The sequence below is a fragment of the Saccopteryx bilineata genome, chromosome 3 (assembly GCF_036850765.1).
Source record: "Saccopteryx bilineata isolate mSacBil1 chromosome 3, mSacBil1_pri_phased_curated, whole genome shotgun sequence".
Lineage (NCBI taxonomy): Eukaryota > Metazoa > Chordata > Mammalia > Chiroptera > Emballonuridae > Saccopteryx > Saccopteryx bilineata.
Window position 1 is genome coordinate 133,272,475 of NC_089492.1, and position 144,179 is coordinate 133,416,653.

At 38.2% G+C, this 144,179-nt stretch overlaps 6 pseudogenes; all 6 read right to left on the reverse strand.

The window, feature by feature from the left end:
* Positions 1-5,283: 5,283 nt before the first annotated feature.
* Positions 5,284-10,036, reverse strand: LOC136330557 (T-cell surface glycoprotein CD1b-2-like; annotated as a pseudogene).
* A 12,410-nt stretch (positions 10,037-22,446) lies between these two features.
* On the reverse strand, positions 22,447-24,464 carry LOC136329879 (T-cell surface glycoprotein CD1e, membrane-associated-like; annotated as a pseudogene).
* Positions 24,465-50,010: 25,546 nt separating this feature from the next.
* Positions 50,011-54,751, reverse strand: LOC136329880 (T-cell surface glycoprotein CD1b-3-like; annotated as a pseudogene).
* Positions 54,752-67,291: 12,540 nt separating this feature from the next.
* On the reverse strand, positions 67,292-70,752 carry LOC136330540 (T-cell surface glycoprotein CD1e, membrane-associated-like; annotated as a pseudogene).
* A 10,750-nt stretch (positions 70,753-81,502) lies between these two features.
* Positions 81,503-106,411, reverse strand: LOC136329881 (T-cell surface glycoprotein CD1b-3-like; annotated as a pseudogene).
* A 29,107-nt stretch (positions 106,412-135,518) lies between these two features.
* Positions 135,519-144,179, reverse strand: part of LOC136330544 (T-cell surface glycoprotein CD1e, membrane-associated-like) — a 10,759-nt pseudogene continuing 2,098 nt past the window's right edge.

A 144,179-nucleotide genomic window follows, 5' to 3' on the forward strand; every position in this document is an offset into this window, starting at 1 on the left:
AAACATAGAAAATATTTCTTGACTCTTTATATGATGCAAAAATCCTCAATAGAATTAGTTGACAAAAAATTATAAGAAATAAATAATAAAATATTATAAATAAAATATTAGCAAACTGAATCCACATACATACATTATGAACATGGTAGATATGTTATAGAAAAACAATTTTTATTTACCATTTGATTATCAACAAATGTGATTCACAACATTAAGGGCAAAATATAAAATATCTTGAATTATAAGAGAAGCACAATAAGCACCTAATAAAATTCAATAGTTTTATTAATAACAGTAATTCTGATAAACATTTAGCAAATTTGAAAGAAAATATCTTAATTTTATAAAAATTAATCACAAAACACTTAAAGCAATAATAACTAATGTAACTACTGAATAATTCTTATTTAATATATTTAAAAAAATAAAGAAGCCAATTTTCAGCTCTACTCATCAGTGTGCTAGAGTTCATAGCCACTACAGCAATAAAGGATCAAAAAGAAACTACTATATTTTTCATATTTAAAGTTGTTATAAGCTCAGCCTGTGGTGTTGCAGTGGATAAAGTGTCGACCTGAAATGCTGAGGTCACCAGTTTAAAACCCTGGGCTTGCCTGGTCAAGCAACCAATGAACAACTAAAGTGAAGCAACTATAACTTGATAGTTCTAGCTCCACCACTGTCCCTCTCTGTGAAAAATAACTAAATAAAATCTTAAAAAATAAGAAAGAAAATTAAAAAAAATTAAAATGTCATAATGTATGCATAGAATATCCAAGAGGATCTACAGAGAAAATATTAAACTTCCTAAGTTAATGGATACTAGGAGCTGGTATAACATATGTTTAGTAGCAAAACTCACACGAACACAAACACATATACATGCACACACACCCGCAAAAAAATGTTGAAAAACCATGTATTTGGAGGCTGAAAATCTATTTTTAAAAGTCATTTATCCAAAGGTCATATTAAAACCATGGATAAATTAACATTTTCCAAGATAAGGACACTTAGAGGAAAATCATAGTTTAAGAAAGCACCTTTGAGAGATGATTTGAGGGAGGAAGAAAAATAAGAAGAGCAAAGAAAACAGAGAAAAGATTAAGAAGGATATGAAAAGACTGTTGCAAGACATTAGCTGGCAGAGAAATACTAGAATTGTATAGGAATTTAAAGTTTGAATTAAATTTGTTTAAATGGAAAAATGAAAAGCTAGGTTTCTATAACGAAGGTATCCAGAGGTAGCTAAATCTCCAGGTAGAGCAGGATTTGATCATTTACTTTGTCAATACATCATCCTGTTTTATTTGTGCGCTTTATTCCTGATCAGCTTTACTTATGGAACAAAATTCTGTGGCAATTTTGAGCTTTGAAGAAGGAATACCATCAAGACAATAAAGGCCCCTTTTTTCCTCATCCACCAAATATATCAGTGGGCTTCAGTTGGATTGGACCAAATTAGGTCACATACACACTACGAACAAATTATTCCATCTAAGCCTGCTCTCAACTGCGGTCAAATTTGATCCCCTAAGGGCCTTTGCCAATATCTGAAAATGTATTTGACGGTCAAAATTGGGAGGGTACCAATGGTATCTGGTGAGTAGAGATGCTGCTAAAATTTTATTCTGCACAGGACAACAATGAATTATCTGGGCTTGTTATAATACAGCTCCCTAGTTTCCATTTTTGGGTTTTATTATGTAATAGGTCTGCAGTGGGGTCTAAAATTTGTTTTTTTAACAAACTCATAGGTACTGTTGCTGATGGTGACTCATAGTCCACACTCCAAGAAACATGAATTATTTAGGGCCCTCGACTGTAACTGAGGGTGCAGTAAAGCATACAACAGGCCTACTCTACAAGATGAGGTGGAGTTTAATATGTTCTGGAGAAGTAACCTGTTATTCTGATGGAGGGAGGATAAAACTATATTTTCAGCCATTTTCTTTCCATCCCAAGTCCTAAGGTCAATATTATTTTAAAATTTCCAGCTTAGGGAAAAACGTCCAGTATGCCAAGCTACTCCTAAATTTCTTCTTGTTTTGATATCCCTTTTTAGTTCCATAAAAAATATACTAAATTGCTCTCCACCTCCCTCCTGCTGCTGTTGTAATGAAATAAATTTGGATTTTTATAAATGGCATTTCTAGGGAACTATAGAATAACTAAAAAGTAAATAAATACATTTAAAATAAATAAATAAATAAGCCAAAAAAAAAAATAAAGGTAAATGTAAATCACAACCAAAATGAATGGATATACTATAGAGCTCAGTCCCTGAAAGCAAGAAAAATCCTCTTGATTTTGACTTATTTGACACAACTGCTTTGCACTATTATCTCTCACACTTCCTACCTCTCATTCACTCTCACTAAGAAATGAGGAGCAAGATCCTATTCTGATTAATTTTGTAGATAAATTCTAGTTATTGAATTGGCATGAGGGTTTTCTCCAGAGGGGTTCAGAACAGAAAAAAGAACATTATATATATATGCTAAGTAAGAATTATTTTAATAATAGAGAAATCAAGAATGTCAACTAAAAAGAATAAAAGGAAGAAGGAAATAATTTTGAAGAAACTCATTACCATGGCAGTTAATCAGCTCAGATAATTTTTACTGAACAAATATATATATATATGCAAGTTAAAGATCTTGCCAGGGATCCATGTAGAGCAAGCCTTCTCTCAAGGGACTTGCAAGTAAACAAACACCAACAAAAAAAATAGTAACCACAATGCTGAGGACACAGAGTTAAATGGATCTCTGCCTAACACCAGAAAAGGAAAGGTACTTTCATGGTAGTACTAGGGAAGGAGGAAGAAGAATCACAGAGGGGCCTTGAGGGTTAGAAAGTCATTCAGGTAGAGGCAGAGAAGTTACATTAAAATGACCAATATCTATGTAGACACAATTATTCCAGCACCACTTTAGTTAGCTTACTTTGATAAATGTTATTATAGCACAAGCAGAAAAAATGTTTTAAAACAAGAATGCAAAGGTTTGTCACCATTAAATTGGATACATATGCTTCTTGACCTATGATGTAAATAAATGCCAAAAATTCCATTGTAAATTGAAAATATTGTATGTCAAAAAAGCATTTAATCCAGCTAGCCTAGTGAATAACACAGTTTTGTCTCATCTGCCTTAAACATGCTCAAAGCACATTAGCCTATGTGTGGACAAAATCTTCTCACAAAATAAACACATTGTAGATTGTCAGTGGTTTATCTTCATGATCGTCTGGCTAACCGGGAACTAGGCCCTCGCTGACACTGCCCAGCATCATGAGAGGGAATCATAATGCATACAGGTAGCCCAGGAAAAAATCAAAATTAAAATATAATTTCTACTAAGTATATTTTGTTTTCACACCATCATAAATTAATAAAATTAAAAGTTTTAAACCATTTTTACTTTATTTATTTATTCTGAGATACATTCTTTCTCGTTATATCTATGAAATCTGGGGGAAATTCAAGCCCACTATTCATAGAATCTTGTTTTTTTTTTTGTTTTTTGTTTGTTTGTTTGTTTAAGTGAGAGGGGAAGAGATGGAGAGGCAGAATCTGCATATGCCCCACCTGGGATCCACCCAGCAACCCCTGTATGGGGAATATTCTTCCCCATACAGGGGTTGCTGGGTGGAACCTGGGTGCTATCCTTGGTGCCCAGGACTGACACTCAAACCAATTGAGTCACTGGTTGTGAGAGGGAAGAGAAAGAGAATGGGGAGAAGGAGGCGAAGAGAGGCAGATGGTCGCTTCTCATGTGTGCCCTGACCAGGATTTGAACCCTAGGCATCATGCTCTGGGCTGATAATCTATTCACTGAGCAAATTGGCCAAGGCTATACAATCTTATAATAAATTCACAGTTCTTAATTATTTTTCTGCTAGTGTGTCAATTTTGATATATCTCACAACCTATGGAAACTCTGAATTGATCAAACATGATAATTATTTTATTAAATATGATGAGATTGACTCTTGGGATAACAACTTGAGCTTCTGGTCTTCTGAGTATTTATTCCAAATGGAAAAGGAGACATAATGAAATCTCACTGGATATTTTGGTATCACTTGTTAAGAACACAAGCAGTTTTAGCTCTACCTAAGACTTATTTGTATACACAATTTAAAAATGCTTTATTTATTGGTTTTTACAGAGACAGGAGAGAAAGGGGAGCATGGAATGGGAAGTATCAACTCATAGTTGCTTCATGTTAGTTGTTCATTGCTTGCTTGTTGTATGTGCCTTGACCAGGGAAGCCCAGGGTTTCGAACTGGCAACCTTGGCATTCCAGGCCGAAAGTTTATCCACTGCGCCACCACAGGCCAGGCTGTATACACAATTTATAGCAGACTTATTCATAATGACCAAAACATGGAATCAAACTAAATGTCTAATGACAGGTGAAAGGTTAAACAAACATGTTATATAAATACAATGAAATTTTATTTAGGCTACCTTAAAAGGAAATAAATTCTGATACATGCTACAATGTAAGTGAACTCTAAATACATTATCTTGAATAAAATAATCCAGTCATAAAAATACATATACTAATGATTTCATTGATATGAGGTGTGTAGAGTAGTCAAATTTATATAGACAGAAAATGAACAGTTGGCTGTTCAGACCTACATTACCAGGAAGTGACAAAATGTCATGTTGTTTAGTGAACATACATTTTCAGATTTTTTAAATGAAAAGCACACTAGAGATTGATTGCACAAAAATAATGGAAGTGATTAGTACTATGGAATTCGGCATTAGAAATGACTAAAATAATAAGTTTTATGTTATGTATACCTTACCACAATTAAAAAAATAGATTTATATAAAATAAATGGAAAGTGGAGAGAAAATAAAGAGGCAGGGACACAGGGAGCAGATGGACAGCTGTCAAGGGACTAGGGAAGAGGGGACTGGATCAAACAAGGCGAAGGGATTAGCCCAAAACATAAGTACATAACACATAAATACAGACAACAGAGTAGCAATAACCAGAGGGAAAGGGGGTGAAGGTAGGGGGAGGTGGCAGAGAGAGAGGAAGGTGGGAAACAGACTTTGCTGGGCAGTGGAGAATGGTGCAGAGTGTAGATGGTGTTATATTGAGTTGTACACTTGAAACCTGTATGGTTTGGTGAACCATGTTACAGAATAAATTAAGTATAAATTAGAAAAGAAAGATTGAGAATAAAACAGATGTAAACAGAGAAAAATGGTATGAAAGAATGGAGGGTAGACAGAAAACAAAGATTTTTAAAAACTTACCAGTACCTCAAATACTGTAATGAAAGACATATCAAAATAATGAAGGTGGGCAATAATATTGCCAAAATTATCACCTTGGTAGAGATAGGGTGTCCTGGCAATTGGGAAAAGACACAAAGATGTCACTGAAAAATCTGTTCTCTGAGTCTCCTGCCCTTCTGCTGCTCACTTAAGTGTCAGCTCCATCACTTACCGGCTTTGATGTAAAAGCAAGTCCAACTTTATGTCTCAGATTCTCTAACACAACAATCCATTCTATCTCCCATTGCTCCTTCTTGGCCACTTCAATCAATTTATAGGTCTGTGACTCTTATCTCCATTATACCTTAAGTGAATGACTTTCCACCTTTTTCATCTCATGGCACACACAATCTAATTACTAAAATCCTGTGGCATTTCAAAAAATATATTTTATTTTTTGCTGATCTGACAAAAAAAGGTGAAATTTTGATTCACCCACCTTAGATGGCTATTACTCATTGGCTGTTGTCATTTTCTCTTATTTGACAATCTAAGGGAAAAGAGATCAGTGCCCCTGACAAAATAGTCAAGATTTGCATATTTTAAAAATTCTCAAGGCACATCAGTTGAAAATTGCTGCTTTAGTTCATCTCTCTCTCTCTCTCTCTTGTTTTTTTCTCTCTTGCCTTTTCTCCCTCCCTCCCTCCTTGTTTCTCTGTCACACCCACTAAGTCTCCCATTTTGCTCGCCCCTCCCTCCATGTTTGTGGACCATCTGCTCCCATTTCTGGCCAGGTCCAGTTCTTTCTCACCCCAGTGGAGGACGATGTCCTGGCCTCCCAGGCTGCTGTGCTTTACTCGGCAATTCAGGTTAGCCTCCTCCCCAGCCACAACGTCCAGGGTTACTCAGAGATACCACGTCTCGTCAGCATTGGGCAGAATGTCACCTTGATGAGTTCGTGGATGCTCCTGCTCACCCCTCATCCACATCACCCATACAGGTTTGGGGTAAAATCCTGAGACACGGCACACCAGCAGCAGATGACCAGGCAGAGGAGGGGGGCCACTGGAAAGCCAGGCCTCGGGCTTCACTGGGGCAGAAAGAAGCAGGACAGTGTCACATTATGACACTAATCCAGAGTACAGGAACTCAGAAACACATAAGTTTGGAGAGTGACCCCTCCTATTACTTTGTTTTTTTTTTTTTGTTTGTTTGTTTTTTTTTTTTGTTTGTTTGTTTTTTTTTTGTATTTTTCTGAAGCTGGAAACCGGGGGAGACAGTCGGACAGACTCCCGCATGCGCCGGACCGGGATTCACCCGGCACGCCCACCAGGGGCGAAGCTCTGCCCACCAGGGGACGATGCTCTGCCCCTCCGGGGCGTCGCTCTGCCGCGACCAGAGCCACTCTAGCGCCTGGGGCAGAGGCCAAGGAGCCATCCCCAGCGCCCGGGCCATCTTTGCTCCAATGGAGCCTTGGCTGCGGGAGGGGAAGAGAGAGACAGAGAGGAAGGTACTCCTATTACTTTGGAAACCAAATAATTTATTGATTAAGACCTTATCTTCTTAGAAAATGCCTACCTTTGATTTCAAAAAGGTGATGGAAAGTGAAATAGAAAAGTCTTGGAGAGAGAACAGGACTAACCTTGTCTCTGCAGTTCTGCCTTCCCTGCATCAAGAACACTCAAGAGAAATCTAGGACAGGTGTTTGAGAGGAGCTTCTCTATGATTCTAGAGATACCTTGGTATTCAGAGAACTGTGCAGGACCTTTGTGCCCTGCTGCCGCCCTGTGCAGCAGGCACACACATATCATTCTGGAAGCTCATGAAATCCACTCCTCCCAAAGCTCCCCTCAGGAAGCTTACTGTGGTCTCCCCAGAATTCAGCTCACAGCTGGCTCTAGCTTGGATCTCAAAGGGATCTGGGTAGAATAAAAATAGAGAAAAAAATATTTAAAAGGCAACAAGGAGGATAAAGATGGAGAAAGAACTTAAACTTTTGGATCTGGGTTGGGAGAAAAGTTTGAGATGTGAAATCATGAGCCAAAAATCAATCCAGTATTGTCCCACAATAACTTTTTAAAAAATTTTAGTTATTTATTTTTTTAAGTGAGAAGAGGGGCGATAGTGAAACAGACTCTTGCATGCATCTCCAATGGGATCTCTCAGGCAACTCGTATCTGGGGCCGATGCTCGAATCAATCGAGCTATTCTCAGAACTAGGGTCAATGCTCAAACTAAATGAGCCACTTGCTGTGGGACGGGTTGAGGAGAGAAGGAGAGAGAGAGGGGAAATAAGCAAATGGTCACTTCTCTTGTGTGCCTTGACTGGATATTGAACCCCAGAATATCCATACACCAGGCTGATGTTCTAGCCACTGAGCCTACTGACTAGCACCACACAATGACTTTTCAGTGGACATCAAACCACATACAAAAGCATATTCCCAAAAAATTATAACAAAGTTAGGCCCTGGCCAGTTGGCTCAGCGGTAGAGCGTCGGCCTGGCTAGCAGGGGACCTGGGTTCGATTCCCGGCCAGGGCACATAGGAGAAGCGCCCATTTGCTTCTCCACCCCCACCCCCTCCTTCCTCTCTGTCTCTCTCTTCCCCTCCCACGGCCAAGGCTCCATTGGAGCAAAGATGGCCCGGGCGCTGGGGATGGCTCCTTGGCCTCTGCCCCAGGCGCTAGAGTGGCTCTGGTCGCGGCAGAGCAATGCCCCGGAGGGCCAGAGCATCGCCCCCTGGTGGGCAGAGCGTTGCCCCTGGTGGGCGTGCCGGGTGGATCCCGGTCCGGCGCATGCGGGAGTCTGTCTGACTGTCTCTCCCCATTTCCAGCTTCAGAAAAATACACACACAAAAAAAAAGTTAAGAAAATTCCTATTTGCCTAGTGACATTGTGGCCATCATAACATCATAATGCATTGCTCATACGTTTGTGCTAATGCTGGTTAAAAACATCACTTGACTACCAGTTATATAACAGAATAACAATGCAATATGTACAGTACATGATACTTGATAAGGATAATAAGTGATGCTTGTTTATGTATTTTTTATAATTCTAATTGTTATTTTAGAATGTATGCTTTGTACTTACAAAAAAAGACATTTGTTGTAAACAGTATGCCATATTAGACTAGCAATAGGCTTATACCTTTCATGATTACTACATTACTTGATTGGGTGATTTTCTCTTGTGCTTGATTTAATGTTATATATATTTTTGTACAGTAATATGCTATACAGTATTTCATTTTCTTGGAGCAATTAAATATACCATATAGTCTAGGTATGTGGTAGGCTATCCTATCTATGTTTACTTAAGTGCACTGTATGATAGTTGCACAACAATAAAATTGTCTAACTGTAGTTCTCAGAAGTTATCCTTAATGTCAAGTGGTGTATGACTTTATTTAGAGACTTATGTTTTTAAAAATTTTATTGATTGATTGATTTCAGAGAGAGAGGGAGAAAGAGAGAGAGTGAAAGAGGGAAAGTGAGAGAAACATCAATTTGCTTTTTTACCCATTGATGCATCCATTGGCTGAGTCTTGTATATGCCTGGACCAAGAATCAAACCTGCAACTTTAGTATAATGGGATGATGTTCTAAATAACTGAGCTACCCAACCAGGGCTATTCAGAGACTTTTCAATAGGAAGAGAACAGGGGATAAGTACACATGTCATAAATGGTGGGGAAGGGCTGATGTAATAAAGTACAATGGGTGAGAAGAAAGAAGGGGGTAATGTGAGGAGCAGGGTGGTGAAATCAGTAGTAAGTACACATTCCAGGATGAATGGGAGAATTACATTGAGAGGAGGAGCAGGCAGGAGATGCTTAGGAGATGGATTGAAAGCAAAGGAAGTCACACTTTAGTTCACTCAGGAACAGGGTAGGAAAAATGAGGGCTTTTTGCTTGGAGTTTTAAAAAAGTTATACACAAAAGAAGGTCTCTATCAGGCAAGAGTGTAAGAAGCAGGAAGAATCTGAAATTTGTGTAGTTTTGGAGTCTAAGAGGAAGACTCTCTAGAAATGTGTGCGTGCACAATTGGATAAACTGGGAAGGAGGAAAGAAAAATCCTCGGGTGCAGCAGCATGAACCAAGAGAGAGAGAGAAAAAAAAAATCATTGGTAATCTCCACAGATCAGAGGAGTGTACTCACATGTCAACTGGTATTCATGAATATGATTCTGTACTACTTGAAGGAATTTGATGAAATAAACCTGTAGTATCTCCACCACTTCAGTCAATTCCACATCACTGAAGTTGCCCTTGGACCAAGGCTTCAGGAAAATGGCAGTGCCTGAGTCACTATCCCAGCCATGAATCTGCAAATCATCCAGCCAGCCTGAGCCTTGATTTTGTGCACAGGTGTTGTTTACAAATGATGATATCTGAATGAATTTGAAAGTGACCCCTGGAAAGCTGTGGGTAATGAAAGGATAAAAAAAAGTGAAAAGAAAGAAAATCAGGAGAAAATGGAGGTAAAAATAAAAACCAGACACATCCAGGAAAAAAAAACAAACAAACCCAGAGTCTGAACAACAAACTGACAGAAACAGTTGCTTGTGCTGGCTCCTCTGGCTCCATCCTCAGCCTCCAAAATAGAGGAAGAGGGCTGGAGACGGGCTGGCCCAGACCCTCAGGGGTATGCACAGCATGCTTTCATCCAGACCACCCACACCCAGAGTTCCAGCCAGGGTTACTCTTACCATGGTCCTTTGTGTGCTTGTTGTCACCACCTGGAATGAGATCTGTTAGCAACAGAATTGGCAAAAACAGCATTTTACCAGGAGATAATACTTCTGACTGTTAGAGCTGCTGTTTAATCTTTGAACTCAGCAAACTGTTGATTCCTCAGTCTTCTATAGTGACTTCCTCTTCCAAGGGACAAATTCTGCCTCATTTACATTGCACATCAGTGAAAAGCTGTCTGTCACAACCTGACCCTCCCACTCTGACTGTCATTTCCATTTCAGTTCTTGACATCCAGATTTTTCTTATCTCCCTGACTTCCAGCTGTTCTTCCTGATCCCAGCTTCCTTTGTACTACCTTGAAAAAGCCACCATATGGTTTTGAAGTGTTATTTTACCCACTCAATCTTTTATTGTTCCATCTATTAAATCAGAAGACGCTGTTAAAGAATGGCCTGCTTTTAAATAGATTTTTTTTTTTTTGGATTATCCACTGAACTCAGTCTTCCTCTGCATGGCCCTCTCTTCTCTTGCACATTTTCAATGTCTCCTCTTTCTTATTTTATTCCCCTTGTCTGGTCTTCCTAACCCCACATTTGTGTGTGTGTGTGTTGATGACCATTTACAAGTGGCAAAGCATTCATTGTTTTCATGTTTTCAACGTTTTTAGTTCATCCAACACTTTTTAATTGACTTTAAAGAGAGGAATAGCGAGAGAGAAAGAGAGAGAGAGAGAGAGAGAGAGAGAGAGAGAGAGAAGCAGAGACATCAATTTGTTGTTCCACTTATTTATGCACTCATTGGTTAATTTTTTTATGTGCCCTGCCTAGTTAGTAAACCTACACCTTCAGCATTTCAGTATGAGCGCTACTTGGTCAGGGCCCAAAAGGAAAAGTGTTTAAATTTTTCCTTCAGATCTTAATTTAAAATTAAATAAGGTAAACACTACAGGTTATACTCCAAGCAAAATTATCCTAAGCCATAACAATTGTTGACAAGAAAAATTACATTTGCTCCTAGTATATGACCTTCTTTTCATTAGCTCTTGACCTTTGGAAGTTTGAGTAACAAATTTTATTGAGAAAAGCAGAACTATGAGAAATATGCTATTTATAGTTTCAGGTTAATTCAAAGATAACTTATATTATTTTGTTTATCAATTTGTCTTGGGTTTTATTTTTCTGCTTAATTTCTGCTCCTTTTAAACACAGCTCTTCCTCACCAAACTTTCACCCCTTTGAAAACTGTCAGTTTGTTCTCTGTATCTATGAGTGTTTTTCTATTTTGTTTGTTTATTTTGTTCAATAGATTTTACACATAAGTGAAATCATAATTATTTATCTTTCTTTGACTGGCTTATTTCACTTAGCATAATACTCTCCAGTTTCATCCATGCTGTCAGAAAAGATATAATTTTAATCTTTTTATGCCTGAGTAGTATTTCATTGAGTAAATGTAAATGTTTTTTGATCCAATCATTTACTAATGGGCACTTGGTTTACTTCCAAATCTTGTCCATTTTATCTTTTCTTTTTAAATTTTTATTTATTCATTTTTGGAGAGGAGAGAGAGAGGGAGAGAGAGAAACAGAGAGAGAGAAGGGGGGAGGAGCTGGAAGCATCAACTCCCATATGTGCCTTAACCAGGCAAGCTCAGGGTGTTGAATCAGCGACCTCAGCATTTCCAGGTCGACGCTTTATCCACTGCGCCACCACAGGTCAGGCCCAAATCTTGTCCATTTTAAACGACACTGCAATAAACATAGAGGTGCATATATAATTTCAAATTAGTGTTTCTGTTGTCTTTGACTATATTCCTGGAAGTAGAATCATTGGGTTGTAAAGCAGTTTCATTTTTAATATTTTGAGGAAACTCCATATTGCTTTTCACAGTGGTTGCACCAATTTATGTGCCATTAACAGTACACAGGGTTCTGTTTTATCCACATCTTCGTCAACATTTGTTTAATGATTTTTTTGATGAGAGCTTATTTCACAGGTGTGAAGTGGTATCTCATTGTGGTTTTAATTTACATTTTTCCAATGATTAGTGATGTTGAGCATCATTTCCTATGTCTGTGGAGCATCTGTATACCCTCTACGGAGAAAAGTGTCTTCAGGTTCTTTGTCCATTTTTTAATTAGATTTTTTTTTTTAGTTTGCATTGTATAAATTCTTCATAAATTTTGGATATTGATCTTTTATCAAATGTATCAATTGTGAATATATTTTCCAATTCAATGGATTGTTTTTTTATTTTGTTATTGGTTTCTTTTATTATGCAAAAACTTTTTAGTTTAATTTAATCTCATTTGTTCATTTATTTTTTTTATTTCCCTTGACTGAAGAGATATATCAGAAAAAAAATATTGCCACAGCCTGACCAGGCGGTGGCGCAGTGGATAGAGCATCGGACTGGGCTGTAGAAGACCCAGGTTTGAGACCCTGAGGTCGCCAGCTTGAGCGTGGGCTCATCTGGTTTGAGCAAAGCTCACCAGCTTGGACCCAAGGTCGCTGGCTCAAGCAAGGGGTTACTCAGTCTGCTGAAGGCCCACAGTCAAGGCACATATGAGAAAGCAATCAATGAAGAACTAAGGTGTTGCAACAAAAAACTGATGATTGATGCTTCTCATCTCTCTTCGTTTCTGTCTGTCTGTCCCTGTCTACCCCTCTCTCTGACTCTCTCTCTCTGTCTCTGTAAAAATAAATAAATAATAAACAAAAAAAGAGAAATATTGCCACAAAAAATTTAGGGTTTTAAAGGTTTTACTTTTAAATTTTCTTCTAGAATTTTTATAGTTAGAAACCTTAAATTTAAGTCTTTTATCCATTTTGACTTTATTCATGTATTGGGTTAAAAAGGTTGTCTAGTTTCTTTCTTTTCTTTTCTTATTTTGCATGTATTTGTGTAATTTTCTGAACCCCACTTTTTGAGTGAACTGTCTTTACACTACTGTAAGTCCTCCTTTGTCAAATATTAATTGACCTTTGCCCTAGTTCCTGGAAGCACACCCGCACTTTTCTTTTTTTTTTTTAGGCATAGAAACTTGCAACCAGTAGAGCAATGATCAGAAGTAACTCTTTCAGGGCTAAACTCTGAAACTATCTACAAGGCCCCAATTTCTCTGACTTTTCAGTAAGCCTATAGAAGCACTGCCTTGACTCACTTCTCTCACTGTGACATTTACTTCTCAGTGAGCCATGCAGTCCTGCCTATGCTCATTTCTTCCCTATAACATTTCCAGAGAGCAAAACAGCTGTGCCTGGGCCCTCTCATGTTGCTTCTTTTACCCTAAGCCCCTCTTTGTTTCACTGTTCCCAGCTTTAATAAATGTACTTAGAATAAAATAAATTTAATTAGCCATCAAGGCATGGGTTTATTTCTGGGGTCTCTATTCTCTGTCATTGATTGATATGTCTGTTTTTGTGTCAGTACCATGCTGTTTTAATAACTATGGCCTTGTAATAAAGTTCAATATCAAGTAGTGTCCCTTCTCCAACTTTCTCAATATTGCTGTGACTTTGTGGGTGTTTTGTGGTTCCATATCTGTTTTTGGAATATATGTTCTAGTTTCATGAAAAACATCATTGAGATAGTGATAAGAATTGCATTTATAGTTTCAGATCTTATATTTAGGTTTTTGATCCATTTGTGTGTGTGTGTGTGTGTGTGTGTGTGTGTGTGTGACAGAGAGAGAGACAGAGAGAGAAACAGATAGGGACAGACAGACAGGAAGGGAGAGTGATGAGAAGCATCAATTCTTCGTTGCAGCTCATTAGTTGTTCATTGATTGCTTTCTTATATGTGCTTGACCAGGGGGCTTCAGCAGAGTGAGTGACCCCTTGCTAAAGCCAGTGACCTTGGGTTTAAACCGGAGATCTTGGGCTTCAAGCCAGCAACCTTTGACCCCAAGCCAGCAACCCCGTGCTCAAGCTGATGAGCTCACACTCAAGCCAGATGAGTCCACGCTCAAACCAACATCCTCAGGGTTTTGAACCTGTGTCCTCCACATCCCAGTCTGATGCTCTATTCACTGCGCCACCACTTGGTCAGACTTTGATTCATTTTGAATTAACTTTTCAGCAGGGGGACAAACTGTAGTCAAATTTTATTCTGTTGCATGTGGCTTCCCAATATTCTCAATACCATTTATTGAAGAGGCTTTCTTTTCTCCATTCTATGTTTTGGCTCCTTTTTCAGAGATTTTTTTGTCCGTATATATGTGGTTTTATTTTTGGGCTCTTGATTCTGTTCCATTAGTCTGTATGTCTGTTTTTCTGGCATTACCATGCTGATTTTATTATTGTGGCTCTATAGTGTAATTTTTTTTTTTTGTATTTTCCCAAAGTTAGAAACAAGGAGGCAGTCAGACAGACTCCCACATGCACCCAACTGGGATCCACCCAGCATTCTCCCCAGGTAGCAATGCTCTGCCCATCTGGGGAGTTGCTCCTTTTTGGCCAGACTCATTCTAGCATCTGAGATGGAGGCCATGGAGCTGGCCTCAGCGCCTTGGACAGCTTTGCTCCCATGAGTCTTGGCTGCAGGAGGGGAAGAGAGAGATAGAGAGGAAGGAGAGGGGGAAGTGTGGAGAAGCAGATTGGTGCTTCTCCTGTGTGCCCTGGCCTGGAATCAAACCTAGCACTTCCACATGCTGGGCCGAAGCTCTACCACTGAGCCAACCTGCCAGGGCCTATAGTATACTTAAAAGTCAGGTAGTGCGATATCTTTGGCTTCATTCTTTTTTCTCAGGATTGCTTTGCTCTATTCACTGCGCCACTGCCTGGTCAGGCTCTCTTGTTTCCTGATACAAATCTATAATGATAAAAACTTCCCTCTTATTACTGCTTTCACTGAATCCCAGAAATTTTGATATATTGTGTTGTTATTCTCATTTTTTTGTATATATGTATTGATCTTTGATTTTATTTCTTTTTTAATTTTATTAAATCTTTTATTTATTCATTTTAGAGAGAGGAGAGAGAGAGCACATGAGAAAGAGAGAGAGAGAGAGAGAGAGAGAGAGAGAGAGGAGGGAGAGAGGGGCAGGAAGCATTAACTTTCATATGTGCCTTGACCAGGCACCCAGGCAAGCCTAGGGTTTTGAACCAGTGACCTCAGTATTCCAAATCAATGCTTTATCCACTCTGCTACCACTGGTTAGTCTTTGTGTTTATTTCTTATTTGACCCAGTCATTTTTTTATAGAAGTATGTTGTTTAATTTCCACATTTTTGTAGGTGTCTTTACTTTTTTTTTGCAGTTGAATTTTAATTTCAAAGCCTTATGGTCAGAAAATATGCTTGATATAATTTTAATATTTCTGAATTTGTTGATGTTAGTTTTGTGGCCCCACATATAGTCTATCCTTGAGAATGTTCTATGCACACTGGAAAAGAATGTACAATCTGATGATCTGGGATGAAATGTCCTATAAGAAATGTCCTATAAATGTATATTATTTCCATTTGGTTTAATGTGTCATTTAAGACCAATAGTTCTTTTTTTTTTTATTTCTCTGAAGCTGGAAATGGGGAGAGACAGTCAGACAGACTCCCGCATGCGCCCGACTGGGATCCACCTGGCATGCCCACCAGGGGCAAAGCTCTGCCCACCAGGGGGCGATGCTCTGCCCCTCCAGGGAGCCGCTCTGCCGTGACCAGAGCCACTCTAGTGCCTGGGGCAGAGGCCAAGGAGCCATCCCCAGCGCCCGGGTTATCTTTGCTCCAATGGAGCCTTGGCTGTGGGAGGGGAAGAGAGAGACAGAGAGGAAGGAGGGGGGGAGTGAAGAAGCAAATGGGCGCTTCTCCTATGTGCCCTGGCCGGGAATTGAACCCGGGTCCCCCGCACGCCAGGCCGACGCTCTACCACTGAGCCAACCGGCCAGGGCCAAGACCAATAGTTCTTTATTGATATTTTGTTTTAATGATCTATCTAAAGCCATCAATGGTGTGTTGAGATCTCCAAGTATGATTGTGTTTTTGTCTGTTTCTATTTTTAGATCAGTTAATAGATGTCTTATATATTTTGGTGTTCCCTAGTTTGGTGAATGTATATTAAGAATTGTTATGTCCTCTTGTTATAGTGTCCCCTTTATCATTATTAAATGTTCATCTATGTCTTTTGTTACCTTAGTTGTCTTGAAGTCAGCATTATCAGATATGATATGGCTCCACCTGCTTTTCCTTGGGTATTATTTGCTTGGAGAGTCATTTTCTAACCTTTCACAGTGAGTCTACTTTTGTCCTTGCAGTTTAAATGTGTCTCTTGAAGATAGTATAAGGTTGGGTTTTGCATTTTGAATCAATCTGTTATTTGTCCTTCTTTATTAGTAATTTCAGTTTATCTACATTTAGGGTAATGATTGACACTTGGGGATTTCCAATAGTCATTTTATGTTTTGTTTCTAGTTGTTCTGTGTCTCTTTTGGTTCTTCTCTTTGGTGTTTCTATCAGTTGTTTTTGTTTGGTGGTATTCCAGACTTCTATCCTCTGTTTCTTCTTTTTATAAGCTGTGTGCTTCACTACTTTTATTTATTTATTATTTATTATTTATTTATTTATTTATTTATTTATGATTTTGTGAATGCTTAACATTAGGTACAAGAGTTCTTTGTCTTATGAGTGCTCTTGCATTCCATTCTTCTTATTTACTGCAGATATTTATCCTCTCCCTTTTTTTGTTATTATTATCACAGATTATCCTTATTTCTTTTGTGATCTTGTTGGAGCATTTATTTGTATCTGGTTGAAAAACCTCCTTGAATATTTCTAGTGGGGATTTCCTGAAATTTTTTCAGCTTTTGATGTCTGAAAATTTTTTTTATCTCTCCTATATATTTGATAGATAACTTTGATGAATATAGTATTCTCAGCTAGTAATTCCTCTCTTTTCGTACTTTGAGTGTTTGAGTCCACTCTCTTCTGGCTTATAGACTTTCTGCTGAGAAGTTTGATGATAACCTAATGGGCTTTTCTTTACATGTTATGTCCTTTTCTCTTCTAGTTGCTTTGAGAATATTATTGATATTTAACAATTTTATTATGATATGCTTTGCAGAATGTCTGTTTTGGTTGATGAAACTTGGCATTCTCATTGCTTCTTGGACTGAAGGCTCTAACTTTTTCTATAGGCTTGGAAAGTTCTCATCAATTATTTATTTGAATAGGCTCTCCATTTCCTTCACCCTTTCTTCTTCTGCTACATCCATTATTCTTATATTGCTCTTTCTGATGGAGTCACACAATTCTTGTTGAGCTCTATCTTTTATTTTTAATTCATCAATCTCTTTCCTCCTTTCTCTGTAACATCTCTAGTTATCTGTTTTTGATGCCACTGATTCTCTCCTTCTCTGGCCAGTTCTATTAGGTAAACTTGCTATTTCATTTTTTAATTCATGTGTTGATTTCTTCACCTCTCTTTGATTCTTTTTTAAAGTTTCAATCTCCTTGGTGAAGTACTAATTTTGTTAATTAAATTGCCTATTATTGTTTTTCACATCTCATTGAATATTTTAAAAAACCTCTATTTTGAATTCTCGATTCAAGAATTCAAAACTCCAAGATTTTCATATTATTGAAAGTGTTTTCTGTAGATATTAAATTTTCTTCAGAACTACTTGTCTGTCTTGTGTAACTATAGTATTTGATATCTTCTTCCTTGATAGCATTTGAGAGTGGTATTTTTAAGAACTCTAACATAAATAAAAACAATTAAAGAGTGAAAATAAAAATTGAAGAAATAAAAAATATAAAAATTAAAAAATAGTGACAAGTATAAATGAAAAACCACAAAAAAGAGGTTAAACCAAAATGAAAATAATAAACAAACAAAACACTAACAAAAATAATAAAATATAAAAATTAAATAAAATGAAGTTCCAATGAGAAAAAAGAAAAACAAATGCTTTCACTTTTGAGAGGTTGCTGTTTTCTTCCAGTAGATGTTACTGTTACAAGTTTTAGCTCTAAATTTCCTGGGCTGACCTCTGCTAAGATGTTGTTGTCAAAATGATGTAGGCAGGGCTGCAGTTCCATTTGTGGGTGTTGAATGTTGTGAGGGCTTTACAGATTTATGTCTCTATGGCTTTTCAGATTTATCAATGGCATTCTCAGGTTTCTAGGAGCTCCTCCCCACATCAACAAACCAGGGGACCAGATGTGGGGCACTTCTGTTCTTCAAGAGAGAGAGTGCCTCTGGAGAGTTAGCTATAGGGTCTGTCTCTGCCACTCTCTTTACCTTGCAAGGTGAGGGAGGCAGGATATGGGAGGCAGCAGAGCCACACTTTGCTTTTCTCTATCTTTGTGCCAACTGTAAGTTCTGGTCTGATGGTGGGAACACTGGTCAGGACCCCCCAATCTGTCACTGCTTTGGTTTTGTATCACCCTTTCAGCCCCTCACTCTGCTTATCCCAGCAGAAGGAGGTCAAGTCACTCCAGGCTTCTCTCTTCATATCCCTGGCAGACAAACCCAGACAGCTTGAGATTTCTTTCTCCCTCAAGTCCTCTCAGAGAAAAAAAAAGAATCTAGCCACTCTGGGCTTCTATTCAAAGCTTATCACAAGTGCATTTTATCTTTCATTCCACTTTCCAACACTTTTCACCTTTAGTCAATTGAATGTGCAGATCTTTAAGGTATGCATGCAAGCTCAGCTGAATTTCTTTACTATATTATAGTTGTTCAATTTATTGAAACTTCAAGGAGAGATATCAGGAATATCTCTCATGCTGCCATTACTCTTGTGTCCTAACTGGTTCTTTTTTATGATTTCAGTGTCCTTTCTAATGCTTAGATTCTTTTTGTTTAAGTTCTCATTGTGATCATCTATTCTTATTCTAAGATCCTTGAGCACCCTAATAACTATTATTTAAAACTTTGCTTCTGGTAGTTTGGTTACTTCCATTTCATTTAGTTCTCTTTCTGAGGATTTTTCTTACTGATTCATTTGGGTCATATTTTTTGTCTTCTCATTTTGTCTGCATATTAGATAGCTCTACTCTGACTTTCAAATTTGTTGTGGCATCATTATGAATAGGATGGGCTCAGTGGTACTAACCTCCAGGCCACCTGTTTTCCCTGATCTAGGAATGCTTCTTGAGAGTTAAATTTACCCTCATGTTGTATGTGAGTCTTGAATACAGTTGGCTCTTTCATGGGTGGGGTTATCACTTCAAGTTGGCTGGCTCTACACATCAACCTCGATAATGCAATTTAATGCTGTGCAATATCTGTCTTGTCAAGTGTATTTATTCTTCACAGTGTTTCATGCCTGTTGGACTCCTTCTTAGGGTGTGTCACTTCTGTAGCTAGCTGAGTCTAGCATTGGTATGGTCTGCCATCCACTACCAATTGTTTTGGTTCTGGGTCCTTGTGGCAGGATTGATGTCAGCCATTGTTTATAACCTGCTGCAGGCTACCTGTCTGGAGCTATGCCCTGTTCATTGTTTGCATTTGTGTTTTCTGTTCCTTGATAATATGGGAAGGGTCAACCTGTTTATAAAGATTAGCTTCCTCCTGCTTGGAGCTGACAACAGCTTCATAAAGTGGCCCAATCTCTGTAAGGTTTGTCTCTACTTTTCAGTTGTTCTACTTCTTTTTGCAGCTGCCTCATCTTCCCACAGAGTCTTCTGCAGTAAGAATGTAGTATGGGCTAAGACTGGCCTCACCCTACCAACATCCTTTACATGTTGTAGTTTGGTCAGTTAGGGCAGTTAAGGTTTATATGACAATGTTACTGAGCCTCCCTACTTCAAAGATTTCTTGGTCCGGAATTCAGTATGGGAAAAGTAGACCTTTCTCTAGAGCCTAGTCCTTCTGACACTGCTGAATGCTCCAATTCTGTTTCTCCCCAGTGAGGTGACAGCAGGTTTAAATTGGTTGGGGCTGATAGTCCCCTCTGAAGAAGTTCTTTCAGCTTGGGAGCCCCAGGTCTCAAGAAGAAAGACAGAGAGAGATTTGGAGACTCAGATATTTGGACAGCCCACAGCCTGGATAGTTTCTACTGAAGCTCCCATGAGGCAGAAACACCAGACATAGACTCAGGAGAGTGGGGAAAAACTCTGACATCAATATCAGAAAACTGAGTCACTGGTATGCTGCCTGCTTCCTGGCTGATTTTTCAGAGTGGTCCAGTCTCCATGGTTGAGGCAGGAGGGATTCACAAGTGTGAAGAATTTACTTTTCCCCAGGCTGATGCTGCACAGAGGGAGACTGGCCCACCCAAAAAAGATGGTGACTGCAGTAATGGAGAACAACTCAGCACAGGGGTTCTGGTGGTCATCCACCATGGTGTCTCTCCTTGGGCCACCAACTTCACACTATCCTCACGTCACTCTGGTCCTCTCAGCCCTCCCTCTACCAGAGTCCTTGGATAAGTGACTGTAAACAAGATTTTCTGCACTGACCTTTTAAAACAAGTCCTTTGTCTTTGAGAGCTGTGTCTCTTTCTTGCAGACAGAAACCTTAGCACTTTTTTTTACCTCCAAATGCTATGTGGACAACTTTTCTAGGCCCTCGGGCTCTGGGCTGAGGTGCCAGGCCTGGGAATCAGGACCCTCCCTTCTCAGGGAAAACCTCCCTGCAGTGAGAATCCCTGGGGATCCCTTGCCCTGCTTGTTCTTGGGAGCTAGGCAAACGTTTTTGGGTCTCTGGCCTCCTTCCAGTTTTGATTCAGCTTTTGTGACTCCTTGGTGGTGGACTCCTCCTCATTTAGTCCAAAGATGATTTATCAAGATGATTGTTCTTAAATTTGGATGTAATTCCAATTTGGTCCTGGGAGGTAGCACTGGGAATATTCACTTACTCTGTCACCATTTAGAATCTCTTTTATTTACTTTTTACTTAATGTACTGGGGTGACATTGGTTAAAACGTTATATAGGTTCCAAATATACATCATCTGTATACTTTACTGTGTGTTCTCCATCCTACATCAGATCTCCTTTCATCACTATTTATCTGCCTTTATCCCATTCTGCTTCCCCCCACCCTCTTTTCGTTCTATCCTCTGATAATCAAAATACTGTTTTTGTGTCTATGTGGGCTTTACTCTACCTAATCCCTTTACCTTTTTTTACCAGCCCCTCAAATTGCTGCCCTCTGAAAACCATTAGCCTGTTCTTTGTATATATAAGTCTGTTTTTATTTTGTTTGTTACTTTGTTCATTAGGTTTCACATATGAGATCACCTGGTACTATCTGTGAGATTTCAATTAAACTGTTCAAAGAAACTTCCAGGGAAGATTCAGACATTGGTGTCTGAACTAGAATTTGAAAGATCAATAAACAAGTGGCCTAAACAGAAAAAAGATTGTCAGAAGATGGGGAAGACAGTATAGAGGTTTTCAAATGAGTCAGAGTCTCTGTCAGAACAAATTATTTTAATGAAATCATTCTTTGTTGGTATGAACCATGTCTAATAAGAAGCAGACCAGAGTTTTATGTATAAGGTAAAAGAAATATCATCAGAGTTGATTCAGGCTCCATTTTTTATTTCTTCAACAATATGTTTTTCATCCATCAATTCTATGCAAGGAAGAAGTAGTTTCCTGAACTCCTAGGTTTCTGGATGTAGCCTTTTGTTGAAGAGTCATGGTTGGGGGCAGGAGAGAGCAGACATTCTGATTTGAGCTGTAGGAGAAGAGGATTTTGATCTCAAAAACAGTATACAATAGAGAAAAAAAAAGAATAAGTGGATGAATAGTTGATAAAACAGTACAAGAAAAGTCTCACCGGTGCTGTTTAAACCATGAGGCCACCACAACCAGCATAACTAGGGTAAATGTTAGAGCCAGAGGCAGATTTATCAGCGAGGGCACCAGGCATGTGCCCTGGCCCTGACTTCTGAGGAGACCCGCAAAACCCCAACTTTACAGATTTTTCTAATGACACCCAGTTTTGTTTCATATGTGCAATTTAAACATTAATAGTATATATTATTTTTTATTTATTTAAAAATATGGTTAACATGTATTTTTATTTCCCCTGTCTCTCTTTTTTTAAGGGACCCAATATTTTCTTCTGTGCTCAGTGCCCCAACTGACCTTAATCTACCTCTGGTTATAGCCAAACAGATCAATATCAGGGTAATGGGTTATCCATTTCATTGAGAACAGAATAATGTCAATCTATGAAATACACTGTATCTCATCTCAGTTAATGCTTTTCATTTCACAGTGTTGCGACCTTCTAAGAGTTTCCATCTGTATTTTTTAGAGTATTCATTTTAATTCTTCCTGAATCTATGTTTCTGATCTCATCTCCTCCTCTCTCTGTTACTAAATCATTTTCTCTTTCCTTTATTTTTCTTTAGTACCTCTAATCGTCTCTCTCATTTCTTGCAATTTAATTGCTATGAATCTTTACCTTTCTTTATGATTTGTATTGTCTCACTTTTATCCTCTGGTGCATAGCAGTCCTATCTATTCTCTAGCTTCTCATTAATTAGCACTGGAACTATGGGAAAAACTATCATTTCCAAATGTGGCCCTTGTTCTTTCTCACCCTAGTGGTTGATTATATCATGGCCTCCCAGGCTGCTGTGTTTCACTCGGCAGTACAGGCCAGCTGCCTGTCCAGCTGCCACATCCAGGGTTACTCGAAGATACCACGTCCCATCAGCATGGGGCAGGACTTCATCTTGATGAGTTCCTGGATGCTCCTTTTCACCCCTCATCCACATCACCCACACAGGTTTTGGATGAAAGTCAATGATGTGGCATAGCAACAGCAGATGGCCAGGACCAAGACTGGGTTCTTTGGTCACCCAAGCCTGTGGCTTTTCTGGAAAAAAATGAGAAGAAGTGAATTTTAGGACAGCATCTCAATCTGAGTTCCGTGGCTCAAATACCTTAGCAGTTTGATTAATCCCTTCTTTCTCTTGTCTTAGAAACTCTCTTGAACCCACATTCACCTTCTAACCTCTTATTCTGTGTTGCAAAGGAATGACAACAAGTAAAAATTCAAATATAAGAGTTAAGCAGTGAGGCTATGAGGGGAGAGGAGGTTGGGCTCACCTTGTTTTTCCAGGTCTGACTTCCCTCCTTGCAGGAGGAATGACAGGAATCAAAGGCATGTGTTACTGAAAAGACCCTGCACAACTTCTTTAACAATGCGTTAGTGATTAAGCACATTACAGACATTCTGAGCCTGACTCCCAGCTCCTGGAGATGGCTTCCAGGAATTTTCTTGGAAACTTAAGAAATCTGATTCTTGAAAAACTCTCTGAGGCCTTCCCTGAATGCATTCTACAGCCACCAGATACGTGGATCTCAAAGGGTTCTGGGGATGGACCAGGAAGAGAGAGTCAATATGGAAGGAATTGTAGGGTGGAAACATAACATCTAGAAAGTAAAGGGGTTCAAAGGAAGAAACATTTTTTGGTGAATTACGTGGAAGACTAGAGTTTGTACAAAAAAGGGGGAGGAAATCTGTGAGAAGAAAATGTAAAGATAATAAAAAAAGTTAAAATGTAAAGAGGCCAAATGAGAAGATTGTTGGAAGGATAGCAGACCAGTCAGGAAGAGCTACATGGGAGTGGTTAGGTACTACTCAGGTCATGTGAACACTTAGGCCAGGGAGAAATGAGGGCAGATCCTGCTTGGGAGATGTTGAGTCCATGTCCAATAATGAGGAAGAAAACAAAAGGTGACAAATATTCTAAGAAGCCAAAATACGAGGGTATATTCAGGATTGTCAAGAGCTATGTACATGGAAGTCCTTCTTTGTATGTGGTGGGGTGAGTGTAGAGTGGGAATAGTGGTGAAAGGTGAAACTAAGAAGGAATGAGCCAAGAGGGATCGAACACAAAGTTAGGAAGATTAAATAATAGTCAGAGCCCATATATCACCTTCCCTGATTGGAGCTTCAGGCAAATAGCTTCGAAAAGCAATGTTACATTTAAACTGAAACTGACTGGAAAATGCCTGCATTTAGTGGGGGAGACTATAGATGTAAAACTGCAGTAACACCTGGATGTTCTTAACTCTTCCTTAGTGAAAGTAAAGAGGAATCACAGAAAGCAGACGGTGCTTGACACATGGTCCCAGTGATGAGTCTGCAGCTCCCCTAGCCAGCCTACGCCTTCCCTGTGCTGCCAGCTTGGGTTGGCAAAGGACGAGATCTGAAGCTTGTGAAAGGAGACGAGGTCTACTTTAGCTGGAGGATAAGGTGCTGTTTTGGTAGCAGAAAGACAGAGAAATGACCACTGAGAGAGGGTGAAAAAAGGGTAGACAAGGGGTCCATGTACGGAATAAAAAAATGGGATTAGTAATAAAGTTAGCGCATACTCTTATATCTCCTTTTCCCTGATATAGCTTATTATCCCCCAAATAAGAAAGAAGAACCAGACCGAGGTCAAGAATGTTGCCTGGCAGTTACTTGGCATGCAGATGCCAAGGGTGCCCCGTAGGAGCTTTATGCTTTGCCAAACCATGGGTATCTTTCCACCTGGGTTTTCTTTCCTACTGTGCTTGGCTCATGGCCGAGAATCCCCTTGAAGAGCAGGGGCAGAAGCAGCAGCATTGAAGTTCTGGCAGGTAAGGATGCCTCAGCCAGATAGTGCCTGTAGATTCAGATATCAGCTTCCCCTCCAAACCCCCCCTTTTTAAAATAATTTTATTTTTTTAATGGGGCAACATCAATAAATCAGGATACATATATTCAAAGATAACATGTCCAGGTTATCTTGTCATTCAATTATGTTGCATACCCATCACTCAAAGTCAGATTGTCCTCTGTCACCTTCTATCTAGTTTTCTTTGTGCCTCTTCCCCTTTCCCTCTCCCTCTCCCCCCTCCCTTCGTAACCACCACACTCTTATCAATGTCTCTTAGTCTCACTTTTATGTCTCACCTACATATGGAATAATGCAGTTCCTGTTTTTTTCTGATTTACTTATTTCACTTCTTATAATGTTATCAAGATCCCATCATTTTGCTGTAAATGATCCGATGTCATCATTTCTTATGGCTGAGTATTCCATAGTGTATATGTGCCACATCCTCTTTATCCAGTCATCTATTGACGGGCTTTTTGGTTGTTTCCATGTCCTGGCCACTGTGAAAAACAAAAGTCCTAACCCTTTTGAATTCTTCTGTCACTTACTTTGCCACACAAACAAACCAACTTCCCCTTCTGCTCAGTTCCCTGTCAGAAAAACCTGACTGTCTCTCTCAGCCAGAAGGCTCCTGCAGGGTCTCTCTTTTCCCTTCCAGCTCTTGCACTATCAGGCTTGTATATTTGCTTTTTGTTCTTGTCTGTCTTCTTATCTCCCCATTGCCCCAACAAATACAATGGGATTCCTGGTTATATAACAAAGTATGTGATTGGTGGTCTGTCTAGAAAATGTATTGGAGAACTCAGGACCACGCTTGGATACTCAATATTGTTTTCTACAAAAAGAAGTAACAGAAGATCCTCAGTGGTGCCCCATGGCCTTTTCAGCGGTGTCCCCACTCCTGATCTCTCTGTGGTCTCCTCCTATGATCAGCTTCCCAGCTTTCTTCTTCTGTCTTCCTAGTCATTTATGCATTTTTTCTACTTATCCATTAATTTTTCTTTAGAGTCTACTGTCACTCTTCTCATTGCCTTACCTGTTCCCCCTGTCCCCTCAGACTACCTTATCTTTATATCCTCTCTTACTAAAATTGTTATCAGAAGAGAGTAGGTAGGCACTTTGAATCTAGCTGTATGATCCACAAACTAATCTCCATAATCCACAGTGAGAAAGGAGCAATAGTAGCAGTACAGATTATCAGTTCTGTCAGATCAACTGTCATTGACAGAAGTTTTTATGAGTACGCTTCACCCAGAAGTGATGAGCTGATAAGTAAATGGATTATTATTAATGTTGTGTGAGTGGGTCTATAGGGGATGCACTGGGCCTTGGGCTCCCACTCTACCCTAAATGAGTTGAGTGTGTCTCCAGGTCCCCTGGGTATGAGGAGCAGTCATGCAGCCTTCCCCTCACAGTCCATGTACTGGGAGCACTGTAGTCCCCTCAGAGTTTTATTGGAGGCAGGCGCATGACTCCAGGGACTGGAGTGTTCAAAGAAAAATTAATTATTGTGTTCAGAGTTTATTTTTGTTCATCATTTCTTGCTATGGCAGCAAGCAGGCACTCTAAATACTACCCCTTTGGTTTTCATGGACACATTCTACTGACACATGGACACAGTCAATTGCCAAAAGATATGTCAGACACTAAGATGTCAGACAGAAATTCTTAACAGAAAACAAAACAAAATATCCACTCTAAAACCTCTGCATGTATAATATAAAAGACTCACAGAATTGTGTTCAGAGTCTTTGAGAAAAGTTTACACTCAGTCTAATCTATTTTTTCTGACTGTAAAACACTAACTTCAGATCCTTCTTCAATATTATGGGGATTATGTAAGAATTCTAAGGTAATGAAATAATCATAAACATTTATTTAAACAAATTATCATTCTCTTGTGAGGGCCAAATAAATTTGTATTTGAATACTCAAACACTCAAAAACTATGCCACATAACTTTCTTATGAAACTAATGATCTAGTTAAAACCAAACATTAACCTGGATAATGCAATAAATACTAATATAAATTTATTTTTATAAATAAATGAGCTATATCAAACTGAAAGTTTTCTGCACAGCAAAAACAATCATGAACAAAACAAAAGAACAACAAAAAAAATTTTGGAAAATATGTGAAAACAAAATCTCTTATAAGGGACTAACATGTAAATATACAAAGAACTCATAGATCTCAATAACACAACAAGAAAAAAAGTCCAAATTTAAAAATGGGCAGAACACCTGAAAAGACACTTTCTCAAGAAGACATACAAATGCCAACAGATATATGAAAAGGTGCTCAACTTCACTAGCTACAAAAGAAATGCAAATCAAACCATAGAGCTACCACCTCACACCTGTTAGAATGGCTGTTTTCAACAAGACAAGAAATAACAAATGTTGGAGAGGATGCAGAGAGTAAAACAATCTCATACACTGCTGGTAAAAAGTAATTATTGCTATAAAGTAATGAAAGAATTATCTGCCTTACCATGTAGCAAAACATACTAGAAATGGGAAAATGTATATATATAATGACATGAGAAAAGTAAATATTGAGCTTAAGGACCAAAGAAAAATAAAAAAAGAGAGACAAAACAGGAGAAGACCCTGATTACAGGACCTATATTGAAAGGTTGTCTTGTTTTTCAACCAAGTGAAGGACTTTACATATGAGAGTGATCAAAATAGCATTTATTGATATAAATGTTTTCTAATTCATATTGAGATTTGCAATCAGAGAGTGATGAAAGCAACAAGGCAGATAGATGACTTTAGTGACTTGAACAAAGGCAGTAGCAGTGAGGCTGCAGAGTAGAAATAACAAAGTATGTTGGTAAGTAGGATTAGTCAAGCAAAGCATAATCAGGAGGAGGTAAAATGGTGTCATTTACAAAGACAGACAACACAGCTTGAGAAGCAGGGCATTGAAATGTGCAGTTAGTTTGGGTCATGTTCAAATTGAGGCCCCAGCTGGATGTATTTGGTGACTCTGACATACGGGTGTTACAAGGAGGTGCTATGAGCTTCACTGGATCTGCCAAACACATGGTGCCATAGGAAGCAGTGTAGACCTCTGTAAATCTGTCCTCTTTCAAATTACATTTTTAAGTTGAATGTAATCAATATTACTATTTGTGTCTTAGAAAATGTTCAAGTCTCTTAAATTATTTTTTTCTTTATTAATTAAATATTGAGCACTTACTCTGTGCCAGACATTTTCCAAGCATACAGTGACATAATAACAAATAATAGGAGGGATGGACCAAGTCAAAGATATCAAAGGGGATTCCCATACAGCAATGGTAGATCTGCATTCTGAGAGAAGATTAAGAGTTAACCTGAAAAAGGAAGCACAGTATAAGTCCCAGTAAATACAGGGAGTATATCCCATCTGAGGAACTGGAAAAACACAACAATTCATAACACAAAATTTCTCCACATCATTAAAATCTGCTCTGTGTTAAGTATATTTTTTTCTTTGAGAGAAATGGACAAAAGGTATTTTAGGGTATAATTAGCACTGAATTCCACAGTATACTCTAGTAAACCTTATATCATATGTATATCTAAATAACATATTCAGGAGGCTGGTTATTTGTTAAGGACATAGTTCACTCAAGGTAGCCTTCAGCATATGCAAATCTCAACTCAGGAATGATGTGTATGATCTCATTACCAATCAATTCATTGAAGTACCAGGTTTTATGTCCGTGATGGCGAAACTATGACATGTGTAGCCATTTTTGGTGACACGTGGTCGCATGCGGCTGCATACCAGAGAAGTATGGGGCCACATGCAGAGAAGGACATTTCATCCTGGCTGATGCATGTCCAGGTGCAGTAGCCATGAATAAAACATTTGCTGTAGTGTAGACACTCTGTGCCGGAGGTCTTGTAGGCCAAAACAACAGAACTCAGGCACAGAGCGTCTAGTTCTGGGACTTCTGGTTAGGCTGTTTTTCTTGAAATGACACACCACCCAAGTTATGCTTGATTTTTTGGCGAATTTTGGCACACCAAGCTCAAAAGATTGCCCATCACTGTTCTATGTGCTAGCCACCCAACGTTTTCAGAATAACAGCCTCTTCAATTACTTCTGGGTAACATGGTATCTTTATTCCTTACTGCCACTGTGTTACCCAGATGGGAGCTAAAACAAGCTTGAGTACTTCACTTTGTTACACCACCACCCAACAGGCCCCAGGGCCTTTTTAAACATCCAGTTAGGCCTTTGTTAAAGTTTTTAGTTCTGTGCATGACACTAAGGCTTTACATTAGTGGGAGTGTTCCTAAAGCACCATGCAGACAAATGGTGCTGCCACAAATCTCATCACCTGCTTTCTTTAGTATGGGGAACTTTCAGACCATTGAAGCGAGGAGCTTAGCACATTCTCTCTCCCAAAACAGTAATGATACTGAACAATCCTTTTTAAAGACAACCATATTTAAGACTCTAGAAATGGCTCTAAGGCATATTACTAATTGAGAAGACTTATTCTAGAAAAACTACTAAACCTGGATAAGCACATTGTGGTTCTAATCAGGGCTGCTCTCAGCTGCTCCCCATGCCCAGTACTTTCAGTGCAGTGCTAGCAGGGCAGGGAGAGCCACGAAAATGGAAGCTTTCTTACTGGAGGTGGCTAACTTGATTTAGAAAGGAGTAGGAAAAAACACAAGGTCAGGGGCAAAATTGTCAATAACAATAGCGAAGTCAAAGGCACACACACAGAAAAGGCTAACTTCACAACTTGCCTGAGGGTGTAACACTGGATGGCAGAGGCAAGGTACCTGCAGACTAGCAAGAAAATTTAGAGGGAGATGCTGTGAGTAAGATGAATATAGTGGGCTTTGGACAGTTTGCTCACTGGTAGAGCATTCCTGGCATGTGGATGTCCTGGATTTGATTCCCGGTCAGGGCATACAGGAGAAACACTCATCTACTTCTCTACTCCTCATCCTCTCACTTATCTCTCTCTCTCTCTCTCTCTCTCTCTCTCTTCTTCACTCTTTTAGCCACAGCTTGATTAGAGCTAGTTGGCCCTGGGCACTGAGGTTGGTACCATGGCCTCTGCTTCAGGTGCTAAAAAATTTCTCTGGTTGCCATAGAGCAAAAGCCCTAGGTGGACAGAGCATCATCCCTTAGTGCAGTGGTTCCCAAACATCAGGCTGTGGACCAGTACCGGTCCATGGGCCATTTGGTACCCATCCACAGAGAAAGAATAAATAACTTACATTATTTCCGTTTTATTTATATTTAAGTCTGAAAGATGTTTTATTTTTAAAAAACGACCAGATTCCCTTTGTTACATCCGTCTAAGACTCACTCTTGATGCTTGTCTTGGTCATGTGATACATTTATCTGTCCCAAACTAAAGGCCCGTCTGTGAAAATATTTTCTGACATTAAACCAGTCCGTGGCCCAAAAAAGATTGGGGACCACTGCTTTAGTGGACTTGCTGGTGGATCCGGTTGGGGTGCATGCAGGAGTCTGTCTCTGCCTCCTCTCCTCTCACTAAATAAATTTTAAAAAAGGTCAACATAGTGAAACATGATAATCTACCATACATCCCTAATAGCTCAGAAGGATGCACACATGTGCAAGGTTGCACGCATGCTCAAAAAAGACCAGAAATGACCATCTTCAGCTTCTGTAGCTCCCTGGATGAATTTGGGGCTTGTGCACATGCTGTGGATAAAAACAAGAAAGTGGAGAGGAAAGTCAAGTTCAGGGAACATCCTGAACCTTAAATGCACACCCTATCAGAAAAAAAGATCAAAGAGTAGAAACCTTACACACTTACTGTTTGAACACAATTTACTAAACTATGCTGACATACAAATGTTCCCTAACAAAACAGTCTAAAAAAAAAAAGGAGATTTAAAGAAAACTTGTAGAGCCACATACTGTGGAAGAGTCAGACTGTAGAGAATTATTCCAGGCAAGTCACTAAACTAACATGCAAAGAAGCAAAGAGAATCAGCAATAACTCTTGGGAGATCAGAATTCGTATATCATCATGCATTTTTCAAAAGTATAATAAGAGGCATGAAAAGAAAGAGGGAAGCATGACTAGACACAGGATAAAAAGAAGGCAACATAAATTGCCTTTAATGTTGCTCACGTGTTGAAAATAGAAGAAAAATTTCAAAGCTAGAAAACAGTGAATATCAAATAGAATAAAAAAATAAATCCCACATTTAAGAATTAAGGAAAAGTATGAAAATAATGATGACTCAAAAAGAGACTCTCAGTGAAAAAACAGAATATATTTTTAATAACTAAATGAAGATTCTTGATTGAAAAGTACAATAAATTGCTAACAAGATACAAGATAAATATACCAGAAACAAAAATATTTTTATATTAACAATAAGTAATTTTAAAATAAAATAAGAAAACAATTTTTCACAAAGCCTCAAATGTAATAAAATAAATAAAAACAAACTTATTAATAGAAATGCAAGGACATACAGTGAATACTAAAATGATTGCTGAGAGACACTAAAGATTTAAGTAAATGGAGAAGCATTTCATGCAGCCATAAAAGCAACAAAAACTAACAAATAAGGATAAAATCAATAAAAATATAACATCTATTCAGTTTACATCTACTTATGTCATAAACACCTCACCTTGGTTTTCTGCAAATTAAGCCTTTTTGTTTTTTATTTTGTTTTGTTTTTTGGTGTAAATCATTTGAATAAATGTGTCTCAATGCAAAATTTTGTAATTTAGTATTATATTTATTTAATGTGTTGATTTTTTATTCATTTATTTTTATTTATTTTATATTAATTTATTGTTTAATCTGTTTTATGAAAACAAATCAGATATTAGATAAAATAATATGTACATTTTAGCATATGCAAAAAGTAGATAATGTGGCAAAGAAATCAAGAGAACACTGAGCAATGAAAGGGAAAGATAAAAAAATTAGAAAAGATGTGCATTAGATATTATCTTCTTATTCCCAATTACTATGTATAGATGCAAAATTAGATAATGAAGAAGGTTGTTAGGAAAAAATGACTTAAGTAAAATATAGTGTTGAGGAAAACCCTACAAATATCCTGGACTGTGAGGAAGACAAACAACTGGGTTTTAGAGCAAAATAAGTCTGAAACATTGCTGGAGGCAAAAATAACAAAACTGAAGCTTTTCTACTTTGGGTACATCATGAAAAGTTAGGTTATTTGGAAAAGATCGTAATGCTAAGGAAACTAGAAAGCAGTAGGCAAAGAGGAAGACCAACTATGTGGTGGATTGACCTTTAAAAGAAGCTATAGGTATGACTGTTCAGGAGCTTAGCAGGACTGTTGAGGAGAAAACGTTGTGGATAAAACTTATTCACAGGGTCTCCAGGAGTCAGAGCCAACCCAACATGCAAATAATGACAATTTCATCTTTCTTTAGACCCTTTCTATTTACTCTCTGAGCTAGAAAGTACTTTAGTACCAATTTGAAGAGTGTAATGGCAATTACAGACACTCTTGTCTTGTTCCAAATTTTCTAAATTTTTATTATCAAGTGTATGTCCTTTACCTTGGTTATAGCTAAACTATTGTATATTAAGGGAGTTCTCTTTTATTGCTAAATTGATAATTTTTTATCAATGTATATTTAATTTTATTGAGGGTTTTGTTAGGCATATAATGAGGTGATAATATTGTTAGTTTATTAATTTAGATAGCTACATTAATTCATTTTCTAATAATCAATTATCCTTACATTATTAGTAGAAACTCTGCATGTACACCTAAATTTACTTTCTTCTGTGAGTAAAATTGGGTAACAGCTCTTGGTTATTTGGTTTGCTTGTTTTCTTAGTTTTTATTTATTTGCAAATATTTAGTTTCAAGTTTTTTTGTTGTTGTGGCATATTTCTATTGTGATATATTAGTCTCATAAAATGACTTCAATTTTTTCTTGTCTTTTTTTATGTCCTGAAATTAACCAACAAATAAAAATTTAGGACCTTTGAAATTAGTTATGTCTTTGCCATTAGGTTTACTTTTTATGATAACTGACATACGTATGTTTTTTTCCTCCTTTGACTCTTATTTTAATCATTTATAATTTTCAAGAACACTTTCCATTTTATTTTGACTTCAGACCACTTGAATATTTATTAACTCTCTCCATTAACACCCACTTTTTAATTCATAGTGTTGTTTATTTGTGCATTATCTTTTTCATTACTTCTGTTAAAATTTACTTTTTAAAATTAATTTTAATGAGGTGACATTAATCAATCAGGGTACATAGGATCAGAGAAAATATCTCCAGGTTATTTTGACATTTGATTATGTTGCATTACCATCACACAAAGTCATATAGTCTTCCGTCACCTTCTATTTGGTTTTCTTTTGTGCCCCTCCAACCCCCCCTCTCCCTTATCATTCCCCTCCAGTAACCACCACACTCTTGTCCATGTCCCTGAGTCTCATTTTATGTTCCATCTATAACTTTCAGGGATCATTTCTATACTTTGTTATGTCCCACCTATGTATGGAATCATATAGTTCTTAGTTTATTCTGATTTACTTATTTCACTCAGTATAATGCTATCAAGGTCCATCCATTTGTTGTAAATGATCTGATGTCATCATTTCCTTTTTTTTTTTTTTTCATTTTTCTGAAGCTGGAAACAGGGAGAGACAGTCAGACAGACTCCCGCATGCGCCCGACCGGGATCCACCCGGCACGCCCACCATGGGGCGATGCTCTGCCCACCAGGGGGCGATGCTCTGCCCATCCTGGGCATCGCCATATTGCGACCAGAGCCACTCTAGCGCCTGAGGCAGAGGCCACAGAGCCATCCCCAGCGCCCGGGCCATCTTTGTTCCAATGGAGCCTTGGCTGCGGGAGGGGAAGAGAGAGACAGAGAGGAAAGTGTGGCGGAGGGGTGGAGAAGCAAATGGGCGCTTCTTCTATGTGCCCTGGCCGGGAATCGAACCCGGGTCCTCCGCTCGCTAGGCTGATGCTCTACCGCTGAACCAACAGGCCAGGGCGGGTGTCATCATTTCTTATGGCTGAGTAGTATTCCATAGTATATATGTACCACATCTTCTTTATCCAGTCATCTATTGAAAGGCTTTTTGGTTTTTTCCATGTCTTGGCCACTGTGAAAAATGCTGCAATAAACATGGGGCTGCTTGTGTCTTTAGGTACCAGTGTCTTTGAGTTATAGGGGTATATTCCCAATAGAGGGATTGCTGGGTCATGTAGTAGTTCTATTTTTAATTTCTTGAGAAACCACCATACTTTCTTCCATAATGGTTGTACTACTTTACATTCCCACTAACAGTGGATGAGGGTTCCTTTTTCTCCACAGCCTCTCCAACACTTGTTATTACCTGTCATGATGATAATAGTTCATCTAACAGGTGTGAGGTGGTATCTTATTGTAGTTTTGAGTTGCATTTCTCTAATAGCTAATGAAGATGAGCATCTTTTCTTATATCTGTTGGCCATTTGTATTTTTTCCTGGGAAAAGTGTCTGTTCATGTCTTCTTCCCATTTTTTTGTTGGATTGTTTGCTTGTTTTTTGTTGTTGAGTTTTATGAGTTCTTTGTATATTTTCAATATTAGATCCTTATCTGTGCTGTTGTTTAAAAATATCATCTCTCGCCTGACCTGTGGTGGCGCAGTGGATAAAGCGTCGACCTGGAAATGCTGAAGTCGCCGGTTCGAAACCCTGGGCTTGCCTGGTCAAGGCACATATGGGAGTTGATGCTTCCAGCTCCTCTCCCCTGTATCTCTCTTCTCTCTCTCTCCCTCTCTCTCTCCTCTCTAAAATGAGTAAATAAAATTTAAAAAAAAAATTAAAAAAAAGAAGGGTGTACATGGTACATCTCTTTAAAAAAAAATATCATCTCCCATTTAGTTGGCTGTCTGTTTGTTTTGTTGTCAGTTTCTTTGCTATGCAAAAGCTTCTTAGTCTGATGTGGTCCCATCCATTTATCTTTGCCTTCACTTCCCTTGACTATGGAGTCAAATTCACAAAGTGCTCTTTGTAACCAAGGTCCATGAGTTTAGTACCTATGTCTTCTTCTATGTAATTTATTGTTTCAGGTCTTATATTTAGGACTTTGATCCATTTTGAATTAATTTTGGTACAAGGGGACAAACTGTAGTTGAGTTTCATTCTTTTGCATGTGGCTTTCCAGTTTTCCCAAAACCATTTGTTGAAGAGGCTTTCTTTTCTTTATTGTGTGTTGTTGGCCCCTTTATCAAAAATTATTTGACCAGCCTGACCTGTGGTGGCACAGTGGATAAAGCGTCAACCTGGAAATGCTGAGGTTGCTGGTTCAAAACCCTGGCTTCCCGGGTCAAGGCACATATGGGAGTTGATGCTTCCTGCTTCTGTGTGTGTGTGTGTGTGTGTGTGTGTGTGTGTGTCTTCCCTCTCTATAATAAATAAATAAAATCTTAAAAAAAATTATTTGACCATATACATGTGGTATTATTTCTGGGCTTTCTATTCTGTTCCATTGGCTGAGTGTCTATTTATCTGCAATACCATGTTGTTTTGATTATTGTGGCTCTATAATATAATTTGAAGTCAGGTATTGTAATGCCCCCAGCTTTGTTCTTTTTCCTTAGTATTGCTCTGGCTATTCGGGGTTTTTTGTAGTTCCATATAAACCTGATGATTTTTTGTTCCATTTCTTTAAAAAATGACATTGGAATTTTGATGGGAATTGCATTAAATTTGTATATTACTTTGGGTAATATGATCATTTTGACTATATTTATTCTTCTTATCCAAGAACAAAGAATATTTTTCTATTTCATTATAACTTTTTCGATTTCCCTTAAGAAAGCTTTGTAGTTTTCATTATATAGATCCTTTACATTCTTTATTATGTTTATTCTTAGGTATTTTTTGTTGTTGTTGCAACCATAAATTGGATTGTTTTTTTTTTTGTTTCTTTTTTTTTGTTTTGTTTTTTTTTACAGGGACAGAGAGAGAGTCAGAGAGAGGGATAGACAGGGACAGACAGACAGGAACAGAAAGAGAGATGAGAAGCATCAATCATCAGTTTTTCATTGCGACACCTTAGTTGTTCATTGATTGCTTTCTCATATGTGCCTTGACTGCGGGCCTTCAGCAAACCAAGTAAACCCTTGTTGGAGCCAGCGACCTTGGGTCCAATCTGGTGAGTTTTTTGCTCAAGCCAGATGAGCCCGTGCTCAAGCTGGCGACCTCGGGGTCTTGAAACTGGGTCCTTCCTCATCCCAGTCTGATGCTCTATCCATTGTGCCACTGCCTGGTCAGGCTGAGCTTGGTTTTTGATGTTTCATTCTTGGCATATAGAAAGGCAATGGACTTTTGTATATTAATTTTGTATCCTGCAACCTTACTGTATAGGTTTATTGTTTCTAGTAGTCTTTTTCAGAGTCTTTGGGGTTTTCGATGTACAGGATCATATCATCTACAAAAAGTGAAACCTTTACTTTTTCTTTCCCAATATGAATACCATTTATTTCTTTCTCTTGTCTGATTGCTCTGGCTAGAACTTAAAGCACTACGCTGAATAGGAGTGGAGAGAGTGGACAACCCTGTCTTGTTCCTGATTTTAGGGGAAAAGTCCTCAGTTTTATGCCATTTAATATGATGTTAGCTGATGGTTTATCACAGATGGCCTTTATTATGTTGAGATATTTTTTCTATACACATTTTGTTAAGTGTTTTAAATATAAAATTATTTTGTATTTTATTGAATGCCTTTTCTGCATCTATTGATAAGATCATATGGTTTTTGTTCTTTGTTTTGTTGATATGGTATATTATGTTAACCGTTTTACGTATGTTGAAACATGCTTGTGATTCTAGGATGAATTCCACTTGATCATGATGAATTATTTTTTTATTTGTTGGTTTATTCAATTTGATATTATTTTGTTTAGTATTTTAGCATCTGTATTCATTAGAGATATTGGTCTGTAGTTTTCTTTTTTTGTGTTGTCCTTGCCAGGTTTTGGTATGAGGGTTATTTTGGCCTCATAAAATGTGTTTCACAGTATTGTTTTTTCTTCAATTTTTTGGAACGCTTTGAGTAGAATAGGAACCAAGTCTTCTTTGAATGTTTGATAGAATTCACTAGTATAGCCATCTGGCCCTTGGACTTTTATTTTGGGGGAGGTTTTTAATAGTTGTTTCTATTTCCTCTCTGCTTAATGAGTTTGTTCAAGCTTTCTGCTTCCTCATGACTCAGTCTAGGAAGATTGTATTGTTCTAGGAATTTATTCATTTCTTTTATATTGTTAAATTTGGTGGCATATAATTTTTCATAGTATTCTACAATAATTCTTTGTATATCTATGCTATTGGTGGTGATTTCTCCTCTTTCATTTTGGATTTTGTTTATATAAGTCCTTTCCCTTTTTTCTTTGGTAAGTCTTGCCAAAGATTTGTCAATTTTGTTGATCTTTTCAAAGAACCAGCTCCTTGTTTTATTAATTTTTTTCTATTCTCTATTTTATTTATTTCTGCTCTGATTTTTATTATTTCCTTTCTTTTGCTGGTTTTGAGTTGTCTTTGTTCTTCTTTTTCTCGTTCCTTAAGATGTGAAGTTAAGTGGTTTACTTGGGCTCTCTCTTGTTTGTTCATATAGGCCTGTAGTGATATGAACTTCCTTCTTATTACTGCTTTTGCTGCATGCCAGAGATTCTGATATGTTGTATTGTTATTTTCATTTGTCTGTATGTATCTTTTTATCTCTGTGCTTATTTTTTCTTTGACCCACTCATTTTTTAAAAGTATGTTGTTTAGTTTTCACATTTTTGAATGTTTGTTAACCTCTTTTTTGCAGTTGACTTCTAGTTTCAAGGCCTTATTATCAGAAAATATGCTTGGTATAATTTTCATCTTTCTGAATTTGTTGATGTTATTTTTGTGGCCCAACATATGATCAATTCTTGAGAGTGTTCCATGTACACTAGAGAAAAATGTATACTCTAGCACTTTGGGATGAAATGTCCTGTAGATGTCTATCACATCCAATTGTTCTAGTGTTTCATTTAAGGCCAATATTTCTTTATTGATTTTCTGTTTGGATGAATGATCTAGAGCTGTCAGCAGTGTATTGATGTCTCCAAGTGTGATTGTATTTTTGTCGGTTTTTGTTTTTAGGTGCTAAATTTATATATTTGGTGCTCCTTGGTTTGGTGCATATATATTAAGTGTTATGTTTTCTTGATTCATTGTCCCCTTTATCATTATGAAATGACCATTTTTGTCTCTGATTACCTTCGCTGTCTTGTAGTCAGCATTGTTAGATATGAATACTGCTACACCTGCTTTTTTATAGATGTTATTTGCTTGGAGTATTGTTTTTCAACCTTTCACTTTGAATTTGTTTTTATCCTTATAGCTTAGATGTGTTTATTGTGGGCAGCATATAATTGAGTTTTCTTTTTTAATCCATTCTGCTACTCTGTGTCTTTTTATTGGTGAGTTCAATCCATTTATCTTTAGTGTAATTATTGACATTTGTGGGTTTTCTATTGCCATTTTATATATTGCTTTCTGATAGTTTTGTATCTTATTTGGTTCTTCTCTTTTATTTTTCTATCATTTGGTTTTTTTTTTTTTTTTTTTTGGTTGTAATCCATACTTCTTTCCTTTGTTACTTCTTTTTTAAAGCCATATATTTCTGTGTTGATTTTTTCAGGGGTGGTCACCATTTAGTAATGGAAAAGATACATATCATGTTCATTGTAGTACATTATCTCATGAGTGCTTCTGCACTTCAATTCCTTTGCTACTGTTAATTTTAGTCCTCTCCCCTTTTTTGGGTCTTTGTCACAGATTAATCTTGTTCTTATTGTGATCTTTTTTTTTTTTTTTGTATTTTTCTGAAGCTGGAAACAGGGAGAGACAGTCAGACAGACTCCCGCATGCCCACCAGGGGTGATGCTCTGCCCACCAGGGGGCGATGTTCTGCCCCTCCAGGGCATCGCTCTGCTGTGACCAGAGCCACTCTAGCGCCTGGGGCAGAGGCCAAGGAGCCATCCCCAGAGCCCGGGCCATCCCTGCTCCAATGGAGCCTTGGCTGCGGGAGGGGAAGAGAGAGACAGAGAGGAAGGGGGGTGGAGAAGCAAATGGGCGCTTCTCCTATGTGCCCTGGCCGGGAATCGAACCTGGGTCCCCCGCACACCAGGCCGATGCTCTACCACTGAGCCAACTGGCCAGGGCCCTTATTGTAATCTTGATTGAGTTTTTACTTGTAGTTTTGTTTAGTTTTGCTCTTTGTGTCTGGTTGGAAAACCCCCTTTAGTATTTCCTGAAGTGGGGTTTTTCTGGTGATAAATTTCTTCATCTTTTCTGTATCAGTGAATGTTTTTATTTCTCCTTCATATTTGAAGGATAGTTTTGATGGATATAGTATTCTTGGCTGGAAGTTCCTGTCTTTCAGAACTTTAAATATTGGGGTCCACTCTCTTCTAGCTTGTAGACTTTCTGCTGAGAAATCTGTTGATAATTTAATGGGCCTTCCTTTATATGTTCTATTCTTCTTTTCCCTGACTGCCTTGAGAATTTTTTCTTTGTCATTGGTTTGTGCCAATTTCATTATGATGTGCCTTGGAGTAGGTTTATTATGGTTAAGATAACTTGGTATTCTGTTTGCTTCTTGAATTTGAGGCTTTAGTTTTTTCCACAGGCTTGGGAAGTTCTTGTTTATTATTTGTTTCAATATGTTCTCCATCCCATTTTCTCTCTCTTCTCCTTCTGATATACCCATTATTTTTATGTTGCTCTTTCTGATGGAGTCAGATAATTCCTGTAGGGTTATCTAATTTTTTTAATTCATGAGTCTCTCTCTGTTTCTCTCTGTAGTATCTCTAGTTGCCTGTCTTCTACGTCACTAATTCTCTCCTCTATCTTGCTTTTTTATTGGCTAAGCTTGTTACTTCATTTTTCAATGCATGAGTTGAGTTTTTCATCTCTGTTTGATTTGTTTTCATAGTTTCAATTTCCTTGGTGAAGTGTTCCTTCTGTTCATTGAATTGTTCTTTGAGCTCTCTAAATTGTCTTTCTGTGCTTTCTTATATATCCCTGAGTATTTTTAAGACTTCAATTTTAAGTTCTCTGTCATTTAACTCTAAGATTTCCAAGCTATTGAAATTTTTTTCTATAGATTTTTCCTCATCTATCTAAGCTACATCTCTGTCTTTTGTATCCATGATATTCGGTTTCTTTTTCTTTAATGGCATTTAAGAGTGATATTGTTAATAGCACTAATAAGAGTTGATAAAAAAAATTTTTTTGAGAAAATGCAGTGAAAAATTAAAAATTTTATTGTGTTAAGCATAACAAAAATACATAGAATGGAGGGCCTGGGTTGGGAGGGAATGACAAAGAGGCAAAAAACGAGGCAAGAACCCAGAAAATTCCACAGGAAAAAAATTTGGATCAAGAATAAAATAATTTGTTTCTAAATGATGGTTGAATGAGAGAAATAAGGTAAGAGAAAAGAAAAAAGATAAAGAAAAAAATACAATGATAAATAAAAATTCTATTGTATTAAGTGGCACAAGAACTATAGAATGGAGAGCCAGAGTTGGGGGAAGTGCTAAAGATATAAAAAGTGAAGTAGAAAGCACACAAAATGCTACAAAGAAAAAATTTGAATTCAGAATAAAATAATTTGTTTGCAGTGAGATTCAAATGAGAGAAAAAGTGAAAGAGAAAAAAAGAAACAAAAAGAGAGAGAGTGAAAAAAATTGAGTTAAGTTTTTTGGGATATAACACTCATAGGAAAAAAAGCCCCTCCATCTAGGAACGTGAGCACACACACCCAAAGCACCAGGTGGATCCAGTCGCTCACTGCACGCACTCACCGACCGGGATACTGAGAGTAAACAAAGCAACTGCTCACCTACTTCTGCCAGGGTCTGCCGCTGGTGTTAGCTCCACGTAGTTTGAGCCGCGGGCACACTCTCTCCTCGGCTTAAACGTCTCTGCCCTAGCCCAGCTTTCTCTCTCAGCCCCAGCCATTCCTTCCTCTCAGTTCCAGGTGAAAGCAGCCCTTCCTCAGATCAGTGAGGAAAGTGGAATACTTCATTCTCCGTCTTATTTTGTTCAGAGTGGATTATATATTCAACCACCTTTTCACCCAATCGTACCTTTGTTTGATGTGTGTGTATTTCAGATGCTCCTGAGATTGTTTTTCTGTCTCTAGTTGTTGAATTTGTTGAAGTTTCAAGGAGAGGTATTGGGAGCACTCCTCAGGGTGCCATTTCTCTGACATCACTCCTAAAATTTACTTTTATACTTTGTTAATACTTCCAAAAAGTAGTGTGAGGATAATTAGATAATTGCTATTATATAGTTTTTCTTAATCTCTGTTTTAATAATACAGCCTTTATATTGTTTTTCTCTCTCACCATTTGGGTTTATTTTATGGGTTTTTTTTTACTTGTTTCTAGAGTGAATTGTAGATTATTTATTGTCAATAAATATCTTTATTTACAAATACATTTAAAGCTATAAATAATTCTGTAAGTCTATCTTGATTTTATAATATTATTATAGACTATAAACAAAGAGGAAATTTGAAGAAAATATCTAACAACCTACAAAAAACATGATATTAAAAGATTGAAATGACATATATCAAACATCAATATTATAAGTAATTGTACTAATTTGAGAAAGTTCAAATGCTTTACAAAGTAAAAGTTAAATAATAAGATAATTTTCTTTTTCCACAAGAAATTGTGCTAATATATATGTACCATTTTTCAGTTTTGACATGACCAAATACACAAATCACAGCAAACAACTGGGGAACATAGAAATAAATTTCTGATAGCAACTCAACAACACTTAATAAAATCATTAGTAAAATTAATTCTACATTAAAATTTTGCAAAAGATAAATTCTAAAAAAAATATGTAACATAAGTATTAATTTTTGTTATAAGTCATGGTATATTATTTCTTCCTACCTTGAAAAAATTTCATTATCTTCTAACTACTATTTAAAAAACATTTAATAGAATTAATTGGGGTAAAATAGTTAATAAAATTATCCAAGCTTCAGCTGTGCAACTCTAAAATACATCCTCTGTATGTTGCATTGTGTGTTCAGCACCCACATCAAATTTCCTCCATCACCATCTATTCCCTTCTCCCCTCCTCCACCTCCCTCAACCCCGTTTTCCTCCTGCAATCCCTGCACTGTAGTCTGTGTCTATAAGTGCTTTTTGTCCTTTGCTTAATTCCTTTTTTTTAGACTAAAAATATTTACTCTATTTGACCAGATCTGTTTTCAGAAGAAATTTCCCCTCCTATGCTTTTCCCTGGGGGTGTCTCATAGTCACACTCACAGATTCTCTTTTATTAACCTTCCTGACAAAAGTGAAACATTTACTGGAAACACATCACAAGATGTGCTTTAAATGAATTTAATTTTTTTAAGTAGGAAAATGATGAGTGGGGAAATCACCTAGAATTAAGCGAAAATCATATTTTTAATGAATCTGTGAAAATGTAAGAAAATATTTCATCTACTTTATTGAAAACTTTGTATTTATCAAAAGGATGACCTTTCTGAATTTCCTTCAGAGAAGTCTGATTAATAATGTTAATACTATTTGAATAAAAATAATCCCAATGTTATCATATCTATATAGACATAGAGAAAATGATTTGATTCTGGGGTGAAGGGTATACAACATAATTAACAACTCAAATGCTATCAAAATATATACCTGAAACCTATGTACTCATATTGATCAATGTCATTCAATTAAATTTAATTTTCTAAGTAAAAATTAAAAGTTATATCTATATACAATAAACAACTAAAGTTTTGTATAATAAAATTTTATCTTTCAGTTTGAACATGATGCTCATAGGTCTAGAAGAGGGTGTGTTGTTGTGAACCGGGGGCACAGAGAGAGATATCAGCAGACAAAATGTCGGTGAACTAGCAGAGAATCACCGCTCACTCAGGCAAATGGCGCCGAGTTTGTGCTGAGTCCTATTTTTATTCAAAAGATTTCAAAAAGCTTGTTCACTTAGAAATTGGCATAGCATCAAGCATAACCTTTACTTAAAGATACATGAAATATATCTGCATGATAGCTTAATAAATATACAATATCAAAAGGCATTAACTGCTATTGCTTCTATGGTTCCCACAACATTCCTTTGTTTTATCTCAGGGAATAGCCTTGAAGGAACAGTAAAATCTTATGAGAATGTTTTATTGAGAAGAGAGTCTAGCAACCGCTTTTGTTTCAGTGACTCACCTTCAAATCACAAAACAATTCTCTTGGCAAAACAATCTTTTTTGTTGGCTGTCTTCCCACCCAAGGTCATGCAATGGATTATTTCACTACAAGGGTGAGTACACTGTCTGTCCTACATAATCACACAATGAGTCCTTTTCTAAGTCAATTCATCTATTCAACAATTCACTGGGGAATTGTTTTTTTGTAAATAATTTATTTACATTTTCTGTTGCATGAGGTTTTAGAACATTTTATATATATTTCTGCATTGCTGATTCCAAATCTTAAATCTATTTTTTGGTGCATGCTCTACCTTTTATGTAATTTTAATTTTTTTTGTTAGAGTTAATGGCATGCATTGGTTTTTAAATTGGAGCAACGACTCTTGGATTGAACAACCACAAGGCAATTAATGTTTTACAAACATCACTTTTACATAATTGTATTTGTTTTTAAATGTAAAAAATTATTATCTGATAAAACACCTTCTTATTTTGTTTTAAGATTGAATCATGGCTTCTTCGAGTAGGCATAAATATAAGAATCATCCTGACACTTTCTGTTATATATGTTGCTGTTACACACTTCAACATCAAAGGTGCAATGTTTCATTAATTGTGACACGTGCATATATTGCCTATTTTCAAGTTTCCCTTGGCTATCAAGATAAGAATTGGGCTCCTTTTATTGTGTGTCATAATTGTGAGGAAATGCTTCATGACTGGACCAAAGGAAAATGCAAAGGAATGCCTTTTGGTATTCCCATGGTTTGGTATGAACCTAAGGACCACAGCAGTGACTGTTATTTCTGTTTGATTCATACAAAGGGCATCAGCAAGACAAAACAGCATATGATTGCATATCCTAATATTCCTTCAGCAATACGACCTATCCCACACTCTAAGACACTCCCGGTTCCAGTTTTCAATGGTTTTATTTCTTATAAGGATAAAGAAAGTGAACATGGTGACCAAATGTATTTTGATAAGATACAACAGGAAATGGTTGTAGAATTTGAAGGGTCTTCTTCTGATGCCAAGCAGTCATTAACCCCTCAGCAGTTTAGCCAAACCAAATTGAATGACTTGGTAAAAGACTTGGGCCTATTAAAGAAAGCAGCTGAGTTATCAACCTCCAAGCTTCAAGAAAAGAATGTACTTCACCAGTCAGCTAAAGTATCCCATTTCAGGAAGCGTGAACAAAGTTTTGCAGACATTTTTTCCAAAGACAAACACTTTGTTTACTGTCATATCAGTAGTCTTCTCCACCAGCTAGTTGTTACCACTTACAGTCCAACAGAATGGCGGCTATTTCTTGACCACTCTAAACAAAGTCTGAAATGTGTTCTCCTACACAACGGCAATGTTTATGCAGCAGTTCCAATTGGTAATTCCACTCATCTGCAAGAAGATTATAATGACATAGAAATTGTCCTCGACTTTCTGAAATATGAGGAGCATAACTGGATCATTTGTGTACATCTTAAAATGGTAAATTTCCTGCTAGGACAACAGAGAGTTTTCACAAAGTATACTTGCTTTCTGTAATTGTGGGACAACCAAGCTCCAGAGAAACACTGGACACAGAAGGAGTGGCTGAAACATGAAGCTCTGAAGTAAGGATGCAAAATATTGTGAATGAACCTGTAGCTAATTGAGACAAGATCATTTTTCCCCCACTTCACATCAAACTTGGCTTAATGAAGCAGTTTGTTCAGGCTTTGAATAGAGAAAGTGAATGCTTTCAACATATTATTTCTGCTTTTCCTGCCTTGTCTTTTGAGAAGATAAAAGCAGGTGTATTTGATGGACCTCAAATTTGAATCCTCATATGTGATGAAGAATTTGCCAGGAAGATGAATAAGGAGGAGAAAGCAGCATCGCAGTCTTTTGTGGCCGTTACAAAGAACTTCCTTTGCAACAAAAAAGCAGAAAACTATAAACTTCTTCTGGTTCAAAGGATGCTTTTGGCTTTCTGCGACATTGGATGTAACATGAACATTAAGATTCACTTTCTAAACAGTCACCTTGATAAGTTTCTCGAAAATCTTGGAGCTGTTAGTGATTAGCTGACTACTGCTGGAGCATCAAATGAGATGGTCTTCAACAAGTACACAAATGCAAGAGCTACAAATGCAAATTTTTGCCTGAATAGAATTTAAATAAGTTTTGTGCAAATTTTATAATTAAAATAAGTGTTTTAATATGTTCTATTTCAAAATTGTAGACAAATTCCTTTATTTTTATTTTTATTTATTTATTTTTTTCTGAACCTGGAAACGAGGAGAGACAGTCAGACACACTCCCGCATGTGCCCCACCGGGATCCACCTGGCACGCCCACCAGGGGCGATGCTCTGCCCACCAGGGGGTGATGCTCTGCCCCTCCGGGGCATCGCTCTGCCACGACCAGAGCCACTCTAGCGCCTGGGGCAGAGGCCAAGGAGCCATCCCCAGCGCCCGGGCCATCTTTGCTCCAATGGAGCCTTGGCTGCAGGAGGGGAAGAGAGAGACAGAGAGGATGGAGGGGGAGGTGGAGAAGCAAATGGGCGCTTCTCCTATGTGCCCTGGCCGGAATCGAACCCGGGTCCCCCTCACGCCTAGACGACGCTCTACCGCTGAGCCAACCGGCCAGGGCCGTAGACAAATTCTGATGCAATCATATCTCTTAGTGTATTAGTGTATTTACTGCATTATATAAATTATTATATTTTCACAAAGATGATGCCCAAGAAGACATTCTACTTCATTATGTTAAACTAATTGTTGAAAATTTTACAATAAGATGAAAACATAAAATCTTGAATTGCAAAAAAACTGTAGCTTACAGAGAAAAACTATTGTCAGATTTGAGATCAGCACACTCGAGTTAGGTAATTTTGTGGATGCAACAAAAATTATTTTCTTAGTGTTATTTAATTTTCCAATCCTGCCCACATAGCCAAATCCTTCTTAGGGTTAATTTTTAGGAGGTTTAAATATTCCAGCTTTATATCCCCTCCATATTATATTTTACAGCTAAGTGATATTTTTTCTCTGAGGGCTCATTCTTTTTCAAAGTTATTTTCCTTTAGATAATAGCTTTATTCATGAGATTTTATGAAGTCAGTACTGTCCAAAATAACCATAGTAAGGTTACAAAGTAGATCTTTTCTGTAGTATCAATCCACATTGTTCTAATCATCATTTTCTTACCTCTTAACTGCACCATTTTCAGATTTCTCAAAACCTTCAACAATTGTGATTCTTTCATAAACTCACCAATGAGTGCATTTAGCCACCACCTTGTAAACCTGTGTGAGAGTCCCTAGCCCTGTCTGCCATGGCCTCAGTCACCACCTGTCATGTATCATTACAGACATATCTAGTAACATAACCTGGGTCCACATGCTAAAATTATTACATAAGCTCTGAGGCCCTCAAGGTGCTAACTTAAAATAGAAATCCCATCTTTCTCCTCACTTTTAGTTACATTTTGTTATATAGCTTAAGGAGCTCTAAATTATGCTATACTCAATTTAGAGTCATGGTGTCTAATAGAACTACTATGAAAATAAATTAATTTGTGTTGTTCAGTATAGTATTTATTTAAATTTTACTGTTGTAGTTTAATTAAATTTGGAAAGAGTCTTCATTTTTAAACTGAAAATAACTACTTTCAGTTTTTACCTAAATTGCTATGGCTTTCTGTGAATCAAATGTTCAGCCCACAAATCAGGCTGATTACCCCTCATATCTGAGTTCTGGAGACAGACACTGCCCATCCCCCATAGGGACTCCTGACACACTTACATGGTAACTGCACGGTTTCATTTAAAAATATCTGGAAAGGCCCTAAATCATCACTCAGTGGATAGAGGATCATCCTGGTGTGTGGACATTGTGGGTTTGGTCCCCAGTGATGGCACTCATGAGAAGCTATTTCTCTTCCCTTTCCTCTTCCCTTCTTTACCTCTCCTCCTCATGCAGCCAGTGGCTCTGTTGGTCTGAGCACATTAACCTCCGGTGCTAAAATAAATAACTCTTTCATTTGAGCATTGGATTCAGATGACGCTCTATCCACTGCGCCACCACCTGGTCAGGCTTACTAAGACTTTTAAAAATAAATTAATTATTTTGAAATAACTTATATTTAATGGAAGGTTCAATGATAAGTATAAAGTTTCTATAAAGCTTTTACCTGGATTCCTCTAAATTTAACATTTTACATAATTCTGGAAAATTTGCTGCAACTAAGAAATAAAGATTGGTACATTATCATTAACTAAACTACAGATTTTTCCAGAATTCACAAGTCTTTAGTAACTTCTGTTTCCTGTTCAAAGTTTCAGTCCAGGTAATCACACTGCATTTAGTTATCACATCTCAGTCTTCTCTGATTTACATCAGCTTCTCACTCTGTTCTTGATTTTATGAACTTGATTATTTTAAAGAGTACAGGTCAGATATTACATAAAATACATAAAATTCATGAAATTTTTCTCACTTTTGGTTTGTCTGATGGTTTTGAAACAAACTTTGGGATTGTCTAATAATTTGGGGGTTGTGGGCATAAAGAAAAAACTCCATAGCAATGACATGCTCTTCACATCATGTCATAGTTGGGGCACATGATATCAACATGACTTATGATTGTAAATTTTAACCTTGATCATATGGTTAAAATTGTGTTGGGAAGTTTTTTTGTTGTTGTTCTTTTTTTTTATAGTAAAGTTGCTCTTTTACCTCTTCACACTCTTTTTACTGGAACGAAGACACAAAGTCTCCATTATTCAAGATGAGAACGTTTTAAAGATCTGTGGTAGATTGTAAGTATACTTAACAATATGATACTCTGTACTTTAAAAATGTGCTAAGTGGATAGATCTTATGTTAAGTGTTATAACCCCCCCAATGCGCGCACGCGCGCGCGCACACACACGAAATGTTGGAAGTAATAGATACATTTAGCTTCTTGGTTAAGGTGATGAAATTACTAATGTAGGTTGTTACACATTAATAAGGGAAGGGAGCAAAAAGGAAATCAGAAATTAAAAAGCCTACTTGCTTCTCTAGAAAGTTATAGTTTTAGACATTCCAGGATATTGCATCCTTGCCCCACAAAGGAGATTAACACACCACCTTCATGATTTAAAAAAAAAAAAAAGGACACATTTTTTAATCTCTCCAGGGTACAGTGCTTCCATCCCCAGACTATGACAGAAGAAAACAGTAGAAGTTAAGATGGAGCCATAGAGCCCTGTCAGTCAAGCTTGGAAAATGTATCTGATTGATGAGTGGGAAAATCCAACACAAGCCTGCAAATGATTTAAACGTTACCATAATTGATAAGTTTAAAGAAGGCTTAGTCCTTCCCAAAGACTAAGCCAATATAACCCAAGCATAACAAATAAGCTGTCTCTCTTTTGCTCTCAATGGCCACGTGTTTTCCCATTCATTTGTGCATTCTCCCTGTTGCCACGCAACCCTAAGACCCACACAGGCCAGCCAGCTGCCAGTAGCTGTGTAAACTCCAAGCATGTACTTGACCACAGCACCAACCAGAGAGCAGCTAAGATAGCTCTGGACAGCTGGCTCAGTGGTAGAGCATCGGTCGGGCATGTGAGGTCCTGGGTTCAATTCCCAGGCAGGTCACCCAAAAGAAGCAACCATCTTCTTCTCCACCCCTCCCCATCCCCCTTCTCTCTCTCTCCTCTCTTCTTAAAGCCTTGGTTCAAAGGGTTCAAGCAGGTTGGCCCCAGGTGCTATAGATTGCTCCATGACCTTGCCTAAGGCACTAAAGTAGATCAGTTGCCAAGCGACAGAGCAGCAACCACAGATGGGCAGAGCATCACTGTGTGGAGGGCTTGCTGGGTGGATTCCAGCTGGGCATGTGTGGGAGTCTGTCTCTGCTTCCCCACTTCCCACTTAAAAAAAAATCAAAATTTAAGCACCATTTCTTCTAAATATGTATTGTTTTCACACAACTATAAAGTAAAAAAATGTACGATGGGTACAATCTGTACTTCATTTTATTTATTTTGAGGTGCATTTTATTTCATATCTTACATCTACAAAATCCAGGTGAAGTCCACTATGGATATCATCATATAATATACTCAAAGTTCTTAATTATTTTTTTTTGCTAGTGTGTAAATTATGATATATCTCACAACCTATGTAAACTGAGTCGATCAAATATGATTTTTTTTTAAGTATGATGAGATTGGGCTGCCAACTTGAGCTTCTGGTCTTCTGGGTACTTATTCCAAATGGGAAAGAGACATGGTGAAACCTCATGGAATATTTTGATATGACCTGTTAAGAACACAAACAGTTTTAGCTCTGCATAAGACATATTTTATAGCAGTCTTATTCATGATGACCAAAAAGTATAATCAACCCAAGTGTCCATTGCCAGGTAAATGGATAAACAAATGTGTTATATAAATACAACTGAATATTATACAGCCTTTATTAAATAAAAAATAAAATATTACACATGCTACAATATAGCTGAACTATAAGTACATTATGCTAAGTAAAATAACGCAGTCATAAAAAATACTGGTAATTCCATTGACATCAGATATGTAGAGTAGTCAAATTTATATAGACAGTAAACAGAATGTTGGTTTTCCAGGCCTAGATGACTAGGCAATAACAAATGTTGTTTAATGTGTATATAGATTTAGTTTTTCTAGATGAAAAGAGTACTAAAGAATGATTGCACAAAAATAGAAATGTAATTAATACTATTAAATTATGCATTTAAAAATGACTGAGGTAATACGTTTCATGTCATATATACTTCACCACAATTATAAAACAGATTTACATAAAGCAGGAAGTGGGGAGAGAGTTCATAGGCATAGACACAGTGAGCAGATGGACAGTTGTCAGAGGGCCAGGGGAGGAGACCAGATTAAAGAAGGTGAAGGGATAAGCCAAAAACTTTAATATATAACCTATTGACAGACAGCAGAATGGCAATAGCCAGAGGGAGGTGGGGTGGGGGTAGGGGGAGGAGGGCAAAGAGAAGAGGAGATGGTTGGAAAGAGACTTTCTTAGAGGCGGGCAGAGCATGAAGCGGAGTGTAGATGGTGTCATACTGAGTTGTACACTTGAAATCTGCATGCTTTGGCAAACCATGTCAATGCAATAAATTAAAAAATAAATTAAAAAGAGACATATTGAGGACAAAGTGATATAAATAAATAGAAATGGTAAAAAAAAAATTGGGAGGAAGACAGAAGAGACTTACTGGCTCCTCAAATATCATAATGCTAGACAACTCAAAAGAATGAAGGTGGACAATATTATTGCCAAAATTATTACCGTGGTGGAAGTAGGGTGTTCTGGCAATTGAGAGAAGACACAGATGTCACTGCAAACCCATTCCTGAGTCTCCTGCCCTTCCTTTAATCACCTGAGTGTCAGCACCATCTTTCACGTGCGTGGATGTAAAGGCAAATCCAACTTTTCTTCTCAAATTCTCTAACACAATAATCCTTATCTATCTTCTATCATTTCATGTTGTGTCACTTCAACCAATTAATAGGTCCATGACAAAAAAACCCAAAAAACAAAAACACACACACAAAAACAAAACAAAACAAAAAAATAGGTCCATGACTCTTACCGCCTTTATGCCTTAGGTAAGTGATTTTCAACCTTTTCATCTAATGACACACACAAACTAATTATTAAAATTCTCTGCCCTGGCCGGTTGGCTCAGCGGTAGAGTGTTGGCCTGGCGTGCGGGGGGACCTGGGTTCGATTCCTGGCCAGGGCACATAGGAGAAGCACCCATTTGCTTCTCCACCCCCACCCCCCCTCCTTCCTCTCTGTCTCTCTCTTCCCCTCCCGCAGCCAAGGCTCCATTGGAGCAAAGAGGGCCCGGGCACTGGGGATGGCTCCTTGGCCTCTGCCCCAGGCACTAGAGTGGCTCTGGTCGCGGCAGAGTGACGCCCCGGAGGGGCAGAGCATTGCCCCATGGTGGACAGAGCATTGCCCCTGGTGGGCGTGCCGGGGGGAACCCGGTCGGGTGCATGAGGGAGTCTGTCTGTCTCTCCCCGTTTCCAGCTTCAGAAAAATACAAAAAAAAACAAAACAAAAAAAACACCAAAAACAACAACAACAAAAAATTCTCTGGCACACCAAAAATTATATTATATTTTATGCTGATCTGACAAAAAAAATAGGTAAAATTTTTATCTATTCACACAGATGGCTATTACTGTATTAATACTTCCCATTTTAAAAAATTAACTATCTAAGGGAAAACAGGTCAGTGCTCCTGACTGAATAGTCAAATTTTGTGTGTTTTAAAATATTTAGTAGCATACTAGTTGAAAATTGCTGCCTTAGTTTATCTCTTTCTTTCTCTTTTCTCCCTCTTTCTTTTCACCCTCCCTGCCTCTTTGTTTCTCTGTCACACCCATTTAGTCTCACAATTTTGTGGACCATCTGCTCCCATTTCCGGCCAGGTCCAGTTCTTCTCACCCCAGTGGAGGACGATGTCCTGGCCTCCCAGGCTGCTGTGCTTTACTCGGCAATTCAGGTTAGCCTCCTCCCCAGCCACAACGTCCAGGGTTACTCGGAGATGCCATGTCTCATCAGCATTGACGAGTTCCTGGATGCTCCTGCTCACCCCTCATCCACATCACCCGTACAAGTTTGGGATAAAATCCTGAGACATGGCACACCAGCAGCAGATGACCAGGCAAAGGAGGGGGGCCACTGGAAAGCCAGGCCTCGGGCTTCACTGGGGCAGAAAGGAGCAGGACAGTGTCACAATATAACTCTTATCTAGAACATAGGGACTTGAAACTCACAGGTTTGGACAGTGACCCCCTATCATTTTTTTGGCACCCTGTACCTTTGAATCCACAGAGTTGGTGGAACATGAAATAGAAAAGTCTTTAGGGAGAGAGAACAGACTAACCTTGTATCTGCAGTTCTGTTATTTCTGCATCAAGAATACCTAAGAGAGAATGAGGGCAGGTGTTTGAGAGAAATTTCTCTGTGATATTATAGATACCATGGTATTGAGGGAGAATTGCACAGAACCTCTTTGCTCTGAGGCTGCCCTCAGTCACAAGCACACATGAATGATCCTGGAAAATCATGAAATATATTCTTCCCAAAGCTCTCCTGGAAAATCTTACTTTGGTCTCTCCAGAATGCAGCTCACAGACACATATAGCCTGTATCTCAATGGGATCTTGATAGAAGAAAGAGAGGGAAAGACGTATTTAAAGGCCAACAAGGAGAAAATGGATCACGAAAGAACCTAGTATTTTTTATTTGTGTGGGGAGAAAGGTTTGAGATGTGAAATGATAAGGCAAATGCCAATTTAAGCCCTGGCCAGTTGGCTCAGTGGTAGAGTGTTAGTGCAGTGTGTGGATACCCTGGGTTCAATTCCTGACCAGGGCACACAGGAGAAGCACCCATCTGCTTCTCCACCCTTCCCTCTCTCTTTTCTTTCTATCTCTCTCTTCCACTCCTGCAGCCAAGGCTCTGTTGGAGCAAAAGTTGGCCCGAGCACTGAGGATGGTTCCAGCATGCAGAAGGAGTCTGTCTCTCTGCCTCCCTGCTTCTCACTTCAGAAAAAAAAAAAAGCCAATCGAGTCTTGTCACTTCCTGTACAATGACGTTTTAGTAAACAACAATCCAAGTATAAGGGGTTATCCTATAAGATTATAATGAAGCGAAATAATTTCTATTTTCCTAGTGACATCGTGGCCATCATAATAGCACAATGCATTGCTCATATCTTTGTGTGATACTGTGGTAAACAAATGCACTTTACTGCTAGTTGTATAAGAAAATAGCAATGCAATATATACAGTACATAATACTTGATAAAGATAATAAATGATGCTACTGGTTTATGTATTTTTCTTACTTTTGTTATTTTAGAATGTATGCATTGTGCTTTCAAAAAGAGAAGTTTACCATAAAACAGTATGCCATATTATTTCAGCAATAGCCTAATACCTCTCATTTTCTGCATCACTTGATTAGATAATTATCTCTTGAGCTTGATATAATGTTGTATGTTTAATGTGCTCTATAAGATTTTATCCTTGGTACAATAAAATAAACCATATAGCCTAGGTGTGTGGTAAGCTATCTTATCTAGGAATGTTTAAGTGCACTCTATGATAGTTGCACAACAATAAATTTGTCTAACAATGTATTTTTCAAAACATGACCTCAATATAAAGTGGGATATAACTCTATTCAGAGACTATATAAAAAAATTTTATTTATTGCTTGATTTAAGAAAGAGAGATAGAGACAGAGAGAAAGACACTGGAAAGAGAGAGAGAAAGAGAGAGAGAAACAATAATTTGTTTTCCACCCATTCATGCACCTATTGGTTGAGTCTTGTATATGGCCTGACTAGAGATAAGTTTGCAACCTTAACACAACAGGATGATGCTCTAAACAACTGAATAATCAGCCAGGGTATTCTCAGACTTTTCAATAAGAAAAGAACATGGTAAATGTATACATATCATAAATGGTGGAGAAGAGCTATTGTAATAAAGTACAGTGGGTAAGAAGAAAGAAGGGGGAAATGTGAGGATCAGAGTGATGAAGTCAGGAGTAAGTCCACATTCCAGTAAGAATGGGAAAATTACATTGAGAAGAGGGAGCAGGGAAGAGACGCTTGAGGAGATGGATTAAAACAATAAAATTCACACTTTGGTTTACTCAGAAACAGGGTAGGAAAAGTGAGGGCTTCTTGCTTAGGGTTTAAGCAGAAAAAGTTATGCGCAAATAAAAAGAGGTCTTTATTAGATAAAAGTGTAAGAAGCAGAAAGAATTTGAAATACAGAGGGTTCTGGGGTTACGACACAGTTCTGTCCCTATGAGAGTGATGTAACGCAAATTTTGGTGTATGTCAAAACACACCTAGCTGCCTGATCAGGCAATGGTGCAGCAGATAGAGCATTGGACTGGGACATAGAGGACCCAGGTTCAAAACCCTGAGGTGGTCAACAGCATAAGCAAGGGCTCATCTGGCTTGAGCACAGGTTAACCGGCTTGAGCATGGGGTTGCTGGCTTGAGCAGGGGATAAGAGACATGACCCCATGGTTGCTGGCTTGAACCCAAGGTTTCTAGCTTGAACAAGGGTTCACTCACTCTTCTGTAACCCCCAGTCAAGGCACATATGAGAAAGCAATCAATGAACAAATAAGAAGCTGCAACAAAGAGCCACAAGGAAGAATTGATACTTCTCATCTCTCTCTTCCTGTCTGTCTGTCCCTCTCTCTGTCTCTCTCTCTCTCTGCCACAAAACAAAAACAAAAACTAATACAGAAACAAAAACACACCCTAGTCTAACACAAACAGAACATTTTCACTTTCAACAGTCCAAAACAGCATAGGTAAGCATACTGTGGATTCCAACTCTGCCATTCATGACCCTTGTTACTACATATCCTTGCACCTTGTGCAACCAAACTCATTCACCCACATAGTCCATATGGACGATGCTGACAACATAAACTGAAGCACTCACATCTCATTTTTTTTTGTTTCTTTGGAAGTGAGCATTGTAAACTTGAAACGTCATATGTCGCGCAAGTTGTAACCCGAGGACGCCCTGTACTTGATGGAGGTATGGTGTCTAAGATGAAGAATACTCTAGGAAAGTGTGTTCATACAGTTGGATAAACTGAGAAGGAGGAGAGAAAGATCATGTGGTGCAGTAGGATGAACCAAGAGGAAGAAAGAAAAAATCATTGGTAATGTCCCCAGATCAAAGGACTGCACTTACGTGTCAACTGGAATTCACTGACATGATCCTGTGCTATCTCAGTGAATCCGAAGAAACAGAACTGGTATGTTTCTGCCACCTCAATCATCTCCACATTGCTGAAGTTATCTTTGGACCAAGGCTTCAGGCCTGACCAGGCGGTGGCGCAGTGGATAGAGTATCCAACTGGGACTTGAGGACCCAGGTTCAAGACCCAAAGCCGCCAGTTTGAGCGTGGGCTCATCTGGTTTGAGCAAGGCTCACCAGCTTGATCCCAAGGTTGCTGGCTTGAGTAAGGGGTCACTAGATCTGCTGTGGATCCCCATTCAAGGCACATGTAAGAAAGCAATCAATGAGAAACTAAGGAGCTGCAACAAAGAATTGATGCTCCTCATCTCTCTCCCCTCCTGCCTGTCCCTATCTGTCACTCTCTCTGTCTCTTTCTGCCTCTGTCCCCAAAACAAAAACAAACACAAACAATAAAAGGCTTCATGGAAATGGCTGTGTCTGAGTCACTATTTCAGCCATGAATCCACAAGTCATCCAGCCAGTCTTAGCCTTGATTTTGTGCCCAGGTGCTGTTGACAAATGATAATATGAGATGGTATGGAAAGAGGATGAATCCTGGTAGTGAGAGGATAAAAAAAAGATGAGAAAAGCAGGAGAAAATTTGGGGAGGGAAAGGAATTAAACCAGAAACATCCAAAAAGTAAAAATCCCAGAGCCTGAACAGAAAATGGCAGAAACATTTGCTTGTACCAGGGCCTCCGGCTCCATCCTCAGCATCCAAAATAGAAGAAGAGGACTGGAGACAGGCTGGCCCAGACCCTCAGGGGTATGCACAGCATGCTTTCATCCAGACCTCCCACACCCAGAGTTCCAGCCAGAGTTACTCTTATCGTGCTTGTGTTTGTGCTTGTTATCATCACTTCGGATGAGAACTGTTAGCAACAGAAGTGGCTAAAACAGTACTTCACCAGGAGATAGAACTTCTGACTCTTAGAGGTGGTATTTCATCTCTAAAGTCAGCAAATCATTGTTTCCTCAGTCCTCTATAGTAGTGACTTCCTCTTCCAAGGGACAAGACTGCCTCATCCCTGTTGCTCATCAGAGAAAGGCTGTGCCTCCCACACAGTGACCCTCCCACTAAGCCTGTCATTTGACTCTGGACTTGAGTTTTAGATTTTTCTTCTTACCTCCCTGGCTCTCAGGTGTCTTTCTTCACCTCAGCTTTCTTTATACTACCTTGAAAAAGCCATCATATGTTTTTGAAAGGTTATTTTACCTTCTTAGTCTTTTATTATAATCTCTGTTTAATCAGAAGCATTGTTAAACTATGGCCTCCCTTAATGCAGGAAAATTCTTTTGGTTTATCCACCCAACTCGATCTTCCCTGCATGGCCCTCTCTTCTCTTGCATATTATTAGTGGCTCCTCTTTCTCATTTTATCCTTCTTGTCTGGTCTCAAAACTGGAACCTTGGGGTATCAAGATGATGTGCTACCTGGCCAGGGCATGAAAGGGAAAGCATTTAAAACATTTATTTTTCTGGGCTATACTACCACAGACCCAAATCCTAAAATCAAATTATATAAATACTATAGTTTATATTCAAGCAGTTATTTTACACCATAGTAATTTATGCAAAGAAAAATGGCATTTACTACCAGTCTATGACCTTCCCTTTAGTTGCTCTTGCCCTTTCAAAGTGGCCCCTACTCTGGAGCCTGATCCCTCAGCCACTGATGAATACTCAAATTTTATTTCTCCTCAATAAGGTGATCAGCAGGTTTAGGTTAAAGTGGGGCCGACAGTCCCCTCTGCAAAAGTTCTTACAGCTGGTGAGACCCTGGTCTCAGAAAAGAGGACTGAGATAATCCTCTCCTGGAGCTGACATTGCCCCCCTCAGGATGTGGCTAAGCCCCTCAAACAGATCTAACAATAGGCTCACAGGAGACCGCACATTAAATGTCCATGCTCCAGTCCTTTCTCTCTTCCCCAAGTGGGGTCTAGTCCAGCAGGGCCGAATATCCAGTACCTGGGCGGACGACTATGAAGCTCCACCCTACCCAAAGCACATGAGTCGCTGTGCTGGTGCTGATCACAGAGAGAGAATCCACCTCAGCTGGGCCAGGTGTGAGGAGTCCTTTCTTTGGATACCACTCTAGCAAGGGTTGTTAGGTCCTGAACTGATGCTGGCCTCTAGATGTGCCAGCCCTGGACCTCTCTGGAAGGAACCCAAAGCAGACCAATGGGAGTCACAGCCTATGACTGGCCTTCCGCAACCTTCTTGGAGTTACAAGCAATCCAGAGTTTGTGGCTGCCTCTGCTGGGCCCAGCTTCACGTGGAAATACCAAACTGCCCACCTGAGCTGGCTTTTGCCCACACTGGTCCTGGGGGAAAGTCCCCTAAGTCCCACCTCCTGCATCCTCTGCCTGCTTGCTGGCTGCTTGTTGGGCTCAGCCACTGAAAAATACCTCTGCTAGAGTCTAGAGCTTGTGGCAATTCAGGGATTAAGAAGGGTGGTGTGTGTGGCTCTGCCTCTTGTCTCCTGGTTTCAGTCTGTCTAGAATTTTTTCACCAACCTTAGTAGGGTGTGGCCCCAGGAGTCTGGTGGGTGTGGCTTCTGAGACGCAGAAGTGTGGTCTGCAGTATTCTGGACAGTTTCTATGGAGTCTGCCCTGAGGGGTACATACCAGTTTTGGACTCTGGAGAGTTTGGGAGAAAACTCCAGCCTCAAAACCAGAAAACTGAGTTATTGATATGTCCCCTGCTTCCTGGCCTCTCAGAACGACCCATCACCATAACTGGGGTAGCAGATATTCCTGAAGAAAGAACAGTTTCTTTTCCCCAGGCTGATGCCACTCAGAGTGTACTGCTCCACTCGCAACTGAGGAATTGGAGAATGACTTAGCACAGGGGTTCCAGTGGCCATCACTCACAGTGTCTCTCCCTGGTCCTCCAACTTTATGCTCTCCTCAAGCAACTCTACTCCTCTCAGCCTTCCCTCCACTGGAGCCTCAAGTAAGTGTCTGTGAAGGAGAATTTCTGTGCAGGTCCTTTAAGATGGAGCCTGCCCCTCTGAGAGCTCCATCTCTTTCTTACAGACAGAAACCCAGCTCTTTTCACTCCAAATGCTGTGTTAACACCTATTCTAGGCTGGGGCTCCAGGCCAAGGGCTGAGCACCCATACCTGTCAGGGCAACTGTCCCCACAGTGAGAGTCCCTCCAGAGTCTCAGCCACCACTTGCTCCTGGGCATGGGGCAGCCCTTTTTGTGTCTCTGCCCTTCCGTCCAGTCTCAGTGGAGCTTCTTCTGTGAATCTTGGTCATAGACTCCTCTTCGTTTAACACAAAGTTGGTTTTTCAAGATGATTCCTCTTAAATTAAGTTGTAATCTAATTTAGAGCTGGGAGGTGACAGTTGGAACATCTGCCTACTCCGTCACCATCTTGGAATCCCTCATTTCAATCTCATTCTTTTATTGCAACTAGTGTTTATGAGACAACTTGTATCATTCTATTTTACTTCAAGGAAAATTTTTTCTCTAAAGATTTTCCATCTTTTTTAAAAAATTATTTTTTAATGAAACATCTTATCCATGAAGTATGAAGTTAATGTGTGAATATCCCATATTTCTTGTTCATTTTATAATGGGATGAACATGACATAAAGTTAACTATTTTAAAGTATATAATCCATTGGTATTTAGTTCATTATATTATTGTGGAACCATTAGTTCTGACAATTTCCAAAATATTTTTTTCTTTTTTTCTTTTTTTATTAAATGCTTAAGTTAGGTGAATTGCTGGCTTTTTGAAAGGGATTGTTGGAATGACTTGAAGATAAGTTGTCTCAATGTGTCTAAACAATCAGAGTCCTTTAAATAACCATTGATTCTATTTATTTATTTTTTTTTAAATAATTTTATTTTTTTTAATGGGGTGACATCAATAAATCAGGATACATATATTGAAAGATAACAAGTCCAGGGTATCTTGTCGTTCAATTATGTTGCATACCCATCACCCAAAGTCAGATTGTCCTCTGTCACCTTCTATCTTGTTTTCTTTGTGCCCCTCCCACTTTCCCTCTCCCATTCCCCCCGCCCCCCCCCCCGTAACCACCACACTCTTATCAATGTCTCTTAGTTTCACTTTTATGTCCCACCTACGTATGGAATAATGCAGTTCCTGGTTTTTTCTGATTTACTTATTTCGCTTCATATCATGTTATCAAGATCCCACCATTTTGCTGTAAATGTTCCGATGTCATCATTTCTTATTGCTGAGTAGTATTCCATAGTGTATATGTGCCACATCTTCTTTATCCAGTCATCTATTGACGGGCTTTTTGGTTGTTTCCATGTCCTGGCCACTGTGAACAATGCTGCAATAAACATGGGGCTGCATGTGTCTTTACGTATCAATATTTCTGAGTTTTTGGGGTATATACCGAGTAGAGGTATTGCTGGGTCATAAGGTAGTTCTATTTTCAGTTTTTTGAGGAACCACCATACTTCCATAATGGTTGTACTACTTTACATTCCCACCAACAGTGTATGAGGGTTCCTTTTTCTCCACAACCTCTCCAACATTTGCTATTACCTGTCTTGCTAATAATAGCTCTTCGAACAGGTGTGAGGTGGTATCTCATTGCCGTTTTGATTTGCATTTCTCTAATAGCTAAAGAAGATGAGCATCTTTTCATATATCTGTTGGCCATTTGTATTTCTTCCTGGGAGAAGTATCTGTTCATATCCTCTTCCTATTTTTTTATGGGATTGTTTGTTTGTTTGTTGTTGAGTTTTATGAGTTCTTTGTATATTTTGGATATTAGGCCCTTATCTGAGCTGTTGTTTGAAAATATCATTTCCCATTTAGTTGGCTTTCTATTTATTTTGTTATCAGTTTCTCTTGCTGAGCAAAAACTTCTTAGTCTGATGTAGTCCCATTCATTAATTTTTGCTTTCACTTCTCTTGCCTGTGGAGTCAAATTCATAAACTGCTCTTTAAAACCCAGGTCCATGAGTTGAGTACCTATGTCTTATTCTATGTACTTAATTGTTTCAGGTCTTATGTTTAGATCTTTGATCCATTTTGAGTTAATTTTTGTACAGGGGGAGAGACTGTAGTCCAGTTTCATTCTTTTGCATGTGGCTTTCCAGTTTTCCCAGCACCATTTATTGAAGAGGCTTTCTTTTCTCCATTGTGTGTTCTTGGCCCCTTTATCAAAAATTATTTGACTATATATATGTGGTTTTATTTCTGGACTTTCTATTCTGTTCCATTGGTCTGAGTGTCTGTTTTTCTGCCAATACCATGCTGTTTTGATTTTCGTGGCCCTATAATATAGTTTGAAGTCAGGTATTGTAATGCCCCCAGCTTCATTCTTTTTCTTTAGGATTGCTTTGGCTATTCGGGGTTTTTTATAGTTCCATATAAATCTGATTATTTTTTGCTCTATTTCTTTAAAAAACGTCATTGGAAGTTTGATGGGAATTGCATTAAATTTGTATATTGCTTTGGGTAATATAGCCATCTTGATTATATTTATTCTTCCTAGCCAAGAACAAGGTATATTCTTCCATCTCATTATATCTTTTTCAATTTCCCTTAAAAATGGTTTATAGTTTTCATTATATAAGTCCTTTACATTCTTTGTTATGGTTATTCCTAAGTATTTTATTTTTTTTGTTGCAATCGTGAAGGGGATTATTCTTTTGAGTTCGTTCTCAATTGTTTCATTGTTGGCATATAGAAAGGCTATTGACTTCTGTATGTTAATTTTGTATCCTGTGACCTTACTGTATTGGCTTATTGTTTCTAGTAGACTTTTTGTGAATTCTTTGGGGTTTTCGATGTATAGGATCATATCATCTGCAAAAAGTGATACCTTTACTTCTTCTTTTCCGATATGGATGCCTTTTATTTCTTTGTCTTTTCTGATTGCTGTGGCTAGAACCTCTAGTACCACATTAAATAAGAGTGGAGAGAGTGGACAACCCTGTCTTGTTCCTGATTTAAGGGGGAAAGCATTCAGTTTAGTGCCATTTAATATGATGTTAGCTGATGGTTTATCATATATGGCCTTTATCATGTTGAGATATTTTCCTTCTATACCCATTTTGTTGAGAGTCTTAAACATAAAATTGTGTTGTATTTTATTGAAAGCCTTTTCTGCGTCTATTGATAAGATCATGTGGTTTTTGTTCTTTGTTTTGTTGATATGGTGTATTACGTTAACCGTTTTACATATGTTGAACCATCCTTAAGATTCTGGGATGAATCCCACTTGATCATGATGTATTATTTTTTTAATATGTTGTTGTATTCGATTTGCTAGTATTTTGTTTAGTATTTTAGCATCTGTATTCATTAGAGATATTGGTCTGTAGTTTTCTTTTTTTGTGCCATCCTTGCCTGGTTTTGGTATGAGGGTTATGTTGGCCTCATAAAATGTGTTTGGAAGTATTGCTTCTTCTTCAATTTTTTGGAAGATTTTGAGTAGAATAGGAACCAAGTCTTCTTTGAATGTTTGATAAAATTCACTGGTATAGCCGTCAGGGCCTGGACTTTTATTTTTGGGGAGGTTTTTAATGCTTTTTTCTATTTCTTCTCTACTGATAGGTCTGTTTAGGCTTTCTGCTTCTTCTTGACTCAGTCTAGGAAGGTTGTATTGTTCTAGGAATTTATCCATTTCTTCTAGGTTGTTGAATTTAGTGGCATAAAATTTTTCATAGTATTCTACAATAATTCTTTGTATAGCTATGGTGTCCGTGGTGATTTCTCCTCTTTCATCCAAAATATTTTTAATACCCTAAAAGAACGTTTTATATTCATTAAGCAATCACTTTCTCACACCATGCCACTATTAATCAATAACTATCTGTCTCTGAGGAGTTAATTCCTCTGGATATTTCATATAAATGGGATCATACAATATGTGTCTTTCATGTCCGGATTCTTTTACTTAGCATAATGTTTTTGAAGTGCTTGCTTGTTCTATCATGTATCTACCATTTCCTTCTTCATGAAATACTTTTTTCCAACCCTTCATTTTTAGTTATATCTTTCATTCTAAATGAATGTCTTGTTGACAATATATATACAGGTCTTGTTTTCTTAACTATGAAGCTACTCTATGTCTTTTGATTGGAGCATTTGACCCATTTACATCTAAGGTGATTAATATGTACTTATTTATTATTATTTTATTCTTTAAACCTATAAATCTGTGCCTCTAGATTTCTCTCTATTTCTCTCTCTCTTTTTCCTTTCCTCTTCTTATAGCAGGCCCTTAAACATTTCTTTCAGTAGTGGTTTTGTGATAAGGAACTCCTTGAGTCCTTTTTGTTTGTTTAGGAAGCATTTTATTTCTGCTTTAACTTTAAATGATACCTTTGTTAGATAGTGTGTCTTGGTTGTTGGTTTTGTTTTGCATCACATTGAATATTTCTCACAATTCCTTCTGACCTGAAGTGTTTATGTTGAGATGTTAGATATCAGCTATATGAGGGCTACTTTGTAGGTAATTAATTGACTTTGTATAACAGCTTTTAGTATTCTTTCTTTGTCTCTTAACTTTGGCATTTTAATTATATATAATGTATCTTGATGTGGGCCTCCTTATGTTTCTCTTTAGTGGGTTTCTCTGTATTTCTTGAACTGATGTGACTTTTTTCTTCATTAGTGTATCGAAGTGTTTGGTTATGATTTCTTCAAACAAGTCCTCTATCCCTTGTTCATTCTCTTTTCCTTCAGGAACCCCTATAATTCGGCTATTGTTTCTCTTCATGTTGTCACAGAGGTCTCAGAGTTTCCTTAGTCTTTCTGAGCCTTTTTTTTTAACACTCAGTTCCTGTGCTTATTTTTATCTTGTACTGTACATCACTGATTTGATATTCCACTTCATCTGGATTGCTGTAAATTCCTTCTAGTGCAGTCTTTATTTCAGATATTGTATTTGCCATTTCTGACTGGTTCTTTTTTATAATTTCAATGTCCTTTTTAATGCTTACTATCTCTTTGTTTAAGTTCTCATTGTGATCATCTATTCTTACTTTAAATCCCTGAGCATCCTAATAACCATTATTTTAAACATTGTGTCTGGTACATTGGTTACTTCCATCTTTTAGTTCCTTTCCTGGGGAATTCTCTTGTTGATTTATTTGGATCATATTTCTTTGTCTTCTAATTTTGTCTGTGTAGTAGGTAGTATTGTCTACTTTCATATTTGTTGTAGTGTCTTTATGAGGAAGATTACTCAGTGGTACTGACCCAGGCTGCCTGAGTTCCTTGCTCTATCAATGCTTTTTGACAGTTATATTTATCATCTGTTGTATTTGAGTCTGCGTGCCGTTGGCCCTTTCATGTGTAGGGTTATCCCTTCAGGTTGGCTGGCTCTAAGGGTCAACCTTGATCACATGTTTTAGATGTTACTCAGTGTCTGCCCCGTTGAGTGTATTTATCTGTTGCTGTGTCTTGTTCCTTCTGGACTCCTCCATTGGGTGTGCTTCTTGTGTAGGTAGCTGAGTCTAGCATTTGTTTGATCAGCCACCCACAACTGTTTGTGTTGGTTCTGGGTCCTCTTGGCAGGATTCTGGTTTGGGCTGACATCAGCTGTTGTTTGCATCGAACCCACTTTAGGCCAACTGTCTGGATCTACTGATCTGTTCACTGTTTGTATAGATGTTTTCTGTACCTGTGCATAGTGTGTGTGGTATCAACCTATTTATATCGATCAGCATCTTCATGCTTAGAGCTGACAGAAGCATCTTAAAAGGGCCCAAACTCCATAAGTTTTCTCCACTTTTCATCCATTCTACTTCCTCTTGTAGCTTCCTGGTCTTCCCTCAGAGTCTTCCATTGAAAGTCTGTAGTGTGGGTTCAGACTGGCATCACACCATGCACCCCTTCACAGGTTTAACATAGTACGTTAGGGCAGCTGAGGTCAAGATGACATCATTACAGGATCCCACTATTTCAAGTGTGATAAGGTGCCAAGGAACTGTAAAACTTAGCATTAGCAATGCCATTTTAAAGAGGAATACTCAGGCTAATTAACCCCTCCTTTCTGTGGAGAAAGAAAAGAGAAGAGTGCAGGAGCTTCCTGGCTTACAAGGGCAGCTGGGTCATCTAGTCATAGTTTAGCTAATTACTAGAATTCTCTGAAAGGGTGCCTGGGGCCACTTGCTACACAGAGCAAAGAAGATAAAACATATTTGATAACATTAGAAAAACAAAGTTTATGTACTTTAATCAGGAATTCCTATATTTGGACTCACCCAAACTCTTGAGAGTAAGTGTACATCTAGACAAAGGGATCACAAGCCCCTCCTCACCACTCCAACCAGTACTTGGTTTTGTATAAAGGCAGGCTCAGAGCTATATTAGGCGATACATGATTTGGCATTGTGCTCCTTGTAGCTAGCCAGCTAATTAATAAACTCCTCAAAATTTCTTCTCTCACCTACCTTGGTGTCTCTATGTAACCTGCGGATTAGATTACACTGCTTTGTAACACAAGGATCCCTTGGTCAGGAGCTCAGTACAGGGAAAGTGGCTCTTATGCTAGAGTTTAATCCTTTAGACACTAATGGATGCTCCAATATTATATTTCTCCCCAGTGAAGTTAGCAGTAGGTCAAGATTGGGTGGAGCCAACAGTCTCCTCTACAGAAGTTCTTCTAACTGGGGAATCCTGGTCGTGGGAGAAAGGCCAAGTGTCCTCCACTGGGGCTGACTCTGCCCTTTTAGATAGAAGCTAAGGCCCTCACTTCATTCTAAGAATGGGCTCCCAGGAATCCACACTTTGAATATCCATGCTCAAAACCTCTCTCTCTTCCCTGTGGACCCTGACCAAGTGGGACAAGATATCTGGACCCAGAAAGGCTTACCGTGAAGCTCTGTCCTATTCAATTTGTATGCAAGCTGCTGTGCAGGAGTTAACCACATAACGTGGAGCTTGACTTGGGTAGGCCTCGTATCCAACATGCTCATACTTAGGACACACCTCCAGCAAGGGTCGTTAGATCCTGAACTTCTGTACCTGGCATGGTGATATGCCTGCCCTGATCTTTTCTGGAGGAAACCTGGTGCAGACTAATGGGGAACATTGGCCGTGACTGCTGTGACTAGACCTCAGCAACCTTCTTAGAGCTCTAAGCAAAACAAAGTTTGTGGCTGCCTCTGCTGGGACCAGGTGCACATGGAAATACCAATCCACACAGCTAGGCTGACTTTTACTCACACTGGCCATGGGGTAAAGTCAGAAAAGTCCCAAGGTGTCCTGATTTCTGCCTCTTGCTGGCTCTATGTGCTGGCTGCTTGTTGGGCTCAGCCACTGAAATAAAACCTCTGGTAGAGTAGAGCCTGGGATAATTCAAGGATTAGGAAGGGTGGTGGTTGTGGCTCCCATTCCACAGCCACTGATGTCAGTCTGTCCTGACTTTTTTCACAGAACTTAGTAGGGTGTGGAAAAAGAGTCTAGTGGGTGTTGCTTTGGAGACCCAGAGATGTGGTTTGCCTGAAGTAACAAACAGTTTCTACTGATTCTTATGTGACGCAGAAGAACCAGTCATATCATGTGAGAATATGTGGAAAGCTCTGGCTTCAATGCCAGAGAACTGAGTCCCTGAGTCACCCCCTGCTTCCTGGCTTACTTCTCAGAACAGCACAGTCTCCTTAAGGTGGGGCAGGGGAGATTTGCAAGGCTGGAGCAGTTGCTTTCCCCCAGTTTGATGTTTCAAGGAGTGGAGTGTTCCACCCCGAAAAGGTGACCACTATAGCACTGGAGAATGATGCAGTATAAGGGTTCTGGTGGCTGTCCCAAAGAGTCTCTCCTTGAGTCACCAACTTCACATTCTCCTCACACAACTCGATTCCTTAGTCCTTTCTCTCCTGGAGCCCCAGGCAAGTGGCTATGAACAAGATTTTTTTTTTTTACTGGCCCTTTAAGATAAACCTTGCATCTTCAAAGCTCTGTCTCTTTGGTGCAGAGAGATTCCTCTGCTCTTTTCTCTGCCAAATTTACTGGCACCTCTTCTAGGCTCTAGGGCTCTACACTGGGGCTCAAGACCTGGGGCTTAGGACCCTTCCCTTATGGGCAAACCTCCCTGCAGTGAGTCCATTCGGACCCTCCTCTGCCTCTGACTACTGGGAGCGGCGAGCCCTTTCCTCGTCTCCACCCTTCCTACCAGTCTCGATGTGGCTTCTTCTGTGATCCTTGGTTATAGACTCCTCTTCATTTAGTTCAAAATTGTTTTTGAAGATGAATGTTCTTAAATTTAGTTGTAAATTTCTTTTGGTCCTGAGCAGTAGCAGTTGGAACATATTCTTACTCTGTTGCCATCTTGGATCTTCCTTATTTATTTTTTATTGACTGTACTGGGATTACATTGGTTAAAGAATTTATAGGTTTTAAGTGTACATTTCTATAATACAACAGCTGAATATTGTATTGTGTGTCACCAGGGAAAGTGAAATCTCTTTTCATCACCTTTTATTTCTGTTAGGTTTGGGTCCAGAGCTTTTTACCAATAACCTCAAATAGCCAGGCTAAACTTTAGGTGACCTGGGGCCAAGCCTGCAAAAACCCTCCCCTCTGACAACTAGACAACTATTAGCCTGTTTTCTGTATCCATGAGTCTGTTTCTATTTTGTTTGTTTATTTTTTTTTATTAAGTCCTATGACTTTTCATCTAAGGCTTAGATTCTAAGCAATTCTTATTCATGTCTTACCTGCACCCAACTCTGGGACACCCTGAGAGTTAGTCATCCCTCATCACTTATCTGAACATTCTTTACTTAGCACCATCCCACCTCTCCCATTGTTTAAACCACCACAGAAAACAGAATTATTCCCCCTTCAGCAAGAGATACACCAAACTCCATCCTATATAGGACGAGGCTTTTCATTCTCTCGCTGCTGATGCCACTAGGGTCTCAGCCCACCTGGCCACAGATGCATAAACTTTTTATAAAATTCATCCCTCCTTTGTTAACCCAACAATCACCTAGTTACCCTTTTTTGCCTCCCCTAACCCTCCTTTTCCTTTATCCTCTGGTAATCACTGTAATGTTTTTTGTGTCTATATGGTTTTCTCTGCTTGATTCCTTCACCTTTTTACCCAGCCCCCCAAAACCCTCCCTCTGACAAGTAGACAACTATTAGCCTGTTTTCTGTATTCATGAGTCTGTTTCTATTTTGTTTGTTTATTTTTTTATTAGATTACAGACATAAGTAAGATCATCTGCTACTTGTTTTTAGATTTCAACTGAGCCATGTGATATCAGTTGGCAATAGGGAAGGTCACGTGAGGAACCAGGCCTGCAACTTTGGCTGGAACCATCCACACCCATTCAGCCAAAATAAACTTCCCAGAAGCCTTTTGAAAAAGACCAACTGTCTGTCAGCCAATGAAATTTTGCCACATCATATCAACTCGATCACCCTATCGATGCTATAAATTACCCCCAAATAGGGTAGGCAACTCGACTTCTCTGGCCCGTTTTGCGAACCAGAGAACCTCGTCCAGGATATGCTCTACTAAATAAAGCTTTTGCTATTCCACACTTTGTGGCTATGCCCTTCTTTCTTCCTCAGCTGGGAAAATACTTTACAAGCCTTACAGGATAACTTTTGCAGAAGATTCAGAAACAGACATCTAAATTAGACATTGAGGGATTCATAAACAGGTGGCATAAGTAGAAAACACGTTGTCACATGATGAGGAAGAGGGGTCAAGTTTACAAATAAGTCTGAATCTCCGTAAAAAACAAACTGTTTTAGAAACATACTTTATTTTTTAGTATGAAGCAGGTTCAAGAGAAGCAGACCAGAATTTTATGTATAAGGTAAATCTAATAACATCACAGTTGGTTCCAGCTCTTTTTCCATTTCTTCAACAATTTATTTTTGATCCAAGATCTCTGTGCCAGGCAGAGGTGGTTTCCTGAACCTCTGGGTTCCTGGATGTTGCCCTCCATGGGAGCGGCAGGGCTGGGTGCATGGGGAGAGCAGAGACTCTGATTTGAGCTGTGGGAGAAGAAGAAGATTTTGATCTAAAAGATAGGAAAATTAGAGAGAAAGAAAAACAATAGAGGAAAGAAAGAATAAATGGATAAGTGTGTTAAAGAAACAATACAAGAGGCCCTGGCTGGTTGGCTCAGCGGTAGAGCGTCGGCCTGGCGTGCGGGGGACCCTGGTTTGATTCCTGGCCAGGGCACATAGGAGAAGCACCCATTTGCTTCTCCACCCCCTACCCCCCCTCCTTCCTCTCTGTCTCTCTCTTCCCCTCCCGCAGCCAAGGCTCCATTGGAGCAAAGATGGCCTGGGCGCTGGGGATGGCTCCTTGACCTCTGCCCCAGGCACTAGAGTGGCTCTGGTCGCGGCAGAGCGACGCCTTGGAGGGGAAGAGCATCGCCCCCTGGTGGGCAGAGCGTCGCCCCTGGTGGGCGTGCCAGGTGGATCCCGGTCGGGCGCATGCGGGAGTCTGTCTGACTGTCTCTCCCCGTTTCCAGCTTCAGAAAAATACACACAAAAAAAAAAGTTAAAAGAAACAATACAAGAAAAGTCTCACCTGTGCTGTTTAACACATGAACCCACCACAAGCACTGTAACCAGAGTAACTGCTACAGCCAAGCAGATCAATATCAGGGAGATGGGGTATCCATCTGATTGGGGACAAAATAATGTCACTCTATGAAATACACTCTATCCTACCTCAGTTCATGCTTCTCATTTCACAGGGTTAGGAACGTCCAAGAGTTTCCTTCTGTATTTTCTAGAGCCCTTCTTCAATTCTTCCTGAATCTCTATGTCTGATCTCATCCCCTTCTCTTTTATACCAAGTTATTTGTTCCTTCCTTTATTTCTCTTTAGCACCTCTAATCTTCACCTTCTCTTTTCTTGAAATTTAATTACCCTTCTTTATAATTTGTATTCTCCCACTTTTATCCTCCTGTGAATAGCATTCCTATCCATTCTCCAGCTGCTCATTCATTAGCCCTGGAACTATGGGAAGATTATTATTTCCCAGCGGAGCCCTCGTTCTTTCTCACCCCAGTGGATGATTATATCATGGCCTCCCAGGCTGCTGTGTTTCACGCAGCAGTACAGGCCAGAAGCCTGACCAGCTGCCACATCCAGGGTTACTCGAAGATACCACGTCCCATCAGGATTGGGCAGGATTTCACCATGCCGAGTGCCCTGCTGCTCCTGTTGACCCCGCATCCACATCACCCACACAGGTTTCGGATGAAAGCCAGAGACGTGGCACACCAGCAGCAGACGGCCAGGACCAGGACTGAAGCCTTTGGTCACCCAAGCCTGTGGCTTTACTGGAAAAAGACAAGAAGAAATGGAGTTTAGCAGGGCATCCCACTTTTGGTTTCATGGCTCAGGAACGTTAGTTGTTTGAGTAATCACTCTTTTTCTTGTTGGAGAAACAATCCAGAACCAACACTAACATTCAAGCCTCTTATTTCATGTCTCAAAGGGATGATAAAGAGAAAAAACTCAAATAAAAGAGTTAAGCACTGAAGCTATGAGGGGAGAGGAGGTTGGGCTCACCCTATCATTCCAGGTCTGACTTCCCTTCTTGCAGGAGACCTGACAGAAACCGAGGGCAGGTGTCACTGAGAAGGCCCTGCACAGCTTCTTTAATAACACGGTAGTGATTAAGCATCTTACAGACATTCTGAGCCTGACTCCCTGCTCCTGGAGACGGCTTCCAGGAATTTCCTTGGAAACTTAGGAAATCTGATCCTTGATATGCTAGGTTTAAAAAACTCTGTGGGGCTTTTCCAGAATGCATTCCACAGCCACCGGATACCTGGATCTCAAAGGGATCTGCGGGTGGACAAGAAAGAGCTAATTAATACAGATCAAATTGTAGGGAGGAAAACTCAAGTATCTAGAAAATAAAGAAGTTCAAGGGAGGAGACATTATCTGATGAATGACATGGAAGATGAAAGTTTGGTGATAAAAGTGAAGAAAATATGTGGGAAGAATATGTTAAAATAATAAAGGAATGTTGAAACAATTAATGTGAAGTGTTATATGTGAAGACTGTTAGAAAGATAGCAGAGCATCAGGAAGACCTTACTGGGGAGTTGTTAGGTCCTGGTTAGGTGTATGAACACTCAGGCCAGGGAGAAGGAAGGGCAGACTTAGTTGTGAAAGGCTGAGTGAGCCTCAGGCCAAGGATGAGGGGAAGAAATCAAAAGGCAACAAATATTCCAAGAAACCAGAACATGAGGGTATATTCCAGAGTGTGCAGGGATATGTACACGTAGGTCCTTCTTTGTATTTGAAGGTGAGGATATATTGCGAATAGTGGTAAAAGATGAAGCTAAACAAACAAACTAATTAATTAATTAAAAGGAGTGAGCCAGGGATACAGAACACAACGTCAGGAAGTTTGGATAATGGTCAGAGGCCATACATCACCTGCCCTGGTGGGAACTTTCAGGCAAATATCAGTTTGGAAAAGCAAACTCACATTCAAACTGAAACTGACTGGAAAATGCCTGCACCTCCCGGGGGAAGCTGTGGATGTACAACTGCAGTAACGCCTGGATGTTCTTCAGCTCCTCCTTGCTGAAATTACCCCCAGCCCAGGGCCACAGGAACTGGATGGTGCCCGAGACAGTGTCCCAGCGATGAGTCTGCAGCTCACCCAGCCAGAATGAGCCCTCCGTGTGCTGCCAGGTCTGGTTGGCAAAGGAACACATTTGAAGCAAGCGAAAGGAGGGTGTCTCTTCTGTTGCTGGATGATGAGGTGCTAGACCTCTGGTAGCTGAAAGACAAAGAAGTGACAATAGAGAGCGAGCGAAAGGAGTAGAGAAGAGGGGCCCATGGAAGAAATGAAAAATGGGAATACTTATAAAGTTTGTACATAGTCCCATATCTCCTTCCCCTGATCCAGATTCTTATCCCCAAATCAGAAAGAGATGGGGGTCGGGAATAATGACTGGCCCTCGCTTGGCAGGCAGATTCCAAGAGCGTCTAGTAGGAATATTACTCCTTGCCTCCAGACCCTCTCCAGAACTTTTCTTCACCCTGCTTTGCCCAACCACAGGTCTCATTCTACCTGGGTTCTTCTTACCCCTGGTACCTGGCCCATGGCAGAAAATTCCCTTGAAAAGCAGGGGCAGAAGCAGCAGCATTGCAGCTCTGGTAGGTAAAGTTGCCTCCACAGGACGAGTGCCTGCAGACTCAGAGATCAGCTTCCCCTCCAAACCCTTTTGAACTCTTCTGTAGTAACTACCCTTGCCACAAAAACACATCAGCCTCTCCCTCTGCTCAGTTCCTTGTCAGAGATACCCGACTGCCTCCCTCAGCCACAAGCCTCCCACAGGGTCTCTCTCATTTCCCCTCCATCTCTTCCATGTTTGGCTTTCAGATGTGCCTTTTGCTCCTGTCTGCCTCCTGACCTCCTCATTGCACCAACAACTATAAAGGGAGTCCTGGCTTTATAACAATGTCTGCAGTCTGAGGTCCGGCTGGAAAATACAGAACATTTTGGTGTTGGGGAAGTCAAGCCCACACTTGAATTCTCAATGTTCTTTTCCATAAAAGATGTAACAGAAGGTTCTCAATAGTGACTCATGGATTGAGCAGTGTCCCCACTCCTGATCCCTCTCTGGTTCTGCTCCTCTTATCAGTTTCCAGATTCCTTTCTCCCTCTTCATGGATTCCTCTGTATTTTTCTACTTATCCATTATTTTTTGCTCTGCTGTCTACTGTCACTTCTCTTATTGCCTCTCCTGTTCTCCCTGTCCCCTCCCCACTACCTTCTGTCTTTTAAGCTTTCTCTTCTCAAAATCATTATTAAAAGACAATAAGCACTTTGAATGAAGGTGTAGAATCCACAGGCACATGTCTATAATCCACAGCAGCAGTGGCAATATAGACAGTCAGGTAATCTGAGGAAAATACCCTTTTGCTCAGTTTCTCCAATCAGAGCAAAGTCACTCATATAAGTTTCCACAAGCATGCTTAACCTGGACGTAGTGAGCTGATAAGTAGATGGATGTTCATTAATGTTGTGTGAGTGGGTCTATCAGGGATGCACAGGGGCTTGGGCTCCCACTCTACCCTAAATGAGTTGAGTGTCTCCAGGTCCCCTGGGTATCATAAGCAGTCATGCAGCCTTCTCCTCACAGATTATGTACTGGAAGCCCTGTTGTCTCCTGGGTGTGTCTAATGAGTGAAGAGTTTTATTGGAGGCAGGAGAATGAGTCCAGGGACTGGATTATTCACAGAAGAATTAATTACTGTGTCAAGTCTTTACTTTTGTTCTTTTCAATGATGTTTGCTGTGCAACCTGGAGGCAGTTTAAAGTATATCTCTTTAGTTTCATAGGCACATTCAACTGACATTTAGTCAGAGCCCACCTGGTGTCAAAAGATATGTCAGACACTAAGATTTCAGAGAGAAGTGCTTAAGAGAAAATGAAAGAAAATGAAAACACCCAATCTACAACCTCTACATTTATAATATAAAGGATTCACAGAATTATGCTCAGAGTAATTAAAAATAGTTTACACTTAGTCTCATCCATTGATTCTGAATCTCACATACGGTTCAGACACCTCATATTCAATGCTGAGAGGCAATATGTCAGAACTCTAAGATAATGAGATAATCTTAAATTTTTGTGTTCAGATAAATTATCATTCTTTTGTGAGGGCCAAATAACTCTATTTGAAATATCAAAAAAATCAAAGAATATGCAATATAACTAGATTATGAAACTATTGATTGAAATAAAACCAAACATTAACCTGAATAATGCAATAAGTACTAATATAAATTTATTTTTATAAATGAATGGACTACATCAAACTGAAAGATTTCTGCACAGAAGAAACAACCATCAACATGACAAAAAGGTAACCAACAAAAACTTAGAAGATATGTGTGAACATAATCTCTGATTAGGGGCTAATATCCAAATATACAGAGAACTCATACAACTCAACAACACAACGAAAAACAAAAAGTCCATATTTAATAATGGACAGAAGACCTGAAAAGACAGTTTTCTCAGGAAGATATAGCAATGGCCAAAAGATGTATGAAAAAATGCTCAATTTCACTAGTCACAAGAGAAATGCAGATCAAAACCACAGAGCTACCACCTCACACCTGTTAGCATGGCTGCTATCAACAAGATAAGAAGTAACAAGTGTTGGAGTGGAGGCAGCGAAAAAACAAAAGCTTCATCCACTGCTGGTAAAAATGTAGGTTGATATAGCCACTATGGAAAAAGTATCAAGTTTTCTCAAAAAATAATATGTGGAATAGAAAACAGAAAGCACAAGCAAACAAAATGAACGGACACAGTCACAGGCAACAGTGGAGCGGTTATCAGAGGGGAAGGGAAATAAGGGGAGATTGAAGAGGGTAAAGGGGATGAAATATATGGTGACATGAAAAGACTAGACTTTAGGCCATGAAACATAATGCAATATACCAATGATTTATTATAGAACAGTACACTTGAAATCAATATGTTATTGACCAATGTAACCTCAATAAATTTAATTTTTAAAATTTATTTAAAAAATATATAGTTGATCTTAAACATTTTAAAAATATACTTATAAAATTTAATGCATTTGATTAATATTTCAGAAAGAAGTTAATAATCAAAGAATTAAGTTCCATATTACTTAATTCCCCGGGGAGGCTGATAAAAAAGGGAGGGAAATAAGTTTTATATCAATTCATATCTTATTCACCACAAGAGAATAATATAGAATTTGTCAGAAAAATATATTAAATTAAGATTTTTATAAGAGACTTGATTTAGTCTCGGTGGTGGAGAACACCAGCCTTTTTTTATCTCAAAAATATGCAAATGTTTTAAATATTTATTTTAAATGATGAATACACTCTTTATCATTCTAGAAAACAATGAAAGGATTCTGTTAAGAGAAACCTTAAAGAAGTCCTTTAAAAAGACAACAGATAAAATCATTCACAATCCACAGCCCAAAAATCCTGCAAAAGAAAACTAATGAAAAGCCAAACATTGAAATAAAATGTTTCAATGTTAATTAGAGCTTTGTTACAGGACACAGAGGTTGCCATTTCAATCCTCTGTCGTGGCACATACAGGAACAGATCGATGTTCTTGTCTTTTTCTTGCTCTCTTTGTTCTCTCTCTTAAATCAATGAAATAAATATTTTAAATAATTAAAAATAATACAAATATAAGGGATGTTTACAAATATTATAAATGGAAATAAAACATAAAAGTATGATAATTAGAGAATTATTTATTTTAAAATTTATATTGAACTTATTAGGATAACATGGTTTAATAAAATTATATAGTTTTCAACTAGATAGTTCTATAATACATTCTGTGTATTTTGCAGTATGTGTTTACAACCTCAAATTAAGTCTTCTTACATCAGCATGTATTTGACCCTCTTGACCCTTTTTTCTCACACCATGCCATCTCGTCCCTGTGGTAGCCACCATGCTTTTTGTTGTCTGTGTCTGCATGTTTATGTTTGTTTTCTTTGTTCATTTGTTGCTTTCATATGTATATCCCACATACCCGTGAAATCCTCTGATTCCTGACTTTTTCCATCTCACTTCTTTCACTTAGCATACTATTCTCAAGATCCATACATGTTGTCTCAAAATGAAATATTTTATTTTTTTCTCATGACTGTGTAGTATTTCATGGTATTTATGTACTGTTTTGCACACTGGTTAAAACAATTTACATTTCCATTAGCAGTGTATGAGGGGTTTTTATTTCTCCAACACTTATTATTACTTGTCTACATATAATAACTAAATAATTATTTATTAAAACTGGTTTTATGGAGTTTCAAGCTTTAAAAGCAGTTGTTCATATGACAGCAATCCAGGAATTTCTCTCATAGTGGAGTGATATGTTTTCCAGGGAAAGTATTTCATCCTGAAAACAGGCACAGTACTTGCAAGAAAAGCAGATGGAGAAAAAGGAACTAGATGTCCAATTGTACTTTGTTTTTGCTAAAAACATAAGGATCAATTGCTTCATGTACATAGAAAGGTAAAGGGGTACAAGGGTGTATTCTGAGCAGCAGCCACCTAGTTCTACAGAAAGGTCTAGTATATGTGACATATTTTAAAATTTTTTCTGAAGAAAATAAAAGCATAAGATCCTACATATTTTTTCTATAAAGAAATGAAGGGACTATCTGCCTTACAAATAGCAAAGCATGCTAGAAAGTAGGAAATGTGTGGAGACCTACATGAGAGAAGTGGATATTGAAGCTTGGGGTCAAAGGAAAAAACAAAAAAGGAGACAAAACAAGAGAAGGCCATGATAAAGGTGCCATATTGAAAAATTATCTTGTTTTTCAAGCAAGTGAAGGATTTTAAATATGAGCATGATATGGTTAAAATAGAATTTAGAAAAGGTTTATAATTCACGTTGAGATTTGCAATCAGACATTGATGAAAGCTACAGGCAGATAGATGACTTTAGTGACCCGAACAAAGGCAGTAGCAGTGAGGCTGCAGAGTAGAAATAACGAAGCATGGTGGTAAGCAGGATTAGTCAAAGAAAGTGTGACCAGGAGAAGATAAAATAGTGTCACTTATTAAAATAGACAACACAGTTTGGGTGGGAGGATATTGAGATATGCAGTTTGGGTCATGTTGAATTTGAGGCTCCAGCTGGAGGTGTTTTGGTGATTCATGGCATATGGGTTGTTGCAAGGAGGTGTTAAGGGCTACACAGTATCTGCTGAGCTTGTGGCCATAGAAAGCTGAGTAGATGTCTGTAAATCTGTCTATCAATTTAAAATAATATTTAAAGTTAACTTGAATCAATGTTGTTATTTGTGTCTAAAGTGTTCAAGTTTCTTGAATGTTTTTACCGGATGTCTTGGGTCAAAACAGTGTGGACATACAATGTTTCAATTTATTATGCTCAATCCTATGAAAACTCTAAAAAAGTGAGATGTGCGTGTTTCAGCCTATGCCTTTAGCGTTGTACTTACAGAGTATGTGGGCAAACTGATTCAGTTGCACATATGGGAAGAATACCCAGTAACACAGAAAATGAGTGAGGGAGTTGACAACCCTCAGTACACTTACCTTTGCCATTCTGGATCTCAAGAAGCACAAGTGTTCTGTTTTAGTTACTAGGGTGTGTTTCAATTTACCCTAAATTAGGGTTGTGTCAGTTTTGTAGGAGCAGAACTGTGTCTGTGTCGTAACCCGAGGACCCCTGTATTTTTTCCTTTATTAATTAAATATTGAGCACTTACTCTGTGCCAGACATTTTCCAAGATTACAGTAACATGATAATAAATGATAGGAAGGATGGGCCAAGTTAAGAATATCAAGGGGGATTCCCATAGAGCAGGGGTCCCCAAACTTTTTACACAGGGGGCCAGTTCACTGTCCCTCAGACCGTTGGAGGGCCGGACTATAAAAAAAAACAACTATGAACAAATCCCTATGCACACTGCACATATCTTATTTTAAAGAAAAAAAACAAAACGGGAACAAATACAATATTTAAAATAAAGAACAAGTAAATTTAAATCAACAAACTGACCAGTATTTCAATGGGAACTATGTTCCTCTCACTGACCACCATAGACCCCTGCCATAGAGTGATGGTAGATCTGCATCTGAGAGAAGATTAGGAGTTAATCTGAATAAGAGAACACAGTATATACTAAGACCCATTAAGTACAGGGAGTATATACCATTTGAGGAACCAAAAAAAAAGTGCAATTTATAATATATACAGTTCATAACACAAGATTTTCCATATATTATTAAAATATGCTGCTCTGTTTTAACTACATTTTTCCTTTGAAAAAATGGACAAAAGGTATTTTAGGATATCATTATGCATTGAATTCCATAGTATACTCTAGTAAAATTTATATCATCTTTATATCTAAGTAACATACTCAGGAGGCTGGTTTTCTGATAAGGACATAGTTCACTTGTAGCCTGCAGCATATGCATATCTCAAACTCAGGAATGATACATTATCTTATTATCAATCATTTCATGGAAGTACCAGGTATTTATGTGCTGGCCACCCAACATTTTCAGACTAACAGCCCTTCAATTACTTCTGGGTAACATGGGCCTTTTCTTACCCATACCACCCTGTTATCTACATATGAGTTAAAGCAAGCTTGAGTATTTCACCTTGTTACAATACCACCAACAGACCCCGGGGCCCTTTTAAAAATCCAACTAGGCCTTTGTTAAAGTTTTTAGTTCTGTGTGTGACCCTAAGGCCTTACATGAGTAGAAGTGTTCCTACTGCACCCTAATACCATGCAGACAAGTGGTGCTGCAGCAAATCTAACCACCTGTTTCCTTTAGTATGAGGAACTTTCTGACCATTGAAGTGAGGGCCCTAGCTAATTCTCTCCCTCAAAAGAGTGATGCCCCTGAAAAATTTTTTTCAAAGACAACTATATTAAGACTTTGAAAATGGTTCAAATGCATATATCTAATTAAGAAGTGTTTATTTTAAAAGAACTACTGTACTAAACCTCGATAAGCACAGTGTGGTTCTAATCTGAGCTGCTCTCAGCTCCTCCCCATGCCCAGAACTCTCAGTGCAGTGGTAGCAGGGCTTGGAAAGCCATTAAAAATGGAAGCTTTCTTCCTGGATGTGGCTAACTTGATTTAGAGAGGAGTAGGGAAAAACACAAGGTCAGGAGCAATATTGTCAATAACAATAGCAAACTCAAACAATAGCAAAGTCAAAGGCACACACACAAAAAAGGTTAACTTCACAACTGCCTGAGGGTATAACACTGGATGGCAGAGGCAAGGTACTTGCAGACCAGCAAGAAAATTTAGAGGGAAATACTGTGCATAAGATGAACATAATGGACTCTGACTAGTTTGCTCAGTGGTAGAGCGTTCCCTGTCATGTGGATTTCCTGGGTTTGATTCCTGGTTCAGGCACACAGGAGAAGCACCCATCTGCTTCTCCACCCCTCATCTTCTCACATCTCTCTCTCTCTCTCTCTTTCTCTCTCTCTTCTCCTCCACTGCTTCTGCCACAGCTTGATTTTATCGAGTTGGCCCTGGGCACTGAGGATGGTTCCATGGCCTCTGCCTCAGGTGCTAAAAAATGGCTTTTGTTGCCATGGAGCTTGGGCCCTAGGTGGGCAGAGCATCATTCATTAGTGGACTTGCTCAGTGGATCCCATTCTGGGTGCATATGGGAGTCTGTCTCTGCCTCTTCTCCTCTCACTAAATAAATAAAAATAAAGGTCAACATAGTAAAACATGATAATCTTACCATATATCCCTGATAGCTGAGAAGGATGCACACATGTGCAAGGCTGTACGTATGCTTTAAAAAGACCAGAAATGACCCACTTCAGCTTCTGCAGGTCCCTTGATGGATTTGAGGCTTGTGCACATGCTGTGGATAGACACAAGAAAGTGGAGAAGAAAGTCAAGTTCAGGGAACATCCTGAACCTTAAGTGCACACCCCATCAGAAAATAAGATCTATTGGCAAAGGGTAGAAACCTTACATACTTAGTGTTTGAATACAATTTACTAAGCAATGTTGACATACAAATGTTCCCTAACAAAATAAAATATTCTTAAAAAGAAAAATGAGTTTTAAAATAAAACTTGCAGAGCTATCTCTGACCACATACTGTGGAAGAGTCAGACTGTAGAGAATTATTCCAGACAAGCCACTAAACAAACATGCAAAGAAACAAAGAGCAACAGCAGTACCAATTGGGAGATCAGAATTCATATATCATCATGCATTTTTCAAAAACATAATAAGAGGCATGAAAAGAAAGAGGGAAGCATGACTAGACACAGGATAAAAAGAAGGCAATATAAATTGCCCTTGATGTTGCTCATGTGTTGGAAATAGAAGAAGAACTTCAAAACTGGAAAACAGTGAATATCAAATATTTTAAAAAAATAAATCCCACAATTAAGAATTAAGGGAAAGTATAAAAACAATGATGACTCAAATGAGAAAGTCAATGAAAAAACAGAATATATTTTTAATAATTCCATGAAAATTCTAGATTAAAATGTACAGTAAATTGCTAACAAGATACAAGATAGATATACCAAAAACAAAAATATATTTTATATTACAGTGAGTAATTTTAAAATAAAATAGGAAAACAAATTTTTCACAGAGCCTCAAATGTAATAAAATAAATAATAATAAACTTATTATAGAAATGCCAGGACATACAGTGAATACTAAGAAGATTCCTGAGAGAAATAAAAGATTTAAGTAAATGAAGAAACATTTCATACACTTATAAAAGCACCAAAAACTAATAAATAAGAATAAAATCAATAAAAATATAACATCTATTCAGTTTACATCTACTTATGTCATAAACAACTCACCTTGGTTTTCTGCAAATTAAGCCTTTTTGTCTTTTATTTTGTTTTGTTTTTTGGTGTAAATCATTTAGGATAAATGGGTCTCATTTAGGAAAAAATTTTAATTTAGTATAATTATTTCGTGTGTTGATATTTATTCATTTATTTGTATTTATTTCTTAGTAATCTCTATTGTTTAATCTGTTTTATGAAGAAAACAAATCAGATACTAGATAAAATATTATGCATATTTTAGCATATGCAAAAAGTGGATAATGTGGCAAAGAAATCAAGAGAACATTGAGCAATGAAAGGGAAAGATAGAAAAATTAGAAAAGATGTGCATTAGATATTATCTTCTTATTCTCAATTATTATGTGTAGATGCAAAAGTTAGATAATGAAGAAGATTGATAGGAAAAAAATGACTTAAGTAAAATATAGTGTTGAGGAAATCTCTATGAATATCCTGGACTGTGAGGAAGACAAACATCTGGGTTTTTAGAGCAAATTAAATCGGAAACATTGCTGGAGGCAAAAATGACAAAACTGAAGCTTTTCTACTTTGAGCATGTCATGAGAAGATAGGTTCTTTGGAAAAGATGGTAATGCTGAGAAAACTAGAAAGCAGTAGGCAAACAGGAAGACCAACTATGTGGTGGATTGACCTTGTAAAAGAAGCTATAGGTATGACTGTTCAGGAGCTGAGCAGGACTGTTGAGGAGAAAATGTTGTGGATAAAACTCATTCAAAGGGTCTCCAGGAGTCAGAGCCAACCCAACATGCAAACAATGACAATTTCATCTTTCTTTAGACCCTTTCTATTTACTCCCTGAGCTAGAAAGTACAACTTTAGTACCAATTTGAAGAGTGGAATGGCAATTGCAGACACTCTTCTCTCATTCTAAATTTTAATATTAAATTTTCTAAATTTTTATTATGAAGTTTTTGTTTTTTACCTTGGTTATAGCTAAACCATTGTATATTAAGGGAGTTCTCTTTTATGCTAAATTGATAATTTTTCTTCATCAATATATATTTAATTTTATTGAGGATTTTGTTAGGCATATAATGAAGTGATAGGATTGTTAGTTTGTTAATTTAGATAACTACATTAATTTATTTTCTAATAATCAATTATCCTTACACTCTTAGTAAAAACTCAGCATGTATATCTAAATTTACTTTCTTCCATGAGTAAAATTGGGTAATAGCTCTTGGTTGTTTAGTTTACTTGTTTGCTTAGTTTTTGTTTATTTGCAAATATTTAGTTTCAAGTTTTTTGTCAAGTTGTGGCATTTTTCTATTGTGATATAGTAGTCTCATAAAATGACTTCAATTTTTTTCTCTTTTTTATGTCCTGAAATTAACCATCAAATAAGAATTTAAGACCTTTGAAGTTAGTTATGTCTTTGCCATTAGGTTTACTTTTTATGATAACTGACATACTTAGGGTTTTTTCTTCGTTTGACTCTTATTTTAATCATTTATAATTTTCAATAACACTTTCCATTTTATTTTGACTTCAGACCACTTGAATATCTATTTGCTCTCTCCATTAACACCCACTTTTTAATTCTCAGTGTTTATTTTGCAGTATTTTTCATTAATTCTGCTATAATTTACTTTTATACTTTGTTAATATTTCAAAAGATTAGTTTGTGAGTAATTGGATAATTATTATTACATAGTTTGTCTTAATCTCTATTTTAATAATACAGCCTTTATATTGATTTACTTTCTTTCAACATTTGGATTTATTTTGTTTGTTTACTTGTTTCTAGAGTGAATTCTAGATTATTTATTGTCAACAATTATCTTTATTTACAAATAATTTTAAAGCTATAAATGGTTCTGTAAGTCTACTTTGGTTTTATAATTCCATTATAGACTATAGACAAAGAGCAAATTTGAAAAGAATATCTACCAAACTACAAAAAAATGTGATAGAATAAGATTGAAGTGACATGTGCCAAACATCACTGTTATAAGTAATTGTACTAATTTGAGAAAGTCAAATCCTTTACAAAGTAAAAATGAGATAATAAGATAATTTTATTTTTCCACAAGAAATTGTGCTATTATATGGGTGAAAATCATCACATACCACTTTCCAGTTTTGACATGAACACAAATCACATCAAAGAATTGGGGAACATGGAAATAAATTCCTGATAGCAACTCAACAACATTTAATAAAATGATTAGTAAAATTAATTCTAAATTTAAATTATGAAAAAGACAAAGTCTAAATAAAAATATGTAACATTAATATTAATTTTTGTTTTTAAGTTATGGTATATTATTTCTTCCTGGCTTGAAAAAATTTCATTAGCTTCTAACCAGTATTTAAAATTATTTTTTAATGGAATTAAGTGGGGTAACATAGTTAATAAAATTATCCAGGCTTCAGTTGTGCAACTCTAAGATACATCCTCTGTATGTTGCATTGTGTGTTCAGCACCCACGTCAAGTCTCCCCCATCACCATCTATTCCCCTCTCCCCTCCTCCACCTCCCCTCACCCCCGTTTTCCTCCTGCAATCCTGTGGTCTGTGTCTATAAGAGTTTTTTGTCCTTTGCTTAAAGTTTTTTTTTTTAAACTAAAGATATTTACTCTATTTGGCCAAATCTGTTTCCAGCAGAAATCTCCCCTCCTGTGCTTTTCTCTGGATGTGTCCCATAGTCACACTCACAGATCCTCTTTCATTAACCTTCCTGCCAAAGTGAAAAATTTACTGGAAACACATCACAAGACGTGCTTTAAACGAGGTAAATTTTTTAAGTAGGAATGATGTGGGGGGGGGGGGAATCACGTAGAATTGACTTAAAATATTTTTTAAAAATTTGTGTAAATGTAAGAAAATGTTCCATCTACTTTATTGAAAACTTTGTATTTATCAAAAAGATGACCTTGCTACATTTCTTTCAAAGGAGTCTGATTTATAACATTAATATTATTTGAATTAAAAAATCCCAATTTAATAAAATATTAGCAGAAAATTTAAAATAACACCAACAGTTATATCTATATAGAAATAGAGAAAATGATTTGATTTGGGGTGATGGGTACACAACATAATTAACAACTCAAATGCTATAGAAATATTTACCTGAAACCTATGTATTCATATTGATCAATGTCACCCATTAAATTTAATTTTCTAATTAAAAATTTTAGAAAGTTCTATCTGTATACAATAAACAACTAAAGATTTGTATAATAAAATTTTATCTTTCAGTTTGAACATGAAGAGGGTGAGTGCCCGGACTCTCCTATATAGTCACACAATGGGGCCTTTTCTAAGTCCATTCATCTACTCAGCAATTATTTAATTTTCCAACCCTGACCCCACAGCCAACTCCTTCTTACGGTTAATTTTTAGGAGGTTTATATATTCCAGCTTGATTTCCCCTCCATACCATATTTTAAAGCTAAGTGATATTTTTTCTTTGAAAACTCATTCTTTTTCAAAGTTATTTTCCTTTAGATAACAGCTTTATTCATGTGATTTTATGAGGTCAATACTGTCCAAAATAAGCACAGTAAAGGATACAAAGTAGATCTCTTTGGTAGTATCAATCCACATTGTTCTTATCATCATTTCCTACCTCTTAACTGCCCTATTTTCAATTTCCTCAAAACCTTCAGCAATTAAGATTCTTTCATAAACTCACCAATGAGTGCATTTAGCTCCCACCTTGAAAATCTATGTGAGAGTTCCTAGCCCTGTCTGCCATGGCCTCAGTCACCACCTGTCATGTATCATTACAGTCATATCTAGTGACATAAACTGGGTCTACACACTAAAATTATTACATAAGCTCTGAGGCCCTCAAGGTGCTAACTTAAAATAGAAATCCCACCTTTCTCCTCAATTTTTAGTTACATTTTGTTACGTAGCTTAAGGAGCTCTAAATGATGCTATATTCAATTTAGAGTCATGGTGCCCAATAGAACCACTAGAAAATAATTTATTCTGTGCTGTTCAGTATAGTATTTAATTAAATTTTACTGTTGTAGTTTAATTAAATTTGGAAAGAGTCTTCATGTTTAAACTAAAAATAACTACTTTCAGTTTTTACCCAAATTGTTATGGTTTTCTGTGAATCAAATGTTCAGCTCACAAATCAGGCTGATTAGCCCTCATATCTGAGTTCCGGAGACAGACACTGCTCATCCCCCACTGGGACTCCTGACACACTTACATGATAACTACAGGGCTTCATTTAAAAATATCTGGAAAGGCCTGACCAGGCGGTGGTGCAGTGGATAGAGCTTCGGACTGGGATGCGGAAGGACCCAGGTTCAAGACCCCAAGGTCGCCAGCTTGAGCAAAAAGCTCACCAGCTTGTACCCAAGGTTGCTGGCTCGAGCAAAAGATTACTCATTCTGATGAAGGCCCGTGGTCAAGGCATTTATGAGAAAGCAATCAATGAACAACTAAGATATCGCAACAAAAAACTGATAATTGATACTTCTCATCTCTCTCTGTTCCTGTCTGTCTGTTCCTATCTCTCTCTCTCTCTCTCTGATTCTCTCTCTGTCCCTGTAAAAAATAAAAATAAAAAAATAAAATAAAATAAAACAATACATTTAAATGTCTGGAAAGACCCTGACTCATCACTCAGTGGAGAGAGCATCATCCTGGTGTGTGGACATTGTGGGTTTGATCCGCAGTGATGGCACCTGTGAGAAGCTATTTCTCTTCTCTTTCTTCCCTGATTTACCTCTCCTCCTCATGCAGCCAGTGGCTCTGTTGGTCTGAGCACGTTAACATCAGGCGCTAAAATAAGTAACTCTTGCATTTGAAATTTGGCTTCAGATGAGGGTTGCTGGGTAGATCCTGGTCAGGGCACATATGGGAGTCTGTCTCTTTATCTCTCCTCCTCTTGCAATAAAAAGATGATAAAATAAAAAAATAATTACTGGAGAATTTAATCCCTGGGTGAATAGCTCTGTTGGTTACTGGTTTGATCCCCAGTCAGGGCACATTACAGGAACAGCTCCATGTTTCTGTCTTTTTGTCTCTTTTCTTTACTCTCCCCATATCCCAAAAAAGGGAAAAGTCTAAACAACTAATCACCATAAAACTCTACACTTCTTTATTCAACTACCAAGTCTATGATATCTATATTCTGTGGTTAATGATAACTGTTTCTTTATTTTTTGCACTATTAATGAAGTATAGCTGTTTTGTTTTTTTTAATTAACCCAAATGTCACTATTCTGATCATCTACAGCCAGGGCAGTTGACATTTCTCAATAGGTTTATGAAGATTTTCAATGAGAAAATATTTGAATAATAGATTTAACACTAAAATTCAGCCATTATATTTTTCATTTTTATTGTTAGCATGTTGTACATCTATTTCTAATTAAAATTTTACCTCTGTTGTTCATATTCCAAAATTTTCAGTTGTTCATAATCACATCAGAGAGTGAATGCCCTCAGAGTAAGTTTATGAGTCATACAATTGTGTACATCATATTATCAGGTTTAACACATAAAAACTAGCCTTTTAAAATATTTTACAAGGACTTTTAAAAATAAAACCTTTATTTGGAAATAATTTATATTTAATGAAAGGTTCAATGATAAGTATAGAGTTTTCATATAACTTTTACCTGGATTCCTCTAAATTTAACATTTTACGTAATTCTGGAAAATTTGCTGCAACTAAGAAATGAAGATTGGTACATTATCATTAACTAAACTACAGATTTTTCCAGATTTCAGAAGTTTTTTAGTAATTTTGGTTTCCTATTGAAAGTTTCAGTCCAGGTAATCACATGCATTTAGTTATCACGTCTCAGTCTTCTCTGATTTGCATCAGCTTCCCAGTCTGTCCTTGATTTCATGACCTTGATTATTTTAAAGAGTACAGGTCAGATATTACATATAATACATAAAATGTGTGAAATTTTTCTCACTTTTGGTTTGTCTGATGCTTTTCAAACTACTTTGGGGTTGTCTAATAATTTTAGGGTTGTAGGCTTGAAGAAAAAAATCCCATAGCAATGACATGCTCTTCACATCATATCATAGTTAGGGCACATGATATCAACATGACTTATGATTGTAAATTTTAACCTTGATCATATGGTTAAAATTGTGTCAGGAAGTTTTTGTCTGGTTTTGTTTTATAGTGAAGTTGCTCTTTTACCGCTTCACACTCTTTTTACTGGAATCAAAACACAAAGTCTCCATTATTCAAGATGAGAACATTTTAAAGATCTGTGGTAGATTGTACGTATACTTAGCAATATGATACTGTGTACTTTAAAAATGTGCTAAGAGGATAGATCTTACGTTAACTGTTATAACCCACCCATGCACGCACACGCGCGCGCACACACACACACACTCATACACAAGCAGGTAATGATTGGAAGTAATAGATATGTTTAGTTCCTTGGTTAAGGTGATGAAATTACTAGTATAGGTTGTTATACATTAATAAGGGAAGGGAGCAAAAAGGAAATCAGAAATTAAAAAGCCTACTTCCTTCTCTAGGAAGTTACAGTTTCAGACATTTCAGGATATTGCATCCTTGCCCCACAAAGGGGACCAACACACCCCCTTTCCTGATTTAAGAAGAAAGGACACATTTTTTAATCTCCCCAGGGTACAACGCTTCCATCCCCAGACTATGACAGAAAAAAACAGTAGAAGTCAAGATGGAGCCACAGAGGCCTGTCAGTCTAGTCTGGAAAATATATCTGATTGATGAGTGGGAAAATCCAACACAATCCTGCAAATGATTTAAAAGTTACCATAATTGGTTAGTTAAAGAAGGCCTAGTCCTTCCCAAAGACTAAGGCAATATAACCCAAGCATAACAAATAAGCTGTCTCTCCTTTGCTCTCAATGGCCACGTGTTTGCCCCATTCATTTGTGCATTCTCCATGTTGCCATGCAGCCCTAAGACCCACACAGGCCAGCCAGCTGCCAGTAGCTATGTGGACTCCAAGCATGTGCTTGACCACAGCATCAACCAGAGAGCAGCTAAAATAGCTCTGGACAGTTTGCTCAGTGGTAGAGCATCGGTAGGGCATGTGAGGTCCTGGGTTCAATTCCCAGGCAGGGTACCCAAAAGAAGCAACCATCTACTTCTCCACCCCTCCCCATCCCCCTTCTCTTTCTCTCTACCCTCTTCTTGCAGCCATGGCTCAAATGGTTCAAGCAAGTTGGCCCCAGGTGCTATGGATTGCTCCATAGCCTTGCCTAAGGCACTAAAAATAGATCGGTTGCCAAGCAACAGAGCAGCAACCACAAATGCGTAGAGCATCATGGTATGGGGGGGCTTACTGGGTACATTCCAGTTAGGCATGTGTGGGAGTCTGTCTCTCTGCTTCCCCACCTCCCACTCAAAAAAATATATTAAAATTCAAATACCATTCCTACGAAATGTGTATTTCTTTCACACCATTATAAAGTAAAAAAAAAAAACTTTAATATAGAACTTATTGACAGACAGCAGAATCACAATAGCCAGAGGGAAAGGGGGAGATGAGTAGGGAGAGGAGGGCAAAAAGAAGAGGAGATGGTTGGAAAGAGACTTTCTTAGAGTTGGGCAAAGCATGAAGCGGAGTGTAGATGGTGTTATATTGAGTTTTACACTTGAAACCTGCATGGTTTGGTAACATGTCAATTCAATAAATTTAAAAATGAATTAAAAAGAGAAATATTGAGGACAAAGTGATATAAATAAATAGAAAATGTATAAAAAATGTGGGAGGAGGACAGAAAAGACTTACTAGTGCCTCAAATACCATAATGCTAGACATATCAAAAGAATGAAGGTGGACAATATTAATGCCAAAATTATTACCGTGGTGGAAGTAGGGTGTTCTGGCAATTGAGAGAAGACACAGGTGTCACTGCAAACCCATTCCTGAGTCTCCTGCCCTTCTTTTAATCACCTGAGTGTCAGCACCATCTTTCACCTGCGTGGATGTAAAGGCATAGCCAACTTCCCCTCTCAGATTCTCTAACACAATAATCCTTATCTATCTTCTATCATTCCGTCTTGTGCCACTTCAAGCAATGAATAGGTCCATGACTCTTACTTCCTTTATGCCTTAGGTAAGTGATTTTCAACCTTTTTCATCTAATGACACACACAAACTAATTATTAAAATTCTCTGGTACAACAAAAATTACATTATATTTTATGCTGATCTGAGCAAATAAGAAATAGGTAAAATTTTGATCTATTCATACAGATGGCTGTTACTGTATTAATAGTTCCCATTTTTAGGGAAAAGAGGTCAGTACCCTTGACTGAACAGTCTAATATTCTGTGGTTTAAAATATTTGGTAGCATACCAGTTGAAAAATGCTGCCTTTGTTCATCTCTTTCTCTCTCTTGTTCTTCTTCCCTCTTTCTTTTCAGCCTCCCTCTTTCCTTGCTTCTCAGTCACACTCACTAAGTCTCACCATTTGCTCATCCCTCCCTCCATGTTTGTGGACCATCTCCTCCTATTTCTCACCCCAGTGGAGGATGATGTCCTGGCCTCCCAGGCTGCTGTGCTTTACTCGACAATTCAGGTTAGCTTCCTCCCCAGCCACAACATCCAGGGTTACTGGGAGATACCACGTCTCGTCAGCATTGGGCAGGATGTCACCTTGATGTGTTCCTGGATGCTCCTGCTCACCCTTCATCCACATCACCCATACAGGTTTGGGGTAAAATCCTGAGACATGGCACACCAGCAGCAGAGGACCAGGCAAAGGACGGGGGGCACTGGAAAGCCAGGCCTTGGGCTTCACTGGGGCAGAAAGGAGCAGGACAGTGTCACATTATGACTCTAATCTAAAGCATAGGGCCCTGGCCGGTTGGCTCAGTGGTAGAGCATCGGCCTGGCATGCAGGAGTCCCGCATTCGATTCCCAGCCAGGGCACACAGGAGAAGCGCTCATCTGCTTCTCTACCCTTCCCCCTCTCCTTCCTCTCTGTCTCTCTCTTCCCCTCCTGCATGGCCCTCTCTTCTCTTGCACATTCTCAGTGGCTCCTCTTTCTCATTTTATCCCGCTTGTCTGGTCTCAAAACTGGAACCTTGGGGTATCAAGATGATGTGCTACGTGGCCAGGACATGAGAAGGAAAGCATTTAAAACATTTATTGGCCCTCGCCGGTTGGCTCAGCGGTAGAGCGTCGGCCTGGCGTGAGGGGGACCCGGGTTCAATTCACAGCCAGGGCACATAGGAGAAGCGCCCATTTGCTTCTCCACCTGCCCCCCTCCTTCCTCTCTGTCTCTCTCTTCCCCTCCCGCAGCCAAGGCTCCATTGGAGCAAAGATGGCCCAGGCGCTGGGGATGGCTCCTTGGCCTCTGCCCCAGGTGCTAGTGTGGCTCTGGTCACAGCAGACGCCCCGGAGGGGCAGAGCCATCACCCCCTGGTGGGCAGAGCGTCGCCCCCTGGTGGGCATGCCGGGTGGATCCCGGTGGGGCGCATGTGGGAGTCTGTCTGACTGTCTCTCCCCATTTCCAGCTTCAGAAAAGTACAAAAAAAACCAAAAAAAAAAAACAAACCCATTTATTTGTCTGGGCTATACTACCACAGACCCAAATCCTAAAATCAAGTTATATAAATAGGAAAGTTTATACTTTAGCAAAGTTATCTTATGCCATAGCAATTTATGCAAAAACAAAACAATACAAAATGAAAAATGAATTTATTATCAGTCTATGACCTTCCCTTTAGTTGCTCTTGCCCTTTCAAAGTGGCCCCTACTCCAGAGCCTGGTCCCTCAGCCGGTGATAAATACTCAAATATATTTCTCCCCTACAAGGTGAGCAACAGGTGTAGGTTGAAGTGGGGCCGACAGTCCCCTCTGCAGAAGTTCTTACAGCTGGTGAGACCCAGGTCTCAGAAAGAAAACTGAGAGAATCCTCTCCTGGAGCTGACATTGCCCCCACAGAATGTGGCTAAGCCCCTCAAACAGATCTATACTAGGCTCACAGGGGCCCACACATTAAATGTCCATGCTCCAAGCCTCTCTCTCTTCCCCAAGTGGGATCTAGCCCAGCAGGGCCAGATATCCAGCACCTGGCCGGCTGACTGTGAAGCTCCATTCTTCCCAATGCGCATTGAGCTGATGTGCTGGTGCTGATCACAGAGAATCCAACTCAGCTGGGCCAGGTGTGAGGAATCCTTTCTTTGGATACCACTCTAGCAGAGGTTGTTTGGTCCTGAACCGATGCTGTCCGTAGCTGGCCTCTGGATTGCCAGCCCGGGAGCTCTCTGGAAGGAACCTAATGCAGACCAATGGGAGTCACTGCACTGGCCCTCCGCAACCTTCTTGGAGCTACAAGCAATCCAGAGTTGGTGGCTGCCTCTGCTGGGCCCAGCTGCAAGTGGAAATACCAAGCTGCCCACCTGAGTTGGCTTTTGCCCACACTGGTCCTGGGGGAAAGTCCCCTCAGGACACACCTCCTGCAGCCTCTGTCTGCTTGCTGGCTGCTTGTTCAGCTCAGCCACTGAAAAAACCTCTGCTAGAGTCTAGAGCTTGTGGCAATTCAGGGATTAAGAAGGGTGGTATGTGTGGCTTTGCCTCTCAGGCCCAAGTTTTTGTCTGTCTAGACTTTTATCACCAACTTTAGTAGGTTGTGGCCCCAAGAGTCTGGTGGGTATGGATTCTGAGACCCAGAAGTGTGGCCTGCAGTATTCTGGACAGTTTCTATCGAGTCTGCTCTGAGGTGTAAGCACCAGTTTTGGACTTGGGAGAGATTGGGAGAAAACTCCGGCCTCAACACCAGAAAACTGAGTTACTGATATGCCCCTGCTTCCTGGCCTCTCAGAATGACCCCTCACCATAACTGGGGTAGCAGAGATTCCTGAAGACAGAGCAGTTGCTTTTTCCCAGGCGTATGCCACTCAGAGGGAATTGCTCCACTAGCAACTGAGGAATTGGAGAATGACTCAGCACAAGGGTTCCGGTGGCCGTCACTCACGGTGTCTCTCCCTGGGCCTCCAACTTTACACTCTCCTCATGCAACTCAGGTCCTCTCAGCTCTCCCCTCACTGGAGTCCCAGGTAAGTGGCTGTGAAAGAGAATTTTTGTACAGGCCCTTTAAGATGGGGCTTGACTCTCTGAGAGGTCCATCTCTTTCTTACAGACAGAAACCCAGCTCTTTTCACCTCCAAATGCTGTGTGAACACTTATTCTAGGCTCTGGGACTCTAGACTGGGGCTCCAGGTTTAGGGCTGAGTACCCACACCTGTCAGGGCAACCGTCCCCACAGTGAGAGTCCCTCTGGACCAGGGGTCTCAAACTCGTGGCCCACGGGCCGCATACAGCCCGCCGAACAATTTTGTGCGGCCCGCAGACTAATCCACGAAGTTCAAAATATTTTGAATAAAATTAAGTAAGCCTAGGGGCCTACTTGTATTTTTCATTTCTCTAGCATCCTAGCTAGATATTAGCTTAGTTAACAGCAGTTGTGATGCGAACTACAGTTTCTGGTCATTTTGTGACACTGAGTAAACTGCATGTACGATTGTGCTTGTTGTACTGATTTTTTTTTGTTTTCAACTGCAGTGAGAAAAGTGTTGCGTAACAGTTGCCATTTGTAGACCTAGTGCGGCCCGCTGAACGGCTGTGATCTTGCTCTGCAGCCCACATGCTGAGTTGAGTTTGAGACCCCTGCTCTAGACCCTCAGCCACCACTTGCTCCTGGTCATGCGGCAGCCCTTTCTGTGTCTCCATCCTTCCATCCAGTCTCTCTCTTTTTTCTTCTTTTCTCTTCTTATAGCAGGCCCTTAAACATTTCTTTCACTAGTGGCTTTGTGGTAATAAACTCCTTGAGTCCTTTTTGTTTGTTTAGAAAGCATTTTATTTCTGCTTTAACTGTAAATGATAACTTTGTTAGATAGTGTAGTCTTGGTTGTTGGTTTTGTTTTGCACCACATTGAATATTTCTCACCAATTCCTTCTGACCTGAAGTGTTTCTGTTGAGAAGTTAGTTAGCAGCCATATGGGGGCTACGTTGTAGGTAATTAATTGACTTTGTCTCATAGCTTTTAGTATTCTTTCTTTGTCTCTTAACTTTGACATTTTAATTATAATGTATCTTGGTGTGGGCCTCCTTAGGTTTCTCTTTATTGGGTTTCTCTGTGTTTCTTGAACTGATGTGACTTTTTTCTTCATTAGTGTAACAAATGTTTGGTTATGATTTCTTCAAACAAAGCCTCTGTCCTTGTTCATTTTCTTTTCCTTCAGGAACCCCTATTATTCTGATGTTGTTTCTCTTCATGTTGTCTCGGAGGTCTTAGAGCTTCTTCAGTCTTTTTGAACATTTTTTTTAACACTCTGTTCCTGTGCTTATGTTTATCTTGTCCTCAATCACTGATTTGATCCTCCACTTCATCTGACTTGCTGTAACTTTTTCTAGTGCAGTCTTGATATTAGATATTGTATTTGCCATTTCTAACTGGTTCTTTTTTATAATTTTAATGTCCTTTTTAATGCTTACTATCTCTATGTTTAAGTCTCATTGTGATCATCCATTCTTACTTTAAATCACTGAACATTGTAATAACTGTTATTTTAAACTTTGTGTCTGGTACATTGATTACTGCCATTTTATTTAGTTCTTTTCCTGGGGAATTATCTTGTTGATTTATTTGGATCAAAATACTTTGCCTTCCCATTTTGTCTGTGTAGTACAGTGGTCGGGAACCATTTTGGCTGAGAGAGCCATGAACACGACATATTTTAAAATGTAATTCCATGAGAGCCATACAACAACCTGTGTACATTACACATTATCCAAAAAAAAAAAAAAAAAATTTGGTATTGTCCAGGAAGACAGCTGTGATTGGCTCCAGCCACCTGCAACCATGAACATGAGCAGTAGGAAATGAATGGATTGTAATACATGAGAATGTTTTATATTTTTAACGTTATTATTTTTTATTAAAGATTTATCAAAAGAGACACATCTGGCTCATGAGCTATAGGTTCCCAACCCCTGGTGTAGTAGGTAGTACTTTCTGACTTTCATATTTGTTGTGGTGTCTTTATGAGGAAGATGAGCTCAGTGGTACTGATCTCCAGGCTGCCTCTGTTACTGGCTCTAGCAATGCTTCTTGACAGTTATATTTATCTTCTGTTGTATGTGAGCCTTAGTGCCATTGGCCCTTTCATGTGTAGGGTTATCCCTTCAGGTTGGCTGGCTCTAAGGGTCAACCTTGATCACATGTTTTAGATCTTACTCAGTGTCTGCCCTGTTGAGTGTATTTATTTGTTGCTGTGTCTTGTTCCTTCTGGACTCCTCCTCTGAGTGTCTACTTCTGTAGCTAGCTGAGTCTAGCATTTGTTTGATCAGCCATCCACCATTGTTTGTGTTGGTTCTGGGTCCTCTTGGTGTGCGTAGAGCACAGAGTGCATTCCTAGCAGCTGTGGCTGATGCAATGCTGTGAGAAAACTCCAGTACCCAAAACCCTCCTAGGCACACCCAGGAGGGAGCTCACCTGTTATAAGAAAGTAACTCAGCTCCACCTAGGCAGCTCCCTGACCTTTTCAGCCATTGGCTGTGAAGGACATGCTGTAACATTCTATTGGCTGAACCCATGTATATAAGCTAGCTCACTTCCTTATTAAAGTTTATCTGCATCACTGAACCTGGTCTCCCGAGTTGGGTCTCTGTGTCTCCATTGTCCTCACCCCCGGTGGGCCTTGTCCACAACTGGCACCCAGACAGGGACCTAACTGGCATCCAAGGGACGAGTGAGTGACCCTCTGCAATGGGAAACCTTCTCCCTCACTCCCGAGCCCCGCAAGCTAAGCCCTCTATGCCTTATTGCAGAATAGGCAAGTTAAAGTTAGTGAAAAGGATCTTTGTACCTACTGGGAAATCCTCTCAGGTTTCAACACTTGGCTCTGGGACATGCCTCTTTGGCACCCCGATACTTCGGCCTAAACTTTCTGGTGCATCCATTTGGCCGAAGTACATGAAGGACAAACCTTCCCTCTCGGCCTCATTCCTGCCCTGCTAGCGATACATGCCTGACTGACCAGTGCTCTTGCAGGGGACCTTCCACCAGTGCCAAAAATATTACAGGCTACCCCTCTCTCTGAGGAGCCCCTACCTCCCTATTCGCCCCCTTCCACTGAGGAGGAAAGTAGTTTAGCCTCCAAGTTTGACAAAATTGTGGCCGAGCGCGCAGAAACAAAACCAACTGAATTGCTAACTGCACCATCAGCTCCGCTGCCTCAAAAACTTGAAGCCGCCACTTCCGCAGTCCCCGTTGGGGCTCAAGGCCCCACCCTAACTCCTCAGGTTATCAATCTAATCCATGTTCCCTCTGTACACCCATGGGCCAGCCTATATAACCCCATGTGTCTTTTATCTCCCCCCCACACACACTCATTTGTCTGTCTGTTTTGTCTATTTTTCTGTATCTCTCACTCTCTCTCTTCCCCTCCCATCTCTCTGAAATGATGCTGGAAGGACCCAGCCATGGCACAGTGGTGGGGACCACATACTCTTCTAATGCAAGGGAGAGGTTATGCTTGTGTTTTTCAGCCTTGTTTGAAGATTATTAAAAACTTAAAGATGGCAACAACTGCACAAGTCAGTTGCTCATCAACCTAAATTCAGGTTAGGCTTTTGGTCATGAATACAGCTACAATATCTAAATTCTGCTTTCAAAAAATGGAGACAAATGAATAGAGTAAGTACTTAAATAACGATTGTTCAGAGTATAAAAATATTAATGCTCTTAGGAAGATCAGTCAAATTTTGGAAGTACAAAAGAGATTTTTTTTCCTACAGAATTTTTTAAAATTAAATATATTGGAGTGACATTGGTTAAAAATTATATAGGTTTCTGTGTACAATTCAATAATTCATCATCTGTATATTTTATTGGGTTTCAGATCTCTTTTCATCACATTTATTCCCCCCTGACCCTTTTACTGACTCCACCACCCTCCTTTCCATCTATTCTGGTAATCACCTTTCTGTTTTCTGTATCTGTGTTGGTTTTTCTTTGCTTCACCCCTTCATCATTTTACCAGCCCTCCAAACTTCTCCCCTCTGACAGCTATTACTCTGTTCTTTGTATCTATGAGTTGCTTCTATTTTTTTCATTAAATTTACTTTGTTCATTAGAATACACATAAGAGTGAGATCATCTGGTACTTGTTCTGTGATTTCAATTGTGTCATTCAGGGAAACTTCCAGGGAAGATTCAGAAATAGGAATGCGAAATAGAGTTTGAAGGATCAACAAACAGGTGCCTCAGAAAAGAGATTGTCAAAGATCGGGGGTGGGGGAGGGAAGAGGTTTCAAAATGAGTCAGAATCTCTGTCAGAAAACTATTTTAATAAAACCATGCTTTGTTTATTGGTATGAACCATGTTCCAGAAGAAGCAGAACAGATTTTTATGGATAAGATTAAACATATATCAGCAGAGTTGGATCAGGCTCATTTACCATTTCTTCAACAATTTGTTTTTGACCCATGATTTCTGTGCCAAGCAGAGGTGGTTTCCTAATCTCCTGCATTCCTGGGTGTTCCTTCAACGGGAGAGGGAGGGTTCGGAGAAAGGGGCAAGCAGATATTCTGATTTGAACTGAGGGAGAAGAAGAGGATTTTGATCTCAAAGACAGGAAATCAGAGAGAAAAAGAACAATAGAGGAGAAAAAAAATAAGTGGATAAGAGGTTAAAGAAACAAAACAAGAAAAGTCTCACCTGTGCTATTTAAACTGTAAGTTCACAAAAACCAGCATAACCAGGGTAACTGTTACAGCCAAACAGATCAATATTAAAGGGATAGAATGTCCTTCTGGTTGGGGACTAAATAATGTCAATCTATGAAATACAGTCTATCCTACCTCAGGTAATGCCTCTCATTTCACAGAGTTGGGACCTTACAAGAGTCTTCTTCTACATTTTATAGATCCCTCATTTCAATTCTTTCTAGTCCATATGTCTCCTTTCATTTTTTTTAGTACCTCTAATCTTCTTTCTCTATTTTCTTGAAATGTAACTGCTTTGAATCTTTATACTTCCTTATGATTTGTATTCTCCCACTTTTACCTTCTTGTGCATAGGAGTCCTATCCATTCTCCAACTGCTAATTCATTAGCCCTGGAACTATGGGAAGACTATCATTTCCTATTGGGCCCTTGTTCTTTCTCACCACAGTGGATGATTATATCATGGCCTCCCAGGCTGCTGTGTTTCATTTGGCAAGTCAGGCCAGCTACCTCTACAGTTGCCACATTAAGGGTTACTTGAAGATATCATGTGCCTTCAGCATTTGGCAGGACTTAACCTTGTTGAGTGCCCTACTGCTCCTGTTGACCCCGCATCCACATCACACACACAGGTTTCAGATGAAAGCCAGAGACATGACACAACAGCAGCAGACGGCCAGGACCAGGACTGGAGCGTTACGTCACCCAAACCTGTGGCTTCACTAGAAAAAGATGAGAAGAAGTAGAGTTTAGGTATCTCAAGCCAGAGCTTGTGACTCAGGTACCTTAGAACCCCTGAACCCACACTCATCTTCAAGCCTCTTATTCTGTGTCTCAACGGGATGATAAAGAGAAAAAACTCAAATACAAAAATGAAGCACTGAGGCTGTGAGGGGAGAGGAGGTTGTGCTCACCTTGTCGTTCCAGGTCTGACTTCCCTCCTTTCAGAAGGACTGACAGGAATTGAGGGCCTGAGAATGTCACTGAAAAGGCCCATCAGAACTTTAACAATGCTGTACCAATTAAGCATATTTCAGACATTCTGAGCCTGACTCCCAGCTCCTGGAGACGGCTTCCAGAAATTTCCTTGGAAACTCAAGAAATCTAATCTTTGATATGCCGCATTTAAAAAACCCTCTGGGGCCTTCCCTGGAATGCACTCTAAAACTGCCTGATACCTGGATCTCAAAGGGATCTGGGGATGGTCAAGGAACAGAGAGTCAATATGGAAAACATTTTAGGGAGGAAACATCAACAATAGAAAATAGAGAAATTCAAGGAAAGAAACATATTCTTTGAACCACATTGAAGACTAGATTTTGGAAGAAAAAGCAAGAAGAAATATGTGGGATGAGTATGTGAAAATAATAAAGGATTATTGAAATAATTAATTTGAAAAAGCTGGATGAGAATACTCATAAAAAGTCAGCAGACCAGTCAAGAAGAGGTCCCTCGAGATTGATTGGGTATTGCCTAGGTCACGTGAACATTCAGATCGGGGAGAAAGGAGGACAGGTCTAGGTTGGGAAAGGCTGAGTCTGAGATCAAGAATGAAAGAGAGAACATAGGTAAACACTATAACACAGAGCCAGATCCCTTTGAGATTGAGGTATCAGAATATAAGGGTATAATCAGGAGTGTGAAGATATATACATGTAAATCATTCTTTGTATGTGGTTGGGAAGGGGTAAAGTGGGAATAGTGGTAAGAAGTGAAGCAAAGAAGAAAGAGTTAAGCCAAGGTAAACAGAAGATTGAATAATGGTCACAGTCCATACATCATTTTCCCTGGTCAGAACTTTCAGGTAAATATCAACCTTAAAAAGCAAACTCACATCAAAACTGAAACTGACTGCAAAATGCCGGCACTTCCTGAAGGAAGCTGTGCATATACAACAGCAGTAATTGAAAGTGCTTCAATTCTTCCTTGCTAAAATTACCCTGGGACTAAAGCCAAAGAATGCAGATAGTGCTTGAAACACTGTCCCAGCAATGAGTCTGCAGCTCACCCAGCCAGCCTCAGCCCTCCGTGTGCTGATACTTGCATAGCTGAAAGACAGAGAAGGGACAATGAGAGAAGATGAAAGGAGGGAAGATGAGGGGCCCGTGTAGGAAAAGAATAATGGTAATACTTACAAATTTCCATACACATGTCCCTTTTCCAAAATATAGCTTCTTTTCCCCCAAATCAGAAAGAGAAACAGACTGGGGTCAGTGATGGTGCTTGGCATTCACTTGGCATGCAGATTCCAAGTGTGCCCAGTAGGAGCATTACTCTCTTCCTAGAGATACTCTCTAGAACTTTTCTACACTCTGCTTTGCCAAACCACAAGTATGTTTCCACCTGGGTTCTTCTCATCCACTGTGCTTGGTCCATGTCAGAGAATTCCTTGAAAGAGCAGGGGCAGAAGTAGCAGCACTGGAGTTCTGTTTGATAAAGAATGCCTCAGCAGAACAACTTGTCCTCAGAACTCAGAAAACATCTTCCCCTCAAAATCCTTTTGAACTTTTTCTGTAACATCCCTTTCCACAAAAACAAACCAAACTCTCCCTCTGCTCACTTCTGTGTGGGAAGAACCCGACTGCCTCCCTCAGCCATGAGCCTCCCACAGTGTCTCTCATTTCCCCTTCATCTCTTCCCTGTCTGGCTTCCAGATTTTCTTTTTACTTTTGTCTGCCTCGTAGCCACCCCATTGCACCAACATGTATAAAAGGAGTTTTGGCTTGATAACCATGTCTTCAGTCTGTGGTCTGCCTGGGAAATGTAGTACCTCTTGGCCTTGGAGAACTCAAGCCCACACTTAGATTCGCAATGTCCATTTCTATAAAAAGAAGTAACAGAAGGTCCTCAGCAGTGCCCTGTGGCCTTTTCAGCAGTGTCTCCACTCCGGATCCCTCTGTGGTCTTCTCCTCCTATGATGTGCTTCCTGGCCTTCCCTTTTCCCTTTTCTTGATCTTCTCTGTATTTTTCTACTTACCCATTATTTTCTCTGGAGTCTACTGCCACTCTTCCCATTGCCTTGCCTGTTCCTCCTGTCCCCTCAGACTACTCTCTGTCTTCATATCCTGCTCTTTCTAAAATCATTGTCAGAAGAAAATAGTCACTTTGAATGTAGCTGTATAATTTTCAGACAAATCTCCATAATCCACAGTGAAGAAGGAGCAGCAGTGGCAATACTGATTATCAGGTAATCTCAGAAAAATACCCTTTTGCTCATTTTCTCTAGTCAGACCAACTGTCACTGTTAAGGATCCAAAAGAATTCTTAACTAAGAAATGATGAGCTGGTCAGTAGACAGATTTTCATTCATGTTGTATGAGTGGGTCTATAGAAGATGCACAGGGCCATGGCCTTCCATTCTACACTAAATGAGTTGAGTGTGTCTCCAGGTCCCTGGGTATGAGGAGCAGTCATGCAGCTTTCCCTTCACAGTCCATGCACTGGGAGCACTGGTGTCTCCTTGATGTGTCTAATTAGAGAAGTATTTTATAGGAGGCACTCCTGGGACTGAGGTGTTCATGGAAGAATTAATAACTATATTGAGTCTTTACTTTTGTTCTTTACATTGATATTTGCTGTGGCAGCCTGCAGGCTCTTAAATACTATCCTTGGTTTTCATGGACACATTCAACTAACATTTAATCAGAGCCCACCTGGTTGCAAAATTTATGTCAGACATTAAGTTTTCAGAGAGAATTTCTTTTTCCATGTGTGTGTGACAGACTGATAGGGACAGACAGACAGTAAGGGAGAAATTTCAGAAGCATCAATCCTTTATTGCAGCACTTTAGTTGTTCATTAGTTATTTATCATATGTGCCTGTCTGAGGGGCTAGAGCAGACCAAGAGGCTCCTTGCTCAAGCCAGTGACCTTAGGCTCAAGTTGATGAGCCCTGCTCAAACCAGTTTAGCCTGCACTCAAGCTGGCGAACTCGGGGTTTTGAACCTGGGTCTTCTGTATCCCACTCCAATGCTCTATCTATTGCTCCACTGCCTGGTTGAGCTCAGAAACAATTTCTTAAGAAAAAAACAAAGCAAAACAAAAAATATCAACCCACAACCTCTATTTTTATAATATAAAGTACTCACAGAATTATGCTTCAAGTTATTTAAAAAAGTTTAGACTCAATGTCATTCATTGATTCTGACTCTAAGATGCTGGTTTTATACACCTCATGTTCAATGCTGTGGGAAAAAATGTCAGAATTCTAAGATAATGAAATAACCTTAAAATTTTTTGTTCAGGGAAATTATCATCCTCTTGTGAGGACCAAATAACTCTGGGATACTCAAAAAATCAAAAAATATGTCATAAACTCCATTATGAAACTAATAATCTAAGTAAAATCAAACATGAACTTGAAAAATGCAGTACGTACTAATATAAATTTATATTTATAAATGAATGGAGTGCATATAACTTAAAAGTTTCTGCACAACAGAAAGAACCATAAACATAACGAAAAGTAACCAAAAAAACTTAGAAGATATGTGCAAACAAAATCTCTGATTAAGGGCTAATATCCAAATATACATTGAACTCATACAACTCAAGAACACAACAGAAAACAAAAAGTCCAATTTTAAAAATGGGCAGAAGACTTGAAAAGACACTTTTCTCAAGAAAACTTAATGGCCAGCAAATACATAAAAATATGCTCAATTTCACTAGCTACAGGAGAAATGCAAATCAAACCAGAGAGCTATCACCTCATACCTGTTAGAATGAGTGTTATCAACAAGAAATAACAAGTATTGAAGAGAATGTAAAGAAAAAAGTTTCATCCACTGCTCGTAAAAATGTAAATTGGTAAAGTCACTATGGAAACAGTATGGAGTTTCCCCAAAAAATAATATGTGGGATTAAAAACAAAAAGCAACAAGCAAACAAAATAAACAGTCACAGACAGCAGGAGAGTGATTATCAGAGGAAAAAGGGAATAAAGGGAGGTTGAAGAAGGTAAAGAGGATCAAATATATGGAGACTGAAAGAGACCAGACTTTAGGTCATGAAACATAATGGAATGCACCAAAGATTTATTATAGAATTGTATACTTTAAATAAATATAACGTTATTGACCAATGTCATCTCAATCAATGTAAGTTTAAAAATTTCTTTAAAAAATATATAGTTATCCCTAAATAATAGTTTGAATGCACTAGGAAATTCAGTGCATTTGATTAATATTTCAGAAAGAAGTTTATAATCAAAGAATTTTATTCCATATTACTTAATTCCCTGGGAGACAAGAAAATAAAGGAAGATAAATAAGTTTTATATTGAATCATATATTATTGACCACAAGAGAACAATATAAAGTAAAGATTTTCAGAAAAATATGTTAAATTATGACTTTTATAGGAGACTTGATTTAGTCATGGTGGTGGAGACCAGTGGCCTTTTTTTATCTCAAAAATGTGCAATATTTTAAATATTTATTTTTAAATGATGAATACATTCATCTTCATTCTAGAAAACAATGAAGGGATTCTACTTTGAAGAGGAACCTTAAAGAAGTCCTTTGAAAAGACAGCAGAAAAGTTCCTCAAAATCCATAGCCCTAAAATCATGCAAAACAAAAATATTGCAAAGCCCTGGTCAGATAGCTCTGTTGGTTAGTTTTGTAGCAAAATGCAGAGGTTGCCATTTTGATCCCTGGTCAGGGCACATACAGGAACAGATCAATATTTCTGTCTTTGTCTTGCTCTCTCCCTCCTCTTTCTTAAATCAATAAAATATATTTTTTTAAATGTAAGTAATACAATAAAAGGGATGTTAATAAATACTATAAATATAAATGAAACATACAAAGTATGATAATTAAATAATTATTTATTTTCAAAATTATATTAAACTTATGGGTATAAAATGGTTTAATAAAATTATATAGTTTTCATGTATACAGTTCTATAATACTTTCTCTGTGTTTTGCAATGTGTGTAGCCACATCTTCTTATGTTATATCAGCACATATTTGACATTCTTTACCTGTTTTTACTTCACCCTGCACTTTTTACCCTCTAAAAACCACCATACTGTTTGCTTTATATATTTTTTTATTTTCTTTGTTCATTTGCTACTTTCATATTTATATCGCACATATGCATGAAATCCTGTGATTCTTGACTTTTTCCATCTGATTTCTTTCACTTAGCATACTATTCTCAAGATCCATCTATGTTATTGCAAATAAAAGTATTTTACTTATTTTTCTCATGAGTGTGTAGTACTTCATTATATTTATGTACCACATCTTCTTTATTCAATCATATATCAAGCAACACTTCTGTTGTTTCCATGTCTTGGCACTGTGAATAAATCTACAATGAACATAGGAGTACCTAGAACATATCTTTAGAAATAAATGTTATCAACATTTTCAGGTGTATATCAACTGAGAAATTACTGGGTCATATGGTCTCTTTATTTATAATTTTTTGAGGAGCCTCCATACTGTTTTTTTATAGTAGTTATAACAATTTTTATTTCCATCAGCAGTGTATGATTATTTCTTCTTCTACATCACTTCCTCAACACTTATTATTACTTGTTTTTACCTATAATAGCTAAAGAATTATTTATTAACACTGTTTTCATTGAATTTCAAGCTTTAAGAGCAGTCAGTCATATAACAGTAATCCAGGAATTTGTCTCATAGCAGAGGGATATGTTTGCCTGGGAAGATACTCCATCCTGAAAAGAGACACAATACTTGTAAAAAGGAGATCATGGAAGTAGTAACTAGACACCCAACAGTAAGTACTTTGTTGTTCTTGCTAGAAACTAAAAGGATCAATTGCATCATGTACACAGAAAGGGAAGGGGTACAAGGGCATATTCTGAGTAACAGCCCTCTAGTTCTACAGAAAGTTCTAATACATATGACATGTTTTTTTAAATTTTATCTGAAAAATATAAAAGCATAAGATCCTACATATTTTTGCTATAAAGTAATCAAGGACCTCTTTGCCTTACACATAACAAAAGATACTTTAAAGTAGGAAATATATAGAATCTTACATTAGAAAAGTAAATATTGAAGCTTAGAGACCAAAGGGGAAAAAGAGAGATACATCATAAGAGAAGGCCCTGATAACAGGTGCCATATTGAAAAAAGTGTCTTGTTTTTCTAGCAAGTGAACAATTTTAAACATGAGAGTGATGTGACTAAAATAGCATTTAGAAAAGTTTTCTAATTCACGTTGAGATTTGCAATCAGTGATGAAAGCTACAAGACAGATGACTTTAGTGACCTGAACAAAGGCAGTAGCAGTGAGGCTGCAGAGTAGAAATAACAAAGCATGGTGGTAAGCAGGATTAGTCAAACAAAATGTGACCAGGAGGACATAAAATGGTGTCATTTATGAAGCTAGACAACAGTTTGGTAGTGTTCGGCAAACAATTTATAATAAGTGTTTTTTAGGTCTGCTCACTTGTATTGGGACAGTACCATGTGTGTATAGTCTATGGAAGTCTGCGGGTGCTTTCTCTCAGGTCAGCAGATTGCAAATTGCAGTTTGTAGATTGCCTGCCTCCATGGAGAAGAGGGATTATTTGCTGGAGAAGGGTATTTTTCCCCTAGCCTGTTTTGGCTAGTTAGTTCAGAGAGAGAAAGAGTGCTGAGGGGCATGGGAGCCCTGAGATGCCTGTTTGGCTGAGGACTGCTGAGACTGGTGGGGTTCTGAGATGGGAAGAGGTCTTCCCTGCCTGTATGCTCATCCACCATTACGAGACTAATAAATGGAATGGCCAACCATTTTCTGGCTCCACAATTCTTTAACTGTAGTGTGAACCTGCATGGCCATAATGACAGCCACTGGCTTTATAGTAAGGGAAGGTGGTATTGAGATACACAGTCCGTTTGGGTTATGTTGAAATTGAGTTTTCAGCTAGAGGTATTTCAGTGATTCACAGCATATAGATTGTTGCAAGAAGGTGTTATGGGCTACACAGTATCTGCTGAGCACATGGCTGTAAAAAGCAGTGTAGACTTTTGTAAATCTGTCTGTCATTTTTAAATAAAATTTGAAGTTAATTTTAATCAATATTATTATTTGTGTCTTATAAAATTTTCGAGTGTCTTGAATGAATTCACAGGCTGTTCTTAGGTTACAACATTCTCAGCATTCGATGTTTCAAGTTTATAATGCTCACTCCCATAAAAACTTTAAAAAAACAACATTTGAGTGTTTCTGCTTACACCATTAGTGTCATACTTACAGACTATGTGAGCAAAATAGTGGTTGTGCTGTGGAAGAATATGCAGTAATGGGGCAGATAAGTGAGGAAGTTGGTGTCCCTGGTAAGCTTACCTTTGCTATTTTGGACTGTGAAAAGCACAGTGACATGATAACAATGAATAGGAAGGATGGACCAAGTCAAGAATATCAAAGAGGATTCCCATAAAGTGATGACACATATGCATTCTGAAAGATTAGGAGTAAACCTGAAAAAAAGAACACAGTATATGCTAAGACCTAGTAAACACAGGGGATATATACCATTTGAGGAACCAATAAAAATACAGTTCATTGACATATTTCATATCACAAAATTTCTCAAATATCATTAAAATCTGTTGCTCTGTTTTAAGTATATTTTCTTTTGAAAAAAAATGGGAAACATATTTTAGGATATAATTATACATTATGGTAAAGAAAACAAGAGAAGGTTGAGCAATGAAGGGGAAACTATAGAAGAAATGAGAACAAAAAACATATGATCTTATCAAAAATGGAAAAGGCATTCGATAAAATACATCATTTTATGTTTAAAACACTCAACAAAATGGAAATAGAAGGAAAATATCTCAACATAATAAAGGCCATTTATGACAAACCATCAGCTAACATCATATTAAATGGCAAAATACTGAAGACATTTTTTCTAAGATCAGGAACAAGACAAGGCTGTCCACTCTCTCCACACTCATTCAACATAGTGCTGGAAGTTCTAGCCAGTGCAATCAGACAACAGAAAGAAATAAAAGGCATTCATATTGGAAAAAAAGAAGTAAAGGTTTTACTTTTTGCAGGTGATATGAGCCTGTGTATAGAAAAAACCCAAAGACTATTAGAAACAATAAATCAATACAGTAAGGTTGTAGGATACAAAAGTAATGTACAGAAGTCAATTGCCTTCCTATATGTCAATAATGAAACATCAGAAAACAAACTAAAAAAAAAACAGTTTTACAATTGCAACAACAAAAAAATATATACCTAGGAATAAATATAGCAAAGTATGTAGAGGACTTATATAATAAAAACTACAAAACATTTTAAGGGAAATTGAAAAAGATACAAAAAAATGGAAAAATTTTCCTTGTTCTTGGATAGGAAGAATAAATATAGTCAAAATGATCATATTACCCAAAGCAATATACAAAATTAATGCAATTCCCATCAAAATTTCATGTCATTTTTTAAAGAAATGGAAGAAAAAACCATGAGGTTTATATGGAATTATAAAAAGCCCCAAATAGCCAAAGTAATACAAAGAAAAAAGAACAAAACTGGGGCATTACAATACCTGACTTCAAATTATATTATAGAGCCACAATCAAAACAGTATGATATTGGGAGAAAAATAGACACTCAGACCAATGGAAAAGAATAGAAAGTCCAGAAATAAAACCACATATATAGGGTCAAATAATCTTTGATAAAGGAGCCAAAAACACAAATCAAAGATAAGAAAGCCTCTTCAATAAATGGTGCTGGGAAAACTGGAGAGCCATGTTCAAAAGAATGAAACTTGACTACAGTTTGTCCCCTTGTACTAAATTAATTCAAAGTGGATCAAAGACCTAAATATAAGACCTGAAACAATAAATTATATAGAAGAAGACATAGGTACTAAACTCATGGACCTTGGCCATAAAGAGCATTTTATGAATTTGACTCCAAAGGCCAGGAAAGTGAAGGCAAAGATAAATGAATGGGACTACATCAGACTAAGAAGCTTTTGCACAGAAAGAGAAACTGACAACAAAACAAACAGACAGCCAACTAAATGGGAGATGATATTTTCAAACAAAAGCACAGATAAGGGCCTAATATCCAAAATATACAAAGAACTCACAAAACTCAACAACAAAGAGCAAATAATCCAATAAAAAAAAGTAGGAAGAGGACATGAACAGACACTTCTCCCAGGAAGAAATACAAATGGCCAACAGATATATGAAAAGATGCTCATTTTCATTTGCTATTAGAGAAATGCAAATCAAAACTATAATGAGATACCACCTCACGCTGGTTAGATTAGCTATTATCAGCAAGACAGGTAATAACAAGTGTTGTAGAGGCTGTGGAGAAAAAGGAACCCTCATCCACTGTTAGTGGGAATGTAAAGTAGTACAACCACTTTGGAAGACTGTGTGGTGGTTCCTCAAAAAATTAAGAATAGGCCCTGGCCAGTTGGCTCAGTGGTAGAGCATCGGCCTGGCGTGCAGAAGTCCCGGGTTCGATTCCCGGCCAGGGCACACAGGAGAAGCGCCCATCTGCTTCTCCACCCCTCCCCCTCTCCTTCCTCTCTGTCTCTCTCTTCCCCTCCCGCAGCCGAGGCTCCATTGGAGCAAAAATGGCCCGGGTGTTGGGGATGGCTCCTTGGCCTCTGCCCCAGGTGCTAGAGTGGCTCAGGTCGCAACGGAGCGACGCCTCGGAGGGGCAGAGCATCGCCCCCTGGTGGGCGTGCCAGGTGGATCCCGGTCGGGTGCATGCGGGAGTCTGTCTGACTGTCTCTCCCCGTTTCCAGCTTCAGAAAAAAAAAAAATTAAGAATAAAATTACCATATGACTCAGCAATCCCTCTACTGGGTATATACCCCCAAAACTCAAAAACACTCGTACATAAAGACACATGCAACCCCATGTTCACTGCAGCATTGTTCACAGTGGCCAAGACAACATGGAAACAAACAAAAAGCCATTCAATATATGATTGGATAAAGAAGATATGGTACATATACACTATGGAATACTACTCAGCTATGAGAAATGATGACATAGGATCATTTACGACAACATAGATGGACCTTGATAACATTATACTGAGTGAAATAAATAAATCAGGAAAAACTACGAACTGTATGATTCCATACATAGGTGGGACATAAAATTGAGACTCATGGACATAAACAAAAGTGTGATGATTATGAGGGAGACGGGAAGAGAAGAGAAGTAGGGGGTTGGGGGAGGGGAGAGGCATAAAGAAAACCAAATAGAAGGTGATGGAGGACAGTTTAACTTTGGGTGGTTGGTATATAACATAATCAAATGTCAAAATGATCTGGAAATGTTTTCTCTGAATCTATGTACTCTAAATGATCAATGTCACATGATTAAAATTAGTTGTCTAAATAAAATTTTAAAAAAAGAAAAAATGAGAATGATGTGTCATTAGATATTACCATTTTATTCCTGATTATTATGTATACAGATGCAAAAGTTGGATAATAAAGAAGGTTGATAGGAAATAAAATGATACATTTGAACATGGTGTTGAAGGAGAGCTCTACGAATATCCTGCACTATCAGAAGGACAAACAACTGGGTTCTAGAACAAATTAAATCTGAAACATTGCTGGAGGCAAAAATGACAAAACTGAAGCTTTTCTACTTGGGACACATCATGAGAAAGAAGGCAGGTTTTTAGAAAAGACGATAGTGCTTAGAAAACTAAAATGCAGTAGGAAAAGAGAAAGACCTACTGTGAGATCGAGTAACTTCATAAAAGTAGACATAGGCATGAGTGCACTGGAGCTGAGCAGGACTGTTGAGGACAAAAAATTGTGGAAAGAACTCATTCATAGCGTCTCTGGGAGTCAGAGCCAACTCAACAGCACATAATACACATTGAAATGATAATTTAATTTTTCATTATACTCTTTATTTTTATTTGCTCATCAGTCTAGAAAGTACCACTTTAGTACCACTTTGATTAGCATAATGATAATTGCACACACCCTTGTCCTATTCCTAATTTTAATGTTAAACCTTCTAAATTTGTATTATCAAGTCAATGTCCTTTGCCTTGATTATAGTTAAACTGAACTATATTAAGGAAGTTCCCTTTATTGTAAAGTTGATAAGATGTTTTCTTCATTAATGTATATTTAATTTAATTAAGGGTTTTGTCAGACATACAAGGAGATGATTATATTGTTTATTTTTCCCTTTAATTTGGTAATTTAGACAACTATATTAATTAATTTTCTAATATTTAATTATTCTTACACTGCTAGTAAAAACTTTTCATATACATGCAAATTTAATATTTTCAATGAGTAAGATTTGTTAACAGAACTTTGATGTTTAGTTTGCTTGCTTAGTTTTTATTAAAATATTTCAAAATTTGAATTGACATATGCCAATCATAAATGTTATATGTAATTCTACTAATTTGACAAAGTTTCATATTATTTACAAAATAAAATAAAGAAAAAATTCCATAATAAAATAATTTATTTTTCCTCAGGAAACAGTGCTGTTGTATGGGTAAAAATAACCACACACCAGTTTTCAGTTTTGAGGTGACCAAATTTACAAAGCACAACAAAGAACTGGGAAATGCAGAAATAAATTTCTGATAACAGTCCAACAATTAATAAAATCATTAGTAAAATTATTTTCTAAATTAAAATCATTCAAAGAACAATTTTCAAAAAAAAATATATGTAACAATTTAAATTCGTGGTATAAAGTATCATATATTTTTTCTCCTAGCTTGACAGTTTTTCATTAGCTCCTTACTACCATTTAAAAAATTATTGAATGTATTGGGGTGACATTGGTTACTAAAATTATACAAGTTTCAGATATACAGCTCTATGCTACATCACCTGTACATTGCATTGTGTGTTCACCACCTCGTCACATCTTTCTTTATCACCATCTATTTCCCTTTTCCACCTCCTGCAACCCTTTTTTTTCTCCTGTAATCACTACACTGCTATGTCTATATTTTTTTTTTATTGATTAAAACCTTTTTTGACTAAAAATATTTACTCTTTGTGGTCAGCGTTCATTTAAGAAGAAATTTCCCCTCCTGTGCTTTTCCCTGAGGGCGTCCCATAGTCACATTCACAGATTCTCTTTCATTAACCTTCCTGACAAATGAGAAATATTCACTGGGAACATATTAATAGACATGCTTTAAACGAATTGAATTTCCTGACTTAGAAAATGATGAGTGAAAATGATGAGTGAAGGAAACTATCTAGAATTGATCTAAAATCATATTTTTATTTCCTTTTTGTATTTTTTTGAAGCTGGAAACGGGGAGGCAGTAAGACGGACTCTGGCATGCGCCCGACCGGGATCCACCTGGCACGCCCACCAGGGGGCGATGCTCTGCCCATCTGGGGCATCGCTTTGCTGCAACCAGAGCCATTCTAGCGCCTGAGGCTGAGGCCACAGAGCCTTTCTCAGTGCCCGGGCCAATTTTGCTCCAATGGAGCCTTGGCTGCGGGAGGGGAAGAGAGAGACAGAGAGGAAGGAGAGGGGGAGGGGTGGAGAAGCAGATGGGCACTTCTCCTGTGTGCCCTGGCCGGGAATCAAACCCAGGACTCCTGCACGCCAGGCCAATGCTCTACCACTGAGCCAACCAGCCAGGGCCTAAAATCATATTTTTAATAAATGTATGTAAATGTAAGAAAATGCTTTATCTGCTATTGTTGAAAATATCAATCCTTTGTAATCACCAAAAGGATGACCCATTTTTCTTTCAAAGAATTTTGATTTATAACTTTAATGATATGGGAATAAAAAATGTCAATTTATTGAAAAGTTAACAAAGTTATTAAATAACATCAACAATTATATCTGTAATCAAAAGACAGGTAAAGTTTCATAGAATAATAATTTTATCTTCAATTTGAACATGTTGTTCTTTCATCATAGGTCTAGAAGAGGGTGAGTGCCCAGACTATCCTACATAGTCACACAATGGGGCCTTTTCTAAGTCCATTCATCTACTTAGCAATTATTCAATTTTCCAACTCTGCCTACACAGCCAACTCCTTCTTATGGTTAATTTTTAGGTTTATATATTCTAGCTTTTTCCCCTTTCCATACAATTTGCAAAGCAAAGTAATATTTTATCTCTGAGGGCTCATCTTTTTTCAAAGTGATTTTCCTTTAGATAAAAGCTTTACTCATGTGAATGTCTGAAGTTAGTACTGTCCAAAATAACCGCAGTAAAGGATACAAAACAGATTTCTTTAGAAGTATTATCAATCCACATTTGTTTAATTATCACTGTTCGTACATCTTAATTGCACTATTTGCAGATCCTCAAAACCTTCAATAATTCTGATTCTTTCATAAACTCACCAATGAGTGCATTTAGCTCCCACCTTGAAAACCTGTGTGAGAGCTCCTAGCCCTGTCTGCCATGGCCTCAGTCACCACCTGTCACTTATCATTATTGTCATGGCTATTGACACAAACTGGGTCTACATGCTAAAATTATTACATAAGCTCTGAGGTCCTCAAAGTGCTAACTTCAAATGGAAATCTTGCCTTTCTCCTCATTTTTAGCTACGTTTTTGCTATGTAGCTAAAGGAGCTTTAAATTATGCTACACACAACTTAGAGTTGTGCTGTCCAATAGAACTACTATGGAAATGTTTTATTCTGTGCTGTCCAGTACATTATTATATTGAACTAAATTTAAACTTAGAAAGAGTTTTCATGTTTAAACTGAAAGTTCTTATTTCTAGTTTTTATCCAAATCTTTATGGCTTTCTGTGATAAAAATACTCAATTCACCAATCAGGATGACCTACCCATCATATATAAATCCGAGAGACAGACACTGTCCATCCCCAGGGGGACTCCTGACACACTTGCATGGTAACTGCAGGGCTTTATTTAAATTATGTCTGGAGAATTTACATTCTGGCTGGATAGCTCAGTTGGTTAGAGCATCTTCCCAAGCATAGAGGTTGCCAATATAATTCCGTTCCAGGAACATACAGAAACGGCTTTAATGATTTTCTTTTCCTTCTCTCTAAGAAAAAAAAAAAATGTCTGAAGAATTGAGCACACAGAATTCTACACTTCTTCATTCAACTACCTTGTCTATAATATCTTACATTCTATTGTTAAAAATTACTGTTTCTTTATTTTTTACATTATTAATGAAGTATAATAGACAATGGAGTGGCCATTTTATAAATCTTTAAAAAATATTTTTTATTAATTTTAATTTATTCATGTGTTAACAAGAATTCAAGTGTCGTACTCAATATAACTCCCTCCTCTATACCCTATTGTCCCTTCCTCCCCCCTTCCCTTTGAGATTTGCTGTCCTGTTTTCTGTATCAATGCGTTATGTATATATAATTTCACTAATCCCTTCATCTTCACTGATCCCATCCCCTCTATCCTCATCCCTCTGACAGCTGTTCCTCTGCTCCCTGTGACCCTACCTCTGCCTCTATTATGTTATTCAGTTCACTTGGTTCATTAGATTCCACATATGAGATTATATGATATTTATCTTTCTATTTTCGGCTTGTTTCACTTAGTATAATAATCTCCCAGTCCATTCATGCCATGCAAAAGGTGATTTCCTTCTTTTTCATGGCCATGTAGTATTCTATTTTGTATATGCACGACAGTTTTGGGTTTTTTTTGTATTTCTCTGAAGTGAGAAGTGGGAGGGGGGAGGCAGACAGACAGATTCCCACATGTGCCCAACTGAGATCCATCCGGCATGCCCACAAGGGAACAATGCTTGTTCCCTCTGGGTGGTTGCTCCGCTGCAATCGGGCCACTCCAGTGCCTCAGGTGGAGGCCACGGAGCCAACTTCAGCACCCGTAAGAACTTTGCTCCAGTGGAATCTTGGCTGCAAGAGGGGAAGAGAGAGAGAGAAAAGGAGAGGAGGAAGGGTGGAGAAGCAGATGGGTGCTTTTCCTGCGTACCCTGAACGGGAATCAAACCTGGGACTTCAACACACCATGCTGACACTCTACCACTGAGCCAACTGACCAGGGCTTCACCGCAGCTTTTTAATCTACTTGTCCACTGATGGACATTTGGGCTGTTTCCTGATCTTGGCTATTGTAAACAATGCTGCAATAAACATGAGAATGCATATGTTCTTTTGAATTAGTAATTTGGTATTCTTATGATATACTCATAAAAGTGGGATAGCTGGGTCAAAAGGCAGTTTCACTTTTAACTTTTTGAGGAAACTCCATACTGTTCTCTAAAGTAGCATCCTAGGTCTGCATTCACAGCTGCAGTGCAGGAGGGTTCCCTTTTCTTCTCACCCTTGCCAGCACTTACTGTGTGTTGATTTGTTAGTGAGCGCCATTCTGACAGGTGTGAGATGGTATCTCATTGTGGTTTTAATTTGCTTTTCTCTGATATTGAAAAAGTTCCCTATGCCTATTGGCCATCTGTATGTCCTCTTTGAAGAAGTGTCTATTCAGTTTTTTGCCCATTTTTCAATTGAGTTGTTTACCTTCCTGGTGTTGAGTTTTAGAAGTTCTTTATAAATTTTGTTATTAACCCCTTATCAGATGTATGGCAAATATGTTCTCCCATTGTGTGGTTTGTCTTTTTATTTTGTTCATGGTGTCTTTTTCTGTAAAAAAGCTTTTGAGTTCGATATAGTCCCACTGTTTGTTTTGTCCTTTATTTCACTTGCTCGTGGAGATAAATCAGCAAATATATTGCTACGAGAGATAACGAAGAGTTTACTGCCTATGTTTTCTTCCAAGATGTTTATGGTTTTGCGACCTACATTTAAGACCTTTACCCATTTTACATTTATTTTGTGAAAGGTTTAAATTGGTGGTCTAGTTTCATTTTTTTGCATGTACCTGTCTAATTTTCCTAGCACCATTTATTAAAGAGACTGTCTTTACTCCACTCTATGCTCTTATCTCCCTTGTCAAATATCAATTGATCATAAAGGTGTGGGTTTATTTCTGGGTTCTATGTTTTATTCCATTGATCCATATGCTTGTTCTAATGCCAGTACCAACCTATTTTGATTACACTGGCTTTGTAGTATAACTCAATATCAGGAAGTGTGATACCTCCCACTTTATTCTTTATTTTCAAAATGGCTGAGTCTATTCATGTTCTTTTTTGGTTCTATATAAATTTTTGAAATACTTGTTCTATATCTTTGAAAGATGCCATTAGTATTTTAATAGGAATTGCATTGAGTTTATAGATTGCTTTGGTTAATATAGACATTTTAATGATATATATTCTTCTTATCCATAAAGATGGTACATGCTTCCAATTCTTTGTATCTTCCTAGATTTTTTTTCAATGTCTTATAATTTTCCAAGAACAAGTTTTTTACCTCTTTGGTAAAATTTATTCCTAGATACTTTATTTTTTTTGCAGTAGTGAATGGAATTGTTTGCTTAATTTTTTATTCAGACAGTTTATTGTTGGTATATGAAAATGCCATTTGTTATGAATATTAATTTTATATCAGGCCACCTTCCCCAGTTCATTTATGAAATCTAGCAATTTTTTGACTTAGACATTTAGGTTTTCTAAGTATAGCATCATGTCAGCAAATAATGATAGTTTTACTTCTTTTTTATTTTGGATGCCTTTTATATCTTCTTCTTGTTTGATTGTTGTGGCTAGAACTTCCAGAACTATGTTGAATAAGACTGGTGAAAGGGGGCACCCCTGACTTGTTCCTGATCTTAAGGGGATTTCTTTTAACTTTTGCCCATTGAGTATGATGTTGGTGGTCAGTTTTTCAAAGATGGCCTTTATTATGTTGAGGTATGTTCCCTGCATTCCCACTTTGCTAGGGTTTTTTTTTTTTTATCACAAATGGTTGTTGGATTTTATCAAATGCTTTTTCTGCATCTATTGATATAATTATGTGATTTTTATCCTTCCTTCTGTTGATGTGATGAATCACAATGATTGATTGGCAAATATTGTACCAGCCTGTTTCCCCAGATTAAATCCCACTTGATCATGGTGTATGACTTTTTTAATGTATTCCTGGATCTGGTCTGCTAATATTTTTTGAGAATTTTAGCATCTATGTTCATCAGGGATATTGGTCTATAGTTTTCTTTCTTTGTAGTGTCTTTACTTGGTTTTGGAATGAGGATCATTCCTCATAAAAGGTTCTTGGAAGTCCTCCTTCCTCTTGAATTCTTTGAAATAGCTTGAGAAGAGTAGGTGTTATTTCTTCTTTGAATATTAGGTAAAATTCAACTGTGAAGCCATCGGGTCCAAGACTTTTGTTTGTTGGAAGTTTTGTGATAACTGTTTCCATTTCTTTTTCTTCTTTATTAATTTTACTAGGGTGACATCAATAAATCACGATACAAATGTTCAAATAAAACATTTCCAGGTTATCTTGTCATTCAATTATGTTGCATACCCGTCACCCAAAGTCAGATTGTCCTCCGTCACCTTCTATTTAGTTTTCTTTGTGCCCCTCCACCTTTTCCCCTCCCCCCTCCCCCGTAACCACCACACTCTTATCAATGTCTCTTAGTATTGATTTTATGTCCCACCTACGTATGGAATAATACAGTTCTTGGTTTTTTCTGATTTACTTATTTCACTTCGTATAATGATATCAAGATCCCACCATTTTGCTGTAAATGATCCGATGTCATCATTTCTTATGGCTCAGTAGTATTCCATAGTGTATATGTGCCACATCTTCTTTATCCAGTCTCCCATTGAAGGGCTTTTTGGTTGTTTCCATGTCTTGGCCACTGTGAACAATGCTGCAATGAACATGGGGCTGCATGTGTCTTTACGTATCAATGTTTCTGAGTTTTGGGGGTATATACCCAGTAGAGGGATTGCTGAGTCATAAGGTAGTTCTATTTTCAGTTTTTTGAGGAACCACCACACTATCTTCCATAATGGTTTTACTACTTTACATTCCCACCAACAGTGTATGAGGGTTCCTTTTTCGCCACAGCCTCTCCAACATTTGCTATTACCTGTCTTGTTAATAATAGCTAATCTAACAGGTGTGAGGAGGTATCTCATTTCAGTTTTGATTTGCATTTCTCTAATAACTAATGAAAATGAACATCTTTTCATATATCTGTTGGCCATTTGTATTTCTTCCTGGGAGAAGTGTCTGTTCATGTCCTCTTCCCATTTTATGATTGGATTATTTGTTTGTTTGTTGTTGAGTTTTATGAGTTCTTTGTATATTTTGGATATTAGGTCCTTATCTGAGCTGTTGTTTGAAAATATCATTTCCCATTTAGTTGGCTGTCTGTTTATTTTGTTGTCAGTTTCTCTTACTGAGCAAAAACTTCTTAGTCTGATGTAGTCCCATTCATTTATCTTTGCCTTCATTTCCCTTGCCTTGGGTGTCAAATTCATAAAATGCTCTTTAAAACCAAGGTCCATGAGTTTAGAACCTATGTCTTCTTCTATGTACATTATTGTTTCAGGTCTTATATTTAGGTCTTTGATCCATTTTGAATTAACTTTAGTACAAGAGAACTAACTGTAGTCCAGTTTCATGCTTTTGCATGTGGCTTTCCAGTTTTCCCAGCACCATTTGTTGAAGAGGCTTTCTTTTCTCCATTGTGTGTTGTTCGCCACTTCATCAAAAATTATTTGACCATATATATGTGGTTTTATTTCTGGGCTTTCTATTCTGTTCCATTGGTCTGAGTGTCTATTTTTCTGCCAATATCATGCTGCTTTGATTGTCGTGTCCTTATAATATAGTTTGAAGTCTGGTATTGTAATGTCCCCAGCTTCTTTCCTTTTCTTTAGGATTGCTTCAGCTATTCGGGGTTTTTTATAGTTCCATATAAGTCTGATAATTTTTTGTTCCATTTCTTTAAAAAATGTCATTGAGATTTTGATGGGAATTGCATTAAATTTGTATATTGCTTTGGGTAATATGGCCATCTTAATTATATTTATTCTTCCTATCCAAGAACAAGGAATATTCTTCATCTCATTGTATTTTTTCGATTTCCCTTAACAATGCTTTGTAGTTTTTATTATATAAGTCCTTTACATTCTTTGTTATGTTTATTCCTAGGTATTTTATTATTTTTGTTGCAATCGTGAAGGGGATTATTCTTTTGAGTTCGTTCTCAGTTGTTTCATTGTTGGCATATAGAAAGGCTATGGACTTTTGTATGTTAATTTTGTATCCTGTGACCTTACTGTATTGGTTTATTGTTTCTAGTAGTCTTTTTGTTGGTTCTTTGGGATTTTCAATGTATAGGATTATATCATCTGCAAAAAGTGATACCTTTACTTCTTCTTTTCTGATATGGATGCCTTTTATTTCTTTGACTTGTCTGATTGCTCTGGCTAGAACATCTAGCACCACATTAAATAAGAGTGGAGAGAGTGGACAACCCTGTTTTGTTTCTGATTTAAGGGGAAAACCTTCAGTTTTGTGCCATTTAATTTGATGTTAGCTGATAGTTTATCATATATGGCCTTTATCATGTTGAGATATTTTCCTTCTATACCCATTTTGTTGAGTCTTAAACATAAAATTGTGTTGTATGTTATCGAATGCCTTTTCTGCATCTATTGATAAGATCATGTGGTTTTTATTCTTTGTTTTGTTGATATGGTGTATTACGTTAACCGTTTTACGTATGTTGAACCATTCTTGAGATTCTGGGATGAATCCCACTTGATCATGATGTGTTATTTTTTTAATATGTTGTTGTATTAGATTGCTAGTATTTTGTTTAGTATTTTAGCATCTGTATTCATTAGAGATATTGGTCTGTAGTTTTCTTTTTTTGTGCTGTCCTTTTCCGGTTTCAGTATGAGGGTTATGTTGGCCTCATAAAATGTGTTTGGAAGTATTGCTTCTTCTTCAAATTTTTGGAAGACTTTGAGTAGAATAGGAACCAAGTCTTCTTTGAATGTTTGATAGATTTGCTAGTAAAACCGTCTGGGCCTGGACTTTTATTTTTGAGGAGATTTTAAATAGTTTTTTCTATTTCTTCCTTACTAATTTGTCTGTTTAGGCTTTCTGCTTCTTGACTCAGACTAGGAAGGTTGTATTGTTCTAGAAATTTATTCATTTCTTCTAGATTGTTGAATTTAGTGGCATAGAGTTTTTCATATTATTCTACAATAATTCTTAGTATATCTACGATGTCTGTGGTGATTTCTCCTCTTTCATTTTGGATTTTGTTTATATGAGTTCTTTCTCTTTTTTCCTTGGTTAGTCTTGCCAAGTGTTTTTCAATTTTGTTGATCTTTTCAAAGAACCAGCTCCTTGTCTATTAATTTTTTCTATAGTTTTTCTGTTCTCTATTTCATTTATTTCTGCTCTGATTTTTATTATCTCTTTCTTCGGCTGGTTTTGGGTTGTCTTTGTTCTTTTTTTTCCAGTTCCTTAAGGTATGAAGTTAAGTGGTTCACTTGGCCTCTTCTTGTTTGTTCATATAGGCCTAAAGTGATATGAACTTCCCTCTTATCACTGCTTTTACTGCATTCCATAGATTCTGATATGTTGTATTGTCATTTTCATTTGTCTGTATATATCTTTTGATCTCTGCACTTATTTCTTCTTTGACGCATTCATTTTTTATTATTTTTTATTTTTTTGCATTTTTCTGAAGCTGCAAATGGGGAGGCAGTCAGACAGACTCTCGCATGCACCCGACTGAGATCCACCTGGCATGCCCACCAGGGGGCAATTCTCAGCCCCTCTGGGGCATCACTCTGTTGCATCCAGAGCCATCCTCAGTGCCCGGGCCAACTTTGCTCCAATGGAGCCTTGGTTGCCGGTGGGGAAGAGAGAGACAGAGAGAAAGGAGAGGGGGAGGAGTGGAGAAGCAGATGGGTACTTCTCCTGTGTACCCTGGCTGGGAATTAAACCCAGGCCTCCTGCACACTAGGCCGTTGCTCTACCACTGAGCCAACCGGCCAGGGCCAACCCATTCATTTTTTAAAAGTATGTTGTTTAGTTTCCACATTTTTGTGGGGTTTTTTTTTTCCTCTTTTTTGCTGTTGAACTCTGGTTTCAAGGCTTTATGATCAGAAAATATGCTTGGTACAGCTTCGATTTTTCTGAATTTGTTGATGTTATTTTTGTGGCCCAACATATGGTCAATTCTTGAGAATGATCCATGTACACTGGAGAAAAATGTGTACTGTGTCTCACTATTGGATGAAATGTCCTGTAGATGTCTATCATATCCAAGTGCTCTACTGTTTTGTTAAAGGCCAAAATATCTTTATTGATTCTCTATTTGGATGACCGATCTAGAGCCGTCAGCGGTGTATTGAGGTCTCCAAGTATGATTGTATTTTTGTCAGTTTTTGTTTTAAGGTCAATAAGTAGCTGTCTTATATATTTTGGTGCTCCTTGGTTTGGTGCATATATATTAAGAATTGTTATGTCTTCTTGATTCAGTGTCCCCTTAATCATTATGAAATGGCCATTTTTGTCTCTGAGTACTTTTGCTGTCTTACAGTCAGCATTATCAGATATGAATATTGCTACGCCTGCTTTTTTTTGGATGTTATTTGCTTGGACTATTGTTTTCCAGCCTTTCACTTTGAATTTGTTATTATCCTTATTGCTTAAATGAGTTTCTTGTAGGCAGCATACAGTTAAATTTTCTTTTGTAATCCATTCTGCTACTCTGTGCCTTTTATTGGTGAGTTTAATCTGTTTACATTTTGTGTAATTATTGACACTTGTGAGTTCCCTATTGCCATTTTATACATTGCTTTCTGTTAGTTTTGTTTGATTCTTCTCTTTAATTTTTCTATCTTTTGTTTTTATTTGGTTATATTCCATACATCTTTCCTCTGTTGCTATCTTTTTTAAATCATGTGCTTTTGTGGTGTTTTTTTCAATGGTGGTTACCATTAAGTAATGAAAAGGGCTCCTACCCTGTTCATTGTAATGCACTATCTTGTGAGTACTTTTGTACTCTATCGTCCTTTCCTCCATCGTTAATTTCCATCCTTTCTTCCCTCATCTTTTCTGTATTTGTGAATGATTTTATTTCTCCTTCGTATTTGAAGGATAGCTTTGATGGGTATATTATTCGTGGCTGAAAGTTCCTCTCTTTCAGGACTTTAAATCTTGAGGTCCACTCTCTTCTACTCTGTAGAATTTCTGCTGAGAAATCTGATAATAATCTAATGGGCCTTCCTTTATATACTATATTCTTATTTTCCCTGTCTGCCTTGAGAATGTTTTCTTTGTCATTGGTTGTGCCAATTTCATTATGATGTGCCTTGGAGTAGGTTTGTTGGGGTTAAGAAAACGCGGAGTTCTGTTTATTTCTTGAACTTGAGGCTTTAGTTTTTTCCACAGGCTTGGGAAGTTCTCATCTATTATTTGTTTGAATATGTTCTCTATTCCCTTTTCTCTCTCTTCTCCCTCTGATATACCTATTATTCTTATGTTATTCTTTTTAATGAAGTCAGATAATTCCTGTAGGGCTTTCTCATTTTTTTAAATTTTTGAGTCTCTTTCTTCTTCTCTCTGTTGTGCCTCAAATTGCTTGTCTTCTATTTCACTAATCCTACCTTCTATCTGGCCTGTTCTATTAGCCAAGCTTGTTACCTCATTTTTCAGTTCATGAATTGAGTTTTTCATTTCTGTTTGATTTGTTTTTATAGTTTCAGTTTCCTTGATAATATATTCTTTGTGTTCGTTGTTTTCTGCACTCCCTAAATTGCCTTTCTGTGTTTTCTTGTATATCATTGAGTAGTTTTAGGATTTTTATTCTAAATTCTCTGTTATTTAGCTCCAAAGTTTCCAATATATTAATTTTTTTCTCCATAGATTTTTCCTCATCTATCTGTGCTACCTCTCTGTCTTTTGTATCCATGATATTCAATTTTCTTGTCTTTAAAGGCATCTGAGGGTGGTTTTGTTGATAGTATTAATGAGAATTAATAAAGAATAAAAAGTTAAAAAATAAAAAAGAATAAATAGCCTGACCTGTGGTGGCGCAGTGAATAAAGCGTCAACCTGGAAATGCTGAGGTCACCGGTTCAAAACCCTGGGCTTGTCTGGTCAAGGCACATATGGGAGTTGATGCTTCCTGCTCTTCCCCCTTCTCTCTCTCTGTCTCTCTCTTCTCTCCCTCTCTCTCTCCTTTCTAAAATGAATAAATAAAATAAATAAATAAATAAATAAAATTATTTTAAAAAAAAAGAATAAATAAATAAAAAATTATTATCCCCCCCCCCTTTTTCCTCTGCACTCCTCTCCCCTTCTTTTTGAGAAAATCTTGTGGTGAACTCTGAATTATATTGTGCTAAATAGAACAAAAACTACCTATAATGGAGGGCCTGAGTTAAGGAGAAGTGATAAAGGGGCATAAAAGGGGGTATGGACCCACAAAATGGAGAAAAGAAAAAAATTTGGGTCAAGAATAAAATGATTTGCTTTTAGGTGTTGGTTGACTAAGAGATATGATGAGAGGAATAAGAGGAAAACAGGAAAAAGGGGAAAAATTAAAAAAATTACTATTGTATTTAGCGGAGCAAGAACTAGGTAAAATGGAGAGCCAGGGTTAGTAGCACTGCTAGTGAGTTAAAAAAGTGAAGTAAAAAAAACCCAAAGTGCCACAAAGAAAAATTTGAGTCCCAGATAAAGTTATTTGTTCGTGATTGAGGATTGAATGAGAGGAAAAGTAAAGGAGAAAAGAAGAAACTAATATAGAGGGAGGGAAAAAAAAGGAAAGAGGAAAACACTAAAAGAAGAAAAAAGAATAAAAGGAGAGAGAGAGTGTGTTAAGGGTTTTGGAGTGCAACCCTCATAGAGACAAAGGAAGAGGAAATAAAAGATAATGGGAGATGTAACACTTAAGGGTAGTGTAGTTCAAGGAGAGGAGAGAGTAAGACTGGTGGAGAATTAAACAACCAAATTGGAAGAGGAAGAAAATAATCAAGAAAAGAAGATAAGAGAAACAAATGAACAAATAAAATAAAATGAGATAGGTTATAAAGTCTGTGGATTATTCTTGATTTTGAGAGGTCATCTTCTTGCTTTTTCTTTTCTCTCCCTCTTCCTGGTCGGTGACTCTATAACCTGAATTCTGCACCTGTGGCATGCTTAGGTCGAGGTTTGTAGTTGGTAAGTCTTTATGGTGATGTAATATATTGGGCTTCAGTCTTGTTGGCAGTCGAAGCTCATTAGCATTTGCAGGCTCCGCCAATGAGAGAGTCCATATTTCTGGAGCCTCTCTCCTAGTCTTTCCTTCCTGAATTAGTAGCCTGATGGTCCACCTATGGGGTTGCTGCTGCCTCTGCCTGGATAGTAAGAGGCTCAAAGAGCTGGCAAATCCCCACTCTGTTCCCACTCAGCACAGGGCTTTGCATAAGGCTCAATCAGTCAGAGCTGCTAGCGTGACCAGGCGAGGCTTCGGCCCACACAAAGACCTCTGACTCTGCCCCTCTGTCTGGGAACATGGGCACCCACTCCCAGGGGAATCTCTCGCCCATTAACCGTGCTCAATGACCAGGAGATCAGACCGGCTACCTCTCACTCCGGGTGAGGCACCCTGCACGCATGAAAAAGTTCAAGCATAGGGAATTTCGCTCCTGCTCCCTCCCTGTGCACTGCTTTTTCAGGGTGCAGGGGCGACCCCGAGATTCTGCTTTTGGCCCACACAAAGGCCTCTGACTCTGCCCCTCTGTCAAGGAACTAGGGCGCCCACTCCCGGGGCGCTCAGAGGAATCTCTCGCCCCCTAACCGTGCTCACCAACCTGAATATTAGGCCAGCTGCCTCTTACTCCGAGTGAGGCACCTCGCCAGCATGGAAAAGTTTGAGCTTATGGAGTTTTGCTCCCATTCACTCCCCACGCACTGCTTTTTGGGGCATAGGAGCAACCTGAGACTCTGGTTTCAGCCTACAGAAAGGCCTCTGACCCTGCCCCTCTGTCTGGTAACACAGGTGCCCACTCCTGGGGCTCTAGGAGGAATCTCTTGCCCACTATCTGTGCGCACCAACCAGGAGATTGGGGCAGATGGCTGTCCCAAGTGCCTTTCTTTGTCTGGGTTTGGCGCGAGTGTTAGCTTGTGTTGACTGGGTTGCCACAAGCACAGTTTTTCCTCAGCTTGGATGTCCATGCCACCACCTGGTTCAGACATTTGTGCCGCAGTCTGGTTCTATTCACACCCTAGGTCTGCCTTATTTCCTATACTCTCAGTTCCCAGTGAAAGCAGCCCTTATCTAGGTTAGTGAGGAAGGTGGAGTGTTTCTTCCTCCTTATTTCCTTTGGGGTTGATTATATATTTAGTCAATTTTTCACTCAATCATATCTTTGTGTTTAGTATGGAACTTCTGGAAGCTCCAAGGATAGATTTTTCTGTCTCTGGTTGAAGATCTTGTTGAATTTTTGGGGAGATTTATCGGTATCGCTCCTTACGGCACCAATTCTCTGACGTCATCCAACTGTTTCCATTTCATTTGTTGATTTTGTCTGTTTAGGTTTTCTGATTCTTCCAGATTAAATTTTGAAAGATTGGATGTTTCTATAAATTTATTCATTTCACCTAGGTTGTCCAACTTTTATGGCATATAAATAAATCTTCATAGTATTTTCTTATAATCCTTTGTTACAGTGTTAGTTGTTACTTCTCTATTTTTGTTTCTAATTTTATTTATTTAAGTCCTCTCTTTTTTTTTCTTGAGGAGTCTGGTTAAAGGTTTGTCAATCTTCTTTACCTTTTCAAACAACCATGTCTTGGTTTCATTGACCTTTTATATTGTTTATTTAGCCTCTATGTCATTTATTTCTGTTCTGATCTTTATTATTTCATTCCTTCAGGCTTTAATTTTTGTTCTCTCTCTAGTTATTTTAGATGTAGGGTTAAGTTGTTTATTTGAGCTTTTTCTTGTTTCATAAGGTATGCCTGTAATGATATAAACTTTATTCTCAGGAGTGCTCTTGCTGTTTCCCATATATTTTTAGTTGTTCTATGCTCATTTTTACCTCTTTTAAGAAATTTTTTTTATTTTTTCTTTGGTCTCATAGTTAACCCATTTGTTATTTTATAACATGCTATTTAGCCACCAAATGTTTGAATGTTATTCAGTTTTTCTATTGTAGTTGATTTCTAGTTGCATGCCATTATGATCAGAGAAAATGCTTGATATGATTTCAGTCTTCTTAAATTTATTGAGACTTGCTTTGTGTCCTAACATGTGGGCTATCCTAGATAATGTACCATGAGCACTTGAAAAGAATGTATATTCTGCTGCTTTGTGGTGAAGGTCTCTGATGATATCTATTAAATCCAGTTGATCTAGTGTGTCATTTAAGGCTGCTTTTCTTTGTTAAGTTTCTGTCTGGAGGATCTATCCATAGATGTCAGCATGGTATTAAAATTCCCTACTATTATAGTGTTGCTATTCATCTCACTCTTTATGTTAGTCAAAATCTACTTTATGTATTTATGTGCTCCTATATTAGGTGCATAAATATATATTTACAATGGTTATATCCTCCTATTTGATTCTCCCTTTATCATTATGTAGTGACCTTCTTTATTCTTAACTATAGCCTTTGTTTTAAAGGCTATTTTGTCAGATATAACTATTGCTACCCAGCTTTTTTTTTCATTACCATTCACATAAAATACCTTTTCTCATCCTTTCTCTGTCAGCCTGTGTGTATTTTTTGTTCTGAAGTGAATATCTTGTGGAGAGCATATATACAGGTTCTTTTTCTTATCCAGGCAGCTACCCTGTGTCTTTTGATTGAAGCATTTAATCCATTTATATTTAAGATTATTATTAATATGTACTTATTTGTTGTCATTTTATTCTTTAAATCTACAATCCTTTTTTTGCAGATTTCTTCTTTTCCTTTGCTCTTTTTATAGCAGGCTCCTTAACACTTCATGCAGTGCTGGTTTGGTTGTAATGAATTTCTTGAGGGTTTTTTTTTTTTTTTGTGGTTGTTTTATGTGGGAAGCTTTTTATTTCTCCTTCAATATTAAATGATAGCCTTGCTTGATAAAGAAGTTTTGGATGTAGGTTCTTGTTTTGCATCACTTTGAATTTTTCTTGGCAATCCATTCTGTCCTCAAGTGTTTCTGTTGAGAAGTCAGATGTCATCTTTATGACAGATCCTCTGTAATTAACTGCTTTTCTCTTGAAGCTTTTGGTATTCTTTCTTTGTCTCTTAACTTTGGCATTTTAATCATAATGTGTCTTGGTGTATGTTTGCTTGAGTTCCTCTTTAATGTGACTCTGTTCTTCTTGAAAATGTGTGATATATTTTCTTCAACAATTTAGGAAAATTTTCAGTTATGATTTCTTTAAACAGGTCTCTATCCCTTGTTCATGCTCTTCTCCTTCAGAAACTCCTATGATGCAGATGTTGTTTTTCTTTATGTTGTCACAGAGGTCTCAGAGTTTTCTCAGTCTTTTGAGCCTCTTTTTTTTAACACTCTGTTCTTCTGCTTAAGTTTATCTTTTCCTCTAAATCACTGATTTGATTGTCCACTTCATCCAAACTGCTGTTGATACCTTCTAGTGCAGTCTTTATATCAGATAGTGTATTTGCCATATCTGATAGGTTCTTTTTTATAATTTCAATGTTCTTTCTATTTATTTATTTGTTTATTTTTTACAGAGTCAAAGAGATAGATAGATAGGGACAGAAAGACAGGAATGGAGAGAGATGAGAAGCATCAATCATCAGGTTTTTTGTTGCAACACCTTAGTTGTTCATTGATTGCTTTCTCATATGTGCCTTGACCGTGGGCTTTCAGCAGACCGAGTAACCCCTTGCTCAAGCCAATGACCTTAGGTCCAAGCTGGTGAGCTTCTGCTCAAACCAGATAAGCCTGCGCTCAAGCTGGCAGCCTCGGGGTGTCGAACCTGGGTCCTCCACATCCCAATCTGATGCTCTATCCACTGTACCACCGCCTGATCAGGCTCAATGTCCTTTTTTTTTTTAATAATTTTATTTTTTTAATGGGGTGACATCAATAAATCAGGATATATATATTCAAAGATAACATGTCCAGGTTATCTTGTCGTTCAATTATGTTGCATACCCATCAACCAAAGTCAGATTGTCCTCTGTCACCTTCTATCTAGTTTTCTTTGTGCCCCTCCCCCTCCCCCTTTTCTTCTCCCTCTCCCTCCTCCCCCCGTAAACACCACACTCTTATCAATGTCTCTTAGACTCAATTTTATATCCCACCTATGTATGGAATAATGCAGTTCCTGGTTTTTTCTGATTTACTTATTTCACTTCGTATAATGTTATAAAGATCCCACCATTTTGCTGTAAATGATCCAATGTCATCATTTCTTATGGCTGAGTAGTATTCCACTAAAGAAGATGAGCATCTTTTCATATATCTGTTGGCCATTTGTATTTCTTCCTGGGAGAAGTGTCTGTTTATGTCCTCTTCCCATTTTTTTATTGGATTGTTTGTTTGTTTGTTGTTGAGTTTTATGAGTTCTTTGTATATTTTGGATATTAGGCCCTTATCTGAGCAGTTGTTTGAAAATATCAGTTCCCATTTAGTTGGCTGTCTGTTTATTTTGGTATCGGTTTCTCTTGCTGAGCAAAAACTACTTAGTCTGATGTAGTCCCATTCATTAATTTTTGCCTTCACTTCTCTTGCCCTTGGAGTCAAATTCATAAAATGCTCTTTAAAACCCAGGTCCATGAGTTTAGTACTTATGTCTTCTATGTACTTTTTTTTTTTAAATAAATTTTTATTAATGGTAATGGGATGACATTAATAAATCAGGGTACATATAATAAACATGTCATTAAATTATGTTGCATACCCCTCACCCAATGTCAGATTGTCCTCCGCCACCCTCTATCTAGTTCTCTGTGCCCCTCCCCCTCCCCCTAACTCTCTCCCTCCCTCCATCCCATGTCCTCCCTCCTCCCACCCCTGGTAACCACCACACTCTTGTCCATGTCTCTTAGTCTTGTTTTTATGTTCCACCAATGTATGGAATCATGTAGTTCTTGTTTTTTTCTGATTTACTTATTTCACTCCGTATAATGTTATCAAGATCCCACCATTTTGCTGTAATGATCTGATGTCATCATTTATTATGGCTGAGTAGTATTCCATAGTGTATATGTGCCACATCTTCTTTATCCAGTCTTCTATTGAAGGGCTTTTTGGTTGTTTCCATGTCTTGGCCACTGTGAACAGTGCTGCAATGAACATGGGGCTACATGTGTCTTTACGTATCAATGTTTCTGAGGTTTTGGGGTATATACCCAGTAGAGGGATTGCTGGGTCATAAGGTAGTTCTATTTGCACTTTTTTGAGGAACCACCATACTTTCCTCCATAATGGTTGTACTACTTTACAGTCCCACCAACAGTGAATGAGGGTTCCCTTTTCGCCACAGCCTCTCCAACATTTGCTATTACCCGTCTTGTTGATAATAGCTAATCTAACAGGGGTGAGGTGGTTACTCATTGTAGTTTTGATTTGCATTTCTCTAATAACTAATGAAGCTGAGCATCTTTTCATATATCTGTTGGCCATTTGTATCTCTTCCTGGGAGAAGTGTCTGTTCATGTCCTCTTCCCATTTTTTTATTGGATTGTTTGTTTGTTTGTTGTTGAGTTTTATGAGTTCTTTGTAAATTTTGGATATTAGGCCCTTATCTGAGCTGTTGTTTGAAAATATCATTTCCCATTTAGTTGGCTGTCTGTTTATTTTGATATCAGTTTCTCTTGCTGAACAAAAACTTTTTATTCTGATGTAGTCCCATTCATTTATCTTTGCCTTCACTTCTCTTGCCATTGAAGTCAAGTTCATAAAATGTTCTTTAAAACCCAGGTCCATGAGTTTAGTACCTATGTCTTCTTCTATGTACTTTATTGTTTCAGGTCTTATATTTAGGTCTTTGATCCATTTTGAATTAATTTTAGTACACGGGGACAGGCTGTAGTCGAGTTTCATTCTTTTGCATGTGGCTTTCCAGTTTTCCCAACACCATTTGTTGAAGAGGCTTTCTTTTCTCCATTGTGTGTTGTTGGCCCCTTTATCAAAGATTATTTGACCATATATATGTGGTTTTATTTCTGGGCTTTCTATTCTGTTCCATTGGTCTGAGTGTCTATTTTTCTGCCAATACCATGCTGTTTTGATTATCGTGGCCCTATAATATAGTTTAAAGTCAGGTATTGTAATGCACCCAGCTTCATTCTTTTTCCTTAGGATTGTTTTGGCTATTCGGGGTTTTTTATAGTTCCATATAAATCTGATGATTTTTTGTTCCATTTCTTTAAAAAATCTCATAGGAATTTTGATGGGAATTTCATTAAATTTGTATATTGCTTTGGGTAATATGGCCATTTTGATTATATTTATTCTTCCTATCCAAGAACAAGGAATATTTTTCAATCTCATTGTATCTTTTTCTATTTCCCTTAAAAATGCTTTGTAATTTTCATTATATAGGTCCTTTACATTCTTTGTTATGTTTATTCCTAGGTATTTTATTTTTTTTGTTGCAATCGTGAAGGATATTATTTTTTTGAGTTCGTTCTCTAATATTTCATTGTTGGCATATAGAAAGGCTATGGACTTTTGTATGTTAATTTTGTATCCTGCGACCTTACTGTATTGGTTTATTGTTTCTAATAATCTTTTTGTGGAGTCCTTCGGGTTTTCGATGTATAGGATCATATCATCAGCAAAAAGTGATACCTTTACTTCTTCTTTTCCAATATGGATGCCTTTTATTTCTTTGTCTTGTCTGATTGCTCTGGCCAGAACTTCTAGCACCACGTTAAATAAGAGTGGAGAGAGTGGACAACCCTGTCTTGTTCCTGATTTAAGGTAGAAAGTCCTCAGTTTTATGCCGTTTAATATGATGTTGGCTGATGGTTTATCATATGTGGCCTTTATCATGTTGAGATATTTTCCTTCTATACCCATTTTGTTGAGAGTCTTAAACATAAAATTGTGTTGTATTTTATCAAAAGCCTTTTCTGCATCTATTGATAAGATCATGTGGTTTTTGTTCTTTGTTTTGTTGATATGGTGTATTACGTTAACCGTTTTGCATATGTTGAACCATCCTTGGGATTCTGGGATGAATCCCATTTGATCATGATGTATTATTTTTTTAACATGTTGTTGTATTCGGTTTGCCAGTATTTTGTTTAGTATTTTAGCATCTGTATTCATTAGAGATATTGGTCTGTAGTTTTCTTTCTTTGTGCCATCCTTGCCAGGTTTTGGTATGAGGGTTATGTTGGCCTCATAAAATGAGTTTGGAAGTATTGCTTCTTCTTCAATTTTTTGGAAGACTTTGAGTAGAATAGGAACTGAGTCTTCTATGAATGTTTGATAGAATTCACTAGTATAACCGTCTGGGCCTGGACTTTTATTTTTGGGGAGGTTTTTAATAGTTGTTTCTATTTCCTCCCTGCTGATTGGTCTGTTTAGGCTTTCTGCTTTTTCATGACTCAGTCTAGGAAGGTTGTATTGTTCTAGGAATTTATCCATTTCTTCTAGATTGTTGTATTTGGTGGCATATAATTTTTCATAGTATTCTACAATAATTCTTTGTATATCTATGATGTCTGTGGTGATCTCTCCTCTTTCATTTTGGATTTTGTTTATTTGAGTCCTGTGTCTTTTTTCCTTGGTGAGTCTTGCCAAGGGTTTGTCAGTTTTGTTGATCTTTTCAAAGAACCAGCTCCTTGTTTTATTGATTTTTTCTATAGTTTTTCTGTTCTCTATTTCATTTATTTCTGCTCTGATTTTTATTATCTCCTTTCTTCGGCTGGTTTTGGGTTGTCTTTGTTCTTCTTTTTCTAGTTCCTTAAGGTGTGAAGTTAAGTGGTTTACTTGGGCTATCTCTTGTTTTTTCATATAGGCCTGAAGTGATATGAACTTTCCTCTTATTACTGCTTTTGCTGCATCCCAGAGATTCTGATATGTCGTATTTTCATTTTCATTTGTCTGTATATATCTTTTGATCTCTGCGCTTATTTCTTCTTTGACCCATTCATTTTTTAGAAGTATGTTGTTTAGTTTCCACATTTTTGTGGGATTTTCCCCCTCTTTTTTACAGTTGAATTCTAGTTTCAAGGCTTTATGATCAGAAAATATGCTTGGTACAATTTCAATTTTTCTAAATTTGCTGATATTGTCTTTGTGGCCCAACATATGGTCAATTCTTGAGAATGTTCCATGTACACTAGAGAAAAATGTATACTCTGTCGCTTTGGGATGAAGTGTCCTGTAGATGTCTATCATATCCAGGTGTTCTAGTATTTCGTTTAAGGCCACTATATCTTTATTGATTCTCTGTTTGGATGACCGATCTAGAGCCGTCAGCGGTGTATTGAGGTCTCCAAGTATGATTGTATTTTTGTTAGTTTTTGTTGTTGTTTTTTTGTTTGTTTGATTGTTTTTATTCTTTTTTTTCCTTTTTTTCTTTATTCATTTTTAAAGAGGAGAGAGAGAAGGCGGGAGGAGCTGGAAGCATCAACTCCCATATGTGCCTTGACCAGGCAAGCCCAGGGTTTTGAACCGGCGACCTCAGCATTTCCAGGTCGATGCGTTATCCACTGCACCACCACAGGTCAGGCAGTTTTTGTTTTAAGGTCAATAAGTAGCTGTCTTATATATTTTGGTGCTCCTTGGTTTGGTGCATATATATTAAGGATTGTTATGTCTTCTTGATTCAACTTCCCCTTAATCATTATGAAATGACCATTTCTGTCTCTGAGTACTTTTTCTGTCTTGTAGTCAGAATTATTAGATATGAGTATTGCTACACCTGCTTTTTTGGGGGGTGTTGTTTGCTTGGAGTATTGTTTTCCAGCCTTTCACTTTGAATTTGTTTTTATCCTTGTTGCTTAGATGTGTTTCTTGTAGGCAGCATATAGTTGGATTTTCTTTTTTAATCCATTCTGCTACTCTGTGTCTTTTTATTGGTAAGTTTAATCCATTTACATTTAGTGTAATTATTGACACTTGTGGGTTCCCTACTGCCATTTTATAAATTGCTTTCTGTTAGTTTTGTATCTAGTTTGATTCTTCTCTTTTGTTTTTCTATCATTTGTTTTTGTTTGTTTGTGTTCCATACTTCTTTCCTCTGTTGCTACCTTTTTTAAGTCAAGTGTTTTTGTGGTGGTTTTTTCAAGGGTGGTTACCATTAAGTAATGAAAAGGGTACCTACCATATTCATTGTAGTACCCTATCTTATGAGTATTTCTGCACTTCATCGTCCTTTGCTACTGTTAATCTCCATCCTCTCCCCCTTTTTTTCCTCTGTTGTCACATTTTAAATTTGGTTTTATTGTGTTCTTGGTGGAGCTGTTACTTGTGGTGTTGTTTTCTTTTGTTCTTTGAATCTGGTTGGAAAACCCCCTTTAGTATTTCCTGGAGTGGGGGCTTTCTGCTGATAAATTCTCTCATCTTTTCTGTATTTGTGAATGTTTTTATATCTCCTTCATACTTGAAGGATAGCTTTGATGGGTATAGTATTCTTGGCTGAAAGTTCCTCTCTTTCAGGGCTTTAAATATTGGGGTCCACTCTCTTCTAGCTTGTAGAGTTTCTGCTGAGAAATCTGATGATAATCTAATAGGCCTTCCTTTATATGTTGTACTCTTCTTTTCCCTGGCTGCCTTGAGTATTTTTTCTTTGTCATTGGTTTGTTTCATCTTTATTATGATGTGCCTTGGAGTGGGTTTGTTGGGGTTAAGAAAACTTGGTGTTCTGTTTGCTTCTTGAATTTGAGGCTTTAGTTCCTTCCACAGGATTGGGAAGTTCTCGTCTATTATTTGTTTGAGTATATTCTCCATTCCATTTTCTTTCTCTTCTCCCTCTGATATACCTATTATTCTTATGTTATTCTTTCTGATGGAGTCAGACAATTCCTGTAGGGCTTTCTCATTTTTTATTATTTTTGAGTCTCTTTCTTCTTCTCTCTGTTGTGCCTCAAGTTGTTTGTCTTCTATTTCACTAATCCTATCTTCAATCTGGGCTGTTCTGTTAGCTAAGCTTGTTACCTCGTTTTTCAGCTCATGAATTGAGTTTTTCATTTCTGTTTGATTTGTTTTTATAGTTTCAATTTCCTTGGTAATATATTCTTTGTGTTCATTGAGTTGTTTTCTGATCTCCCTAAATTGCCTTTCTGTGTTTTCTTGTATATCTCTGAGTATTTTTAAGATTTCTATTTTAAATTCTCTGTCATTTAGCTCCATGGCTTCCAATATGTTAAGTCTTTTCTCCATAGATTTTTCCACATCTATTTGTGTTACCTCTCTTTCTTTTGTATCCATAATATTCGATTTCCTCTTTCTTATTGGCATCTGAGGGTGGTCTTTTTGATAGCACACAGGCGCACTCCCTCCACGGCTTGAATGAACGTTCCTGCGGTAGTTATCTTCCTCCACACCCTCGTCTCTCAGATTCAAGTGATAACAGTCCTTTTCCTTTCAGTTTGTGTGGAACTCTGGAATGCTCCGAGGATAAATTTTTCTGTTTCTAGTTGATAAATTTGTTGTGATTTTGGGAAGATCTGTCGGACGCGCTGCTCACGGCGCCATTTCCTCTTCTTCTATGTACTTTATTGTTTCAGGTCTTATGTTTAGATCTTTGATCCATTTTGAGTTAATTTTAGTACAGGGGGACAAACTGTAGTCCAGTTTCATTCTTTTGCATGTGGCTTTCTAGTTTTCCCAGCACCATTTATTGAAGAGGGTTTCTTTTCTCCATTGTGTGTTGTTGGCCCCTTTATCAAAAATTATTTGACTATATATATGTGGTTTTATTTCTGGGCTTTCTATTGTGTTCCATTGGTCTGAGTGTCTATTTTTCTGCCAATACCATGCTGTTTTGATTGTCGTGGCCCTATAATATAGTTTGAAGTCAGGTATTGTAATGCCCCCAGCTCAATGTCCTTTGTAATGATTACTATCTCTTTATTTAAGTTCTCATTGTGATCATACATTCTTATTTTAAATCCCTGAGCATCCTAATAACCATTATTTTAAACTCTGTGTCTGGTAGTTTCTTTACTTCCATTTCATTTAGATTGTTTTCTGGGGAATTCTTCTGTTAATTTATTTAGGTCATATTTCATTATCTGCCTATTTTTTTCTGTGTAGTAGGTATTGCTGTTTGACTTTCATATTTGTTGTGGTGTCTTTATGAGGAAGATGGGCTCTGTGGTACTGACCTCCAAGATGCCTGAGTTACTTAAGTGCTCTAGTAATGTTTCTTGACAGTTATATTTATTTTCCTGTTGTATGTGAGTCTTGAATGCAATTGGCCCTTTCATGTGTAGGGTAATTCCTTCAGGTTGCCTGGCTCTAAGTGTCAGCCTTGATCACATGTTTTAGATGTTATGCAGTGTCTGCCCTGTTGAGTATATTTATTTCTTGCTATGTCTTATGCCTTCTGTACTCCTCCATTGAGTGTGCTGCTTCGGTAGGTAGCTGAGTCTAGCATTTGTGTGGTTGGTTACCCATCATTGTTTGTGTTGGTTCTGGTCCTCTTGCAGAGGTATGGGTTGGCATTAGCCATTTTTTGCAACCCACTCTAGGCCACCTGTATGGATCTGGCACTCTGTTCACCGTTTGTGGCTGCATTTTCTGTGCCTTTGTATTGTGGGTGGTGTCAATTTGTGTATATGGATCAGCTTCCTTATGCTTAGAGCTGACAGCAGCATCTTACAAAAGCCCAAACTCCGTTTCCTCCACTTTTCAGCCATTCTACAACCTCTTATAGCTGCCTAGTCTTCCCCCAGAGTCTCTGTTGAAAGCCTGTAGTGTGGGTTCATACTGACATCACACTATGAACCCCTTCACAGGTTGTAAGCATAGTAGGTTAGGGCAGCTGTGGTCAAGATGACAACATTACAGGATCCCCCTATTTCAGGGGCTTCTTGGTCAGGAGTTCAGTTAGGGAAAGTGGCTCTTTTCTGCCATAGTTTAATCCATTAGACACTGGTGAATGCTCCAATTTCATTTCTCCCCAGTGAGGTTAGCAGCAGCTTAAGATTGGGTGGAGCCAACATTCTCCTCTACAGAAGTTCTTGCAGCTGGGGAGTCCTAGTCTCAGTGAGAAAGACCAAGAGTCCTCCACTGGGGCTGACTGTGCCCTTCTAGATAGAAGCTAAGCCCCTCACTTCATTCAACAATGGGTTCCCAAGAAACCACATCTTGAATATTTGTGCTCCAAGCTTCTCTCCCTTCCCCTGTGGAATGTGGCCTAGTGTGGCAAGATATCTGGGGCCCAGACTGACTGACTCTGAAGCACTGTCCTGTTCAATGTGTGTGCAGTTTGAACATAAAATGGAGCTTGCTTTGGCGAGGCCTTGTGTCCAACATGCCCTCCCTTAAGACACACCACCAGCTAGGTTCATTAGATTCTGAACTAATGCTTTCTGTAGCTGGCATCAGGATGTGCCTGCCCTGGGCCTCACTGGAGGAAACCTGGTGCAAACCAATGAAGGACATTGCCTGTGACTGCCATGACTCAGTCACTTGTTGGACTCAGTCACTGAAATAAAACCTCTGGTAAAACCCAGAACCTTTGACAATTCAGGGATTAGAAAGGGTGGTGGGTGTAGCTCCTATTCTACAGCCCCTGGTGTCAGTCTGTCCTGACTTATTTCACAGACCTTTGTAGGTTGTGCACAGAAGGAGTGTGATGGGTGTGGTCTCTGAGACCCAGAGATATGGTCTGCCTGCAGTTTGGAAAGTTTCTACTTTATTCTCTTGTGAGGCAGAAGCACCAATCACATTCTTGTGAGAACATGGGGAAAGCTCTGGCCTGAATGCCAGAGAACTGAGTCCCTGAGGAGCCCCTGCTTCCTGGCTTACTTCTCAGAATGGCACAGTCTTCTTATTGCGGGCAGGGAAGATTTCCAAGGGTGGAACAGTTGCTTTCCCCCAGGCTGATGTCACAAGGAGGAGACTGTTCCTTCCCAAAAATGATGACAATAGCACTGGAGAATGATTCAGTATAAGGGTGTTGGCCATCTTCCAGAGTCTCTCCCTGGGTCCCCAACTTCATATTCTCCTCACACAACTCCAGTTCTCTCAGTTCTTCCTCTTCTGGAGCCCCAGGCATGTGGCTGTAAATGAGGTTTTCTGCACTGGCCCTTTAAGATAGAGTCTGTGTATCTGAGAGCTCTGTCTCTTTTTTGCAGACAGGATCCTTTGTTTTTTCACTGCCACATGCTGTGTTGTCACCTATTCTAAGCTATGGGGCTCCGGACCTGGAGCTTAGGACCTTCCCCTCTCAGGGCAAACCTCCCAACCGTGACAGTACCTTTGAACCCTCGACTGCTGCTCACTTCTAGAAGCAGGTAGCCCTTTCCGTATCTCTACCATTCCTACCAGTCTTCGTGTGGCTTCTTTTGTGATCCTTGGTTATAGACTCCTCTTTGTTTAGTCCAAAGTTTATTTTTTAAGAGGAATGTTCTTACATTTAGTTGTAACTCCCATTTGGTCCTGGAAGGTAGCAGTTGGAATGTATTCCCACTCCTGGCATCATGGTATCTTCGTTATTAATTTTTTATTAAATATACTGGGATTACATTAGTTAAAGAATTAAGTAGGGGCCTTGGCCTGTTGGCTCAGTGATAGAGCATTGGCCTGGCATGCATGAGTCCTGGGTTCAATTCCCAGCCAGGGCACACAAGAGAAGCACCCATCTGCTTCTACACCCCTCCCCCTCTCCTTCCTCTCTGTCTCTCTATTCCCCTCCCCTAGCAAGGCTCCATTGGAGCAAAGTTTGCCCGAGTACTGAGGATGGCTCCATGCCCTTTGCCTCAGGTGCTAGAATGGCTCTAGTCACAACAGAGCGACACCCCAGATGGGCAGAACATCGCCCCCTGGTGGGCATGCCGGGTGGATCCCCATCGGGTGCATGTGGGAGTCTGTCTGACTGCCTCCCCGTTTCCAACTTCAGAAAAATAAAAAAATAAAAATTAAAAAAAGAATTAAATAGGTTTTAAGTGTACAATTCTATAATGCAACATCTGAATATTGTATTGTGTGTTCACCACTGCAAGGGAAATCTTTTATCATCATTTATCCCTGTTAGGTTTGGGTCCAGAGTTGTTTACCAATAGCTCAACTAGCCAGGCTGAACTTTAGGTGACACAGAGCCAAGGCAGTTCCCATGACCTTCCAGGCGTCCCCAAACTATAACCTGTGGGCCGCATGCAGCCCCCTAAGGTCATTTATCCGGGCCCCCACTGCACTTCCGGAAGGGACACCTCTTTCATTGGTGGTCAATGAGAGGGGCAATGTATGTGGTGGCCCTCCAGCAGTCTGAGGGACAGTGAACTGGCCCCCTGTGTAAAAAGTTTGGGGACTCCTCTAAGCAATACTTACTCATATTTTACCTCCTCCCGAATCTGAGACATCCTGAGTGTTCATCATTCCCCATTATTTACTTGAACATTCTTTACTTAGTCAGCACCACTTACCTCCCTCATTGTACAAAATGCCACAGAGAACAGAAGATTTCCCCCTGCAGCGAGAAATACACCCAAACTCCACTCTATTTAGGATGAGGTTTTTCATCCTCTCGCTATTGATGCCACTAAGGCAGTGGTTCTCAAAGTGTGTGCCAGTGTGCACTAGTGTACCCTAGAAGATTTCCAGGTGCACCTTATGGTATTCCAGAGAAATATGTGCCTGTTGGGGACCAAAAAACCAACAGGGTTTTTGGAGTTTAGATTTTTGGGGGACAGAAGTGTGGGGAATTGGCTGTAAGCTAAGAGTCTGCCCAACCTCCCACCTTACTTGCCCGATTAGGTTGCAAAAAGTTGTTAAACTGTGGAGTTGGATTTTTTACACAACCCCCATATTTCCTGGAAAGACTGGAGTCAAGTTTCTTCTATCCTTTGTTTGGTGTAAAGTTCAGACGATATGTATGGTGGGTGTTTTCTGCACTCAATACAATTAAGAGTAAAAAGAGAGGAATTCTTCAATGTATTGATGAGTTAATGACAGTTTGCCTTTCAAATATATGCCCAAACATTGAAGAAATCTCTGGGACACATCAGGCTTATGTTTCTCGTAAACATAAGAATGAAAAAACTCAACACATTTACACCAGGACCTGACAAATTTACTAAATCTTACTAAGAATGTATCTATATATATAAAAAGATAACGTTTATTTTATTTTTTTATTTTTTAACCCCTCTTCTTTACAAATACTAAAAAGCATAACTCAAAAAATTAACATAAAAATGTTTTTTAATGTCAGAATATATTTAATTTTGTATTACTTATTTTGTTTAATTACCATAAAAGCATACTTGGACTTTATATATATATTTTTAAATATTTGACTTAATTATTATAACATATTTCTCAGAAATTTGTATATAGTTTGCCTACAATTATTTGTAGTATTTTAAATGTTCCCCAACTTCAAAAAGTTTGAGAACCACTGCATGAGGTTCTCAGCACATCTGTCCACAAATGCATAAATAAACTTCTTATAAAATTCAGCAGGACTGTGCATCCCTACTTTGTCAACCTACATTCACCCCATTACCCTTTTCTACTTCCTTTAACCCTCCTTCTCCCTCTATCCTCTGGTAATCACCATACTGTTTTCTGTATCTATGTGGTTTTCTCTGATTATTTCTTATCCTTTTTACCTAGACCCCCAAAACCCTTTCCTCTGACAACTAGACAACTATTAGTCTGTTCTCTGTATCCATAAGTCTGTTGCTATTTTGTTTGTTTATTTTATTGACTAGATTCCAGATGTAAGTAAGATCATCTGGTACTTGCTTTGAGGTTCTAATTGAGCCATCCATGGAATCTTTCAAGGAACATTCAGAAACAGACATCTAAATTAGACATTGAGGGAGCCATAAACAGGTGGCAAAAGCAGAAAAGAATTTGCCACATGATGGGGAAGAGAGGTCAAGTTCCCAAATAAGTCAGAATCTCTGTCAGAAAAAAACAATTTTAGAAAAGGCATGCTTTATTTATTAGTATGAACTAGGTTCTAGAGAAGCAGACCAGAATTTTATGTATAAGATAAAACTAATAACATTACAGTTGGTTTAAGCTCATTTTCCATTTCTTCAACAATTTATTTTTTGATCCAAGATCTCTGTGCCAGGCAGAGGTGGTTTCCTGAACCTCTGGGTTCCTGGGTGTTGCCCTCCATGGGAGCGGCAGGGCTGGGTGCATGGGGAGAGCTGACATTCTGATTTGAGCTGTGGGAGAAGAAGAGGATTTTGATCTAAAAAATGGAAAAATCAGAGAAAAAAAGAACAGTAGGGGAAATAATAAGTGAATAAGCAGTTAAAGAAATAAAACAAGAAAAGTCTCACCTGTGCTATTTAATTCATGAACCCACCACAACCACTGTAACCTGTGTAACTGCTACAGCCAAACATATCAATATTAGGGAGATGGGGTATCCATCTGACTGGGGACAAAATAATGTCATTCTATGAAATACACTCTATCCTACCTCAGTTAATGCTTCTCATTTCACAGGGTTGGGACCTGGGACCTTCCAAGGGTTTCCTTCCATATTTTCTAGAGCCCTTATTTCAATTCTTCCTGAATGTATGTGTCTGATCTCATCCTCTTCTCTTTTTTTTTTTACCAAATTATTAGCTCATTCTTTAATGTTTCTTTAGCGCCTCTAATCCTCTCCCTCTCTTTCCTGAAATTAAATTGCTATGAATCTTAATGCTTCCTTATGATGTGTATTCTCCCGCTTTTTTCCTCCTGTGAATAGCAGTCCTATTCATTCTCCAGTTGCTCAATCATTAGCCCAGAACTATGGGAAGACAATTATTTCCCAGTGGAGTCCTTGTCCTATCTCACTCCAGTGAATGATTATATCACGGCCTCCCAGGCTGCTGTGTTTCACTCGGCAGCACAGGCCAGAAGCTTGTCCAGTTGCCACATCCAGGGTTACTCGAAGATACCACATCCCGTCAGCATTGGGCAGGACTTCACCTCATTGAGTGCCCCGCTGCTCCTGTTGACCCCGCATCCACATCACCCACACAGGTTTCAGATGAAAGCCAGAGACATGGCACATCAGCAGCAGATGGCCAGACCAGGACTAGAGACTTTGGTCACCCAAGTTGTAGCTTCACTGGAAAAAGATGACAAGAAATAGAGTTTAGGAGAGCATCCCAATTCCAGTTTCATGGCTTGGGTACATTAGCTGTTTTAGTATTCACTTTTTCTCTTGTTGTGGAAACAGTCCAAAATTCACACTCAACTTCTAGCTTCTTATTCTATGCTTCAAAGGGAGGATAAGAGTAATACACTGAAATATAAGGGTTAAGCACTGAAGCTATGAGGGGACAAAAGATTGGATTCACCTTGCTGTTCCAGGTCTGACTTTCCTCCTTGCAGGAGGCCTGACAGAAACTGAGGGCAGGTGTCACTGAGAAGGCCCTGCACAACATCTTTTTTTTTTCTTTTTCTTTTTTATAATTTTATTTTTTTTAATGGGGCGACATCAATAAATCAGGATACATATATTCAAAGATAACAAGTCCAGGTTATCTTGTTGTTTAATTATGTTGTATACCCATCACCCAAAGTCAGATTGTCCGCCGTCACCTTCTATCTAGTTTTCTTTGTGCCCCTCCCCCTCCCTCTTTCCCTTTTCCCCCTCCCCCCGTAACCACCACACTCTTATCAATGTCTCTTAGCCTCGCTTTTATATTCCACATACGTATGGAATAATACAGTTCCTGGTTTTTTCTGATTTACTTATTTCACTTCGTATAATGTTATCAAGATCCCACCATTTTGCTGTAAATGATCCGATGTCATCATTTCTTTTGGCTGAGTAGTATTTCATAGTGTATATATGTCACATCTTCTTTATCCAGTCATCTATTGATGGGCTTTTTGGTTGTTTCCATGTCTTGGCCACTGTGAACAATGCTGCAGTGAACATGGGGCTGCATGTGTCTTTACATAGCAATGTTTCTGAGTTTTGGGGGTATATACCCAGTAAAGGTATTGCTGGGTCATAAGGTAGTTCTATTTTCAGTTTTTTGAGGAACCACCATACTTTCTTCCATAATGGTTATACTACGTTACATTCTCACCAACAGTGTATGAGGGTTCCTTTTTCTCCACAGCCTCTCCAACATTTGCTATTACCTGTCTTGTTAATAATAGCTAATGTAACAGCTGTGAGGAGGTATCTCATTGCAGTTTTGATTTACATTTCTCTAGTAACTAAAGAAAATGAGCATCTTTTCATATATCGGTAGGCCATTTGTATTTCTTCCTGTCCTCTTCCCATTTTTTATTGGATTGTTTGTTTGTTTGTTGTTGAGTTTTATGAGTTCTTTGTATATTTTAGATATTAGGCTCTTATCTGAGCAGTTGTTTGAAAATATCATTTCCCATTTAGTCGGCTGTCTGTTTATTTTGTTGTCAGTTTCTCTTGCTGAGCAAAAACTTCTTAGTCTGATGTAGTCCCATTCATTAATTTTTGCCTTCACTTCTCTTGCCTTTGGTGTCAAATTCATAAAATGCTCTTTAAAACTCAGGTCCAGGAGTTGAGTACCCATGTCTTCTTCTATGTACTTAATTGTTTCAGGTCTTATGTTTAGATCTTTGATCCATTTTGAGTTAATTTTTGTACAGGGGGACAAACTGTAGTCCAGTTTCATTCTTTTGCATGTGGCTTTCCAGTTTTCCCAGCACCATTTATTGAAGAGGCTTTCTTTTCTCCATTGTGTGTTCTTGGCCCCATTATCAAAAATTATTTGACTATATATATGTGGTTTTATTTCTGGACTTTCTATTCTGTTCCATTGGTCTGAGTGTCTATTTTTCTGCCAATACCATGCTGTTTTGATTGTCGTGGCCCTATAATAGAGTTTGAAGTCAGGTAATGTAATGCCCCCAGCTTCATTCTTTTTCTTTAGGATTGCTTTGACTATTGGAGGTTTTTTATAGTTCCATATAAATCTGATGACTTTTTGCTCTATTTCTTTAAAAAAAGTCATTGGAAGTTTGATGGGAATTGCATTAAATTTGTATATTGCTTTGGGTAATATAGCCATTTTGATTATATTTATTCTTCCTAACCAAGAACAAGGTATATTCTTCCATCTTATTATATCTTTTTTGATTTCCCTTAACAATGGTTTATAGTTTTCATTATATAAGTCCTTTACATTCTTTGTTATGGTTATTCCTAAGTATTTTATTTTTTTTGTTGCAATTGTGAAGGGGATTATTCTTTTGAGTTTGTTCTCAAGTGTTTCATTGTTGGCATATAGAAAGGCTATTGACTTCTGTATGTTAATTTTGTATCCTGCGACCTTACTGTATTGGCTTATTGTTTCTAGTAGTCTTTTTGTGGATTCTTTGGGGGTTTCGATGTATAGGATCATATCATCAGCAAAAAGTGATACCTTTACTTCTTCTTTTCTGATATGGATGTCTTTTATTTCTTTGTCTTGTGTGATTGCTCTGGTTAGAACCTCTAGTACCACATTAAATAAGAGTGGAGAGAGTGGACAACCCTGTCTTGTTCCTGATTTAAGGGGGAAAGCCTTCAGTTTAGTGCCATTTAATATGATGTTAGCTGATGGTTTATCATATATGGCCTTTATCATGTTGAGATATTTCCTTCTATACCCATTTTGTTGAGAGTCTTAAACATAAAATTGTGTTGTATTTTATCGAAAGCCTTTTCTGCATCTATTGATATGATCATGTGGTTTTTTTCTTTGTTTTGTTGATATGGTGTATTACGTTAACCGTTTTACATATGTTGAACCATCCTTGAGATTCTGGGATGAATCCTACTTGATCATGATGTATTATTTTTTTAATATGTTGTTGTATTCGGTTTGCCAGTATTTTGTTTAGTATTTTAGCATCTGTATTCATTAGAGATATTGGTCTGTAGTTTTCTTTTTTTGTGCTGTCCTTGCCTGGTTTTGGTATGAGGGTTATGTTGGCCTCATAAAATGTATTTGGAAGTATTGCTTCTTCTTCAAATTTTTGGAAGACTTTGAGTAGAATAGGAACCAAGTCTTCTTTGAATGTTTGATAAAATTTGCTGGTATAGTCGTCAGGGCCTGGACTTTTATTTTTGGGGACGTTTTAATGTTTTTTTCTATTTATTCTCTACTAATAGGTCTGTTTAGGCTTTCTGCTTCTTCTTGACTCAGTCTAGGAAGGTTGTATTGTTCTAGAAATTTATCCATTTCTTCTAGGTTGTTGAATTTAGTAGCATAAAGTTTTTCATAGTATTCTACAATAATTTTTTGTATATCTACGGTGTCCGTGGTGATTGCTCCTCTTTCATTTTGGATTTTGTTTATATGAGTTCTTTCTCTTTTTTCCTTGGTAAGTCATGCCAAGGGTTTGTCAATTTTGTTGATCTTTTCAAAGAACCAGCTCCTTTTTCTATTAATTTTTTCTATAGTTTTTCTGTTCTCTAATTCATTTATTTCTGCTCTGATTTTTATTATCTCCTTTCTTCGGCTGGTTTTGGGTTGTCTTTGTTCTTCTTTTTCTAGTTCCTTAAGGTGTGAAGTTAAGTGGTACACTTGGGTTCTCTCTTGTTTGTTCATATATGCCTGAAGTGATATGAACTTCCCTCTTATCACTGCTTTTGCTGCATCCCATAGATTCTGATATGTGGTATTGTCATTTTCATTAGTCTGTATATATCTTTTGATCTCTGCACTTATTTCTTCTTTGACCCATTCATTTTTTAAAAGTATGTTGTTTAGTTTCCACATTTTTCTGGGATTTTTTTCCTCCTTTTTGCAGTTGAATTCTAGTTTCAAGGCTTTATGATCAGAAAATATGCTTGGTACAACTTCGATTTTTCTGAATTTGCTAATGTTGTTTTTGTGGCCCAACATATGGTCAATTCTTGAGAATTATCCATGTACACTGGAGAAAAATGTGTACTCTGTCTCACTATTGGATGAAATGTCCTGTAGATGTCTATCATATCCAGGTGCTCTAGTGTTTTGTTTAAGGCCAATATGTCTTTGTTGATTCTCTGTTTGGATGACGGATCTAGAGCCGTCAGCGGTGTATTGAGGTCTCCAAGTATGGTTGTATTTTTGTCAGTTTTTTTTTTAAGGTCAATAAGTAGCTGTCTTATATATTTTGGTGCTCCTTGGTTTGGTGCATATATATTAAGAATTGTTATGTCTTCTTGATTCAGTGTCCCCTTAATCATTATGAAATGGCCATTTTTGTCTCTGAGTACGTTTGCTGTCTTGTAGTCAGCATTATCAGATATGAGTATTGCTACGCTTGCTTTTTTTTGGATGTTATTTGCTTGGAGTATTGTATTCCAGCCTTTCACTTTGAATTTTTTTTATCCTTGTTACTTAGATGAGTTTCCTGTAGGCAGCATACAGTTGGATTTTCTTTTTTAATCCATTCTGCTACTCTTTGCCTTTTTATTGGTGAGTTTAACCCGTTTACATTTAGTGTAAGTATTGAGACTTGTGAGTTCCCTATTGCCATTTTATATCTTGCTTTCTGTTAGTTTTGTGTCTTGTTTGATCCTTCTCTTTCGTTTTTCTAACTTTTGTTTTTATTTGGTTGTATTCCATACATCTTTCCTCTGTTGCTATCTATTTTATTTCGTGTGCTTCTGTGGTGGTTTTTTCAATAGTGGTTACCTTTATGTAATGAAAAGGGTTCTACCCTGTTCATTGTAGTGAACTATTTTGTGAGTACTTTTGCACTCCATCATCCTTTGCTACTGTTAATCTCCATCTCCCCCCCCCTTCTTTTTGTTGTTGTCACAGTTTAAATTTGGTTTTATTGTGTTCTTCTTGGAGCTTTTACTTGTGGCTCTGTTTTTCTTATGTTCTTTGTATCTGATTGGAGAATGACCTTTAGTAATTCCTGGAGTGCGGGTTTTTTGATAATAAATTCCCTCATCTTTTCTGTATCTGTGAATGTTTTTATTTCTCCTTCATATTTGAAGGATAGCTTTGATGGGTATAGTATTTGTGGCTGAAAGTTCCTCTCTTTCAGGACTTTAAATATTGGGGTCCGCTCTCTTCTAGCTTGTAGAGTTTTTGCTGAGAAAGCTGATGATAATCTAATGGGCCTTCCTTTATATGTTGTATTCTTCTTTCCCCTGGCTGCCTTGAGAATTTTTTCTTTGCTGTTGGTTTGTGCCAATTTCATTATGATATGCCTTGGAGTAGGTTTGTTGGGGTTAAGAAAACTCAGAGTTCTATTTGCTTCTTGAACTTGAGGCTTTAGTTCTTTCCACAGGCTTGGGAAGTTCTCATCTATTATTTGTTTGAGTATGTTCTCCATTCCATTTTGTCTCTCTTCTCCCTCTGATATACCTATTATTCTTATGTTATTCTTTTTGATGGAGTCAGATAATTCTTGTAGGGCTATCTCATTTTTTTAAATTTTTGAGTCTCTTTCTTCTTCTCTCTGTTGTGCCTCAAGTTGCTTGTTTTCTATTTCACTAATCCTCTCTTCTATCTGACCTGTTCTATTAGCTAAGCTTGTTACTTCGTTTTTCAGCTCGTGAATTGAGTTTTTCATCTCTGTTTGATTTGTTTTTATAGTTTCAATTTCCTTGGACATATATTCTTTGTGTTCATTGAGTTGTTTTCTGAGCTCCCTAAATTGCCTTTCTGTGTTTTCTTGTATATCTCGGAGGATTTTTAGGATTTCTATCTTGAATTCTCTGTCATTTAGCTCCAAGGTTTTCAATATATAAAATTTTTTCTCCATAGATTTTTCCTCATCTAGCTGTGTTACATCTCTTTCTTTTGTATCCATGATATTCGATTTTCTCTTCCTTAGTGGCATCTGAGTATGGTTTTGTTGATAGTATTAATGAGATTTAATAAAGAATAAAAAGTTAAAAAAATAAAAAATCGAAAAGAGTTGTTTTTAAAAACAATTAATAATGAAATAAAGAAAAGTAAAATGAAATAAAAATTTTCAAAAAAGGAAATTACTCCTCCCCTCCGTTTTTCCTCTCCTCTCCTCTCCCCTCTTTCTTGAGAAAATCTTGTGGTGAACTGTGAATTATAACAAACAATGCCTGTAATGGAGGGCCTGAATTGGGGAAAAGTAATAAAGGGGCAAAAAAAAAAAAAAAAAAAAAAAAAAGAAGAAAGAAAGAAAGAAATAAAAAGGGGGTATGGATCCACAAAAAGCTAATAAGAAATAATTTTGGGTCAAGAATAAAATGATTTGCTTTTAGGTGTCAGTTGACTAAAAGTTATGATGAGAGGAATAAGAAGGAAACAGAAAAATGGGGGGACAAATTAAAAAATTACTATTGTATTTAGTGGAACAAGAACTAGATAAAATGGAGAGCCAGGGATGGGAGCACTGCTAGTGAGTTAAAAAGGTGAAGTAAAAACCCCCCAAAATGCCACAAACAAGTTTGAGTCCCAGATAAGATAATTTGTTTGTTATTGAGGTTTGAATGAGAGGAGATGTAAAGGAGAAAGGAAGAAACTAATATAGAGGGAGAAAAGAAAGAGAGAGAGAGAAAAAAAGAGGGAACCACTAAAAGAAGAAAAGAAAAAAAAGAGAAGAGAGAGAGAGTTAAGGGTTTTGGAGTGCAACCCTCATAGAGAGAAAGGAAGAGGAAAGAAAAGATCATGGGAGATGTAACACTTATGGGTAGTGTAGTTCAAGGAGAAGAGAGAGTAAGACTGTCAGAGAGTTAATTGGCCAAATTGGAAGAGGAAAAAAAATATCAAGAATGAAGATAAGAGAAACAAATGAACAAATATAATAAAATGGGATAGGTTATAAAGTCTGCTGATTATTCTTGATTTTAAGAGGTTATCTTCTTGCTTTTTCTTTTCTCTCCCTCTTCCTGGTCAGTGACTCTGTACCCCAGGTTCTGCCCCTTTGGCACGCTCAGGTAGAGGTTTGCAGTTGATAAGTCTCTATGGCGATGTCATGTATTGTGCTTTAGTCTCGTTGGCAGTCGAGGCTCATTAGCATTTATAGGCTCCAACAGTGAGAGAGTCCGTGTTCCTGGAGCCTTTCTCCTAGTCTTTCCTTCCTCAATTATTAGCCTGATAATCCAGCTATGGGGTTGCTGCTGCCTCTGCCTAGATAGTAAGAGGCTCAAAGAGCTGGGAACTCCCCACTTTATTTCCACTCAGCACAGGGCTCTGGGTAAGGCTCAGTCAGTCAGAGCTGATAGCATAATCAGGCGGGCTTTCCGCCCACTCAAAGACCTCTGGCTCTGCCACTCTGTCCGGTAACACAGGTGGGCGCCCAATCCTGGGGCACTTGTAGGAAACTCTCGCTCACTATCTGTGCGCGCAGACCAGGATATCCGGCCAGCAGTCTCATGCTCTGAGTGAAACCCCCAGCCGCAATGTTGGAATTGGCTCTCGCTCCGTCCCCGTGCGCGGCTTTTGCAAGGCGCTGGGGCGGCCCGAGATTCCGCTTTGGCCCACACAAAGGCCCCTGACTGTGCCCCTCTGTGCGACAACATGGCTGCGCACTGCCGAGGCACTCGGAGGAATCTCTCGCTATCTGCGTGCGTAGACCAGGATATCAGACCGGCCGCGTTTCCCTCTGATTGAAACCCCCACCAGCACGGAAAAGTTCCACCATTGGAATTAGTTCTCTCTCCTTCCTGTTCG